At 37.8% G+C, this 144,179-nt stretch overlaps 2 protein-coding genes across 5 annotated transcripts; both read left to right on the forward strand.

Annotated features, from left to right (window-relative positions):
• The first annotated feature begins 3,322 nt into the window (after positions 1-3,322).
• On the forward strand, positions 3,323-85,578 carry adamts14.L (ADAM metallopeptidase with thrombospondin type 1 motif 14 L homeolog). 2 transcript variants are annotated; one of them, XM_018225401.2, is made up of 22 exons: positions 3,323-3,858; positions 4,729-5,117; positions 26,342-26,498; positions 31,539-31,735; positions 46,936-47,019; positions 47,834-47,990; positions 55,301-55,406; positions 58,229-58,372; positions 61,425-61,557; positions 62,301-62,414; positions 63,604-63,752; positions 68,877-69,052; positions 70,363-70,496; positions 73,391-73,514; positions 76,231-76,314; positions 76,988-77,151; positions 77,616-77,781; positions 77,976-78,108; positions 78,303-78,510; positions 79,321-79,450; positions 80,058-80,171; positions 82,231-85,578. In XM_018225401.2, the coding sequence occupies exons 1-22, from the start codon at positions 3,774-3,776 to the stop codon at positions 82,794-82,796; spliced, it is 3,714 nt and encodes a 1,237-aa protein (XP_018080890.1). In that variant the 5' UTR covers positions 3,323-3,773; the 3' UTR covers positions 82,797-85,578. The 2 variants fall into 2 exon arrangements, with proteins under 2 accessions (XP_018080890.1, XP_018080891.1); XM_018225402.2 differs by having other exon boundaries at positions 47,834-47,981.
• A 20,180-nt stretch (positions 85,579-105,758) lies between these two features.
• scd.L (stearoyl-CoA desaturase (delta-9-desaturase) L homeolog) lies at positions 105,759-137,675 on the forward strand. 3 transcript variants are annotated; one of them, XR_005962453.1, is made up of 7 exons: positions 113,365-114,140; positions 121,483-121,743; positions 123,675-123,805; positions 124,556-124,761; positions 130,512-130,744; positions 133,985-137,561; positions 137,594-137,675. XR_005962453.1 is itself a non-coding variant. In XM_041568829.1 (6 exons), the coding sequence occupies exons 2-6, from the start codon at positions 121,494-121,496 to the stop codon at positions 134,182-134,184; spliced, it is 1,020 nt and encodes a 339-aa protein (XP_041424763.1). In that variant the 5' UTR covers positions 105,759-105,857; positions 121,483-121,493; the 3' UTR covers positions 134,185-137,675. The 3 variants fall into 3 exon arrangements, 2 of the variants coding, with proteins under 2 accessions (XP_041424763.1, XP_041424762.1); XM_041568829.1 differs by lacking the exon at positions 113,365-114,140 and adding an exon at positions 105,759-105,857 and having other exon boundaries at positions 133,985-137,675; XM_041568828.1 differs by having other exon boundaries at positions 133,985-137,675.
• Positions 137,676-144,179: the final 6,504 nt, after the last annotated feature.

Consider the following 144,179-nt stretch of genomic DNA (forward strand, 5'->3'; position numbering starts at 1 on the left):
AAATAATCCTCAAGCCTACCAATAAATTCAATGAAACAAAATGTAGGATAGGATCCTCCTCCGTTCCACTAGGAGCAGACTGAGGGCCAGCTCTAAACTGCTTTGTATATAAGCAGGGCAATGACCTATCAGGGGAGTGAAAATGAGTTCACTGTGAGTCTCAATGAGTTCACAACGTAAGATTCACATATTTAAAGTTTAGCACATGGCTTAGTTAGTGATAGTTAGTTCTTGTTAGTTTCTATATTATTTTGCATATTACTTCATTGTAAGTTATACATTCTGTATAATATGTCATTGTATTAATCTTCTTATTCTGCATACTATTTGTTATCATATTGATTTTTACGGTTTATTGTGAAAACCGAAGAAAATATTTCAAACATAAAGTTTAGCGCAATTTCTAGAAAACATGATATTTTTATTTAAAAATACTTGTGAACTCCCACAGGTTTTACATCAAGCATAGCAGCACAGATGCCCCAGTGGCAGTGCACTTCTGCAGCAATAACTACAGCTTCAACGATCTTCGAGCCACAATATTAATGGGTAACTTCAGGACATAAGGAGTGGGAATTCAAACTAATGAGAAATTTCAACACCCAAGAATGTGGCCTCAACATGGACAGGAGTTTTATGTCCATATATGACTTCAACTAAGAGATCAGCCACCTAGAAAAACACAGCTAAGGACAATTTACAGCTCAAAAGAGACTTTCCTTAGGTTGAGTTCACCTCATAACAAGGTGCTAATTGCACTAGTATTTGCATCCTTGGCCGAGTATCATGGGAGACTTATCAATATCCGGGCGAAAATATTATCTTCTTTACATTTCACAATTCCGATTTGTAGTTACAGTCTGATATGGACTTGTGACGTAGATAAGATCAGATAAGATCGAGACCCATTTGTTATCCCTCCTAGTGGACACTTATCTTATCTTTTCACCTGTTCCTTGTCTTTTCCTTGTCTATTCCTTGTCTATTCCCCACTTTTGTAACCCTTGTAAACCTACTCTGTCTTGTTATGTATAAATATCTTCCCGTACAGTTTTATACAATGTAAAAGAGTTGTAGTAATACCCAGAATAAAACAGGCTAGGTTGGATGTTGTTTAAACACCAAATAAAAGAAAATAATTGTGTATATAGAGGATGGATAAATACAGAATGCCAGATCAAATTAATAGTTTTCATATATAGTTTAACTGGTCCTCTAAAAAGCTTACATTCCTGATATGACATGAACACCTGTGTTAATGGATGAATTGTTTTTACTGGGTACAGAATGCAAATAGAAGAGGCTTGCTGCCAACAATAACCTGTACCGATATATTTTGTACTACAAAAGTATTCAATGAATACAGTAAAAACACTATTAATAGCTAATAAAATCATCAACCATTGCTTTTAGGAAGACAAAACTAATCCTCCAAATTCAGATTTTGCTATCCCACATAAAGTGATTATAGCAAAATACAGTAGCTGCACATAATGCAATATAACTGCAGAGGTTAATCAGCCTGGCTTTAAAAAAAAATTAGAATTTAATTGCTACGGAGAGGTAAATGAAAGACTAGGACTAGATATAGTGCAATATTGTATTTGGATTGTCAGATAGATTGTTGCAATATGCCACTGGTACAAATCTCTCATTAAAGAGGAACGTAATAAAAATCAAAAGCAGAGTTTAAAATCGCATTTTTTTAAATTTTTAGTGCTGCTTGCAATGTAAAATCATTCGCTGGTGAATATTACATGCTCACTACCGCAAAGGTTAGCGTTAACATCTGCCTTGGAGTTTTGTTAAATAATTTGTCACAAAAAAAAAACACATTGTAATTGCGCATTGTTATTACATATGCTGCACATGTTTGCAAAAACAGTTTTGTCGCAAAAGCCAATTAAGCCAGAAATGTTGTATCTGTTTCTGGCTGTCCAGTGCAGGAGATCAAACAGAAAGTCGGGACATTTCACTTACAAGCCGGGACTGCATTTTAGTAAAAACTATATCTGTGAGACAGTTCATTACATGCATGTTCTATGCAGTAAGTACAGGTATGGGACCTGTTATCTAGAATGCTTGGGACCTGGGGGTTTCCAGATAATGGATCTTTCTGTAATTTGGTCTCAAAAACGAGACGCTGGCGCCATTTCGTGAATTTTTCGCCGTTTCGCGAATTTCGCGCGAAATTCGCTAATTTTTCGGCGAAGCGAAACGACGCAAATTCGCCCATCATTAATAGTGATGACATATTCAGCTGCATTTTACAAGGGTTTTAACATCAGGCCCAGTAGTGTGTACAAACTAAAGTCACTATTGAATTCACAAGTAAACTAGTGTCAATAGAACCAGGAGCCCATTAACCTGTCTGTATGTTTTTGGAGGGTGGGAGGAAACCCATGGGAGAACCTACAGACTCCTAGCAGACAGTGCCCTGCCTGAAATCAAACCTAAACAGCAGTGCTAACCATTGTGTTGCCTGCACCCAAGCAATCACAAGACTGATCTGCCTGACAATTCCATTCTCTACTTTCCTACGTGATACTTATAATGTTAATATTACCTGTATAAGCTTTTATAATTCCTTTCCAGGACTACTTTGTAAAACTATCTGTTTACTGCACTGCAAGCCAGACAATAAAAATCATTTTGTTTATTGCTAATTTGCCCTTTTTTGTATGAATGCCAAATTGTTGAATTGGAATAATGGCCACACTATAACAAATTATAAAGTGGGTAATTTTCGGTGAATTTATTAAACATGTATAGGAGCCATTATCTGGAAACCTATTATCCAGACAGCTCCAAATTATGGAAGACCACTTTGGTCAAATAATCAAAATGATTTCCTTTTTCTCTGTAATAATACAACATTACCTTGTACTTGGTTCCAGCAAAAATATAATTGACCCTTATTGAAGGCAAAACAATTCTGTTGGGTTTATTTAATGTTGAAATTATTTTTGCGTAGACTTAAGGTATGGAGATCCAAACTACAGAAAGACCCTCTGGAAAACCTGAGCATTCTGGACAACAGACCTGTAATTTTTCTAAATGCTATTACAAATATTTTTTCATGGCTTTTTTAATATTCTATTATTTTATGTTGTCGCTGATGATTTTTTAAATTGAATTCTATATCATTAGGAAATTGATTAAGATCTCATTCTCTGTCTATTTTTGTCCCTTCATTTATACTTTTAAGGCATTTATTTATTTTTCCCCCAGAGTCGGGAGAAATGCAGCATCAGATGTCAGATTTGGGAGCCTCCATCAGGCCAGAGGAGGGTTAGAGGGAACCAAGGGTGTGTCTGTATGCAATGTCACTCATATGATGTCAGTCCTAGCATGTTCTGCCTGGGATCTGTGTAATGATCTCTGAGTGCCCTGGCCTCCCTCCATTTTCCACTCTTTTTCTCCTCCTCTCCCCTTTATTTTTTCCTTTCTATATGGATGGGGCTTGTCCCGGATAGGCACAGTTCATAAGGGTCCAAGGAGGCTGTATCACAGACTAAGTAAAGTTACACCCCCACCCTTCCAGACTGTGCCTCTCCTAATCTGACAGTGCAGGGCTCCAACAGAAGGAGAGCAGATTGTTAAACGCCAAAATCCTGCAAGATCTCTCTCTCCCTCTCTCTGTTTGAACAGCAAACACATCAAAAAAAAGCTCCAGAGAAACACGCAAGCCAGCACTCACCTACTGGATATTTTATTCTCCTGCTCTTTGCCTGGGAAATTCATACAAACCTTTCTTTTCCAAGTTACACCAAATGGATTTTAGCTGCTTATATGGGCTTTTTGCTTGCCTTTTAACTTCCTATTGCTGGGTGCCTGTGCAATCCTTTACTACCCAAGGTAAGAATTCATAGAAAAGTAAGATTTTCTCTTTTTTATTCAAAGTCACAGGGTTTCAAAGTATTGCAGTTCTGCAAGACAGCAATACAAATATTACAACTGTCAATACATTCTCTGTTATTCCGAGTGATTTTTGTTTCTACTGACATTATGTGCAGTGTAACTTTCCTAGCCGGCCATCCTTTCCCCTAATTTATCCCTATTCCTCAGTTTCCTGGGTTCCAGGGTTATTTCTCTGTGTTTGGTGTCCTTTACTGTCAATGCAAACGGATCTTACATTTATGAGTGCAGTTCTATGTGTGTGTATTTCTGCAGAAGTAAAAGTAGGTTCTGACATTGTCAGCATTGCTGGAGTGAAAGACATGGTCAGGTTGAAATCACTTTGGCTGTTTGTTTGAATATTTCTTCTTTTTGTCAGAATATCACTGCATTTGTTTTGACAGGTGTCATTAACTCGTCTTCCCCCCGGATGGGGCTATAAGCAAATGTATTGCTTGATCACCCTCCTGCTAGAAGAGGGATTATATAAATTAACGGATAGCAAAGTTATATATGGGGAGCAGAAAAGCTCAGCATAGCTGCCAGTGCACGTTCCCCTATTCTGCATTACTAGGCACTCTCAGCCATTGCTGTCACGGCAGCTTAGCTATGTGAATTATGAACGCTGTGAAGGTACAGTGTGTTACATTGGGTCTGTTGAAGGGACTGTGAAATATAATTTTTAATAAAAAAAAAAAAATATTTTTTAAGCATGTAAAATAATCACTAACTTATATAACAATGCTGTGCAAGGTCGAAAGAATATGGCATGCTGCTTCTAATGATTCAAAACTGTTAAAGAGATAATGTTTATTTATTTATTCCCTGTAGAATCCATATCGGGGAAGCTAAGTGAATATGGTGTGATTGTCCCATTCAGTACAGATCACCTGGGGCATTATATTTCGCACGTGGTTTCAGCAGCAGGAAGTAGCAGAGGCGGTGTGACCTCAGAGCACCCTGGCCAGTCTCAGAGGGTTGCCCGCAGCGTGCCCGAATCACACGATAGGCACTTGTACTTCAATGTCACAGTATTTGGCAAGCAGCTGCATCTGCGTCTGAAGCCTAATAAACATCTGGTTTCTGATGGAGCTACTGTGGAGTGGCAGGAGGACTTCCAGGAGATATCTCAAGGGTCACTTCATGCTGGGTGTGTGTATACTGGAGACATCACCGATATGCCGGGAGCAACTGTGGCCATCAGCAACTGTGATGGACTGGTATGTAATATTGACCAAGAACACATTTTATTTTGTAGCTTTTCATGATGTATTAAAAGAACATTGTCGAGTCAACGTCTGATGAACCGTCTGTAAGTGAACCAAAAGAGGCGCAAATCTAACAACTTAGTACTAAGTGCTATTTATGTTTGTGTCTTTTTTATATTAATATATATACTGTATATATATATATATATATATATACAGTATATATATATATATATATATATATATATATATATATATATATATATATATATATATATATATATATATATATATATATAAGAAAAACAGTTGCTTCTTACACGTTTGAACTATATTTACTGTATATAAACAGGACTTGATTAAGTGCAGGAACATTGGCATGTTTGGTGCTGTCCAATGAAGATCCATGTACTACGTGAAATAGTAGTTGTTGGTTACTATAGACCCAACATGATGTATTTATATGTACATACAGATATGGAAAGTTTTGGCACATGCAATACTGTACTAAGCTTATGATCCGTTGCATCCAGAATGAGGCCATAGGCTTGGAAGAACCGCTCAGGTTCTATTGCTGTCAGCTTAGCGGAGACTCTAGCCTGCCAGCAAATGGGTATAGCATATCATTCTTACAGTTTTAGGATTATCTTGCATGTTCAGCAACCAACAAGTTTTCCATGAAGCTGTATCAAAATAACCTACCATTATCAATGCATTTTTTTCTGTAATTAAATTAAATTGTGCCCAATTAAATTAAAAAGTGCCCAGTCCTTAAATGAAAAGAGGCATATTAAAACAAGTCGGCATGATACTTAGCATAGCACATTTCCAGTGTCTCTATTAAAACACAGAGAATGACTTCAACTTCTGCTCTTCAGTTTTTCAAATGCCAAAAATATACTTAGTCATCTCATGCGAGGTTATTTCTAGCAATGGCTGAGTTATAAATGTCTAATTGCTGTGTACTCTATGTGTTAAGTTGCTGGTCCTTTAAGTCCAACTGTTTCTGCAAATAGACATTCAGTGTTCTTGAAATAACTCTTTAATCTTGTCCGTTGGCTCACAGACATGCACATCACTTGGCAGCCATCCCTCATGTTATAACCTATAAGCATCATTTCTCATTCATCAACAGAATGATCTTTTGACAGCAGCAGTAGCAATATGAAATAGAAATGTCTGCATTCCATTGTGAATCTTGTTTTGTTTACTGGATGAGCCATTCCAACGTTGGCAACAAAATACTGTCATTCTATAGAGGCAAATTTTGCTGTATTGATGAATTACTTTTTTCCATAAGGATAGTATTCTTTTTATTATATTAAAAGTTCTCAGGGAGCAGTTTTTTGTGCTTGAATGTATCAAGCCTTTCATGCAAATTAGCCATGTGTCTTTTTTTCTTGGCCTGTTGAATGCTTTCCAGCACCATCAGAATTCAGATTTAATTCTTAGCTTAGAAGTAACCACACCTAAACGTGCACATATTTTCAACATTAGATCATGGGTATAAATCAATGAAGTAATGAAGTGATTTAACCTTAATGAAATAATTAGGAAGATTAGAAGATCTGCAAGTGATCAGCTGTGGTGCAGGCATTGGGTTTACATATTCAATTGCCTTTTCATCTTTCATACTGGAAGAGAAGGGATGTTTTTCGCATCACTCTGCACATGGTGCAGACATTGACTTCAAGCCAAACAGATACAGTTTACTAATAAGGAAGTGGAGTGTATTACGAGTGTTTGCTAAGGGGGTGTCTATACACAATCTTACTCATTGGTGCCTGCGTAGCATAATTATTGGTGGCATAACAGCTGTGATTGACAGTTTATTTTATGAATATTCAGACTAATTTACTGAACAGTGTGACTACAGTAAGCACTTTTGTTATGGGTGATGCATCAAAGGGCATATTGCACTGGAGATTCCTGTCTAGTGATGAACTGTCAGACACCTTTGCCCCATGTTAGTTTAGTTCAAATCCCCTGACATCGGAAACTCAAGTAGAGGGCCAGACTGGAACACAGATGGCAGACTATATAGGAAAAGACAGTTAATTCAAAAACAGCACTGTCCTAAACCATCAGGAAAAACTTACATGGGCTAATTACTTGATGCCATAATGTTCTAGTTATAATGTTCAAGAATTTATAAGAATCAAATGCCCTCAATGTACAGATTATAATTATAATTATAACCTATAAAGTATAACCTTGTAAATAATCCTGTTGCACTCATTGGGACACAAAAGGGGTAATGTAATTAAAATTCACAAGCGTTATTTAAAAGGCTACACTGCTTGCAATGTAAAATCATTTGCTGGAATATTACATTGAGCATTAACAACTGCTCGGGAGTTTCATTAAATATTTTGTTGCAAAAAAAACACTTTGCACTTACGAAATGTAATTACACACACTGCAAATGTTTGCAAAAGCCATTGGTCGCAAACTTTGCGATGAAGTCGTTGAGGCCATTAATCAGTTAAAAAGGACTCAAACTGTGCCGCAATAGTTCGCAAGTGTCTTTGCACAGGTTTTTTTGCACCTGCGCAAGATTTACTACTGCAGGTGTAAGTAAAAGTTAATTTAAAAGTGTATGCAAATTGTATCATTTCTAGTGAGTCGTTGCTTCATTTAGTGCAAGTCAGTTGCAAGCATAGACACAGTAACTGGGTCATGCCTTCTTCAACATCATTGGAAGTCTTTGTATATGTGTTACTACACCAATATAGACACAATTTTTTGGACTAATTTGCTGGATAATTAACATCTGTGCAAGAGTCTCATCTTTTTATTAAACCAAGCTGGATTACACTCCCGTCCACAATTTTACCTTATTTATCAGATAATCAGCTAGAAAAAGTCGGGTCGGGAAAAGCTTTGACAAAATCAAGCATGAATCTGAATTGCTTGATTTTTTCGGATTCTCGGATCGCTCAAATCTTTTGAGTTATCGCCTGAAAACCCCAACTTTTTTAGATTGCCGGATGAAACCCAGCACAGATCATGGTATCTTCAAATTGTAAAAGGGACATCACTGTGGAAATGACGCCCATAGACTTGTATGGCATCATGCGTCAAAACTAAAAAGATGCACGTCAAAAAAAAAATTCACCATATGTCAAAAACTTTTTGACGCCCATAGACTTGTATGGTGTTGTGCGTCAAAAATAAAAAGACGCACGTAAAAAAAAAATCCGCCGTACTTTTAAAAACTTTTTGGCGCCCATAGACTTGGCCCAATGGGCATTGGCGGCGGCAAATTTTTTGTGAAACAAAACGGGTCAAATTTGCCCATCCCTAAACATCTGCCATTGACCTCGGCAGGTTTGAGATGGTGGATCTTGAGATTTTTAGCAGCTTTGGGGTATGATAAATCTCAAAAAATTTGAGGGTTTAAAAAAATGTAAAAGTAGAGGTTTAATAAATAACCCCCTAGTGTTCAGAGCTAAAATAAAATTGTTTACTGTATTTGGCCATAACCATAAGAACTCAAGAATAGTCAATGGCAAACAAAGTAGACTCTCATTGGAAGAGCCTCTTGCAGCAATTAGGCTTTTTTCACTGGAGGTATCCTGTCATGGGAAAACATGTTTTTTTTCAAAACGCATCAGTTAATAGAGCTACTCCAGCAGAATTCTGCACTGAAATCCATTTCTCAAAAGAGCAAACAGATTTTTTTATGTTCAATTTTGAAATCTGACATGGGGCTAGACATTTTGTCAATTTCCCAGCTGCCCCTGGTCATGTGACTTGTGCCTGCATTTTAGGAGAGAAATGCTTTCTGGCATGCTGCTGTTTTTCCTTCTCAATGTAACTGAATGTGTCTCAGTGAGACATGGGTTTTTACTATTGAGTGTTGTTCTTAGCTCTACCAGGCAGCTGTTATCTTGTGTTAGGGAGCTGTTATCTGGTTACCTTCCCATTGTTCTTTTGTTTGGCTGCTGGGGGGAAAAAGGGAGGGGGTGATATCACTCCAACTTGCAGTACAGCAGTAAAGAGTGATTGGAGTTTATCAGAGCACAAGTCACATGACTTGGGGCAGCTGGGAAATTGACAATATGCCTAGCCCCATGTCAGATTTCAAAATTGAATATAAAAAAAATCTGTTTGCTCTTTTGAGAAATGGATTTCAGTGCAGAATTCTGCTGGAGCAGCACTATTAACTGATTAATTTTGAAAAAATTTTTTTTTCCCATGACAGTATCCCTTTAAGAATATGGAATCCTTTACAAAGGTTTGACTAAATACCCAAAAAAATTGGAACCACAATTTGTACAATTACAATTTAAAACGTTTGCATGATCTATTTACAAAAATTGCAGATTTCAGTTGTCAAGAGCCTTTAAGTCTCATGACGCTAAGTAGCAAATTAATCAGTATTTAAAATTGCAATTTGGTGATCACTGGAAAAAGGTATGATAGGTTCTTGCTCAGTTGAGAAATCAGCCTTCCCGGTTTTTGGTTCACCTTGACCTCTAAGAATTTGGCTAAATCCAAAAAATAAAAAAAAGTGTCAAGATTCAGAAAAGTTCTGAATCATTTCCTGCCTCCTTAGGATGATTTGTAGAATGCTGGGAGTAGTAGTCCAGCAGTATTTGAGCAGTAAAGAAGGTATATGTTTCCTCTAAAGGTTAATGGCAAGGGATCAGTTTATTTACAAACAGAATGCTTTGGGATGGGTAAATGAGGTGCTACAGTTACAAATGACTGTAGTAATTTGTTCATGACCCATCCTAACTATGTGAAATGAATGTGCAGGTCCGTAAGGGTTAATGTGCTTCAAGTTAAATATGTGGTCCACCACTTCAATGAGCAGCTTTGAGAAACAGGTGTTTCCCAATGATTCATTCCTGGAAATGTTTTCCATAAAAGCACTGACTGGGTTCCACAGTGTGTTTCACTCAAGAACTGAGTCCTTTAAAACCACAGCTGTTTATATAAATTTATATAAAATCCATGCCCAGCTAAATCATATATTCTCCTTATAGCCAAATAATCTTCATTGGGCAATTGGGCTTGTGAGCACTTCCCTTATATACAGTGATACAGGCAAGCAAGTACATTTAGGATTGCAAATTTTAGTTTGAAATAAGATATAATAACTGTACATATAATTACAATACTAATATAGCATGCAAACTGAATGAGATTCAAATATGCCCTGGTTTTTAAGTTACACTGAGGTTCAAACACAGTGTCGGACTGGGACACCAGGGGCCCATCAAAAAACCTTAGACCAGGGGCCCACCAAAAGTCTTTAAACAGTACCGTAACTAGAGGGGGGCGGGCCCTGGTGCGTGACGCAGGGGGCCCTGGCCCGCTCGCACCCCCTGCTCCCCCGGTAGTTCCGCCACTGTTTTTAGACCAGGGGCCCACCATCAGTACTATGTTTTTTTCTCTCCTCACTCAACCTCTAGTCTCCAAGTCTCTTTTCTTTACATACTATAAACTATTATTCCACCTATTTAGCCACTTTCTTCTCATAGAAATAGTGAATGGCCATGAAATAGGCCAAAAGTTTAGCAGCATGAGGGCCCACTGACACCTGGGCCCATCAGGAGTTTTCCTGGTATCCCTGTGGGCCAGTCCAACACTGTTCAAACAGCTCCTTACTAGTCCAATGAATAGTGACTGGCTACCTCTGGTGTAGGGGAATTACGACTAGAGCATGGGGCTGGGAGCTGTTGGGGGGAGCTGTTGGGGCCCCCTCAGGCAGAAGACCCCCCCCAGTCCATGCTGGCATTTGCCAGATTCCATAGATTGACAGTTCATGCCTGATAGCATGTGATATCCAGGTAACTTTTAAAATATTGGGCCTCCTTTACTAATAGCACATTTTTAATCCACAATGCGTTACTTGTCACTTATGAGGGGGCCCTGTTATGTGCTGGGGGATACAAGAAGATCTGCCTGGTCGCCCCACAGTCATTGATAGTATTGTTTGTTCCCCCTCACTTAGTAAGTGTTGTAATTTGAGCTTTCTAAACAGTCAGTGACAACTTTTAAAGAAATATTAATAATAAAGTGTTAAAATACTACCGCAGTGCTTTCCCACCTCCTACTTATTAGGATGTTTGCATGTCCCCTCCAAAAAACAAACCCAAAACATTACTTTAAAAGAGTTTAATATGCGTTATGTACAGCACAAAACTGTTTGCCCACCAACAGAAGCAAGCAGTGCAAGGGTTGTATCCTACTAGTTATGTATTTATGCATTCATTCATCGTAGTGTTATGTTTTATATAACGTTAATTGCTTTGAAGGATGTCAGAATGTGTCTGCCTTGGGAAATAGTTGTAGGAGACAGGGAAGTCAGTCTATATGTGTAAGAAAGATGAACTGTTATCAACCTGTCTGCTTTACTAAATTGCATGCAAACTACAAAAGCTTAAAGGGATCCTGTCATTGGAAAACAGTTTTTTTTCAAAATGCATCAATTAATAGTACTACTCCAGCAGAATTCTGCACTGAAATCCATTTCTCAAAAGAGCAAACAGATTTTTTTATATTCAATTTTGAAATCTTACATGGGGCTAGACATTTTGTCAATTTCCCAGCTGCCACCAGTCATGTGACTTGTGCCTGCACTTTAGGAGAGAAATGCTTTCTGGCAGGCTGCTGTTTTTCCTTCTCAATGTAACTGAATGTGTCTCAGTGAGACATGGGTTTTTACTATTGAGTGTTGTTCTTAAATCTACCAGGCAGCTGTTATCGTGTGTTAGGGAGCTGCTATCTGGTTACCTCCCATTGTTCTTTTGTTTGGCTGCTGGGTGGGAAAAGGGAGGGGGGTGATATCACTCCAACTTGCAGTACAGCAATAAAGAGTGATTGAAGTTTATCAGAGCACAAGTCACATGACTGGGGGCAGCTGGGAAATTGACAATATGTCTATGTCAGATTTCAAAATTGAATATAAAAAATCTGTTTGCCCTTTTGAGAAATGGATTTCAGTGCAGAATTCTGCTGGAGCAGCACTATTAACTGATTCATTTTGAAAAAAATGTTTTTTTCCCATGAGAGTATTCCTTTAAATGTGAGCACCATGTGGATTTATTTATACACTAGATTTCTAAGGGGCAGATTTACTAACGGTCGAAGTGAATTCGAGGGAATTTTCGAAGTAAAAAAATTCGAAATTCAAAGTAATTTTTTGGATACTTCGACCATCGAATAGGATATTACGACTTCGAATTTACTTCGACTTCGATTCGAAGTAAAAATCGTTCGAATATTCGACCATTCGATAATCGAAGTGCTGTCTCTTTAAAAAAACTTTGACTTCAATACTTCTCCAAATTAAACCTGCCGAAGTGCTATGTTAGCCTATGGGGACCTTCTACAACATTTTTCTAAGTCTTTACACATCGAATAAAAATCCATCGATCGATCGCTAAAATCGTTTGATCGAACGATTTTTATTCGACCACAGGATTGCCAAATTTGTTGAAAAAACTTTTTTTAATTCGATGGTCGAATTTCGACGTTTTTTGTACTTCGAATTTCGACCCTTGATAAATCTGCCCCTTAAAGTGTAATACTATAAATGAATATTATTAACTCTTATACCATGAATTATGAATCAGTTTCATGCATACCTGTATCCAATAGGTTATGAATCAATTCAGAATCATTGGCATAAACTATAGGGGGAATATATATATAAATATATATTCATAATATATAGGAAAATGCAGATTTGCTCTGCACCTCTAGCTGCAGACTGCCTGGGTCAAAACTACCTGCCCAGTTTTCTGGTGTGCGATTGGCCCATGACAGCAGCAGTCCACCCTGTGACATCATCTATCTTCCCCAGACATCACTGGTAGGTCCCCCCCCCTCACCTGGACCACAATGTCCCAATAGGTGGCAACCCTACCTCACTGTGACAAGTGCCTTGAAAAGCAAACCCCCATGTGAATTACCCTAAAAGTATTTATAAGCAATATTTTACAAGTGCAAAATGGCAGAATTTTTTTGTAACACAGCTGTTGCATTGCATGCATGTGCCTAGTTTCCATTTATATAATTTTTCAAACATCACTTCAACAAAAATCTAATTTGTCCTCTAAATATATAGCAGAATCCTGGCAACGTGGGCAAGTGAAACATTCGTGTTGGTAATCCACAGCTGGTATCGATAATCCTAAAAATCCTAATAAACATAAGGGGGAGACAGGCGATGTACACATGGATTTAGGAGGATTACATGATGTCTTTGGGTGTGTACATGGGAAGCATGTAAAGGCTTTACTCTATCCAATGTATTTTTTTGCATGATAAAAGAAAATATTATTCTAAGCAACATTAAAGAGCACCTGTTTGGGAAAAATAGTTCCTCCACTGCAGCTTGTTGGCTGACAGAGCTGGTAAGTGACTAAGTGACTATTCTCAGTGTGGGGGCACATGATGGGGCAAATGCATGTGCAAAATGATTTTCTGGTATAATTGTTCATTGTGTGCAAACAATATCATACACGTGTATATACTAGGCGACTCTTCTGCAAGAAACCAGGGGTTCTACCCAAGGATAGTTAGTCAATGTTGATGAAATGTCACTAAAATAAAACATTTCCTTTTGCAAATTAACACGTTTCCAAAAAAATTTTTCTAAAGCACTCCTATACACATATCCCATGAGTTTCCCAGTTCTTATAATTCAATAGGAGTGTTGGAACAACTGTAGCTTATAAAATGGTCCTAATATACCAGTGCACAGTGGGACATAATGGCACATAGTGGATTCTGGATAACATGTCCCATACCTGTAGAAGTAAGCTTTATATGAAATGTAATATTATGTGGTATATGGACATGTAAGTGACAAGAGTGCCTATTGCAATGAATATATCTAAGATATGTGCTCTCTTGGAAACAAGTATACTCTAAATACATCCCTTCTGAGTGAAGCATTTGACAAATGAATACTGCAAGTCTCTCATAAGCTTGCTGTTATAGTGTAATCCCCTGACTCCTAGCCCTGTGTAGCCCCTTATTTCAGAGATTCAGCGCACACCTACTGTACACAAAAGGGTGTCTGCTGCTGCTTGCCACATAAATAGCCCAGACATGAACAACTTCAGCATAAACATAAATGTATTTCCACTCCTGTATACCATGCACTATAAAAGCTACTGAGCTCCTGAGTTAAAGAAGGCTTTCTTGCTGGGTACATTTTCTGAAAAAAGATTTGAGCAAAATGTTCTCAATGCCATAAAGAAAACTAATAAAAAACCACACCTTACTGGACATTGACATCTGGGACCACTATAATATTAGCAAAGCTTCTGGTGGCATTCCAGCATATTTAATTAATGGCTCAGCTGTCTGGACACACTAAGGACAATATCACAAGGTATTTTTCTCAACCAGTGTATCTACACCCGAGAAGAAAACACCGATCCGCTCCATTCCAGGAGGAATTTCAGTGCAAAAATGCATACTTTCATGTTTCTGCACTGATATCAGTCCCATCTGCGCACTAACAGACGAAGGTTGTGCCCAGTGCAGGCCCGGACTGGCAATCTGTGGGTTCTGGCAAATGCCAGAGGGGCTGCTGTATGGTTCAATAGAAAGTTACCAAATAGTGGGCTGGTAGGGGGATGTTTGGGCTGGTAGAGGGCTGTTTGGGCCTCTGTGTACTCGGCATGGCAAGGAATGGCAGGGCCTATTTTGACTCCCAGTCCAGGCCTGGCCCAGTGATGTTGGGGCAGAAGGAAGCAGATATCTGCATTTTTACCCCCAGTGTGAATACGCCAGCAGAGAATACAATTCGTGTGACATGGTCCTGAATGCAGGGGGTGCTACACTAAGGTGCTAGAGGGGTGAAGTTGGACACTATGGTCCAATATGATATGTCTATCTCCACTAAGGGCTAAACTTTACGAGAGATTTTGTAAGATGATGTTGGATCGACAAAACGCATCCTACAAGCCAGATGTAGTTGCATGAGTAATGGAACTGATACAAACATCTGATGTGTAAACTACATGCAAAATGATCTATCTGACACCACACAACTGTCAGATGGGAACACAGCATACTGTATCTTCATCCGATGAGATAAAATCTGTCTGACCAACTTTTTTCCCCCATTGAAATACATTGAATGTCGGATGTAGATGCATGAACAAACAACACTTTACATTCTAGCTATAGGGAGATCCAATTTTGTAGCATCCTACAAATTTTGTGGTCTTGCATGCTGTTGCGTGGCATTGCGTTGATCCGACACGTCAAGACACGACTGTCGGATGACTCTTCACGCTGCAACTTCATATCTCTTACCTTGTTTCCATTGGCTGCGTTTTGTCGCAGAGCGTCGAATCGCACGGAAAACATCTGTGTAGTCCTACCCTTAGGGCACACGCTAAGATTCGGGGATTTAGTCGCCTATCGACAAATCGCCTCTTCTTCGGGCGACTAATCTCTACGAAAAGCCTTCCTGTTGGCTAGAATCTAAATCGCTGGCGAGATGGCACTCGGAGCATTTCGTTTTCCGAAGTTGCCCGAAGTTTCCTCGTGAGGCAACTTCAGAAAACGAAGAGCTCCAAGTGCCATCCTTCCGGCGATTTAGACTCTAGCCGGTGGGGAGGCAGTTCGGGGGGATTAGTCGCCCAACGAAGAAGCGATTTGTCGCTGGGCGACTAATTACCTTCATGTGCCCCTGCCCTTATGCTTAGGGACTTTAGATTTTGTGTTGAAGTTACTACTTTTGCTTCAAGGATGAATATGTAGTTAAACATATTTTTAAAATCATACCGTGAAACCTCAATTTTTTCATACACAGGAATAGTAAAACTAAAAAAAAAATCAAAGTGGTATAAAGCAATTTATATAATGTACTGTTTTCTGCATTGGTGTGTTTACTTAAGAAACACTACTATGGTTTATATAAACACATTGCTATGTAGCCATGGGGCAGCCATTCAAGGGTCAGGTTACATAGCACATAACAGATACACTGTTTAGAATACCTTTGTATTTTATTACAGAGCTTTTCTGTTATCTGCTAAGTAACCTGTGCCTTTTCTCCTTTTTCAGCTTAAATGGCTGCCCCCATGCCTACACAGCAGCATATTTGTATAAATGATAGTAGTCTTTCTAAAGCAAACACATAACGTTTCAAATAAAATTTACTTTTGTCCTGCATTGGTAATTACTTTAAAACACTTTTATTTTTGGGTGTTACTGTTCCTTTAAGTTTTCCCAACATTTTACACTGTTTTCCTGTGGTCCCACAATATATAATGCATGATACATTTTCCTGATTTACATCATTTTTTCTGGTCCACTTACAAAACCTAAAAATGAGACAGAAAGTATTTACTTATGAACATAGCCAGGGATAGCCCAAGGTTTTAGAAACATTCGAAGGGCATACAATCCTCCTCTGAATTTCATCAGACTTTACTCCTTACCAGTGTATGCAGCCAGGACTTAATTACAGAAGCAGACAGACTCTTTATTAAGAATCTATACCGCTATATCTGACATCTCACTATTATCTAACATATGGTCATTTACATCATTGCCATCACCAAATGCATTACATTTTGAATACAGTGTAAAATTGCCCAGCAAAGATTACATAGTAACCCCAATATGTTAGATATCACGGTATCTACTGACATACTTTAGTGCAGGCAGGGGTGATCCTTCTTGGATATGTACATAATTACATAATAATTCGGTTTTGGGAAGGGTCAAAATGACCCACCAGGGTACCAGGGAAAATCTCATGGGCTTGAGTCCTGGAATACCCTCAGCTGGTCGTCCTCATTTACTACCACCTGAATATCCCTCATAGGTTACCCACCACCAGTTTGCCTTTGCCCTGCTTACTTTATACCTGCAGGCAGGAACCAGCTGCCATACCAAGAATTCTTTTGCAGCCCTCTCCCGAAGGAGCCATCATTTATGATGTCACTGGCTGGGCCCTCGGGCCCTTGAAGTTAGGTTCTCAGGTAGGCCCCAGGTGCCCCTATCTGACACTGGGTTTGGCCTACCTACATTAGACAGCTTAGGCGAGCAAAATAGTCAATTTTAGGGATGTTATATGTCCCTTATAACTGAGCTTGGAGAATTTAGAGACAGATATTCTAAGATGTGGTCAGGAGAGAAATAGTAGAAGCAAAATTAATTTCATTAAATTAGAGACACATTTCTACTTCATTTGTTTGCTAATTATTTCCATGCCCTCCTATTATAGGTCATGGCTTATTCGGAATTTTGCTTTAATGTCACGTATTTTTAATTTCATTGCATGGAATTTCGTTCAAAAGAAATGGACAACAGCCATATTCTTGCGTTTAGAAAAATACTAATACACAGTAAAATACTTCCAGAAACTGTGCAGAAAAGAATTTTGTGGTAATACTAAGGGTAATGGAACTGACAGCGATTTTGTCCAAAAATCGCCAGATGCTATGCCTGGCCATGCTGCTGCAATACAGGGTGAATTCGAGTTGATTTATTGCCATAACATTTTTACCCCAAATGAGGAAACACAGGGTGTGCTATAAAACAAATAACAAAACAAATATCCTCAAGAACTGCTTTTGTCATTTTCCTTTACGCCAATTTATGATATATTGCAGCATTAACCCATTCCATGTTACTACTACTACTACTTCTTGTTGCCAGTGAACAACCGTACAGCGTAAATGAAAGAGAAACCTGGAATCATACAATGCTGTATTAATAGACTCAGGTCTCGACTGGGATTCAAAATAAGCCCTGGCATTTTTAAGTATGCAAAGGCCCAAACAGCCCCCCACCAGCCCACTAAAAAGTGACTTTCTGTGGCATCTGCCATTTGCCAGGATCCACAGATTGCCCTTATTACAATGTAACCCAACTTAGAAAGAAGGAAATAAAGCTATTTAGGTGATGTAAAAGGAGTCATACAGGTATTCACAAAAGCCTCATTCAAGTTTCAAGGATAAGGTACTTTTGTATGGTTTGATGTTAAATTGTAGTTCTGGGCACCACTTGTGAATTTGGTGTTTAAGGATATACTGTATTCTTGTTTAAAATAATATTTTACTCTACTTTAACTCCAGTTTTGGGCTAACTCCACCTTTGTTTTCTGAACTAAGTAGGGGGAAATCAATGATGATAATGTGCTTTTATCCATACTTGTTACAGCTAGGGTTGCCACTTGGCCAGTGTTTTACCAGCCAAGCCAGAAGTAAACTGTGGCTATACCTCAAGTTGAAGAAGTTGGGTAGAAATTTGGCCAACCATTTCTGATTATGGTTGGGTGCGGGTCAGACTGAGGAAGTACACTCCTGCACTGCTACTGAAGATTCCCTGTCTTGGAACCAGATGCGCATACAGAAATAGCATACAGGGTGAGAAGACACGGGTACGGTGGGGTGTGGGTTCTACAATGGCAATATTTTGTTGGTTGGGGTCGGGAGATGGTTAAGGTTTTGCGGGATAGGACCAGAGGGGGTTGAAGTTTACCTGACCCGCACATCAGTAGTAGCCAGTAAAAAAGATGGTAACTGCACACAGGTGTGGTGCTGTGCCTGTCAGTGGAGCTACATGAAGGCGTGGATGGGAGCAGTTCCACTTTTCTCAGCCCGTGTTCAAAACACAGATTGTCCTCCCCGCTTCACTATTGTATCTCTGTCATGGAAAATCAACAATCTGAGCAATCTTCATTCTCTTATATGGTTATACATTTATGTGTGTGTGATTCTTCCAACTACCTCCGACTGCACCCCCACTTGGGGGCACATTTACTTAGCTCAAGTGAAGGATTAGAATTTCGAGGTATTTTTTTGCTACTTCGACCATCGAATTGGCTACTTCGACCTTCGACTACGACTTTGAATCGAATGATTCGAACTAAAAATCATTCGACTATTCGACCATTCGATAGTCGAAGTACGGTCTCTTTAAAAAAAACCATCGACCACCTACTTCGCCACCTAAAACCTTCCGAGGTACAATGTTAGCCTATGGGGAAGGTCCCCATAAGCTTTCTAAGTATTTTTTTATTGAAGGAAAATCGTTCGATCGATGAATTAAAATTGATCGAACGATTTTTCCTATGATCGTTTGAACGAATTGCGGTAAATCCTTTGACTTCGATATTCGAAGTCGAAGGATTTTACTTAGACGGTCGAATATTGAGAGTTAATTAAACCTCGATATTCGACCAATAGTTAATGTGCCCCTTAATGTTTTTTAAAATGTAATGGTGAGCACAACTTTTCCTTGTTTGTTATAGTTATACAGGAGCAGTGACCAGCTCCATGTTGTAGCTCCCACCCTTCCCAGCTATAGTCAGGTGATCCCACTGGTGTCTAATAAAAGGGCAACCAAGTTGGAGAGTTTTACTTGCTGAAAGCAGCAAGTAAGTTGCAGGTACAACTTAGTCCCTTTATAAAATGTATAATAAAGCAATAGAATTCTTAATGAATCAGATGAAAGTTGAGTGTAGGACTGGCCAGACCAGGGATGACTTTGACGTAGTTGGCCAGTCTAAATATATTGCAATATATGGACAAACAATCCCTGTTTTGTTTAAAGGGTAAGGCATTTTTTAGTAGCTTTAGGCACAAAATGTCTCAATGTCCTTAATATATTGATAATGGGTTGAGTGCAGAGGACTCTTGTATTTGTCTATATATATATATATATTTGCAAAGAAGAACCAGCAACCACAGGGTATTATCAAATCTAAAAACGTGTATTAGTACGTGTAAAGCTTGCATAGCCAACGTAACATTTCGGTCCCAACTGCGACCTTTCTCAAGGCTATATATATATATATATATAAAAATATATATATATATATATATATATATATATATATATATATATATATATATAGGAAATTACAAAATTACAACACAAACAAATAAAACATGAAGATGAACTGCAATTTGTCTCAGGATATCACTGTCTACATCATAATAATAGTTTAGTTAAAGGTGAACAACCCGTTTACATCTGCCAGTGTATTCCCAGCTTTACCTTTCATTGGTAATAATTGTGTGTTTGCTTAAGAAACACTACTACAGTTTGTATAGATAAGCTACTGTGTAGCAATGGGGGCAGCCATTTATACTGAAGATAACAGATATGTACTCAGCAGATAACAGTTAAGTAGTGATGGGCAAATAAATTTGCCAGACGCAAATTTGCCGGCGGCGAATAAAATCGCAAGACTCCAATGTAAATTTGCTGTGTCAAAAAAATTTGGACGCATATCGGAAAAGTCGCCGCACGTCAACACTATTCGGACGCCCATTGACTTTAACGCCAGCGTCAAAATTTATGTGAATTGACGCGGGTGTCAAAATCCGAGTTTTGCATATTTTTTCAGGAATTTTGCGGGAAATTCGCTAATTTTTCGGCGAAGCAGGAGAAATTCACCCATCACTACAGATAAGCTGTATAAGAAACAATGGGTTTAGTTGTATCTTATACAGGGTTTAGAAATTCGTCCACCACTACAAATAAACTGTATAGGATACAATAGGTTTAGTTTTTACACAAGAAGCTAAACAGATTTCAATACAGCCATGGGATCCAGTATCCAGAAAGCTCCAAAATACGGAAAGGCCATCTCCCATAAAATTTTTAAAAATGATTTCCTTTTTCTCTTTAATTAGAAACAGTACCTTGTATTTGACCCAAACTAAGACACTAAGCCGGGGCCGGTATTACAAATTTACCGGCAATGTAGCTGCCGGTAATTTGTAATACCATTTACAAAATCCCCTGCCCGCCGATGAAAACATTTTCGATGTTTTTTTTAAAAGTAAAAAAAACATTTTCACTCTTTGCGTTATTGGTTCTTTTAACAAGCAAATCCTAAAGTGCGTCAGTCTTTTCCCGTAACGCAGGCCATCTGAACAAATCCCATATGGATGCAGCCTGAACTTCATAAAGTGTTCAGTTCCTAGTAATATGCCAGATATGAGCTTTGCACAGGTGCCTCTCTGCATTATAATTCCTGAGGCATCATGACATCTCCAAATATTCTCAGAAGACGTTTGCCAATGAAAACAGAAAGGACTTACTTTCTGGTTTTCCAATGAAATATGCCTTTATGTTATGTTCTAAATAAAGTTACTGGGTTGTGTGTGCTACTCAGTGAGACACTCACCCTCCAGGGGACATCTCAAAGTCAGTGCAAATGTCTGTGCTTCACGTTTCCTCTGAGTCTGAAAGGCCTCATACTGTATGTAGCAATTGTATGCAGCTTGTTGCATGTTTCCATACATCTTATTTGAAAGGGGCTGTGTAGAAAGCCAGCATTATGCCATTCAGAGATAAAAATGTAAATGTTTCTATTACTGGAATCCTAATTAAATCTTCAAGTACATTCATTTGAATGCGCTGGTTTTTAGCCGAGTGGTGGAAAGAAAAATTAACTACTGCTATAAATGACAGTTTTTGCATGCAAATACACGTGGCCATACACGGGCCGATAAAGCTGCCGTCAGACCGAGTCGGCAGCTTATTGGCCCGAGTATGGGGCCCTCTGACGGGCTTCCCCGATCGATATCTGGCCGAAAGTCTGCCAGATTTTGTACGGAACTAAAAATCCTGTCGGATCGCGGGCGCATCTGTTCATTGATGCGGCCCCGCGATCCGACCGCCCCTTACCCATTGCTAGGATCCGATCGTTTGGCGATGTCTCCATGTATGGCCTCCTTAAGATCGCTCACAAAGATAATATGTACACATATATATATATATATATATATATATATATATATATATATATATATATATATATATATATATATAATTGATTAACATAGGCTCTTAATGAAATCTTTGCTTTATTTGCCAATTTATAGCAGACTATAGCAGACAAAACGAATTGCTGATTTGAGGCAATCCCCTATGTTACTATAATTAATTATATAGAGTCAGGGCTCTTACACACGGCCGTTTTCTCCTGCGCTCCCCTGAGTTGCGTTTTTTTCCATTCAGCCGCAACGCAGTCGAACACAGGTGAAATGCAACCTGCATACGTCCCAACCTGCGTTTGTTGCTTACATGCGTCTGTGTGAGTCCAACCCACTTCACAATAATTGAGTGTGTCTAGTCCTGCAATCTCCTGCGGCTGAACGGAAGAAAGCGCAACGCAGGGGAGCGCAGGAAAAACGGCCGTGTGTTAGAGCCCTTTGGGATACAAATAAGATTTAGATATACAGGTATAGGATTTATTATTCAGAAACCTGTTAGGAGAAAAGCTCCTAATTACAGGAAGGCCATCTCCCATAGACTAAATTTTAAAGGATAAGTAAACCTTTAAAATAAGCAAATGTAAAACTGATAAGGGGGCTATTCTAAGCACTTTTGTAATTTACATTCATTATTTATTTTGTTTTTAATTCAAGTCATTTTCCCACCATTCTGACCAGCAAGTAGTCAAGGAAGTTGTCAGGAGAAAGAAAGAGGCTGATGTTCTTCAAATACAATTTAAAACCTTTCTCACATCTTTCCTAAGCAGAAAAACATCAGCCTCTTTCTTTCTCCCTCCCTATGAGACACAGTAGACAATGAGGATGACTGGGGAAGTCAGTGCAGGTTCTCTGCTGAAAAGTAGGAAGTGGAAGTGTGACTTGCTTGTGCAGCAGTTCTGAGAGAGCTGAGGAGAAACAAATGTAAGTCAATTATTTGTAATTTGTAGGGAATAAATTGTTCTAAGAGTGGGCGAACCCACAGAAAGATCCAGTGCACTGTGCAAGCTAAAGTCACCTAATGTCATGCTTGAAACTCTTTGCTCCATATGAGAATCGCACACAGCTTTCCTAGTTGCATAGTTAATTGTGGTAAAGACAACTGTTCAACAACTCTCCCACCTTCACTGACCTACTTCTGACCCATCCCTCTTAACCCTCTTGCCAAATGTACAACTCTCGCTGTAAACAAGTACTGTGTATGTAACGAAAAGGACACTGTTAAGGAGAAAAACGGCAGAATAAATCTTAGATTGTTTTTTAACTATATAAATATTGGTAAACAAATGAAACAGGAAGGTGGGGAACATTTGCTATCAGAGTCAAGTAAATGGGTTGACTAAAATGGAAAAGTTCGAAATTTTAAACCAAATATTTTTTTTTCATCAATGAGGAAAGGAAATTTAAAACAGACTTTATTTGGGGGCAGATTTATCAAGGGTCGGATTTCGAGCTTATGGGAGTCTATAAAAACTCCCATAAACTTTAAAATTCCAAAAAAAAACGATCATTCGAAATTGTTTTTTTTCAACAAAAAAAAACGCGATTTGAGTTTTCTCAACAAAAAAAAACAGTACATGATAAATCTTGAAATTCGAATTTAGATTATTTAACTCAAATCGAATTTGGACTATTCCTAGTCAAATTACACTGAAATAAACTCAAAATTTGAAAATCTGCCTATAAGTGTCATTTAACAAAGGTTCAGGACGAGATGTATTCACCTTAGGGCCACACGGGGGCCTTAATCAAATCTGCTGTCTGATATCAACCCTACCGCTGGCAGTAGTCTCCTCTCTCTTCCGCATTGAATCAGCTTGGTTAGAACAGGGTTTCAGTGAAGAAACGCAAGTCTTTGCAATTTGAGCCTAAATCCACTGGACTGTTCATGACGAGCTGGTGGTCAGAATGCGAAATGCGAAAGAGAAGGCTACTGCCAGGGGTAGATCCATAGCATTGTGATTGCCAGACCACTAATCTACTATGTTTCTTTGATGTCTGGTATTGTACCCAGAGACTTGAGAATGGGTGCAACACTCTTATTCAAAACAGATTGTGTTCAAAGTCAAGGACCTTCTCATTCCTATGCTTTTTCCCTGATGAGGAACTATTATAGGGTTGATGTGAGTTGGATTTGGCTGAATGCAAATACTAATTTGCAAACTCCAATTTTAACAAAATGTTATCAAAATTGCATCATCTAAACCAGTGCTGTCCAACTTCGGTGGTATAATGGGCCAGAATTTTTCTGGTGTGGTGGAGGGCCGATAATGGAAGCCAGTGTTGGCCAGTGTTGGTGTATCTCTGCTTTACAGAAATTCATAATTCTGATTATTCCCTGAGCCAGTAGAGTTTACAATCCTAGATCCCAAGCACATTCACACAACACAAACTTGGGTCTGTATTATCAGAATTACCAATTTAATTGCCTGTGCACTTTTTAGTACCAAAATAAAACGACACACAAGCACAGGTACAGCACAGTACTCTGCTTTTGCTTATAGATTCTTTACCTGGTCTGCAGTACACATTGGAAAAAAATGCACAATGTGAAAGCTTTTTCCACATTCCAATTGAAGATAGATTGTGTATTTTGTTGGTTACGCTAGTGCATAGTAAATGTGATAAAACATATTGTCGATAAAATAGTTGTTTTGCAACCAAAAAAACCAAAAAAATCACTTTCAAGTATTAAATGTGAAATGCTCAGTTAAAAATTTGTAGTGGGTAGTTAGGGGTTATTTCTCAAAATCTGAATTTATCAGATTTTTTTTAAATAAAAAAAATCTGACGAAACTAGAATCCACGATTTGACCTTATTTATTATTAAAAAGCATAATTTAATCGGATGGGGGGAAAACTCAATGAAATCGAACAAAGACCCGAGTTGTACGTTTTTTTTAGTTTTTTTCCAGAATCGCTCGACTTTTTTCAGATTTTTTGCACGGAAATCCCAAAACAGTCGTATTTTTGGGCAAATTCCAGCACAGACCACAGAAACTTGCAAATAGGATAGGGACCTCTCCCATTGACTTATATACAACCTCGGCAGGCCTGAGATGGTGGATTTTTGGATAGTGACTTTTTACAGCGTTGGGGGTATACTAAATCTCTAAAAATTCAAGGTTTTTGTTTACTAAAAATTTAGAAAAGGATTTTCTAGTAATTTTTTTTTACGTTTTTAGAGTTGTTAGCATTCGGACGTTAATAAATAACCCCTAAATGTCTTAATATCGTCATATTGTCTCTTTTTTTTCTGTCCCTACCCGAATCATTTCAAGCTATTACTTTTAATTTTACAAAACTGTAGTTGGTAACCCCAGTGCACAGAGTTCCAGTTGGGTCAAATAGGTTTATCTGGGTTAAGGCAGCTCTGCATTATGTATTTCCTTTTAAAGGGATACTGTCATGGAAAACATGTTTTTTCCAAAACTCATCAGTTAATAGTGCTGCTCCAGCAGAATTCTGCATTGAAATTCATTTCTCAAAAGAGCAAACAGATTTCTTTATATTCAATTTTAAAATCAGACATGGGGCTAGATATATTGTCAGTTTCCCAGCTGCCCCAGTCATGTGACTTGTGCCTGCACTTTAGGATGGAACTACTTTCTGGCAGGCTACTTAATGTAACTGAATCAGTCTCAGTGGGACTTGGCTTTTACTATTGAGTATTGTTCTTAGATCTACCAGGGAGCTGTTATCTTGTGTTAGGGAGCTGTTATCTGATTATCTTCCCATTGTTCTGTTGTTAGGCTGGGGGGGGGGTGATATCACTCCAACTTGCAGTACAGCAGTAAAGAGTGACTGAAGTTTATCAGAGCACAAGTCACATGACTGGGGACAGCTGGGAAACTGACAATATGTCTAGCCCCATGTCAGATTTCGAAATTGAATATAACAAAATCTGTTTGCTCTTTTGAAAAATGGATTTCAGTGCAGAATTCTGCTGGAGCAGCACTATTAACTGATGTGTTTTGAAAAAAACACGTTTTCCCATGACAGTATCTCTTTAAATGTGTATCGTTCTCAAATTCTTCTACTCTATGTCAGGTTTCTTCATTGCTGTATTTCTGTAGTTTTTACTCTTGCTTAATTTGCACTTTGCTCAAGAATTCCTTTTATCATTTCTGTTCTCCAGAAGATTATAGACCTTGTTACTAATGACCAATTATCCATTGCAAGGCCCTTCTAGAGTTCCATTTGTTCAGATAGGTCCATTTATGCTGGGATGCACAATGTTCTAAACCCACTCCCCTAACAATTAAACACATGTCTTGAACACATCTCAAATATCCTTCTGTAAAGTTTTCTCTAATTAGACTCGCCTCTCAGTGTGACAGGGAGACCTCCCCAGTTTGTTTTCATATCCTACAACCACAATCATATTTATAGATTCAATACAATACAATCAATTTATAGAAGTAATTGATTTATCTTTTGTTTTATTAAGTATTGTTTGTTAATAAGCAACAGACAACAGGCAAAACTTAATTGTGGGCATTGTTTTTGTACCAGGCTGGCATGATAAGGACTGATGAGACTGAATATTTCATTGAACCATTAGAAAAAGGAAGACAAATAGAAGAGGAAAATGGCCGTGCACATGTGGTCTATAGAAGATCTGCTGTTCAACAAAATAAAACCGCAAATCACGAGACATCACACAATGAAGGTATCTTAAATGTACATTAAATATGGCACTAACTGCTTACTAATTTATTTAGGGTATTCAGTTAAAAATTAGACATTACTGAGTTGTTTTAAAGTGAAACATATTTGTGCCTTTATCTACCTACTATTACTTGTAAGTCATTGTTTAATCTTTTAATTTTGCAGTTTTTGTATCAATTTAAACTAAGATAACGCTGGGATCTCTCTTATATTTCTCTCAGTTTGAATCTGTACACTCCAAAATGATATTGTTGTTGTTTGCATAGTATTTCCTCCAATAGCAATACACATAGCTGCAATGATACTGAAAATCTGGGAAAAAACATGATGTTCTGCATCCCAAAATAAACTTTGCACCATGTGCTGCATTCTTAAATGAGCCTTTTATGTACTTTAAATTTCAGTTTGTTTGGAAGAGGACTAGAAAGAAGTGAAGACTAATTTCAATTGAAATGATTGCACTTACAGTATTATGCAATAATTGCACGTCCTTGTTCAATATACTAAGTACTAAGTATGATAAATGTGAACTTCCTTTTGAGTATGGTATTGACTATGTTAATGAAAGTCTGTTTGTTTTAGGTCTAGTTTGTCATTTTATTGTTTCTGAATGATCAGATGTTTTATTCTGCATTCACTACTTTTTCACTGTTATGTAGCCATGAAATTCATTTGATGCATTTTAGTCAATGGTGTCTACATGCATAAAGTCTGGAGTTTTATATAAGCTACAAAGCCTAAGCACCCGCAATCTCTTACTGTATTAACTACCCCCATGGATAAGTACTAATGGGTCTGGTCACCTCTTATCATGCCCGAGGCCAATGTATGCATCCTCTAGTTTTGGCCACAGGAGGTAGCACTATAGTAGTGCCATCTTCTCAATCCTTTACTTGGCCTTTTTTAGATTTTTAGCAAAAGTTGTCCCCTTTTTTTAAATTAATTTATATTAGCTAAAGATGTTCTACTCCGTTGCGGAGAGCTAGTACTTTTCCTGCTTCAGAACATTGTACGTAACATACCAGATGATAAGGAATGGTACTAAAACGCTGTATCTTCGTACATAAGCAAGAAAATACATCTCTATTCAAGTCTATAAGACTTCTATTCAGTCTATAAGACCATGAACAATTTTGATACCTTGTGATGACTATAATTTCAAGTAAGGAGGACTAGAGATAGAGACCTATCAGATATAGTCACAGTATGAGCAAAAAATAGAAAATATAGGTTTCAGGGAGGGTCCAGGCATGCTGGTGGGTCTAAATAGCCTTGTAGAGTCAAAGCAAAGGCTGTGTTTGAGATGGTAAAAGGGGTGCAGGAACAATCTTGTTATTCCTAGAAAAGATTATTCCTTCACCTTTCAAACCAAAGCTCTTTATGTATTAAACAAATGTGTGGTTTTCTTCTGCTTTGCTGCTACACTGGTTGTGCACCTGTAAGCCTTCTGAGTAAACAGCAGTCTCCTTTGTTGTTTTGCTCAGAAGACATAGCATCAATAAAACGAGAGGAACCGTAACTCACCCACAGAGTATTTTACAAAAGGTGGAATAGCTGGCAAGCTATGACATGAACACCAACCAACATACAGATATAATCATGTCTTACTATGCATCTCTAAGGCGTTCCAGTTAAATAGAGTGATTGAAGAGATTTTACTAATTTGTACATGGCAGGACTTTGAGGCTTCAAAGGGTTTAACATGACTTTTAAAACTAGCTCATATCAATGCAACCTAATGTTTAAGAATCTGAAATACAAATCAAGTGATGCCATTATCTCATTAGATTTGAGGACGCTGACCTGGTTCTAGAATCTACCAGTTAATTGTTAGGTCCAAAGAAAAAAAGAATGCATGAATATGGAAAATACATAAAGGCTCATTTACAGGTATACAGGTATGGGGTCCATAATCCGAAATCCGTTATCCATAAAGCTCCGAATTACGGGAAAGTCATCTCACATAGAATCCATAGACTATTATGTAATTAATCCTTATTGGAGGCTAAAACAATCCTATTGGGTTTATTCAATTTTTAAATGATTTTTTAGCAGACTTCAAGTATAAAGATACAAATTATGGAAAGACCCCTTAACTCGGAAAACCCAGGTCCTGAGTATTCTGGATAGTGATGATGAGCGAATTTGTCCCATTTGGCGGGAAAATTTGTGAAACAGAGGAAAGTCAGGCGTTTTTTTTACGCACACAATTTTTTTTACTCAAAATGCATTAAAGTTAATGAGCGTTTTTTTCTTATAGCGACTTTTTTGTCCTAATGCATTAAAGTTAATGGGCGTTTTTTCTTATGGCAACTTTTTTTTTGTCCTACTGCATTAAAGTCAATGGGCGTTTATTCTTATGGAGACTTTTCTGTCCAAATGCATCAAGGTGGTGGCAGACGGGGAGATTAGGGGAAATTAGTCTCATACGAATCCAGAAGTTTCCTCGTTTCCTTGTAAGGCAACGTCGGAAATCCAAAGCTATTCGTATGGCATCCTGCCAGAGTTCCGTATTCTTGCCAACAGGAAGGCATTTCGGAAAGATTAGTCGCCCGAAGTAGAGAAGATTTGTTGCTGGGTCACTTACCTCCCCATCTGCCACCATCCTTAATGTCAATGGGCGTTTTTTCTCTACAATTTTTTTTGCGGCAAATTTTCACCAGAGTTGCACGGGGAAATTTGCACATGGCGAAATTCGGAATTTTGCCGTGAATCCATAGCTGGCGAATAAATTTGCTTATCACTAATTCTGGATAACAGTTCCCATACCTGTACTCTAGGCACAAGTGTTGGAGTGCTAGGGGTGCAAAATTGCCCCATTTAGGTAACATATTTTGAGCACTTTCACCTGTATACGTTTAAACCTGGTGAGCCCCAGAACCAATGTGCTGCTACCGCTTCTGTCTGCAGTTCTGCTAAAGGCACCTGCCATATACAGAGTGAGGTGCAACTATTTGTGCATTATACAAGCACATAGAGTTGTTTTTCAGTGCGTAAATACAAGGGGCATTGTAAAAAATTAATTGTGCTTTGCTTACGGGTTTCGCACATTGCACCTTGTCCTAATTTCTTTAAGTGCTACTATCTGAGATTATTATAATGATTTATGGTATATTTATTCTTAAAAAAGACCGGATTTTTTTATGGATTTTCTGTTTGAAATGTACTGTTTGAAATATACAGAAACTAAGCTCTATTATAGTCATTCAGTATTAACTTAAAGATAATCAGTAACAAACAAGAATGACAAGGAAACAAAACCCTCACAATTTATATCTTTGGTGGGGTCAGTGACCCTGACAACCAGGCAGAATATCTGGCTGCAAAATGAGGCTGCACAATATAAGCTGCACAATATACAGCACACACATGTAACAAGTAAAAGGACATGTACCACCCATCTACAGGTAGAAATTACACACTGCTATAAAACTTAAAACAGTTACCTTCCATAGCAGTGTTGCACCACCCAAATGTTACAAAGTTACATAGTTAATTTGCTTTGAAAAGGGATTCCATGATGTTCAACCCTCCAAACCAACCCCAGTGTGTGTGTGTATATATATATATATATATATATATATATATATATATATATATATATATATATATATATATATATATATATATACACACACACACACATCTACATAGACCTATCTATAGTAATATAACACATATATATAGTGGATAATGTACAACCTACTGTAATTTATAAAGATTTATAAGTCACCAAGTTATGTTGCCAAGTGCTTTTTTACAGGTCCCGTAACTCCAAGGGGACTTTTAATATCTTTATATATTTATAAACTTCTTGAAGAGATCACCATAAGTTATAAAAGTGAATGTTTATAATAATGCTGTAGGGTGTGCTGTTTATTTAGTGAATAAAGTACCCCCTCTTGTAAAATATAAGGATATTATAAGTTACTGAAGAGTGCCATGACCATATAAAAACACAAGGATGAAGGCCCAGTGTTTTTATACAGGTCATGGAACTCCGAGGTGTTACTTCCTGTACTTGCTTTCAATGGCCTCTGTGCCTAATGGAGCTCCAGGGTTCCTCTGTGTCAATAGACATACTTGCACTGAATTCAGAACAGGAGGCATGAGGAATGCAGCAGCGTGCAACTATGTGGAAGTGCAAAGAGTGCCTTTTGATGCAAAAGGAATGGGATTTTTTGCACCACTGACTGTGGCCAATTTAGCACTTCTGGTCGTAAATGACACCTATTGTGTTATTTTTTTATCCATAAAATTAATGTTGCTAACATGATTACAGAGCAATGATACCTGCATTCTGCATATAGTCAATGCCTATTCTCAAGCTGTTGTGCACTCTGACACCCCATATTAACTCAGCTGTGTTGGAGAATCCTAGGAACTTTACACTTGCATCTGCTGCATTACTATAAGGCTTCTATTCCTGTACTTGTCCATTGGTTTTGGAGGAAGCCATTTGTCTCTGTAGCTCACCAAAAGCAATCACTGGCTTTATGTGTTGTCACTTTGTTCCCAGTAGACATTAATGTATGTGAGGTGACAGCAGGTCATTCATACTAGATGTACAGATTGGTTAATGATTCATTTTAGGGATTCCACCGAACTCTACCACTTTTTGCAAGATTGGGATTGGACTGAATCCTATGCGCTGAGTGGAAGTGAATCTGAATCCTAAGTCATGTGACTTTTGTTATTTTATTTAAATCATAATATGCAAATTATGGTTCAGATTTGGTTTGGTGGCCTAAATTCTTAAACATTGGAATTCTGCATATCCCTACTTTATTTGCAGTCATGCAGGTAGCTGCAAGTCATATTTTGCCCCCTAATGCATCAATGTGGGGGTTCAACTGTATATTTTAGAGTGAGTGTGTATGTATTTCATATTTTATGTGTTCCATTCATTTAAGTGAAACATTACTTACACAGTTGCATGGAATCGTTACTGATGGTAGATTTTTACTGTAAAAATATCCACTGTGCCACTTATTTAGCTATTTGTTTGCCAAACAAGTAAAGATTTTTTATGTTCTGTTAGTTGCAAGGCCTAAAGTTGGTGATCTCCCATATTCCCTGGAATTGATACAAGACGGACTACGAGAAAAAGACAGAAACAAGCGACATGCCAAGAAAGATGACTACAACATTGAGGTGCTGCTGGCAGTGGATGACACCGTTGTGCGTTTCCATGGAAAAGAGCATGTGCAAAACTACGTTCTCACCCTCTTGAACATAGTGAGGTTTTTGCAAACTTCCTATTTTCAGTTGTTTTATTGTTCATTGTTTGGTTTAAAATACTCAGTGCATGTGAAGAAGGTGGGGAAAAGTCAAGCACATTGCTTTAAGAATACAACCTTGATATTGCTAGGTAAAGGTTATCATCAGGCTCAGTTTCAGAATCTTGGTCTTTGGGAAAAAGTGACCTGTAGAGTTTTTTTTGTTTGATAGACCTCTAAAACATTACATTTTGCCAGTGCTAAGATGAAACAATGTTTTGGTGCCACATTTTGAACAAGAGACACAAATACACAGTTTGAGGTGCCATTGTGCAAGCCAGCTCTGAGAACACACAGAGAGGTGCCTGATTTGCCACATAAATGTGTTTAATCTGATTTTATCAGAGATGGGTCTCTAACTTTGTCCTAGCTTAATCATATTGGATAAGCTCCAGAAGTTAATAAAGAGTTTGCCCTGTCTAAAGTTAGGGTTTGTTATGACTGGAAGAGGGATCTGAACATATCTGATGTTTCCATGTGCAATGTATCATTATTAGAAAATACATATGTGCTTGTGGCCATTGTTTGGATGCCTTAAGTATCTTATATACTCATTGTTTAGTGTTGTTTTGATAAAAGGAAAAGGCATCTAGCTATGTAGGATTCATGTAGCCCATACGAGTATTTATTTATGTTTGACTTTTTGTATTGCGGGGGAAGAGTTGAAATTATTGACTGCAGAGCATATTAAAATAAAATACAGGATTCAGATACTGAAAAGATGGTAAGGTTCTATATCTATATATAATAGATGTAGAAGCTGGTCCTTCATATAGGAATCTTTAGATATTCTTTTCATACAATCAATGCACACATTGTATACATGGCCGTTTCTGATGGATGTTAACTGCTCACCTGCATCCCTGCTCCTATAAGGGCTTACATACAAATTTAAATGTGTTTGCTTCAGAGGTTACATTAGAATCCATGTAAATAAACTGCTGTATAATCATGAGGGCAGTCATTTAATTTGCCATATGGCAATTGGGACACTTTTAAATAGAATAACAGAGGGGGGTCATTTATGAGCACTGCACAAATTTGTACGTGGGCAAACCAATCAGCAATTAGCATAATTTAGGTTGAACAATGAAAGCCCAATCAAATTTGCCGAGTGTTTATAAATTTGTTTAGTATTTAATCAAGGGGTTAAACAGGGGGTGAAATGTCATTTCCTTGAAGTATAACATGAAAATTTTTGTCAGAATATTGTTATCAAGAAATAGTATATTTGTAGCTGCTGCTAGGACACATCTTTATACGTTAGTAAAAATAACTTTCACTTTATGGTTTTAATGGTGGCACATCTCCTGGGAGACAGAATTAAGTAGGGTCTTTCCTGAAATTATTGACATCTAATGGCTCATTTATTACAGCCCCAGACACAAGTGGTGTTTGCACTACATTATGGAGTGCAAAGACTTGTACCTAGGATTCTAAGTTTAGGGCAGGCAGGGTAAAAATGTGCAAAAGCAATATTTGTGCTAGTTTTTTGCACTTTGTAAATGAGTCATTTGGCATCAATAGACTCCAGTGTAATGGGCAAAGATGAATTGGAGGGTCATAACTGATCCTTCTTTATACCATCTCCATGATACTTGGCAAGCATGAAATGCACCTTTGATATATTTCTGAGATTTAAACAGCAGTAAATTATTTGTATCTGTTTTTATAGAGGAAAGGTTCTTCATTAATTGATGTTTATTAGTAGAGCTAATTTCTACCTTCAGTTTATTCTAGAAAATCCTGTTTAGCCAGATTACCCCATGAACCAGACAAATATAAAATTGTGTATATCAGTACTGTATTATAAATATGGGATCTGTTATCCAGAAACCTGTTATCCAATAATTACTGGATAGCAGTCTCCCAGAGACTCCATTATGATCAAATAATTCACATTTTTATAAACAATTTCCTCTTTCTCTGTAATAATAAAACAGTACCTTGTACTTGATCCCAGCTAAGATTTAATTAAACCTTATTGGAGGCAGAACAAGCCTATTGGGTTTAAAGTATGTTTTAGCAGACTTTTTTTTTAGCAGGTACTTTTCAGTGATGAGCTTTGGTTTTACTGAAAATGTCAAATGCAATGCTGATGTCTTTGGGTTTTTATGTGGGAGTTATCTGGGCACCAGATGCTGCCTGTAGACAAATTCTTCCCGTTCCATTGCCCTTCCTGATCTCTTGTTGTTTGCTTGTAAGTTTATTAATCTTTTTTTAAACTGAGCACTGATTTTCTCAATACAGAGTGTGTGATATTTATTTGTAAAGTGTATGTAATTGGTATTTAGAGCATCTGTATGTAAATATTCATCCCCACCATCAGATTACACTTACATATGAGTGACTCAGTGCAGCAGGTCTATAAAGCAATCGCAAGAATGCGTTAATAATAGCTTTTCGAAAGCTTTGAAGCAAATCTGAACACTTTTATGAAGCATCCACAGTAAAACAGAGACGGTCCCAAAAATCACGACAAGGAATGTTATGGCTTTTGGAGAAGCAATTTGTTATCTTATGGATGCACTTGAAAATGGCAGTGTGTGTAGAGCAAATTGCAGGCATGCATAATAGAAATATATTTATTTCTTAACTGTCAGACATGGAAAAAACCTTTCTTATATATGGTTAGAAAATTATATCAATGGAAAAATAATAATATAACTGGATATCAGTTAAAGTGTTTTAACAAAGTGCCCATTATATTAGTTCATTGGGTAAATTATAGGGGGTCATAGTTTTCTTGCTGTGTACAAATATGCACATTGCTTTACAATGGTACAATGGAGATTCTATCTCTAATGAGAGACATATAAATACACAAATCACTTGTTACCATGCAACAGGTTTTTGTATTCAAATGCTATGGTGGATTTACCTGATAAGGTTGCCATATTGCCCAGCATTTTATGTGTTGGCCTTAATAAAAGGAGTAAAAATCAAAAGAATAAGAAATATAAACCAACAGGAGCTCACCAATCATAAACTGTGGCGTCTTTTCTATTTCAAACCATATTTTAGAACCCACTGTACTGCAATTAGGTCCTTTTTATTGATAGTGTAGTATAGTATAGTATAATATAGTATAGTTGGTATCTGGTAGAAATGAAACTTCAATAATAAAGAGGAAAGTCCCGCTACAAATAATATTCATATTCAGTAGAGAGTAGAATGCTATGTATCAGCCCATTAGTATGGTCTATAGGTTATCATTGTTAAATGATTATTAGAACAATATGCACATGTCACTTTGGATATATTGAGTTATTATATATCATTACTGGTAAATATTTATTAGTACAATATGCACATGTCACTTTGGATATATTGAGTATGGATTATAGATGAATCAGGGTAGCACAAATATGAATGTCACTTTGGAATAAAATATTTATTTTTGAGTAATAGATTTTTAACTTCCTGGCTTTTCAATAAGAAATAATTTAGAGTGGTAAATAGAGGCTTCTTGATTATAAAAAATAATAATCGAGTAAAGTACAGAATCATTAGGCTTTATAAATGGCATGGGGCAAAATGGAAGTATGTAATGGAGGAATATGTGAGGTTTGTGACTTGAAGCGAGATTAACAATATATTTTCAGGATGAGCCAAGGAGCAAGTGTAATTTAAAGGAACAGTAACACCAAAACGGGAAAGTGTTTTAATGTAATTAAAATATAATATACTGTTTTCCTGCACTGGTAAAACTAGCGTGTTTGCTTCAGAAACTATACTTTAGTTGATAAAATTAAGTTGCTGGGTAGCTGTGAAGGCAGCCATTCAAAGCTGAAAAAGGATAAAAAGCACAGGTTACAAAGCAGATAACAGATACACTCTGTAGTATACAATGGGCTTCTACATAGCTTATCTGATATCTACCATGTGTCCTGTGCTTGCATCCATGAATAAACAGCAGCTTGTATGCATAAACTATAGTAGAGATTCTGAAGCAAACAAACCAGTTTTACCAGTGCAGGGCAACGCTACATTATTTATTCTTTTCTTAAAAACACTTTCATTTTTTTATGTTAGAAAGCCAATATGCTTCACTGCATACTGGTTATAAAGGAGCAAATATATAAATGAATGGTGTGGGAAATGTTGTTTGGGGCAAGGGATCAAAAAAATATTGTCACTGGCAGTGAGGTTCCAGGAGGTGATACCATAGAATCAAAGTAAGACAACACCTGCTCAATGTATGTCTATTAACCAGGACAAAGGATGGTGCATGAATTGTAAGGCCTATGTGAGTCAGGATAGTCAGGATCAGATGGTCAAAATGTTTCCTAGTAGGGAGATATTACAATGAATAATAGGGAATACCTGTAGGAAGAGTCAGAGAGAGAAATGCTTTGCCTTCTCCTTGGGAAATAAGGATGTGGCAAATACAACAAAAGTGAGAGCGGCATGATTTGATAAAGACATGCATGGCTGAGTTACTAAATGTATTATGAAATACTACCCTTGTTCTCTGTATTTACATTCCTTTTAATAATAGGAGGATGTTCGTTTTACACTGACCAGCTGTTCATATCAAAAACAACATTAACTGAATGAGGAGCATGGGAACTCTGACGCAAGAAAAATCACAAAACTCTGTGTATCTGTAAGGGACGATCTCATGCAAATTCTACAATTACAGTGAATTACAGAGACTTTTGTTTGCTAGCATTCTGCACATCAAACTTGTACCTCAACCATCCACTGCCAGAAACTGGCATATTTATAATAGTAATAAAGTCTCCCCAGCTGCTAACAGAGTGCAGCAAAGATAATTATGCCATTGTTGTGATGTTCTTGCAAGAAATATGCTACTGATGTCTAAGAAAACCTCAGACGAGTAATCTGCACTTTGTGGTCTGAGAGACTCTTGGGGATGAGACTAGGGTAAGTTAGAGTTCACATAGAAATGAGGTAGAAATGCATGCCAACAATGATAAATCAGACCTTGAATGAGCCCACACAACTAACTCTAATCCTTATCCTATTAGTCAGGGAATAGCTGAGCGACGTGGTCATCCCTACAGCAAACTCTGGTGCACATTGACGTGACTTGGATTATTTTATTAATATAGTGCCTGCATGTTTAAATTGCTTCAGATTCTACAAAAACAGGGTAGGAAGAGTTCAAAGAATGTTTAGAAAATTCACATTGCCCCAGCCTTATGTCATGTTTTCATAGCACATGATAGCCTAAAGGGTTCCTGGCTATATTTATCCTTGTGCTGGTTTCATTTAGTTAATCAGATTAAGAAAGTAGGAATGAGAAATTAGAGTCTAGCACATTTAAATTCTGCCGATTTGCTCATGCCCCAGTGCTCTTCTCTTTTCCAAGGATTCTGAATACTAGTAAAGCATTTTATTCTTATATCTCCCATTTCATACCTATGGGACATGCCCCTCAGTATTTGCATCACTATTGTTAACAACTACCACAAATTATAAAAACCAGTTATCTTCCCAGGGCAGAAGTAAAACATATCGCTCTATAGGGATGGACCCAAGACCTAAGAGTCAGGAAACAATTATTATTTAGCATGATCTTGACATCCTTGCTCAACAGAACAGTGTGGATGAAAATTTCAATATGTGTCGGACTGCCACATTAAGAGGTAGACTTATCAAGGGTTGAATTTCGAAGTGCTAAAACTTCGAAATTCGACCATCAAATTGAAAAATTCGATAGTCAAAGTTTTTTTTTGGTTTAAATTTAGCTGTTTGCGATCAAATTACAATCGTTGGATCGATCGTAGAAACGATTTTCAAAAAAAACCCTTTGACTTCTAAAAACTAAGCCAAATGTTGGCTATAGGTTCTAGGAGGTCCCCATAGGCTAACATAGCAATTCGTCAGGTTTAAGCTGGCGAAGTGTCGATGTTGAATTTTTTTTAAAGAGACAGTACTTAGATTTTCGAATGGTTGAATATTCAAAGTATTTTCAATTCGAGTCGAAGTCGAATTTGGCCTATTCGATGGTCGAAGTACCCAAAAGTGACTTTGAAATTCGAAGTTTTTTTAATTCGAAAATTCACTTCTGCCCCATAGGGGTTATTTATCAAAATCTGAATTTATCTCATTATTCTCTGAAAAATACTCCAACCAAATCTGCATGAGTTATTTCGCTTTATTTATCAATACATTTTCCACAAAAATTAAAGTTCGGCAAAAAAACTAGAAAAAAAACTGATTTGAATTTTTGCCCGAAAACCACGAAATCTTCTGATTTTTGCACAAAACCAGTGCAGATCAGGATATCTTCTGGACTTTTCCCATTGACTTATATACAACCTCGGCAGGTCTGAGATGCTGGATTTTCGGATTCTCACTTTTTCCATCCTCGGGGTATAATAAATCACGAAAAATTTGAGGGTGTTTTTCTCCAATAGAAATTCAGATTTTATAGAATTTTTTATAGAATTTTTAGAGTTTTTGGTGTTCAGACTTTAATAAATTACCCCCTAAGTGTCAAACCCCATCTGGTAAATATGTTTGTTGTACTGCGTTGTAATTTAACATGTACAGACGGCACATACTGTATGTCAGCAAAGTAGCCCTTGCATGATTTTAGAAATGCTTCCAGAACTTTGCATGAAACTTTAAAGGTGATTTCCTCTGAAAGATAAAGATAAATGTCCACTCTATACTGTTCAGTTGTTTGTCCTATAGACAAATGTTTCCTTATATACTGTGGGGTTGCAAATCCCACATAACTTTGTATTTGGCATCCTCCTTTTATAAAAGAGTTATACAGATGTGTATCAAAAGTATATAAGCTTTGTTGCATAAATTCAGGTCTTCCAAAAGGAACTGACAGGCTTATATTTGCACAAATAGAGCAGATTAGGTTATAGCAGGAAAGACCACATGTCTGTGATCCTACATGTGTGACCTGGAGTGACAGGTACTGTCTGCTGAAAGATAGAGTGTCCCGTAGTGCACATGTGTTCTAGAATAAAGTACTGTGTATGATAGATCTGCACTGGGAAAAGTATGATTTATTGTCAGATTCTGGCTATTACTTGAAGCACTGCCTTGTCAAGGGAAGTATGAGTACAGTGCCTTTTCCATGTCTCTCAGCTGCTTATAGGCTTTGAGCTTTCCTGTTGGTCCTGGATGGTGCTATTTTTTGCAAGTGCAATCAGTTCCTGCCACCATAATCGGATTAAAGTGTGAAAAATTCCCCTTTCAGATTTTCACAGTCAGTCAGGTTCAATCTGTAACAGTTACGATTTGACATTAGTAGGAGTGTTGATGCTACTGTGAAATGAAGAACTATTTTAACGAGGAATAAAGCACAATCCAATTATTTAAAGGGACAAATATTTACAGGGTGACCAATATTTAAACATTTTTTTAAAATTATTTCTTTTACAGCGCTTCTAAGGACTGAAGATTTAGGTGCAGATTTTTTTTTTTTCAGGAGATGCATTCTATCAATGCTCCAAAGTGCTGTGCGCCAATTAATTACGTACAATATATGTTAACTCATTAATAAATTAGAGTGATCTAAAACCTTGAATCATACACCTATGAAATTAATTTAAATTAAAGTGCTAGTGCTAATCCTTATTGCAACCTCAGGTTGCCAGTGATTCAATAAATTAAATAGAATTGTTTTTTTAAAAAATTGCCAGTGCTGATAGGTATTAGGAAATTAGTTCATAATTTTAAAAAACCAAAACCAGCATTTAAGAAAAATAAGTTGGAAAAATGAAGAAAGTGAAGAGGTGGAGATGTCCCAAGAAGCTGGCAGAACCTCGGAATCAGTTCTAAAATACAAATAATGGAGGTTCTGCCAACCTGATAGAAGCTTCTTAGGACATCTCCACCTCTTCACTTTCTTCATTTTTCAAGGTTTTAGATCACTCTAATTTATTAATGAGTTAACATTTAGGGGCACATTTACTAAGCTCGAGTGAAGAATTCGAATGATAAAAAATGTGAATTTCAAAGTTTTTTTGGGGGTACTTCGACCATCGAATGGGTCAAATTTGATCGACTTCGATCTAATCGAATGATTCGAACGATTCGAAGTAAAAATCATTTGACTATTCGACCATTCGATAGTCGAAGTACTGTCTCGTTAAAAAACTTCGACTTCATACTTCGCCACTTTAAACCTACCGAGGTTCAATGTTAGCCTATGGGGACCTTCCCCAGAACATTTTTTGATCGAATAAAAATCCTTCAATCGATCGCTTAAAATCGTTCGAATCGTTTGATTCTAAGGATTTTATCGTTTGATCGAACGATTTTTACTTCGATTGTTCGATCGAAGCATTTGTGCTAAATCCTTCGAATTCGATATTCAAATTAGAAGGATTTAAATTCGAGGGATGAATTAGAGGGTTTATTAACCCTCGATAAATGTGCCCCATATTGTACATAATTAATTGGCACACAGCACTTTGAGCATTGATAGAATGCCTATTAAATTAGCACAGGCACTTTAATCAATTTAATTGTTTTTTTAATTAAACAATGTTATCAATTAATTACAAGCATTAATGAATTACACCAATGAATATATAGTCTCATTTTAGCATTTTCCTTGTATCGGCACACAGCAACTTGACAGTGGGTCAAGATTAAGAATTAGTCGGTGGTTGGAGAGAGGGGGTTTACTTTTTTCCTCTATAAAGCATCTTTTAACACATACGTAAAACATATTTGGAACATTACGCACATTCCTGCACCTATCAACATGAAAAGATCTTAAAGATTCGGAAAGAATTTATCCAAAGAAAAAAAGCCAACTTGATTGGCTCCAAGACTGATTTCAGCAAACCTTTCATGTTAGCTGAGCAAATAAGAATCACAAACCGCACGGATATACTGACGGACGCTCTCAAGGCAGAAGTAAGGAAGTGTTGCTTGGTAACACAAACATGCACATACAGGACATAGTGTCCATATTCATAATGATACAGCTAGATTTAGCCATTACTAACCATCATTCCACCAACTGACACACACTGAAACATACCAACATACACCATGCACAGATGTAATGTTCTTTCTATATTTAAGGAGAAACAAAAAAAGACTCCATTCCAAGGGCTAAAAAAATGAATAGCACATATTACTATAAATTGTGTGGGATTATGTAATAAAAGTCTTTCAGAGGAAGGAAGAGCTGCAACTCAGATGAAAATCATAAATCTTTAGTCCATGTGCATCTAATAACATTAGCAACACACACGTAAAAAAAAACAACTGTAAATGTGAATACAGTTACTCTAATTTGTCCAAAGGATGTCTCCTCTTAAAGTAAAAAAACAAATTGAGCCAATGTTCTGAATCTTTTCCTTGACACTTTTTACTAAACGGAGGCTTTAAAGAATAATCCTTTTGATTTGTAGAAGCAGAATTTAGGATTTAGGATTACTGTCAAAGGATGTCTGGTAGACTACTGAATGAAGGATTATTTGTATTAAATGAGCAAAAGAATATCATATCCCTTTCTTTTAATGTTACCACTTGATTATAAATCATTTAATAAAGCTACAATAATGCCCTTACACTTTTCCTTTTCCTTTTATCTTCATGAACAGAGGTAACAGAGTTCTTAAGGCGTTTTAGGTCAGTACTGTGTCAGGTTCCCCAACAGCTGGCTCTGTCTCGACTTGAATAGGTGCCAGGGAATTTCAGCAGCGTGGCTCCTTTATGAGAGTGGGCATGTTTATGTGCTAGGGCAAAACTGTGATATACTGACTGAGGCTTTTACTACTGAAAGCAATAACCATTGCCATTGTGTTCTGAGCAGGAAAAAGAACTTTTTATTATTGCTAATATCTGATACTCCCTTTGGGAAATTCCAACCTGCAGGTGTTTTTCTCATTAAGATACAAAGGTTGTTTTATTTCAGTCTTTCTGCTGGCTAGAGGTCCTTGAAGGGAAAATATACAAGTATTTCAGTATAATAAAAAAAGATAATAAGAGTTGTATGAATGTCGAATTGTATTGTTCCTCTTTAAACAATTTGCACTATATTACAAAAAGTATTGGATACCTGCTGGTCCAAGATCTTATTCCGAAGCTCTGGGTTATTAATATGAAGTTAGTTCTCCCTTTTCTTCTATAACATACTGTCTTCTACTAGATGTTGGAAGAATGTTAATTACATTTACTTCCATTTAGCAACAAGAGAACTTTAGTAGATTGGGATCTACCAGTAGACCTTTAGCTGGTGATCAGTAGATCTCAAGATACTGTCAACAAACAGCTTGACTAAATCCCCCTCATGTTTCATGCTTTTTATTCAGATATTAATTATGTTAAGGTTACATAAGAAATAGTTGTTTGTTAAATATAGCAATATATGCAGGTCAGGGAAGTTCTTACATTCCCATCTCAGAAAACAATTAACTAGGTTGGCTTCATAATTAAAAACTATACCCCGCAAACAATGTAGGTCTCTAAAAATATATTGAATAAAACAGCTCATATTTAAAACCCTGCTTCATGTAAATTTAATTTTAAATACTTTTTTAGTAGTATGTGCCATTGGGTAATCATAAATAGAAAAGTGCCATTTTAAAAAATAAGGGTATGATTCACAGTGCACACAAACAAACCATACATGTTAGGTCACATGGGCCAATAAACAGATGTATTTTGCTTCCACACTTCTTCCTGTTACAGTTAGAGTTGTAGTATTTCTGGTCAGTTGATCTCTGAGGCAGCACACAGACCATCACGAAATGGTGATTCAAGGCAAGAGATGTAAAAGGGCAAGATTTACTTGAATACATATTCCAGTTTCATAATATTCTTTAATATGCCACTTAATATGATTGTATTCACGACATGTATTTATTTTGGGTTATAGTTTTCCTTTAATTAATTGTTCACAACCCACAAAACTGATGGGTTTGTAGAATTGTTACACAACCAAAAGCTTTATATTCCTGAGTCACATGCATGTACAGTAATATAATAAATGTACTCCAGATTCTTTCTTCCATTCTATTATTGTATTCCACCAATCTTCAGCACAACAATCAGCCAAAAAGCAGGTTACTTTAAGATATGAATTGTCAACGTGCCTTTGTAAGTGGGATATCAAACATTGCCCTCTCATTTATACATTATTTATAAATCATGTTGTCTTTTTAAAAAATATCCTTCTGAACGCAAACACAGCCTAGTTTACACATGGACTTTGTGTACCATCTGCCAAACATCCAGGCATGTGGGAACCCAGCATGATATTCTCTAAAAACACAATTATATTAGGCATTTTAGTTTTTAAGTTGTTCATAAATTTTAGAGGAAAGTCCGCAAATCTTCCCAGGGTGCTCATCTGTACCATCTTGCATTAGATGGATTCAGCCAAAAGCACAAAATACAGGTGCACAAAATAAGTACATATTTGGTTCATGTGCAAGCCAGATGGACAAACAAGTTTGACATAGCAGATACAAAGGGTTCTCTTTTTCTGCATAAAATATAATTGAAACACAGAGGGAACTATGGAGACACTACTAAACAGTTAACATAACATTTCTTGAACCATACCATACTGCGAATCTATCTGCCATTGAAAGGCTCTTCCCTCTAGAATTCTTAGTTAATATTGCAGGGAGATAAAGATATTTCTTGATTATGTTATGCCATTTGACTCCATTCTCGTGGATTGGTTGATGAAACTCTTAAGGATCAGCGGATCGGCAGATTCTTACCCTGTTTTTTATGCAGCCCAATCTCGCAGTAGCCTTATGCGTAAGGCCAATGGCACACTCTACATTTTCTCAACTTTCTTTCAGGCTGCCTCTTGTGCAACTGTCATTGTGATTTCTTGGTTGCTACCTGGCTGCTAGAGTGAGCCCAACAACTAGGTGGCAGTGCAAATTCCAAGCATGAAAGCTGCAGAACAAAAACATAAACAACACATAAAAAACACAAACTAATATTCACAAGAACTTGCTAATAATTCTGTAGACTGTTATGTATTGTTTATATAAGATTAACATTGTATACATTACAATATTCAAAACAGCTGATTTGACTGAGCTCATTTAAAATGCAAATGTATTTGATTTGATTCTCCAGATTCAGTTTTTTGGTTGCTAGCATCCAATTGACCCCAGCAACCAGGCAGTGGGTTGATTGAGAGACTGGACTATGAATAGGAGAGTAACTGAATATATAAGAGGTTGGAGACAGTTAGATACATATAGACAGAGGTTTGTATAGAGGCACTAGACAAACAAAAACCAATATACACATTTTCTCTCCTCTTTCCTGGCTGGGAAAATCTATCATGCTTAGCAGGAATAAAATCTAATTCAGCTCACAAAAATCCTCTTTATTGCAAATGTGAGGATAATATGGAACAGCTCATGATCGTACCAGTGCCCGGGTCTCTAAATACCACCTAAGTGGCAGCAACAAACAACTGCCAACTAAACGGATTAATGTTTCTGAATTGAAACTGGAATCTGTCCAAGATTATGTCCTCTTATATTGTTTGGACGAATGTTTGATTACACATCACCACCATCAAATAAACAAATTCTCTCTTACATTGAATAGGTTTGCTTCTTGTTTGCACTTACCTGCCCTAACATGATAGATAATCTGAGCACATTAGACCAGTGAGGGAGAGAAAGTGGAAGTTAAAAGAAATCTTAAAAATGTAATAATCCTCTATTAAAAGTTAACAATTTTGGGAGAAAATACTGAATCACCATGGGAGGGCATCATATAATGGCCGATTCTGGTGATACTGACTGTTTACATAGTGGCCAGAGATGATGAGCTTTGTGCGCTGGATTTTTCTTTTTCCCTTTTGTTTGACTTCTTTGATGCATATTTCCTAGGAAAGTAATCTGAAGACATTGAAACTCAATGAACTGAAAAGACTTTTCCCCCTCTATTATAAATAGTTTTGTAGTTCCCATCTGTCAGTCGGCATTGAGTTTAAACCCTTGAAACCCTTTTATTTCTGCAGTTTTTAAGTTTCATTCCTTTTTATTTAATCTTAAGCGAGCACTGTACAAAGCAAACAGTGGTCAGCCTATTAAAGAGGAGGGAGTAACTGCAGGTTTGTATCTCTTGTGTTTCTATGGAAACTCTTCAAATAGTTAGACTACTGATATATGTTTCTTTATTTGGTGTTAACATCTTTCAAGCGACTTCTGCCAAGAGCACAATCAGAACTATGTTTTATCCATGAAAAGGCAGCGTCTCTAGGATATATGATACCAAAATCAGGGAGGAAGGATTCCACATTGCTAGCTGCCTTTATTAACTTCTGTGCCTTCTTTAAAGACGAAAGCTTGAACTCTTTTGCTGCAAAGTAACTTTGGCACTAATCCAGTTACCATATTCCTTGACTGTATGTTTTCTTTAGAAAGAGGCATTTGACTAATATTTTTATACAGCTCATACAATGTACAGATGCAGCCACTTTGGTTTGTCTGTTTGACACAGAATAACTAAACACAGATATCCCATTTATCTCATTTAACACAGAAAACTGTGTCACAACATCCCATCTAATTAAAGCATTCACCATTGTGAACAATGGTGCTTTGGTATGCTAATGAAAAGGTTAAATGCATTAAATGAGTTAAGATGACTTTAGATAACCCAGTTTCTTCAATTAACCCTGAGTCATGACGCATTTAACTCACAAATCCAAGTGGCTTCATCTGTATTAAGAAATTTTCATATTGAACAGGACAGAAGCAAAGACAGACTGAAGTGAGACTTTGAGGGAATAGGTTCATGCACAATCTTAAAATTGTATCTAGGAGTAAGGGAAATCCATAAGGATGCATGCATATTGTATTTGTTTTATAGAGTAAAGAGTAAAGAGGCTTTAGGCATATAAATGTAGAGGTCTGAAGGATCAAGTAATTATAAGGATCACATCTCCCACTTAAACATTGCTAAAGGTCACTGCTATGTGTAATAGAAGCCTCTCAAACTGTGATTCACAGATGGGTCATTGTAAAGTTAATGGCAGGATTTGATTTTGCCATATTTGGTATCATAGGCAGTGCAAAAAAGAAAGTTATTTGTTTATTTATGTGCCAAAGTCCCTTATGGTCTCTAGCATGTGCTGTGTTTATGAAGGTTCTGGCATTGGCTGTTACAATATATTTTCAAGAAAGCTTTAAAGGATGTCCTGTTGAGTGCCATGTCCTATGCTTCCATCTTGTTTACTCTGTTCAATGAGAGAAACCTGAATTATATACATCCTGATTGGTGGCTTAATCTGGAACACATTTGTATAATTTATGTAGTACTCATTTTTGAACAGAAGCAGATACAGCTATGGGACCTGTTATCCAAAATGCTCTGGACCTGTGGTTTTCAGTATAAGAATCTTTCCGTAATTTTGATCTTCATACCTTACGTCTACTTTAAAATCATGTAAACATTAAATCAATGGGACTGTTTTGCCCAATAAGGATTAATTATATCTTAGTTTGGATCAAGTACAAGGTACTGTTTTATTTTTACAGAGTATTTTTAAAAACTTGGATTATTAAAATAAAATTGAGTCTATGGAAGATGGCCTTGAAACTTTATGACTAACGAGTTTACAGTGTGTTGAACTGAATTTAAAATTTAATCATAAAAGTATTTTTATTTTATATTGTGATTTTTTTTTCATGAGATTTGTTTTTCTTGTGTTACCCTAAAATTATCTGCCACGTGAACTGCCAGTTTTCTAAATTTAGGAAACAATATATTACATTACATGCAATGCAGTAAAAAAATTGTGATGCTCTTTATCATATGACTTAAAGTCATGTGATTTTAAGGATTCAAATTTGGTTTGGTCAGGCACTTGAATTTGGCCAAATCTGAATCCTGCCGAAATAGTCTTGGATTCGGCAAATCCCAAACTGAATCTAAGATTGGGTGCATGCCTACTTTTGGATACTGGATTACCTAGCACTTTAAATATTCCAATTCTCTCACTGATTACAGTTGTTTCCAGACTCCTACTCTTTAAAGGCATCATTAGATGTTCAAGAGAAAAACTTAAAATCAATCTGTCAAAATTACCTAAAGCACAAAGGGCAAAAAGTTATATTATGGGTTTGGGATACTTTTCCTTATGATCATTGATGCACCACTTGTTTTATTTCTGTTTCTTGCTTTTAATTAAAAACAAAATCCAATTTTCTGTTTCAGGTGGATGAAATTTACCATGACGAGTCACTTGGAGTCCACATCAACATAGTGCTGGTCCGAATGATTATGGTGGGATACAGGCAGGTAAAAAAGGGGCAAAGAATGAATGTGAAAATGTATGAAAGCAGTTTAAGGCAAGGTAGAAAGGGCTCCTGTGCTTGGAATCCATTTACAGAGATACAACGTTTTATGTACAGTATATGTGAACTTGATGGACTTCTGCCTTTTTTCAACCCAGTCAACTGTAATTCTTAGGGCCCAATGTGATCTGTCCAAATTCCAGGCACCTCTTATTGGCCAACATGTTACCGATTCAGTTATCTGATTTCGGATTTCATCCATGTAAAAAATTGTGTCATGATAGGATAGAACATTTTAGGGTATGTTTTGTGTTGTTTAGTAGTCAGCATTTACATAGCTCTAGGCAGAGAATGACAAAGACTTTTTGTTTTTGGATGTTCCATTTAAACCACTTTCCTACTAATAATTTGCTTTAGAACTCTAAGAAAATAATTTATAAATGTGGAACTTTTCCTTTTTTAAGTAAAGAAATGGAAAATCCAACACATGCCCAAGTTGGTATAGGTTAAATTCCTTATGCAGGGAGAATAGTCTAGACTAATAAAAGTGTCATAAAATAATGTATACATCTAGTCTCAAGGCCAACCTACTTCATAAAGACTGGTTAAAATAATTTTTAGGTTATACATTTAAATTTTAATACTTAAGGAATTATATTTTAACCTTTGCCTGTCAGATAAATTAAGAGCATGATGAGGAACATCTAAAGCCATCAGCGATCACATTCTGAAGGAAGGTTAACTTTTACTGAGTTAACTGTTATAGTGGGTGCTTATGCTGAATGATGTACAGATATATTGTTGTATCTCTGTTGCAGTCGATCAGTTTGATAGAAAGGGGGAACCCATCAAGAAGCCTTGACCAAGTGTGTCGCTGGGCCAATTCTCAGCAGCGTTCAGACCCAGATCATGCAGAGCACCACGACCATGCCGTGTTTCTCACCAGGCAAGATTTTGGTCCCGCAGGTATGCAAGGTACTGTATATTGTATGATGACAACCAGGTATGTGCAGCATGCTGGTTGAATGTGGCTTTGAGTATAGAACCATTCGGCATGTGCAAGCAATGCCATACTCAACCTGTTCCTGAATGCCTGGAGACAGTGTTGAGCATGTTATGGTACACTATACTAATCTTAACTGGGGTTATTTGGAGGCAATTTGTGATTAACTTGTATTTTTTATGTTAATAAAATAAGTATGATGTTCATCACAGCTTAATACTCTCAATGGACAGGCTAAGGTGAAAAAGGAGAGAGGGGCTAATGTTGTTAATGTGTTAGTGTTAATTTTATAATAAACGGTTATCATCATATATGTGAAAGTAGTTGTTAAATGATTTTGACTTCTTCAGGTAAAAGTATGGTATCTTTTATCCAGAATGCTCAGGACCTGGGGTTTTCCAGATAACATGTCTCTCCATAATTTGGTTCTCCTTAAGTCTATTAAAAAATCTTATTCACAAATCACAGTAATTAGACTGTGCCTCTAATAACTATTAATTATATCTTAATAAAGATCAAGTACAAGGTACTGTCTTATTATTACAGGGAAAAAAGAAAATTTGAATTAATTGATTAATGTAATTCTAAGCTTTCTGGATAATAGGTTTCCGGATAACAGATCCTATACCTGTATAACTATGAAAATACCCTAAATAGATTCACTAATCAGGAAACAGAACACAATGGGGCTCATTTATAAACACTGGACAAATTTGCATCGTTGCAGTTACCCATGACAACCAATCAGATGTTTATTTTCATTGTTTTCCTTGAAGCTGCCTGGAAAAAAATCTAATCACTGATGGGTGCTATGTGTTATTACTGCCCAGGTGCAAATTTGCCCAGTGTTTATAAGTGAGCCCCATTACCGCCTGCCCTATGGCATGATTTTCATTCTGGTGCGAGTAGCATAATGCATCTTACCCCAGGGATCAAGTAATTGCACTTTTAGAACTATTATATTGTGCATAATGTAATACAGGTATGGGAGCTGTTATCCACAATGCTCGGGACCTGGCTTTTCCAGATAACAGATCTTTTCATAATCTGAATCTTCATTCCTTAAGTCTACTAGAAAATCATGTAAACATTAAATAAACCCAATAGGCTGGTTTTGCTTCCAATAAGGATTAATTACATCTTAATTTGGATCAAGTACAAGGTACTGTTTTATTATTACAATGAAAAAGGAAATCATTAAAAAAATTGGAGTATTTGGATAAAATGGAGTCTATGGGAGATGGCCTTTCCATAATTTGGAGCTTTCTGGATAACGGGTTTCCAGATAACAGATCCCGTACCTGTATAATGACTTAAATAAATTAAAATATTCTCATCATGGACATGCAACATCTAGTAGTGAACGGAATCACTGTTAGAGGAGAGTCTGGATAATGTTGTTGTGGGAAGTTTGGCAGTGTACCAATCAAGCTCTGAGAATTCAATCACACCCGGTATCTGTAGAATTCTGTGTACAGTGCAACATTCGTTCCAACTACCTGTCCTATTATAAAAAATGTATGTGTCTTATATACACTGTTCTCCTGGCACAGAGCTAAATCCTGATGAGGTTATAAGGAAACTATAGGAGCTGATGATGTTATAGGGAAACTATCATGCATAAAATAATATTTCAACATCTGCAAAACATATGCAACATATATGTTGCATATGTTTTGCAGATGTTGAAATGTTATTTTATGCATGATAGTTTCCCTATAACATCATCAGCTCGGTATCAGGACTGTATCATTGCAAAAAAAAAAAAAAATCATATTTGATTTTGCGAGTTCTTGTTCTAAAAAAGACAAACTAGACTAGTACATAGTAAGCAGGCTACTGTAGAAGAAAGCAAAAGTGTCCACTTATGTATAAATGTTGCTGAACAATGTTCTGTGCACACCATAAACTTTGTCATAGTACCACAATAATCACATTACAATAATCAGTGTGCAAGATGACGGAATCTCACAAAGATTCTATTGATATTTTAGTTTTACGTACATATTTTGACCATCCAGATATTTGTGTGGATCTCCATTGTCTGGGGTTCATTTGTTTGGCAGTATTTGGTAAAATGATTAATAATGATTTCTTTTATTGCGTTGTGGGTAAATCTGTGTCATAAAGAAGCAATGCAGGGGCTGGATTTCTCTTTCAATATCAGTGATTATTCAAATAACCTTTTGATTTAAGACCAGAATGTGTTTAGATAGGGGCAGGATATAAAAAAATCGAATCGGGTTGCCTGAGGCTTCCCGGCATCTCTAGCAAGTAGTGGTAACACTAGATGTAACCTAGAGAAAAATCATTTTAAGTCCCTCCATCAAAGATTATACATTATAAAAAAGACATTTATCATAAACATGTAATGGATCAGTATTGTACCCACGCGTCCCCTTTGTTTCCTAGGCTCCCTAGCAGTTATAGGGTCAGCTTTTAATTCTGGCAGCAAGTGTAAGGTAGTTTGGTTATTCACTTCTCTAGTAACCTTGATTAGACATCTATACCACTGAAGTCCAGGTATGGGATCCATTATCCATAAACCAATTATCCAGAGAGCTCAGAATTACGGGAACATTGTCTCCATTTAAGCAAATCACTCTAATTTTATAAAATGATTTCCTTTTTTCTCTGTAATAATGTATTTGATAAAAACTATGACATCATTAATCTTTATTGGAAGCAAAACAGTCCTATTGGGTTTATTTAATGTTTTAAATGATTTTCTAGCAGACTTAAGGTCCATTATCAGATCCATTATTTGAGAAGCCCCAGTTCCTGAGCATTCTGGATAACAGGTCCCATACCTGTAGTAACTTATCGTTAAACTCCTCTACTCTGCAACAAGTAATAATTGTGTCTCACACATAAAGTAAACGGCCAAACACTGATTTAGTAAAACCTTATTTTGCAGAGGTTGCCATGACTGCTTCAGTTTCTACCTACCTGATCTAAACTAATAGGAGGCAACAGTGCAGGCTTTTTTGGAATCATGAGTGTGAGCATATTCATGGCCAGAAACTTTTGCCTTATTTTTGACATCTGAGCAGACATCCGTAGGGGAGAATTAAAATAACCAAATTGCATTTTATATGAAAAAGACAGAAAATAATTGGGCAAAGGTAAGGTTTGCAGTGTACAAAATGTAAAATACACACTTATTTGTCTTAATTTACCCATAATGCAACACACCTGTGATAACATGACTCTGCAAGGCTGGACAGAAACCAATTCAACCCTAGGGAGATTATTGTTCAGAACTGGCTTACCTACAAGTTTAGATCCTTAAGGTTAACATGCAAAGTTTTATGAAATGTGAGAATTTTTCCTTCTATAAAGAACACAATGTGTATTGGGTTCATACAGAATGCACTTTTGCACTCTTTTTTGGCAACCTGAATATTGCTGTTTAGTAAAGCTGTGCTTCATAAGCCAAGGTAATTCGTCCTGCCAAACCTCACCTGCCCATGCTACACAAATACACCTTCAAATTTATTTTTTTTTAAATTTTTTCCTAATCCCTCTCTCCTTTCACAAATAAATATTTCCTCTATGCCAAGAAAAACAGAGGGTTAAAAAGAATCACTTGCTATAGAGGATTTGGCTAACACATGAGCATGTGTGGGCTCTGGATAAGGATCACCACAGTGTAGTGATGGGTTAATTAATTTGTTTTACAACGAGGTGGGGCTCTCTAGCCAGAAAATGAACTTGGTGTGACAGAACACAGACTGAAAATGTGAATCCCAAACTTACTATGAAACAGTCACTATAAACCAACTTACTGTAAAGCTTCTGAGCAGCTTGTGGCCCAATTAGTTCAGTTGTCTTTGGGAATGTTGGAAGACTTTAAGAGTATATGAGAAAACATTTCCAGGATCAGACTTTCAGAGCTTATATACTACATCTCCCTCTCTCATAAAGAAGCTACATAAGCAAATCTATATATATATTTTTTTTTACCAGAAAATAGCACCTACATGGGTTAAACCCCTTCCATTTCAAGCAGAATTCCCATCTAAAGTAGTAGTAAAAACAAGGTGACCATGTTATCCTTTCTGACTAAGAATGCTCATAAAAAAAACAAAAAAAGTCCTGCAAGGGTGTATTTATATACAGTTAGTAGTTCCTGCTGAATGTGCTTTTTCCTTGGATAAAAGGGGTGTCTGGTCTGCAATGTCTCTAAATCTGCTTTATAAACTGTGCAGAAATGAAAAGAACAATGGCAAATGCCAATTCTCTCCAATTTTACTTAAAGCAAAGCTTTTAGAGCCTATTAAAGGAGAACTAATCCCTAAAAATGAATTTGGCTAAAAATACCATATTTTACATACTGCACTTGTAACACCAGCTTAAATTTCCAGCTTCTCAATAGCAGCAATGACCAGGACTTCAAACTTGTCACAGGGTGGTCACCATCTTGGAAAGTGTCTGTGACACTCACATGTTCAGTGGCCTCTGAGCTGCTGTTGAGAAGCTAAGCTTATGGGTTGTTGCAAATTATCAAGCAGAAAATGAGGTAGGTCTGTAATATAAGATGATGCTACAAGGCTGATGATTAGATTCTGATGCTAATTACACTGGTTTCTGTGCTGCCATGTAGTAATAATCTGTATTAATTACTAATCAGTCTTATATTGTGACATTTATATTCTATGTGTACTGTATATTGTTAGCTGGTCCCTAAAGTCAGTAAGTGGCAGCAGCACAGAGCATGTGCAGTGAATCAGCAGAAAAGAAGATGGAAAGCTACTGGGGCATCTTTGGAGACACATATTTTCCCTGTTAAAGGGCTGCAGTTGCCTTGGGCTGGTACAGAAGCCCAAAACATAATGTACAACATTTCTAGCCTACTTCTTAAGTTAAATCTTTAGTTCTCCTTTAAGAAGTTATTAAATGTAAAATTGGCAGGCAAGTATTTACTTGGTTGATTGAGGAGATGAAGAATAATAATAGTACTGAGAGTGGGCCCCTGGTCTATGGTTTTATGGTGGGCCCCTGGTGTCCCAGCCCGACACTGTGTTGAATTGACAGGGTCCTAGTGATCCCTGTCTGCAGGGTTGGACTGGGGGGCCCGGGGCCCACTGGGGCTACTGCCCCAGTGTCCTCCATCGCTGTGCCAGCCCGCAGCACCACATTTGAGCGCATGCGTGCCGCACTGCGTTTGTGCACATGCGTGCTGAGTCGACTATGCGCACATTTTTTTTTTACCGCGACCGCCTGACAAAGGGAGGTCGCCACATTAAGCAGCGGGGCCCACAAGAGCCAGGGGCCCACTGGGTTTTCTAACCAGTGTCCCACTGGCCCAGTCCAACGTGTCTGGCAGTGTGTTTTCCCCTAAAATGAACAGGCAGTTGCTCTTGGCATTCTGACTTCAGCAATTCCCCTGGAGAACTGAGGCAGCCTCCTAAGCCATATGGATTATTCACAACCTTTTTAGATTTATTTGTGGTTCACATATTATGCCAGTAGTTAAAATACATTAATGAGTAAATGCTCAACTGGACTGAATAGAGCTCATTTCTGGTAAACTGCTTCAGTAATATGTAAAATGAAAATGTCCAAAACACACAATGGGGGGACACATGGCCTAGCAGAAGTGATAGTACAGTTAGACAGACATAGTAAATTAACAGTATATTAACTTTGTAAAAGAATATCCCTGTACTGTCTGCCAATTTGTATTGTATTCTCAAACACTGGCATGTAATGAATCCACTGTCAACTTCTTAGAGGCTGCTACACTTAGCAAAATATTTAGTCAGAGGCATTCTGTAATGTGACATATAGTTTATTCTTGGCTCATCAGACCAAAATGATCTAACTGGTGTGGAAGCTCATGTACTGGGCAATCACCCAACTGTGCTACCAGTTTAGCTGTTAGCTGGATTGTGTTTCCTCATTGTACATTCCCAGGCCTCTGTTTATCAATGAGTTCTAAGGTTATACAAACCTTAACCATCTCATTGCCACAAAGGAGTGTAATGTTTTAATGTGGCCATCAGGGAATTCATGTTTGCCTCTTGTTTTGTACTCACGCACTGTAGCACAAAGTAACTGGGATTTCCATGATTGAGAGCCTGGGCCAAGTATTTGTCTGGTATCTTGCATTTAAACAGCCAGTTTTGCATTTAAATTAGCCAGTTATGCTTACTTTGTTGCACCAAACTTGTAGCACTGTAAATGAGGAAAACTGTACAAACTTGAGATTAGTTTTTCTCATCACACTAAATCTTGACCAAGAAATTCACTTTAATCATAACTTTAAGTACAGCCAGTGTCGGACTTGGTTGCCAGGGGCCCACTAGAAAACCTTAGGCTAAGGGCCCACTTTCCAAATTTTTATACCTCCTCTCCTCACTCAACCTCTTTATTCTCCTAGTCTCTTTTCTATACATACTATACTTTATTCTTCCATTATTAAGCCTCTTTGTTCCCATAAAGAAATAGGGAATGACCATGAAATAGGCCAAATGATTAAAAGCAAGAGGCCCACTGACACAACTGGGAGTTTTCCTGGTATCCTGGTGGGCCAATCCGACACTGAGTACAGCTATAGGATCTATTATTCAGAATGCCGTCCACCATGGGTTTTCTACATAAGGGATCTTTCTGTAATTTGAATCCCCATCCCTTAAATACGCTCAAAATTAAATAAACATGAAATAAACCCCATAGGATTGATTTGACACCAATATGGATTCATAAAGCTTAGTTATCATCAAGTACAATATACTATTATATTATTGCAGAGAAAATGGAATCTATGGGAGATTGCCTTCCTGTAATTTGGAGCATTCTAGATAAAAGGTTCTCAGACAAAAGATCCCACACCTGTATTTATAGATCACTTAGAGGTTGCAATATACTATAATTCTTATAGACAGGTAGCTTCTCCCCTCTTGTTTAACTACATACCCACAATATTGACACAAAAGCTGCAGGTACTCAAATGTGGCACAATAAGTTTTCATAGGCATATGTTGGTAAGTTGACCAGTGCTAGTCACGTGATTTCAGCACTTTGGGTCAATCACTTTTATAGCAGTAGCAGTTTCCATTGGAACCACATGCCTGCAGCAAGTGAATTTATATAATTTACTATATTTTTAAACTAAAATAATGATATTGTACTTTATGTTAAAAGAGGAACAGATCTGGACATTTCCCATTACTTGTCAATATTTAAAATATGGAAACATTGTTTGTTATATTTCCTAGATGTATAGTGTATAATTCTTTCTATATCTCAATTATACATCTCTCTTCGTGTTTGTTAGGTTATGCCCCTGTGACTGGCATGTGTCACCCTCTGCGCAGTTGTACCCTAAATCATGAAGATGGGTTCTCCTCTGCATTTGTAGTGGCTCATGAAACAGGCCATGTGTAAGTACAGTCCCTCTCTCTTTATTGTATTCTTACACTGATACTTAACCTACGTTTATATTACCCTGTGAGTTCTGTTTTGCATTAAGTACTCTGCAAATAACAACAGCTTTCTTTTCCTACAACCATTACAGCAAACTACACTCTTGAACAAAACCAAAAGGAACTGCTGTTTCAACTGTATTTGAAAAGTGTCATTTTATTTAATGATTGTCACTTGTGCAACTTGGAATTGGTCATGAACAGCGGCTGCAGTTTGTGTCTATCAATTCTGCATAAGGGCACACAGGCAGACGGCTAAAATGTATATCGCCGGCAGGATGCACTTCGTCTTCTTTCCTCGTCAGGCGTCTTTGGGCGACTTCAGACAACGAATCGTTCCGAGTGCCATCCCGCCGGCAATATAATTTTAGCCGGTGGGAAGGAAGGGGAGGCAGTTTGGGGAGATTAGTCGCCCTGTAGAAGAGCACATTTGTCGCCGGGCGACTAATCTCCCCGAATCTGCCTGTGTGCCCTGACCCTTGTGTAAAATACATGGCAATTTATCAAGGTCTGTGATATTTTACACCATGTGAATGCCAGATTTTCCGCCGTTATCTTACAATGCTTCAAACCTTTGTTACTAAGCTCCGGCAGAAGTTGCTCAAAGAAAAAGCATGTCTAAAAATTCCGCCATTTTTATGCTTAGAGGCAATGCCTGACGATGTGTCATTTTTTACACCACATAATAAATCTCCCCACCAGTCTTTTCAGGTAGCGCAGCAGACTATACAGTGTTCAGACTTGTGTGTGGCATAGCACGGAAACACAATGTTTTGCCTTGTTTTCCCCTTCCAGCTGCTATTGAAGCACAAATTTCAATTGCTAAACTTCAACAACAGCTGCAGGGCTGCAGAATGGACATCCCTAGAGTAGAGTAAGATGAGCTGGCAAAAGTAATACCACCATACAGAAGTAGATTAGTGCTAAAGTCATCAGTACAATTGCTTGAAATTCAGGATTAGCTCCAAATCCCTGTTTCCATCGTTCAGATTACAGTCATTTATGAAAGTACATTGTACAACATCTAATTTCCCACCCCAGCATACAGTAAACATTTCAACAACGTTAAATAATAATTCTGTATATCATGATGGCAGAGGATTCTTAACGTCATGTTACAGTGTGCTGCATAGATATGTGATTTTGGGTATTTAGTAGGAATACAAACAAAACACTTCTAGAGAAAGAAAACAAAATGTGCTACAAGCCAGCTGTCTAAAACAGGCCCAGCTGTTACTCAAGTAAGTCTCCAATTACTGGCACCACATCATTCTTTATTACGATTAACTCTGTAACAATCCATATTGTGTTATACGGATCAACATTGCAGTTAATATGAACTTACTGCAATACAGACATTACAAGTGATGCAAATAGGTACACATACTGTATACTTATATTATATGTCAGGGCTATTAAAGCAGGGATGACTATCCACTGCTACTTCACTTGACATACAAGTTAGGTGGATCTTGGCAAAATGCAATATCTCACGTTTTGACAAGCCAAAGCAATGTGTCCAGATTCAGGCACATCGAACAGCAGAGTAGCAGATTCTCTGCCTCTGTTTTTCCATAGACTGAGATCCACAATGTCTGGTCCCTACCCTAACCTGAAAGATTTAGCCTATGGGCTCAACACCCAAACTGACACATTGCAATAATTATGTCATTAAATAACCAATCACCCCAAGCCTCCTTTAGATAGCCTTTACAACCAGGTAGTCATTTTTCACGAAATATACATTTTTAATGAAAATAAACCAAAATGATAAAACACATTATATACTAGTATATTTATATTTTATGAAATAATATTACTACAGTAAAACCTCGATTTTAAGTAACCTCATTTTAAGTTTTCCCGCATTTTGCATTTTTTTTTTGTGGTTTCACCAATTTATTATGCATTTCAATGGGTGCATTTCCCTGATATTAAGTAATGGTTTCCCGGATTTTATATTGAAATTTTGTCCTGATGTTCCCAAAAACTGCTTTTTTCCTCTATGAGGAAAAAATTATTTGTGAAATAAAGAGGTTTAAAATACTAAAAATACTAACCAGATGTATATTTTGCCATGGTCCTGCCTGTATATTGTCAATTCCAATTAGTCTGCCCCATATACAATCAGTTATTGCTTCAGGTTGTGTATGTAACTGTCAGAAAGGCCTTGCACCTGCCCCCAATAGTGTAACAGTAACACTGCAATGTTTAACCCTTATTATTAACACAGTAAATATTGTAAAATGGACTCCTGTGCTTATATCCTTTCAGTTATTTCCCTGATTTTACATTTTCCCAGATTTAACATAGTTTTTTACTGGTCCCCTGAAAAACATAAAATGGGGTTTCTTCTGTATTATTATTAGAAATACTTCCCTAATATATGTGTAAATGTGTTACATTGCACTAACCCATAGCAAACAAAGCCATATTGTCTTTCATTATTCTAACTACACCAGACTGCTCAATTACCATTTGATTGCTAAGGATTGCTGCATTTGTAGTGAATGTGGGCCTGTTTTGTGCATAATAAAAGGACTGTATTCAGTAATTGTACTGGAGTTCCTTCTAACATCTGTAGGACATGTTTTCCACTGTTACCTGTGCAGCATGAGTGGTGGTACTTTGTAAGGTACAATATCGTAGATTTAATCGTACGATCGTCATAGGCAATAATAATAAAATTATGGTGTCCCCCCCCTAAACCTTTGAGTGTACAATTCCAATACATTTTAAAAGGCAATAGTCCCAGATAATGTATTATACTTTTTTCCCAGGTTAGGTATGGAACATGATGGACAAGGAAACCGTTGTGCTGATGAAACAAGCATGGGAAGCATTATGGCCCCACTGGTACAGGCTGCATTCCACCGATATCATTGGTCCAGATGCAGCAAACAAGAGCTTAACAGATATATACAGTAAGTGTTTTACTATAATCTATAAGTGTGCTTTTGTTGTCTTTATTTTTTTATAATGCTAAACACCTAAGGCTAGACTATATAGGTCAGACAAGAATACAAAGGATAACACTTGCTCTTTAAAAACTGACCAACCAAAGCTTCCATTTCATCCCTCTTTTTAGTTCAGGCTTGATGAGAATTTGATCTAACTGTATTATTGGTCTATTGCTATAATCTTCAACAGCCCTTAACACATTAAGGGTACGATCAATCATATTTTTTTTTCGTTTCCCCAAATCAAATGTTTTAGCGCTAAAAATTGTGTGTTTAACTAAAAATAACTATAATTATAAGCATAAATAACACAAAAAAACTCCATGGAAAAGCTGGCAAGGTCTTTTAAAAGTTCTGTGGGAGCTGTCCTTTGTAAATTGTGAAATCTTTCTTTGCTTTAAACTTTCAAAGTTTTTCGGGGGAGGGTCATTTGTAATCGCTCAAAAATTCTTACTAAAGTAACTGACCATGACCAGAGATCAAAAGTAAAGACTAAGGTGCAAAAGACATTAGTTTAGCTAATGCTGAAATTCTTTTAGTATTAAATATTTTATTTCCATGGAAGAGTTATATTAAAAAGCTAGCCTGCCTGGATCGTGTGTATTAAGGATATAGACATGGACTGATTTCAACTAACAAGGGAAGAGACCAGGCTCTTCTACGTTCTTGCTGTCTAGTGGCCTATCACACATGTAGGTATAGGTCATGGTTGATTATGCAGAAAAATAAAGCAAGAATGCCACAGATGGAGTAAAGTTTGACCAATACAGTACACATCAGACAAATGGAGAACAATCATGTAACACCATGTATCTCTCTTTCAGCTCTAACAGCTTTGTTTGCCCATAACAATTCCTGTAGTAATCTTTGTAATCTGAACATCTTTAAATCCTGTGGTTAATGGATGATTCATTAGCCACAGTTTAGGTCTAGACAGAAAATTTTTTTAATATATGCCTGCATCCCCCACAGTATTGAGACATCAATGATTAAGATACCTGAGAAAAAGTCAAATCGCAGTCACCCTTTTATTTGCTTTCAAGCGTATAAACTGTGCTTTTACAAAAAAAAAATTCGATACTGTTCTTTTTGAGAACACTATAAATGTGATACATGCATTGAAAAGACAACAATGACATGAATTTGCAGGACATGTATAAACAGAAATAGTCACAAATAAATGCATCATTTTATGGCCCAAAAAAATCCTTATCATTCAGAATATTTACCTAATCGTTGTAAATTTCCGATTATACCAGTTTTTCCCATAAAACATATATTTTCAAGCTTAAAGGGATACTGTCATGGGAAAAAAATTTTTTTTTCAAAATGAATCAGTTAATAGTGCTGCTCCTGCAGAATTCTGCACTGAAATCAATTTCTCAAAAGAGCAAACAGATTTTTTTATATTCAATTTTGAAATCTGACATGGGGCTAGACATATTGTCAATTTCCCAGCTGCCCCAAGTCATGTGACTTGTGCTTTGATAAACTTCAATCACTCTTTACTGCTGTACTGCAAGTTGGAGTGATATCACCCCCCTCCCTTTTCCCCCCCAGCAGCCAAACAAAAGAACAATGGGAAGGTAGCCAGATAACAGCTCCCTAACACAAGATAACAGCTGCCTGGTAGATCTAAGAACAACACTCAATAGTAAAAACCCATGTCCCACTGAGACACATTCAGTTACATTGAGAAGGAAAAACAGCAGCCTGCCAGAAAGCATTTCTCTCCTAAAGTGCAGGCACAAGTCACATGACCAGGGGCAGCTGGGAAATTGACAAAATGTCTAGTCCCATGTCAGATTTCAAAATTTAATATAAAAAAATCTGTTTGCTCTTTTGAGAAATGGATTTCAGTGCAAAATTCTGCTGGAGTAGCACTATTAACTGATGCGTTTTGAAAAAAATATGTTTTCCGATGACAGGATCCCTATAAGGCCCCCAAACATTCAGTCCTCTGTGGGTAAGGAGCACTGGAGGTCCGGTCACTGCCAGTTCAGCTGTGGTAGCATTTATGAGTCCAGCTGTCCGGCATACTCCTTAGGAAGTCAGGTTAATACTTTTGGGTAGCTCCAAAAATTCAGAGATTTGGAAAATGTTCAATGTGCAATCAACAGGGTTTTGAGTACTATGTTGGTCAATATTCATTCAACACTCTGTGTCATTTAATAATACCTGAATTATGTACATGTAATGTACATGCAGGCCTAATAAACAAATAACAATAGAAGCCATGACTGGAGGGTATGGGGATTCTTTCTTTTCTCTGCCAAACCTTCTGGACACTGGTCTGTGTAATATTAAAATTAACCTTGAAAGATATACTGGGAAATTCCTTTTTAACTATAAGTGTTGGGTTCTCTTAAGTGTTGTGGCCTCCCAAGCAATGTTTGAGTAATGATGAATTCCCTTGAGGCATTATTTACATGAATTATATTTTATAAAATGTCTATAAAATCCCCCGGACTTGTTAGGGAAATGTGCTTGTCCAGCCTATGTAGCCACTTCAGAGGTTGTAGACATGTTGAGGTTGAAGGGAGAATACACTGTAGGCAAGTAGGCATTGATTCTTAATAAAAACTGTATGATTTAAGAATAAGTTATTTTGCAGGTTAATAAATGGCCATTCTAAATAACTCCCCTGAAATGAAGACTTGTGTGCAGGCAGAAATTAACCTGTAACTATATATGCAAATAGCGCACGTGTTTCTTATTGTCTTTGCAGTAATTCGACAGGCAAGGGAATTTTCTTCAGCATTTTTAATGACTGTAACAGATCAGGACATTTTTAAAACCCCCATAGGAAAACAAAGATTTAATTACTTGGTAGGTACTAAAAACACCTTTCCATTGCTATAAAACATCAGGGAAGAAATGGGAAATCTCCAAAACATGTATTATTTTATTCACTTCATCGTATATGACTAACACATATAGCTTTCTTTTAGTTATATTTTGTGTTAGATGAATGGCAAGTCTATTATTAACTTAAGGATACCCCTTTATTTTGCAGCTCATATGACTGCCTTCTGGATGACCCCTTCGATCACAAATGGCCCAAATTACCAGAACTTCCAGGAATCAATTATTCAATGGATGAGCAATGTAGATTCGATTTCGGTGTGGGCTACAAGATGTGCACTGCTGTGAGTAATGAAAGCCAAGCCTTTGTTAAGCCATCTACTGTAGATGTTAAAGGAGCAATAAACTTTAAAAAATGAATATGGCTACAAATACCATATTTTAAATACTGAACTTACTGCACCAGCCAGTTTCAGTGCCAGGTTCACCATCTTTATACTAGTAATGATCCGGGCCTTCATAGTTGTCAAAGGAGCTCACCATCTTGGATTTGGTTAGGAGTGTCAGTGACATGCTCATGCTCAGTGGGCTCTAGGCAGGTATTGAGAAACTAAGCTTAGGGGGCACAACAAATCATCAAGCAGAAAATAAGGTGATGCTACCAGGCTGAATATTGCAAATTACACTGTTTTTTAGCTGTTATGTAATGAGAATATGAATTAATCACTAATCAGCCTTAAATTTAACATTTATATTCAATCACAGTATCACAGTCGGTCCCTAAGCTCAGGTAAGTGACCACAGCACAGAGCATAGGTTGTTAATCAGCAGAAAGGAAGATGGGTAGCTACTGGGGGCCTCTTTAGAGGCACAAATCTTTACTTTAGGTACAAAACATAATGTGCAGCATTTCGTCTTTACGTTTTTGTTTTGGGTTTCCTTTAAGTTATTCTGTCATCTGCCAAAAATACATTTGGTCTAATATTTGGGCTTTGTCCAAACTCTGTTAAGTCAAACAACAATTTACCTATTGTACGATAAGAGCTGTTTATGTATCTTTTTAAGATGAATGTTATTTTTCTTACAGTTCAGGACTTTTGACCCTTGCAAGCAGTTGTGGTGCAGCCACCCAGATAATCCTTATTTCTGCAAAACGAAGAAGGGCCCTCCACTTGATGGGACAGAATGCTCCCCAGGAAAGGTGCAACATTTTGTATTACTTAAATGAGCTCAGTTTTTATCAAGTTCTGGAACAAGGAAGAAACTTTTGGTCAATAGTAGTATTCCATTAATTGAGCACCAGAGAGCTGTTAAGCTAAGCTTATATGCAATAACATTACATATGGCATGGTTCTTTTTGGGTCATGTATCACCTTTATTATTGGTGCAAATGTTTGCATGCTTTCATGATCAGTCATTAAAATTGGCCTGGTGGCTTAAAGTAAGCCAGTTTTATTCTCTGAAAGGAGAACTAAACCCTAAAGTTAAAAAAACCCTACCCCCCTACCCTACATACACACCCTCCCTCCCCCCCCCCAGCCTAGCTGCTTCCCCGGGCAAATGCCCCTAACTATTTACTTACCCCTCCATGCAGATTCTGTCCAGTGAAGTTCACGGGCAACATCTTTAGCCGCTTCAGTAATCTTCTAAATGAGACCGGCGCTTTGCCAATTTTCGGGAGTTTTGGCGCATGCGCAGTTGTCACAAAACAGAAAATTGCTCCAACTGCGTATGCACCGCTATGCCGGTCTCATTCAGAAGATTACAGAAGAGAAGAAGATGGTTGCCGTGAACTCCGCTGGACAGAATCTGCACTGAGGGGTAAATAAAGACTTTGGGGCATTTACTCGGGGTAGCAGCTAGGCTGGGGGGAGGAGGGAGGGTTTTTTTAACTTTAGGGTTGAATTCTCCTTTAAAGGAGAATTCAACCCTAAAGTTAAAAAAACGCTACCCCCCTATCCTACATAGAACCCCCTCCCTCCTCCCCCCAGCTTAGCTGCTACCCCGGGTACAGCAACATTTTTTGGTATTACTGTTCCTTACATAAAGACTATGCCCCTTTAGATTAGACCCTTGGTGAATTATTACAACCAAACTTTGTCCAATCCATGTAGTGCAGAGATTGTTAATTTGAAAATTCTCTGCCACTGTCCAAAAAGAAATGGGGAAGCTGCACCTTCTTCTTGCCTCCCATATGATCTCATTGGTTGGTTGGTAGACATATTGCCAGAAAATGAGTGTGGCCAAAGTATTTAGTATTCAATCATTTGGTTTGTATGAGGATAATATGAGTAAATGGCCCATGTATAGCCATGTTTATGCTGTTACCAATGTAACAATTTAGATAATGAATTTGAATCTACAATTTAATAAATTTTTTTCATTTAAAGTGGTGCTTTAAAGGGTATTGCATTTGGAAGACACCAGAGCAGTCTTACAGTCAGGATGGAGGCTGGAGCTCATGGTCAAGGTTTGGATCTTGCTCTCGAACCTGTGGAGGTGGAGTGCGTTCCCGTAGCAGACAATGCAATAACCCAGAGTAAGTGTCTCTTTAACTGATATAGATTCATGAAATTGGTACTGTCCAATATATTACATATGCTGGTAACTCACATAGTTTCTACATTTTCCGGTTTCTCTGTTATTCATCTTCTGAAGTCCCTTACCTAGTGTACTTGGAGTACAGAGTTATTGCTAATACAGGTATGGGATCCATTATCCGGAAACATGTAACCCAGAAAGCTCTGAACTAAGGAAAGATTGTCTGCATTTTATCCAATTAATCTAAATTTTTAAAAATGATTTCCTTTTTTTTCTCTAATAGTAAAACAGTACCTTGTACTTGATTCAAATTAAATATAATTAATCCTTATTGGAAGAAAAACAAGCCTATTGGGTTTATTAAATATTGACAGGTTTCTCTATTAGACCTAAGGTATGAAGATCCATATCACGGAAAGATCCGTTATCCAGAAAGCCCAAGGTCCCAAGCATTCTGGATAACAGGTCCAATACCTGTAGTACATATGAAATCTTCTCCTTGGTAGCCCTAATTCTTATTAAGTAATTCTAACTCTGTTTGGACCATTATCAAGGCCCAATTCTCAAATGTGAAACAGAATCAAATATGATGATGATGATTAGGTCAGTTTGTTTAATTAAATCGCCATCCTCGTGTAACACATTTTTGGACTATGCAGGCCAATGGGGTTAATCACCAGCTAGTAGACTAGAGCATGGGTTACACTGGACTCTAACACTTAAGGCAGGGCCTTCACAAAAATGAGTATTGAAGTTGGTGTAATGTAGTGCAACTACAACTCCCACAGGCTACTGTACTTTAAGCAATAAAGAAATGGGCGCCAGGAGGTTCTTGCAGTCAAACAGAACAAACTTGTATTTGTCAGAGACAAATGATCCATAGGTTACTTACATCAGTACAGAGGCATTTGCAGAATATATAGTCACACAGCTCAGACAGTATATCAGAGGTAGATGCAGGTGCATTCCCTGAGGCTGTAGTCAAGGCAATACAACTTCCCTCTAGGCACACGTGGAGTGGTCAGGGAGGAAAACCTAAAGCCTGTCACCCTATCCACTGTGGTCCCTTCACTGTAGGCAAATCTTATAGACTGGGAAGCTGCTCCCTACTACACCTTCTTTCTATCTTCCCTCACTGTCTTACTCTCCTAGACAATTATATTCCTGCCACTCACTAGCCTCATTCACGGGGTTCCTGCTCCCCAACTTCCACACTAGAGGTTCAGGGCCCTCTAGGCAAAATGGCTTTACTGGGCCTTGGTATAACAAGGCTCCCTGGAAACATCCAGCTGGATCAGCTACCAGAAGCCAAAGAGGAAGCTCCACCCCTTCTTACTCACTACACCAAAGTGTGACAGGATGTGGTCACAACACCTCTTGGCCAATTAACTGGTATATGTAGATTACAGCTAGCTACATGGGCATCTTCCCAGCAACTAGGGAGATCGGGAAGTGTAGGGATTTAAAGCCATAGGGGCATATTAACCCTATGGATCCCTACAGTAGTCTCAGAAATAGAAGTCAGTGGTTATAAGTTATGCTCTCATATTTCAAATGGAAACTACCTATTTTCCTGTGTCTCAAAAATGATGCACCACATTGTCCCACACATACAGAATTTGCTATGGTGTAATATATGCATCCAGAATAAATAGTCCCCAGAAAAACAGTATATTTGACTAGACATTTTCAGTTAAGTGTGACTGTGTTATAGTGTGACACAAATTAGTATTTTTGTATCTTTATCAATGTGTATACAGTATACACACCCCACTTTGATTACATGTGCAGTCATGGCAGTTATTGTGGTACAAAGTTAGGCAAATATACACACAACGTTTAGACATTTTCTTTTATTAAAAATGTATTGCAGGCAATCTTCACCACCCCCAACTAGTTACACCCAGTCATACCCCCAGTCCACCCACTTTTGTCTAAGCACCACTTTTTTCTAAGTTTGGGCTTTCCAAAACAGGGACATGTGGGATTTAAAGCAGGTAAAGTTACACATTTTTTTAAATGTAATCTGATCTGAAAGGGTGTATTGCAAAATGTATCATTCATTTATAGCAATATGTCAAATATTAGGCAAATGGCACTCAAGTTCTACCAACATATGGACCATATGACAAATATATTTTTGTACCCTTCTTTCTTTCCTACGTATTTTTCACTCCTTACCCAGACTAGAAGGTGAAGTTTTCCTTTTACCGTAACACATATCTTTGCCCTTGATGCTGATGGTTAATTTTAATACAAATTCTAAGATGAGGTATAGTTTGCAATATTTGAGGTTGTCTCTAACAAACACTCCAGCAGGTGAACCAAGCAGATATGTAGCCAACATTCCACATCAAGTAATACAAGCAAATAGCAGAACTTGTTCCAGATCCATAGTTCAAGATGATTAACGGTTTGCTAAGTATTGTTAGGCCTTGGTATATTTACTCTTTCTGCTTGAAAGGTGCTGTATTTTTTTTAGACGTACAGTACCATGTGTCCCCAATTCTTCATACCATGGGGTTTTGTGTCGGTTATATTCCAGGCTTTTATTTGTTATGGACTGTTGCTGGGCCAACAAGTTCTGGACAGTTAATTTGCCAACTGTCAGTGCCTTTACCCAAGACGTGTAAGGCAAACATAAGCAAAATGTGCACCACAACATTAATGGACCAGTGCATGGCTTGCTGTATTGGTGGGGTGTGCTGGAGCTGAACTGACCAGATCTATGACTTGTGTCCCTCACACTTTTGAGTAATACTACAGATTCTGACCTCAAAAAAATGTAAACAAATATTCAACCTTCCACTCAGCAGAACCACAGCTGTTCCCCCGCCCCCTACATATTTTAGTATTACATAAATACAGACTTGGCACAGGGCATTCAGCAAAATAATAATTCTTCAGAGGTTTGGATTTATTGAAGACAAATGTTATTATTGCCCACAGCTATCCTTTGCAGCTCTCTGAGTTGCTCAAGTTAGCATTAGACTCATAAATATTCTGCTTTATCAGCATCATACATCTTTTAATATAATATAATATGATATGCAAAGTTTGCCCAGTGCTATAAACCCATTGCAACCAATCAAATGTCAGTTGAACAGTAAAAAGTACCTGATAGATTTCTATGCAATACTAGACCTTCAATACACGACCCCCTTGTTAGACTTTAAGACAAAGAATATTCACTCCTTGCTGATTAATGGTCACAAGTGGTTTAACTCTAAGAGGCTGACTACAATAAGCTTTCTAATTTAATGCTGGAGAACAAAGAAGGCAGGCAGGAGCATGCATGAAGCACATCAGCATATAAGCAAACACACTACAATAATACAGGAATTCTCCTGAATATGACATAAATATTTTCATAAATATTTTCCAGGACCTCTAAGCTAAGGTTCGTCTTGAAAAATAGACTGTGGACCACCCAGGCCCTGGAGTACCTATATAGCAAACATGGCCCTGCTTGTAACAACATCTCACCAGATATTTGCTTCCAATATTCTATCAAAAAGCTGAAGGTCTTTTGGACCAGGACCAGGTTTGCTTTTGTTGTTACACAGCTCCCCATGTATTTGATTCAGTACCATGGAGAAGTCATGATTTCTACAGTTATTCTGGATAAACACAGATGTAATTTCAGGTTTCCCAGTAACATTTTGCATAGTTTTATAGATGATAAACAGATTTTTGTGCTCTAACAGTTATTTATACATGCTTGCTGTCAAAAATTGTGATGTATATGATTCCTAAAGATAGATGCCTAAAGCAGGGTAATGGACATTAGGGGGAATGTAATATGCTGCGTTAGTGAAAACTTTCGCAAAGACGCTTGCCAACATTAGTGATCATGTTTGTGCCATTTTTGACTGATTAAAAACCTCAATGACTTCCTTGCAAAGCTTTTTTTCACAAAACTGCAGAAATGGTGTTAAAGGTTCGCAATGCGCAATTAAGATTCGCAGTGCAATAAAAGCCTAAAAAAATATTACATTGCAAAAGGCGAATTTTTATTCGCGAATTTGTTACATTTCCCCCATTGTGTTTATATAATGTGCAATTAATTATCCACCTGGTTAAGGGAAGAAGAATGCAAAAACAAGGAGAGAAGGAAAAACAAAATAAGAGGGGACAAGAGATGTAAGAAGTAGAATCAAAAGAGGGTTTTAAATTTAGAGATGACAATTAAACATTTTTAATGACAGCATGGTGTTTCTTTTGCATGGTACATGTTTTGCTGTTTAATGTAAGTAAAAGAATCGTGATGACCATACAGTGGCAGATTTGGGCTGTTGATTTGGTCACACTTGAGAGCATTCCGTTCACCAATGTTTGGCTCAAAATGAAACCCCTTCCCAATCAATACCTTCTAGGGTTTGTTCAAACATCAGTTGGGCTGCATGTAAATTACCCACTAGCTGAGGATTGCATTAGGCCTCGAAGAGAGTCATCAGCCAACAGATCTACATAGGCCGCCTACATGATGCATTTATTGTTCAGGGGGGCCGAATGATTGGTTAAGCCCAGTTTTTCTAAATAATGTGGCTGACTAAGATCTGGTACTTTGAGGAGTATGGCTTGCTTGAAAATAATCTTTTATTACAACAACCGCCTCCCTATTTAAATCCCAGCTTGACCTTTATTTACCACAACCTGAAGTTACATGATTATAAATGACTTCCAGAGTACTGCTTTATTGACATATAGCAGCAAACTGCATTGCATATTGGAATCTCACACAAGGAAGACTATATAGCCCAATTGAACTAATATCTTTATACTCTTGAACATTTATAAATAGCCAACATTTACATGCACTTAACCCATATTTCCCCATTTCCTCACATTATTATTCATCTTTCATTAAACTTACTGAGCTTACAATGGATAAGGTAAGCCTTTTATTTATTCAACTTATTTTATCCTTGGTTCAATACAGCAACATGTATAAAATGAAAGAGTTGCTTAATGCAGGTATAGCAGATTTAAGACAAAAACAAGTCTCCACTCTAAACTAAGAAAGTCCTATTAAACTTAATGCATATTTGTGTGTGTGTGATACATATCTAGAGATTTAGTTTGGTTATGACTGTTTCTGAATTTTTGATGGATTATATAGGCCATCATATGGAGGACGGGATTGCCCTGGTTCAGCCTACGAATATCAAATGTGCAATAACGAAGAATGTCGGGGCCCATTTGAAGACTTTCGCGCCCAGCAGTGCTCTCAACGTAATTCATATTACACTCATCAGAATACCAAGCACATGTGGCTGCCTTACGAGCATCATGACGGTAACTTTTTTGAGATTCCAACTAAGAAAATGTATTTGTAAAAGTTATTTAATTTAAATATGAATGAGAGTGAATTGAAAAAGAGTTAAATGCTGAGAGATTCACAAGTATAGACAGTTACAGGCATATGATGCATGGGATGTATAATACTATCACTGCCACTTCAGGACAGTTTTAGGCCAATTCATCCTCCAAATTGTGGCAGACAGTAGACCAGCACCCATACAATAAAAACTACCACTGTTTGGCACATACAATAAAAACTACCACTGTTTGGCACAAAGGGAAATGGAATTCAAGAGTACCCCTTAATATTTGTTTTTATGACCTTTAATTCTTACTTCCTCCAAGTGACTGCTACTCTTCTGTTACCTTGTTCTTTAACTATACACAGGGCCACCTATTTCCAATTTATATACTAATTGTTATCCCTTGCTCCTCTCTTACTTTCCGTTGCTCCACTTTCCAGTTACATTCCCCACCTTTAGTCATGACTTCTAATCTATCTATGTTGTTACTTCCCACATCCATATAGACAAAAGGGGGCACACAATAAATCACAAAGAAATCCGTGTAAAATGAGGGGAAACTTAAAATCAGCGGATGTAAAATTGAGGTTTCCCTGTAAAAGATATAATAAAAGTTAACAGAAAAAATATGAGTAATGCAACTTTTAAGCAGGCCTTAAAATGTGCAAGTAAAACTTGAAGTGGAAAAACTGGATATTACATGTGATTTAGTGTTCTTATTTGTCAGAATGTATTTTCATTTACAACTTTTTTTTACATTTTCCCAAGGGATACTGTCTTTTTCCTCTTTTTTACTGCTTCGTTTGTTCTCTGTTCTTTCTCCATTTTCACCCATTTTACCATTCCTACACTGCATCCAGCTTTTTTTTATCTTTTCCCCTTCTGTTAATTGTCACTTTCACTTTTCTTTTTCATTAAACATATTTTTGTGCACATTTTATAATATTTTGTGAGTTCTAGTGGGCAGGGTATGAGCTTGTGGGGTGCTTGAGTGGAAGTAATACTTGGCCCTGCTCTCTGTGTTTTAGCAATGAAATCAAATTAAAAACACTGGGCCATTTTCAATTGATTTGTTTAAGTTTAACATATAGATAATGACACCAGCATTTGCTTGATTATATATAAATATTACTCAGTTTGCAAGTCAGCAAAATTTGTGACAAGTGTGTTTGACACATCAGCACTGGATATACAGCTAAACATATACAGTTTATCATCCTTTGTTTGACACTTTCTTAATTTCTAATTATTCTATGTGTATAATCTTGTTTTTCATGTCAGATGCCCAAAAGTGTGAACTTATATGCCAGTCTAAGGAAACAGGAGATGTGGTATTTATGAATCAAGTGGTTCATGATGGCACAAGATGCAGCTACAAGGACCCTTACAGTGTCTGTGCCAGAGGAGATTGCGTGGTAAGAGTTTGCATGAAACAAATGAAAAACCAACAACAAAAAGTGTATTTTATCTGCAAAGTTCTTTTTACTTATTTTGGAATACTGTCATAGAGAAATTTGTTTAAAACTGATACAAGCTCTAAGCCTTGGAAATAAGCATTACTGTATGTGTTAGCTGTAGGCAAACTGCAAAACAACTCTGCTCTAAAATGGTCCTATTTATAATGTCTAATGCAGTCATGGAATAATTGGGCTTAACCGTGGCAAAAAGGGTGTGTGGTCTAAAACATTTACAAGTTCTAATAATTAATATTGGCATAGGCACTGTCCATACAGTCAACGTCTACAGTAAATATGAGGGCTTTGTCTCTGTGTAGAAAAAAAATTAAACAACCAGGAGTTAATATATATATAAGTCAATGTCTGCTCAGTTTACCTGTTACAGTGATCAATTTATGTGAAAAACTATTGGGTCAGTGCAACACAGAATATAACTGTTTTTGACTGGGAAGTTTGACAACAATCAGCTAACATTTTGGGGTTTAGGTTCCCCATAATATTGTGATAGAAACTGCCACCACCATGCAATAATCAAAAAATAGTGCATGCATGGTGTGAGATACAGAGGCACTCTAATGCTTAGGAAGAAACATCTTAGGTTCTACTTAACCACCAAGTAGTTATATCAGAGAGTGTCTCCAAACAGTATGATGGATAATTTGATTGCTTATTTGAAGAAAACATATTTAGAGCAAGGCAAACAGCAACAATCCTTTGTTAAATCAAATGTCGGGTGTGGGAGAGAGAGCACTAGAGATCACTTTTGCTTCAAATTTTACAACCCCTTTGAGGCCTCTGCATATTTATTGACAAACATATGGTATTCATTTTCAGCAAAGTAAAGGTTTTTTTTAAGACCACAGGGCCTTCTTTCTCCTTGGCTACAGAACAGTTGAATTATTTGTGTTTTGCAGTCTAATCTATATGTTTACATACCTGGCAGACAGTGTCTCAGTTCATTAGCAGCTTTATGCAGTGTTTGTATAAAGAAACACACCTTCTCCCTGTGCATTTAAAATTCATAATTGCATTTACTGATGACATCTAGAGCTTGCTTGTGTAGCCCTATTCTGCTTCTGAAGGAAATCCTGTAGTCATTGCCTTCTTTATGGTGCTACAGAGATCCTTTGTCTCTGCTATATGGGAGAGCAGGTAAACTATAAACTAGCGTGTCTCCACCCAGGGTCAGGACAGACTGGGCTGGCATACCCTGCCCTGGGAACTTTTCTGATGTAATCAAATGGAGATAGGGTTAATAGGTTTATTTGCAGGACACTGTAACTTTAAATAATATGCATATATAAAGTAAGCCAGCCAGGAGCAACTTCACTTAATAAAGCAGATAGTTTGGTCTCTGACACACTTATGCGGCAGTTTGTTCTGACTAGGATTTCCTACCTGCCACCTGTCTGGTTTTGACCCGAACAGCCCGGTTTTTCGGGAGGGCTGTCTCCACCTCTGTGAGCTGACAGGAAGGAAGGCCTAAGAGGAAGTGCTGGCGGAGATGCCCCAGAGTGAAAGGTGCTGTAGGTTCTCAGATATTATTGTGTGTGTGTAATTTCAGTAGGGAACCCCAGTGGCAGAAAATCGTAGTCTGTTTGGGTGCGGAAGGCAGTAACATAACTAGCTGGGTAGTACGCAATTTTTTTGCCGGCTGCAACGGTGTACAAGCTGCCGGGGGGCCCTGAGGGGGTGCGGGCCCTGGTCCAATCACACCCCCTGCTCCAATCACACCCCCTGCTCCCCCGGTAGTTCCGCCACTGCCGGAAGCAAATTAAGTCCTTAACAGGACTCTGAAGAACAAAGCGTGCTCTTTTCAGTTGCCACCTTTCCCCACCAGGGGAATTTCCCTAATTTGGAAAACCGGGCAGGATTTTCTAACATTGGCGCAGCGATCAGCCAATCGCCGATCATCACGTCATAGCTCCACCTGCTGGCGCGCCCTCTGAGCATCACAATGTCACAACCCACAACGTTATGACCTTGCCATGTTATGTTATTGTCCTGCACCTCCACCTGGTTACCGACGGGAAAAAGGTGGCAACGCTTACACCCTTTGGCTTTCCATGCACTGAAAAGAGCACACTTTGTTCTTCAGAGTCCTGTTAAGGACTTCCATTTCTTCCGCACCCAAACAGACCACGCTTTTCTGCCACTGGGGTTCCCTACTGACATTACACACACACAATAATATCTAGGACCTTACAGCACCTTTCACTCTGGGGCTTCTCCTCCAGCACTTCCTCTTAGGCCTTCCTTCCTGTCAGTTCCCAGAGATGGAACTCTGCCTGCTCTCTGCACAAAATCAACACAGAGGATGTGGCAGGATTTTCACAGCCTCCCTTTACTCACACATACTGTGACTGTCAGGACTTAAAATTTATTGCAGCCCACTTGAATGTAACTGTATGATATGCTGGAGAACAGTTACCCTTCCATGTTGTAGTGAAAAGCACTGTTTTTACATTAAAAGTAGGATTATCTAGGCCTGGGCTGGATATCTAGGTTCTGGTAAATGCCAGGGCAGCTGCTGTAAGATGCTGTAAGATGCCATAGACAGCCACTATTTATTGGGCCTCTGTATATGTAAAAGGTCAGGGCCTATTTTGAATTACAGTCTGGATCTGGCAGTATCTCTAAACAAATGGCTATGCAGAAGTAAACAGTTTAATCCACTCTAGAAGATGCATAAGTACGTAAGACTTTTTGTGAACATGGTAAGAAGTAGTGCATTATATGTGTCTGCTTGCCCAGTCAATATAAATGATGAAAACCTTGCTAATAAAAGATTCCTGTACAATGTCTTGGATAACTAGCTTCTGACCTTGTAATCTTTTCCCCCCAAACTGTAGCACATTGGATGTGACAAGGAAATAGGCTCCCTTAAAGAAGACGATAAGTGTGGAGTTTGCAGTGGAGATAACTCCCATTGTCGGACAGTTAAAGGAACACTAGTAAAATCTCCAAAACAGACTGGTAAGAGAATCACATTATTATTGTCTTTTAATTTTATATTATGGCATTTTTTTCATTGAATATTAACATTAGGGAACCTATATTTTCTTGCACACAGCAATTGGCTGAATCTTCTGTCATCCTAGGGATTATTTTCCATTAATGTGGCTTTGTGGCTATGGGCTCAAAGCCAGGATTGCATAGAAAGAGACAGCGAGAGTTGTTCGGCAAGCACTTGATGCCTATGATTCTGTTAGGAGATCTTTATTGATATTGTGGGCTTCCCATTGTCAGCCTGCTCACTTCCCACAATAAGGCCACATTGACACCACCTACTCGCGCCATCAGGAGCGAGTACAACAATCCTAGTGCCATTAGGAGGTGTGTTACAGTTGGGTGACTTCCCTGTCTTTCATCGTCACTGTAAAAGAATGCCTCCAATCAATAATTTTAATTTGCAATACCATATAGGCTGTGTAGCTGCTGGTCAGATGCCAACTACAGGTCCTTTTCACCCATATAGGAACTAATCAGCCTAGGCCCTCTCCTCATTTGCAATTTCTGGGAAGGAAACTGAGTTTTACTCCTACAATATCCACTTTAATGGAATACTCTACAGGTTGAAGCTCACCCACTGTTTTTTTACAGTACAGTAAATATGGCCGTTGATCCCGAGTATCCAGTTTCTATAGTCAATTATGTGCAAGAGCATAGTCCACATTTCCTAATTAAGCCCTATTTTCTAATCCATATTACTACTACTACACTATTATTGCCTAATGTTTGCTCTGAAGTGCTAGCTGTTAGTCTGTGATGCAACAGAGGCAGGGTCGGACTGGCCCACCGGGATACCAGGAAAACTCCCGGTGGGCCCAAGTGTCAGTGGGCCCTCATGCTGCTAAACTTTGGTCTATTTCATATTCATTCCCTATTTCTATAAGAACAAAGAGGCTTAATAGATGGCATAATTGATTATAGAATAAAGAAAACAGACTAGGAGATTAGAGGTTGATTGAGGAGATGAAGAATATTAGTACTGAGAGTGGACCCCTGGTCTAAGGTTTTATGGTGGGCCCCTGGTCTAAGGTTTTTGGGTGGGCCCCTGGTGTCCCAGTCCGACACTGTTCATAAGCCATTCTCGGTATGTAACTTGGGCAGCTTCAGATGTTTAACACATGTTGTGCATTCTAGGTTAAATGTTAAGTCTCAAGTAATAGCAGAGTAGGCTCAGGACACTGCTACTGCCACACTGATTTCTTATGTCTTCAACAATTTCTTAATAGAAAGTGTAAGTTGATATACACACCAATTGCCTCTGATTAGTTGCATAATATTCTCTTAAGCTTTTCAGTGTCATGACAGCTGTTAGTGCTAGAGTAGTGTGTGTAGCAGGGAAATTAACCCTTGTCATTCTAACATTCACAGAAGGCTTTCAGCAACTCCTGGCTAATGCTTAAATAACCACTAGAAGCATGCTGTAGGGTCAGACAACAAGGTATGATAAAGAGCAGAATAACTGAGACTGTTATTAATGATAAATATCTCTACTTATTCTTAGGGCAAACAAAATCTTTCACAATTCTTTGACACAAACCAGTCTGCCCCTGTCTGGACCAGTACTATTAAGAAGGGAAAATGTTCTATATATTTTTACGTGATATCAGTCCTAGATAGTATAAAAAAGATTTTATGTTAATTTTCCATATAGCAGCTGCGAGAAAACGGAATTTCTGAAACACTTTGTTTTTACAGGTGCAGTGTAACATAATATATTGAAATCTATACTGAGCTCTTGGGGATGGCTCTTTAAAGTGATATTGACATGTACATATTTTTATTGTTACACCGATCACAGTGCCATGCACCAAAGCCCCTAATGAGTTAGTCCTCCCTTTATTATGCACAATTTATGGGAGTCACACTACTCCATTAGGCTGTATTATACAAAAGATAACAGCAATCTAGCTCCAGTTGTCCAGTTTTTTTTATTGCCTATAGCATGTGCAAGACCTCATTAGACCTCTGTGCATGATGTCATTGTTTTATAGTATTTCTGGCCACCAAACGTGAAATTGCAGATAATTGCTCACAGCATGGAAAATTTCAGACACTGATCTAACCTATCAGAGCATTGTGGCATTCCTAAATCCAGTATGATAGATAGAATATAGCCCCAGCAACTGGACATGAAAAGTGGCAGCAGCTGGACACCAAAAGTTATTACTGGACTGAGGGGATTAAAAATGTGCCTCACACATTGCACCTCACTGCAAACTCTGGGATCTGCTGCGTTACTGCTTATGTCTTGTTATTTTGTGTTATTGTGTCAAATAACTTTAACTGAAGAAATTTGTTGGAACACAACATATAGTCATTTCCTTTAACAGGAACGGATTCACTTTGCATTTTTGAACAGAACTGGAAGCTTTGGTGGAGTTTTGCACAACTAAAGGACTACTGTATTCTCTGTACAAATATATGTGATGTGGATTGTGATATCTATACATAGATAAAAAATGCTGCCTTATCTATGTGCAGGTGCCCTATACCGGTATATTAAAGTGAAGCCCTTGAACAGTCACAGAGATACCTTGTTGCGTCAGCAATGCTGTCAGCCCTACCACTGAGTATGGGAGCGGCTGGTTTCCCCCTGAATTACTAGACAGTGTCTGCTTATTCTCACTCTGCACTGAAGAAACAAGACGTGGTCTTAATGACATTTTTGTTCTCATTACAGCTGGGATTCTAAAAATGTTTGAGATTCCAGCAGGTGCCAGACAAATCCAAATAGAGGAAACAGAGCCTTCCACTAACTATATTGGTAAGAGCAAAGAAAAAAAAATATATAAATGGATTAGAAATAATTATGGAGGATATATAATGTATATACCTATACAAGGTATAATGCATTTATGGGGCATGAATTTGAATACAATTATTTGAATTAAAACACTGATAGTATGACCATATATTATTACTGTAATTTAACAGAACAATATAAGCAATGGCTACAACACAAGGCCATGTTCTTTCAAAATAGCGTAATGTCTTAAAGGTACACTAAACCATTTTCCTACTCTATATATTAAGAAAAAAGCATATAATATACAGTGCATGTTGCAGGCATCACACCTTATTTTATAAAGATGGAATCTTACTCTAGCCTTGTTTCATAGATCCATTGTTCTGTATATCTTCCATTTGCATCCCTCACAAGTCCCATTATGTTGATCCCTCTCATAAGAGATGTTGGTTGTGGGGCCTGACAAATGGGAGCACAATGTTGTAGATGAAGGGATGATGTGAACAGGAGCAACACTGCATTTAGTGTATGTGTTCTGTACAGACAAAATGTATACAGCAGAAAGAACATGCATTACATTCTCCTGTAGCTGTACTAGCAAATAATAATGTTAATGCACAAATAAAAGGCCAGATTGGTGAAATGAATCTTTTATGGTTTATCTCAACATATTTCTGTTCTATTCTTGTAGCTATTAAAAACCAGGCTAGCGGGAATCCAATTCTCAATATGAAGGGTATGGAAAGCAAATCAAAGACCTTTATAGAACTCGGCCTAGATTGGGAGTACACCATTGAAGATGGCAAAGAAACTGTGAAAACAATTGGTCCTTTGCATGAACCTATTGTTGTTTTGGTAAGATCTCGAGATGCCTTCAGCAGGCAGACTTTTCTGTTTGATATAATTGGTGTTGCAAAATGTACTCACTTTTCTGCCCCTTGCATAAACTTAATATTTCTGAATTTACAAAAAAAGTTAATTTTTTTCATGTATGCACTTGTACATTGTTCATCTGTTCATGCTGTTTTGCAACCTGTTGTATACAGTGAAAGCTGCCCAGTGCATGGTCAACTTAACACATATGTTAATGCTTTAACCCATTCTAATTTCCCAGTGTTAACTGGCACATGAATTAACTTTTTATTATATTTCATTTGCTAACTGTGTTAGAGTACTTGGTATATTAGTACCAGAGACCTGAGACTCACTTCTACCCTTGATTTTATGAAGACTAGCACCCATTTATATATAAAGGTACAAAAAATTCTTTATTGCTGCTCTGGTATGACATGTTATCATTTCACATTATTGTGCTGCAGGTTGTACCACAGGAGGAAGAAGAAAAAACTACCCTGACCTATAAATACATTATTCATGAAGACCTTCTACCAATGATTGGTAACAATAATGTACTGCTTGAGGAGATGGATTCTTATGAGTGGGCTTTGAAAAGTTGGTCTCAGTGCTCCAAGGCATGTGGAGGAGGTAAGAGTTTCTTATAATTACTTCTTAAATGTATTGTCTTTTTAAATGGATGTGTTCCAGTGGTATACCGTAAGTGATAGTAACAACAGAAAAATGCTGAAGCTAGCCATTGAGCTTGTGCTTTACATTTTTTTAGAAGCTGCTTCTTTTTCTTTTAGCTAAAGGCTAGTAATCTCCTAATTATATATTTTTAGGCATTCAGTACACAAAATATGGCTGTCGGCGTAAAGGAGACAACAGAATGGTTCACCGTAACCTCTGTGACAACACCAAAAAGCCAAAACCAATACGTAGACGATGTAATCAACAAGAATGCTCTCAGCCCGGGTAGGAGGCCACAAATAGTACTGTAATTTATGGAACATTAATATGTAGTTCAACATCAACATCATAAGTTTATAATAAATGTTAGGATTTTATGTATCACATCATATACACCACTGCCACTTTATGCTTTAAAACTAGAAAACAAAGCAATTTTATTGTTAAATCTGGATTTCCCCTTCTTTGTTTTTTTGTAGGTGGGTGACTGAGGAGTGGGGAGCTTGCAGCAAATCTTGTGGCAAACTAGGCGTGCAGGCCAGACTGGTGCAGTGCATTCAGCACTTGCACAATGGCACAAACAGGACCATCCACACTAAGTACTGCACTGCTGAGCGCCCAGAAACAAGAAGGCCCTGTAATCGGACACCATGTCCAGCACAATGGAGGACGGGAGCCTGGTCACAGGTTGGTGAAAAATGACCTTCCTTTAAATGAATTCAACAAATCAGTTCAGACACATTAACTTAATGTACAGTTAGACCAGAGGCAATCCTGGCCCCTCCGCCTCCTGAGGCAGCAGCAGTTGCTACCACCCCCCTCCCCGTGTGCTTACCTTTTTGCGCCTGAGGGGGTTCACGAAAACCAGAAATTTGGCTCTTAAAGTACCAGGAACGGCATTTTTGCCGCTCCTGGTTTCTAGTGGGGCGTTGCCGCCTGAGACGAAAGCCTCAACTCGCCTCATTGGCGAAGCACCCCTGAGTAAGACTGATAGTGATGAACCAAGAAATAACTTGCTTACAATGACGTTCCCCTTGGTATCTCTAGTCCACGCTGCCCTGTCAAAGTCTAGCTTACATAGGCCTGCCTCTGACCCAGGTTCAAATCATGTGACAACAGATACCCAATTTACAGTTATTTATATCTCCAACCCTAAGCATATTTCTATTTTGTTTTTTATAGTTAAGCCACATTTCTCTTATTCTTCATGGTTGCCAATTCACCTTTTCTACAGTTCACAGTTCTTTTTCACAGTTAAAATATATTTACCTCCAATATCATTAGTTTCCATTAACATTTTTTTCTACCAAGCTACCAACCCTGTTTTCAAATTGCTTTTATTATTGTAAATAAGACAGGATGCACCTAGTGGAAAAATATAACAAACCTGATAGAGAATCAACTATGTGTTAGGAGTTTGTCTGTGAATGTTTTTGTCCATTCAAAACAATGGAAAAAATAATCTCTCTTTCTCTGTTATCTGGTTGGCCTTCACAGTGTTCCTCAAGTTGTGGTGAGGGGATTCAACAGCGTCAGGTTGTTTGCAAAGCTAGTGATAATGCCCTTGGTCAGTGTGATGGAGAGAAGCCAGAAACCATCCAGGTTTGCAAGATAGCAGCCTGCACTGGTAAGATACACAATGATATACTTCCAGGTTTACACAAACACACAGTCACTCTCCAAACTAAAAATAATCTTTAGATTTTATCTTGTGAAATGTAATTGAAATTATGATTTTTGAGAATATTCAGCAAAGAAACTCTGGTAATGCTAAACATGACTTGAAGGAGCAGGGTTTTAGGAATTCTAGAAAACTAACTTTATTGTTGTGGCACCAAATAATAGATACATTTGTCCTCTCTCTCCTCCTACTGTATATCTTCCTATTTTTTTTCCTTTTTACCATGGCTATTGACCATGCCTATTTGCTTCCCTATATTTTCTGTGGTTGATGGACTGCAGCTCCCATCACTTGCCTTTTGCCTTTCTTTTCTCAACTCTAATTTTTGCAATTCTTTGGTGCTACAATTTCTACCACCTGCCGATGTCCCACAATTGTATTTTCTTCTTTAGCTTGTAAGGTACCAAATAGAAAGACATTAACAACATCTATCTAACCTGCTACTTGAGATAACGAATTGCACCATATACCTAAAAAAACCTTACTTTTAATTTCATACATACTTATGGTGTCAACTGCACTTTAAAAAATTAAATTTCTTGTTCATTTTCAGGAAAATCTCCAGGACTAACACCCAATGCAGAAAGTATGGAGTCCATAACATCAAAAATGCCCTTGGTATTAGGACAAAGTGTACCAAGAAATCCTGTCAGCAAGATCTCAACAAGTAAGTAGCCTGAAACACCCTGAACAAGAAAGATTTCTTTTGACTGAAGGTGCAATTGTGCAGTGGCATGGAAAATAAAGAGTTTGTATGAATGTTGCGATACTGTGCTGTCATGGGCATGCAATGGCATGAAGCATATTCTTGTTGAGATGGCCTGACAAACCTAAAGATGTATCAGTCACTCTTGTGCCTCATCTCCAGTGATTAAAGTACGGTATGCCAAATTCAATGCTCTAATATAGGCTATAAAGGGTCCAATTAGAGCATGTACACTTAGCACTTACTCCACTGCCAATTTGCTGCACTCTGCACCTTGTGACAGATAAAACAGTGTCAACAGGTTCAAGGGATAACTTCACTTAATGTCTGACCTGAGTGGATGTTAAGTCTTGTATCCCCTGGTGCTCCATGTCCTGAATGTCATCCAAGGTAAAAGCATGCCAGAGGACACCAACATTCCACCAGTGACATTCCTCCAGTATACAGCACTGCCAGATGCATTCCCTTCTGGCAACATAAAGAGATGTGCCTAAGGTGCATTGTGGGCAAAAAACATAGTGCAATGCCACTTTTTTTGCTCACAGTGCACATTGCCAACCGCCAGTTCTGTCATGTATGTCCTAAACACAAAGTAGTTTAGATCACTATGTAGTCTTTAAAGAATGTCTGCAACGGTGCCCATACACAGACAGACAATGGCTGCAGTCTTGGACTATTTGGCAGCCTACTGGCTTATGCATGGGGCTAAAACTATACCCTCCCAGATCAATATCTGACCGGAGCTAATGGAAATCCCATGTGTTGAGGTCCATGACTCAAATTATTGAATCAGCCAATTTTTTTTCCAGCAACTAGGTAACCAAAGCGGAGTGAATATAAGTTGTTTTTTTTCCAGAAAATAAACATCCTTCTTACTATGATTGCCATCAGGCTGGTATTTCATGGGCATAGCAGGTAAAATACTGCATACAGCCAGGGCCAATATTAATTAAGGTTAAACATTTACTGGGAGTGTTATTCAGAGTAATTCAAGATGAACCACCTTGGCTCACCAAATTATGCCCTCCATTCAACTCAGCTCCCCTGGCCCACTCTGGCATGCCTTAATCCACCAAACTCAATCATCACAACCTTCCTCCTACAATCACACTGCATAGGTTTAAAGAGAAGATGAAATCCCCTCTAACATTCTTCTCTGGGGTGAAGTGAAGTTCACCTTCCCACCACCACTGTTATAATATGTAGATAACATGGTAAAGAATTCTAATTCTGTGTATTTCTAGCTTTCTTCCTACATTGTTTTTTTCTCCTTCACTCAGACTCCCATAGTTACATAAGACTGGAGCACTCTGCCTGTGACTCAATAAAACACCTTTAGGATGGCAGGTGCTAAACTGAAAATTTGCTTTTGTGACCATAAAAAACGTTGTTTGGAAAACCATAGTGTCTCATATTGTGGACCCAAAGAAAATAGCTGACTGGAGTTTTCACAATGCATTCATCTCTATTGACGAGTATAGCAGAGTTTCTTGGAGCAAGAGCTCCCTCTACAGACCTATTTACAGTACCTTAGTAATCAAAGCAATGAGAAAGCAAGCTTCTGTTTTAGGTTCAAGCCCTTCCCCTTCCTGGTAGTGGGAGAGAGTAGCCCGCTGCCCCAGTAGCAGGAAAAACAAAAACATCATAGAGCAGTAACTGGAAATACCAATGGTTAGGTTGCTAATCAAGGCCATGGAACCCCACTGCAAATGGCTTCAAAGTAGAGTGCAAGCCTTATCCATTCTTAGTGATGGAAAACTGAGCAGCTTATGAACAGGACATGCACACAATCAGATCTCTGTACATGAATCTATTTTATTACCTTGGCAGAGGTTGCTAATGGATTATGGAGCTAATACATTTGGTAAAGTGTGTAGGTATGCTACACCAGTAAAAATGGACAATCAGCTTTGATTACAAATAAAGTACTGTATGTTTCAAGGGTTTCAAGGAGTAAGCATGTGATAATGATTTACAAAATTAAATCTTTTTTATTTTATTTTTAAATTTCTTCCCTTAGAGGATTCATGCCAAGGAGACAAATCAATATTTTGCCAGATGGAGGTCCTAGCACGCTACTGCTCCATACCAGGCTACAATAAGCTATGTTGTGAATCATGTGGCAAAAAGATTACCCCTACCAGTTTGATACCAAGTTCAGAGCATGCAGCGCTGGAACTCAGGGCCCCGGAAGGAGCAATCCTGCCAACACCCATTCATCCTATAACCTTGGTACCAACAGTCATTGCCAAGTTGAATAAAGTTTCAGCTGGTGACAACCCTGTGGATGCCTCACTTGAATCCAAACATACAATAAAGGAAGTCTCAGCAAATGACACTGTAATTTCTATGAGGGATTCATCTGCATTTGTATCAATAAGGAATACTTCTGCTACAGATTTAGGAAAGACTCGGTTGTCTGAAACTCTTTTGGATAACCCAAACTCGCAGCCTAATAAATCTTTGGCCAGCAAACAAAGTAGAGACAGTTCTGTAGCAACATCAGATTTAATAAGGCGAATTAGGGAACGTACTGAAAATCTGAAGACCAGATCTAGTGTTCAAAGCGCGTCTGTGGCTACATGAGTCCATACACTGACATTGGGTTTCTTTAAGGAGCTGTGCAGCATCATTCAAAATGAAGAGTTACAAGAAGAAAAAGGCTTTCGCAATTTAGCCGTAGCACTTTTTCAGTCATGAAATAATACAATGACATGTTTCTAGATAAAGCAATTTTGAAACTTCTGGGCATTAAGACAGTAGAGCCCATTAATTGTTACCTCACAGTGCAATGTCATTGCACTTTAAGTTGTGATAAGGGTGCTACCAACTGGATTTGTACCAAAAAGGAAAATACTTTTGTACATCTCACCTCAGTTCTCAAACCAGCTGGTGCCTTATTTAATCTGACAAAGACTTTGAAAAACTTGAAACATGGTGCTTTCTCATGTCCCCATCAGTCATAAAGCAGCATCAGTACTACACTTTAATGGTGCTGTATTCCCTATCCAATAGTTTCTGTGTATTCATTTGCAGTAACCCTTTCTCAGTTAACGAACAGGAGAATTTCTGTTTCAAAGATTTAAGCATTGGGTTCAATTCAGCGAATGACCTTTCCTGCAACCTCTATATGAAGTCCTTTCACCTCTGGCCTTAACAACTTTAATGTCTACTGCTGCTAGTAGAATAATGTTCATTTGACAAACAGGAGGGGGTCATTCTGTATCCTTCTATATGATCTGTGTTATTCATAAGAAATAGTTCTGAAGATGTAAGGCATGCAAAATAGAGTTATTTGCCCCAAACAAAAAATGAAGATATTTGAGTAACTCCCATAATGATTTGTATTGTACAGGAAATAGTCTACATACAGTACACGAGGATCACAGTGCAAAAGGTAAGATGCAATCAATACTTCTCAAAGAGGCCACTATACTAAATTTTCCTGCTGAATTGTGCTCAGCAGAGAGGAATACTTGTAAATGCTGGTATAGTTTCATGATATCTCTGTGGCGCCTATGAATAGTCCTTGCTGCTGCTATTCAAATACATTTAATCAACAATTTTTTACTTCCAAGTTTTCTTTTGGCCCTGACACTACAGCTCCTGGGCTGCTAGGCCACACTCCAATATTTTGACCACAAATCACGGAACAATGGAGTTTTAGGAAAAGCTGAAAGTGCATGCAGGGTCAGTTACACATTTTTAAAAAGAAAAGGTGAAACATATCAAGCATAGTTATAATTGTGCATTTACAGGGGAAAGTAAAAAAAATGTGATCTTTTAAGTACTGTACTTACATATCTGGATATAGAGTGCCTTGCGTTCTCTTACATTCATGCAAATTCTGCTGCCCAAAATGATTTGTAAGTTGGAGTTGGTATCGGTGATCCACAAAACATACTCTACACTTTCAGTGCTTGTGAATACATATCGAAATGTGCATTTGAAACTAGATTTTTGGCAGAAGAATGTAAACAATGTACTGTATAATGGTGCAAAGTCTTCTCTCTTTGTCTATCTATAAGGTTAGTGGTACACATGCATTTCAAAGCCAGATGACTGAGTGATTTATTTTAGAGAGTGGTGCCAATCATCGACTGTATTTTATGTTGTAGATATACTAACACAATGTTTTGGGGGTTGTTTTGCACTTTTTATAATAGATTTTTATTCCCACATTATCCCAAATACCTTAATTATTAACAAAAGCAAGCAGTCATGCAGCAGTTTTTTTCAGAATACCTTATATGACATGCTATTCAAAAGACATATCACTTTTAAGGATTCTACATAGGTTAAATTAGTCTGTTGGATGTGCAATATGACCATTTGCCTTCCCATCTGTAGAGTGTAGGTAAAATAAACCTGCAACACAGAAGTTGTGTGTAACTGTCAGAAGGATGCTAAAGAAGCCAGCTGGTACAGCAGCCCTATGATACTAAAATGTAAAACAAAGTATGCCCTCTGTACTTTATTCAGCCCTCATCAGACTCCTAAACCTAACCGCAAAGCCCTGAATTGACTTAAAGTGTGCCATCTAATGTGTATTAAATTGGGAGGCCAACCGGGCCTAGGGTGACAAGATATTGGGTGACTAAAGATTGAAACAGTCCCTAGTGCTATGGTAGGAGGGGGTCGTTGTAAACAGGATTGGAAAGGGGTAGTTACAGAGCTTATCTTGTATGTGTGTGGTGGGGAAGAGTAGTTTGCTAGGGACACAAGCATTGGAAATTCAGCCCAGCTGCATTACTTGCGTGTCAGTAATACCTTATAGGAAGATTGTGTTTGTTGCTTGAATTAGTTGTCTTTCAACAGTTATATTCAATAAAGTATATTTATAATATGGTTGTTTCCATTTATGAATGTTTAGGAAGCCAATTGTTTTGAATGCTGTGCACATTGAAAGGGGTGTCCACCCAAACACATTTTTTGCATAATAGTAGAAAATGTAAATCTAAGCAACTTTCTGTTATGCATTATGAAACAGTTTATTTGTAACTGAAAACAGTTTATATGTCCTTTGCCAATCTCTTCTAAGTTATCCAGATAACCAGAACCAATGTAGCTGAAATCAAGACTCCAGTCCCCACAATCCCCACAATCCTTTACGCACTTCTGTTATTCTGTTTCTCAGTTCTGTTAATTACAGAACATGTAAGGCATTGTGGGAGTCAGACTGTTGGCTGGACTACTGTTTTAATTGTATAAGTAGAGAAAGCAGAGAAGAGAATTGTGAGAGCAAAGCAAACTTTTCTAACAATGACAGGTAACCAGATAGCAGCTCCCTAACACAAGATAACAGCTGCCTGGTAGATCTAAGAATAACACTCAATAGTAAAAACCCATGTCCCACTGAGACACATTCAGTTACATTGAGAAGGAAAAACAGCAGCCTGCCAGAAAGCATTTCTCTCCTAAAGTGCAGGCACAAGTCACATGACTGGGGGCAGCTGGGAAATTGACAAAATGTCTAGCCCCATGTCAGATTTCAAAATTGAATATAAAAAAATCTGTTTGCTCTTTTGAGGAATGGATTTCAGTGCAGAATTCTGCCGGAGTAGCACTATTAACTGATGCGTTTGGAAAAAAACATGTTTTCCCATGACAGTATCCCTTTAAAGTGAATGTAAATCCAGTCGTTGACTGATGACTCACTCTGATTTTGTTGGACCACAAGACCAAGCTTATTTCGACATAGACATGTTTGGAGGTTTAGACCAAAACCATTAGTGATGGTTCAAGATACACGGCTCAATAAAACCTTTTCCTTCTTTTTAAGGCCAGCAGTCCAAGAAATGCTTTAAAGTGTGCTTTACTAAAACACCTTCTTGCTCTGTGTATGTCTGGCACTTTGTTCCTACAATTTTGGAGCAGCTGATTTAAGTCTGGTGGGTTAGGAGGCTCACTGGAGAGATTAGGTTTGGGCCACCTACTTTAGAGAGCTATTGGTACAACTGCAGGGTCTGTGCCTTTTGCCTAATACTGTTGGCAATTACTATTTGTGTAAACTATAATGTTGTCTCAATAACTAAGTGATTTTGCTTGCTAGTTTAGCATGCACAATCACAGGCAATTTTCAATACTCCAGAAGAACAACTTCAAGGATTCCCCCTTCAGTAAAACAATATTGGGGGCTGATGTTCTGCACATAAGAGAAGGCAGGAGTTGGCTATTCCTGGTATTACATGGGCTCATACTAAATATTTCCTATATAAGGAATGCCAGAGGCATAAATGGACTTTCTAGGTTTCGTTGCTGTTTTAAATAAATACCATTTTGTGAATGCTATGATAATATATTCCACCAGATGATTAATATTTTCCAATTGTATAGGGTTTGTTGGAGAAAAATAATAGTTATATTTAAGAAAGCTATATCATGCCTTGTACTTGCTCTGTCCCAGATATGGCTAAAACATTTGTTGAGCCATTCATTTAAATAATAGCTGTTATAATATTTTACAATTTCATTAGGCCTTACATAAAGGCCTAATGAAAATTGTTTCCTGTTCTAAAACTGCTTGCAGTTCAGCTTTTCTGGTATTTTCCTTTTAACTGATTTGTTTTATTGTTAAAGGCTACACTACCCACTATTTGCAGTTCAACAGCTGGCGTGCAATAGCCCTGCCCTAACTATCGTATATGACAATAGCACGTATACTCTGCTGCTAGTATCAAAAACCTAGATGCAGCTAGATGAACTCGGTTTCAGCCTCAGTTAGATTGTGCAGGAGTCCCCATTTCTGCTCCCCTTTTACCATACTCTTCATCTTCTGCTGTTTTATGTGTTTTCCCCCACTACCGGTGTCTACTTGCTTTATCCTAGGGATGCGCAATAGCCACAATTTTTGGATTTCGACCAAATGCCAAATACTTCCCAAGTTTGTCTGAATACCAAACTAAATGTGTATCCTTGCTTTTGTATTCAGATAAAGATAAAAAAAAGATAAAAACTGCATCAGCTATGAACAAAATAAAACTAATGTAGTCAGTTGTTAAGAACTTTAATCACATGACTTTGTGTTCCACCAAATTGTATTCAACCCTAACAATTTGGCCAGATCCTGCACTGAATCCTGGATTTGGTGCAGCCCTAATGTTGCCCTTTGTACTGTCCTCCTTATTTCTGATCGCTCATCATTTAGAATTTTGTCTTTGCCCCTGTCATTTCTTTGCCACCCCCTAATCCTCCTGCATCTGTAGTTGGGTTTTTGTGATGGCTACTTTGGAGAGCTGGGATATGCAAAATAGTCCATTTTTTGGGAAGGAATACATCCACTTTAATTCTTTTTTGTTTGCGTGCCCCTTTTTTTGCGAGATAACATTCTCCCCAGTATTGCTTTTATCATTCCCCTGTCTGTGCAACAGAGCTCATTAGGGCCCAAAGCGTGTTTTCTCTCCCTAAGGTTTTCTTTTTAATGAATATTTCCCAGACAACCTCATGGGTTTGTAACCCCCCAAAAAAACACAATGAAGCACTTAGCAAATGTATATTATATTGTTGAGTTTCATATTCAAATGCATATCACACTTTTGTGTTGCTGTTCGTCTCATATCGGGCACTGTCAAGTTTTTAATTGTGAATGTTCCGATAGTCTGGTTTTAGGTTGCTGTACCTTGTAAATATCCTAATTCTGTAATTAGTTAAAATAAGATCAAGCTGATCACACCGTAATAGAGACCTACACACATGTGCTGCAGTTAAAAACTCAGGAGCTTAAAGTAACAGTAATTTCCAAAAATGGAATGAAAGTAATTAAAATATAACGTACTGTTGTTCTGCACAGGTAACACTGGCATGTTTGCTTCAGAAAGACTACTATAGTTTATATAAACAAGCTGGAAAAAGGTACAGGTTACATAGCAGGTAACAAATAAAACACCATTGTATTGGGCAGGGCTTATCTGTTATCTGCTATGTAACCTGCACCTTTTTCCAGCTTGAATGGCTGCCCCTATGGCTATATAGTAGCTTGTTTGTATAAACTATAGTAGTCTTTCTGAAGCAAACACATAGCTTTTACCAGTGCACGCTAACAGTATATTATGGGGCAGATTTATTAAAGGTTGAATTTCGAATTCATGTAAATTTTTTTTACTCTAATCAATTCGAATACACTCGAAATTCGAATGGGAGGTTATTTAAGAAAAAATGTGAACGTCTAAAACTCGAATAAATAGTACCGACTAAAAAACTCAAATCAAATTCAAATTTAACTTAACTCGAATTAGTTTTTTTTCTCCGAAAAACCTTGAATGGTAGGAAGGCTATTAACATTTTCAAATGGGTCACTGGATTGATTTCTACATGAACTCGTCAGGTTTTAGGTGGGGAATAGTAAAATTCGAATTGTTCCAATGGTCAATGTTTGATAGATCTCGATTTTCGAATTCTAATCAAGTTTGGATTATTCCCAATTCGAATTTGAGAGTTTTGACCAAAAATACAATTCGAAAGTTCAAATTCGAATTTACTATTTGACCCTTAATAAATCTGCCCGATTGGTGTAACCTCCTTATGGTGATGCCAGTAGCAATAATATACAAAAGGATGCCGCACAAGAACTAATTCCTTTTTTATTGGGTTATAAGACTGGATCACAAGGCAGTGTCATTGCTGTTACTTCCTCTCACAGCTACAAATGGAGATCATTGGTTGACCAGATTTGTCTAACTGACTGAGGTCTGATGTGACTTGAAGTTAGCTGCCCCAAACTGTTGCTCAGGGTAAGTGCAAATGGAGTGGGCATCTTGGCTATATCAGAGCTATCACATGTATTCTAGATACAGGTCTAATGAACTCAGCAATTGTGGTAATTGAGTCACTTTTGCACTTCTCCTCCTTTCTTGTTTTTTTATTTTTTTTTCATGTAGTATAACTAATAATCAACATTTGCATGTAGCATATGGATCCCAGAGTCTAGCATTACACTTTGAAAGGGGATGTTAACAGTGTAGCTAATGCATGGGTTGTTGGAATGTTGCTGAACTCCAGCTACAAGCAAATTGCAACATTCTGAGAGCTGTAAAAAAAACGTAACTATTTCATCATGGGATTGGACATGGAAGTATAATTATGTTCTAGTACTGAATACCTACACATCACTATATCTGCAGGTTGATTACAGTGTCATGTCGGTGAACCAAATGATATAACAATCTCCCTATGAATAAGCTGGCAGTTCAGTGAAAAAAAACTTTGGTTTGGACTGGAAACAGGGGTACAAAAGACCAAGTTTTTTATGGGGGGTTTATTTCCCTGTTAAAGGACTCATATAAATATGGTGCTTTATATGTACTTTCTGGCTTGTGGTGGGTAGGTTTCAATTTGAAACACAGGAAAACCTTCTACAGCAGTGGTGCACCACACAAATGATTTTGGACTCCCAGCATTCTCCAGTTTATACAGACTTAAAGCATGATGGGAACTATAGTCCAGGTCCACAGAAACTGATCCTTAATCTAACACTGCAATATAAACATTTTCCAAGCCCTTAAGGGCCAATTTATGGAAGAGGAACCTCCAATAAGAATCCTCCCTGCTCTGGTTCCTCTTTGCTCTCTCTTTTCTTGGTTTCATATGATTATTGTTTAAAGCAATGGACTATGTTTTCTAGTGCTGAACACCCAGTCAGCCCTTGATAACATTGTAATATTGGCAAGCAAACGTTGTACGGCAATCCCGATATGTCAGATAACTTTGAGATGACACTTGTGTGTGTGGAAAACACTGGTAGTGATGATTCTCACTAGGAAATCCTCTTGCATCTATAATAAGTTTGGGATGTTAATTTTGGGAAGCTGGGGGTGCAAAAGAAATTGTTTCAGGTATATCCTCTTTAAATACTGGTGCCTAAAAAAAATCCTCTATAGAAACTTGCCTGTATTGGCAGGGCCAGAGTTGGAAAGCAAGGGAAATCCTTATAAAATCGATATATCCATCATGCAGCCCATAGCTGTTTCGGTGGTACTAGGTGTAATATTAGTTGCCTAGTATAACGCTCACTTACTACACAGAGAAACTGTATGCCATTTGTCATTTAACCAAGGACATTTTCTGGCAAAAAGACCCTTTTGAACCTTGGGTGCCCAGGGCAAATGCCGTCGCTTCCCTCCCTAAAGCCATCGTGATGGAAAAGGCTCTGCAGGACTTGTGGGTCTGTCGTTACCAACTGTATATCTCATTCCTGTACCGTAGCCATGTCCGTTCTCATATATTGTATCATTTTGTATATACAAATTTCAGAGTTTTTAAATTGTTATATTTATTGATTTTGTTTTTTTTTATTTTAACCATGTAAAAAGTTTCTTTTTGTAAAAGTAAAGAGGAACAAAAAGTTTTATCGTTTGAGTTAGAGAATTGTTGTCTGTTAATACTATTGTTGCTATAATTATTGTAATTTGGTATTATTGCTTTTGAAACTGAATAAACCTCATCGTTGGCACATCTATCAATCATCCCAATGAGTCTGTCCGTTCATTTGACCTTCTGGAACAGGGATTTGCTAAACTTCATATTATACAGTGTATAACAACATTTATATCATGGGGCAGATTAATTATTCCTTCTACCCTGCACTGTTTCCTGGCTTTACTCCCATCCATCAAAGCTCTGTCTCCATACCCTCAATTCGCCTTTACCCCGCTTCTTTTATATGAGCCTGGGTTGCCCTTATGTAAAACCACCACTATTTTCAGATTATGAATACAGCACATGAATATACACCTGTTCTATATAGGTACAACATATTCAAACCTACCTTGCAAAAACTGGCCAATTGATTGAAGCAAACTGAACTAATGGATAACTAAAATTGTTAGAAAGGGGTGGTTCACCTTTAAGTTAACTTTTGGTATGTTATAGAATGGCCACTTCTAAAAAACTTTTCAACTGGTTTTCAACTTCATTGTTTTTTCTTTATAGTTTTTTAATTATTTGCCGTGTTCTAACACTTTCCAGCTTTCAAATGACCCCATCCATAAACAAATGTTCTTTAAGGCTACAAATCTATTGCTATTGCTACTTTTTCTTACTCTTCTTTCTAGTCAGGCATTCTCTTATCCATATCCTATTCTCTTATTCAAATGGGTGCATGGTTGTTAGGGTAGATTGAACCCTACCAACCAGATTGCTGAAATTGCAAAGTGGAGAGCTGCTGAATAAAAAGCTAAATAACTCAAAAACCACAAATAAAAACCAATAGAGGAGTACAGAGGGCAATTTGAACACTCACTGGATCAACACTGTACTAAAATTTCTATTAATATCAGTAGCCTTGTATTTTCTAAAGATGCATCCAATCTTCTCTTAAAACTATCTAATGTATCTGCCAACACAGTCACTTCAGACTGACCAAACAGCTCTCAAACAGTTCACAGCTCTCATTGTAAAAAAAATCCTTTTGCATCCTTGAGATGACATATAGGGGCCGATTCATCAAGGGTCGAATATCGAGGGTTAATTAACCCTCGATATTCGACTAGGAATTTAAATCCTTCGACTTCGAATATCGAAGTCGAAGGATTTAGCGCAAATTCTGCGATCGTACGATCGAAGGATTATTCCTTCGATCGAACGATTAAATCCTTCGAATCGAACGATTCGAAGGATTTAAATCCAACGATCGAAGGAATATCCTTCGATCAAAAAAACGTAGGCAAGCCTATGGGGACCTTCCCCATAGGCTAACATTGACTTCGGTAGCTTTTAGCTGCCGAACTAGGGGGTCGAAGTTTTTTTTAAAGAGACAGTACTTCGACTATCGAATGGTCGAATAGTCGAACGATTTTTAGTTCGAATCCTTCGATTCGAGGTCGTAGTCGTAGTCGAAGGTCGAAGTAGCCCATTCGATGGTCGAAGTAGCCCAAAAAACACTTCGAAATTCAAAGTTTTTTTACTTCGAATCCTTCACTCGAGGCTTGATGAATCGGCCCCTAAATTTCTTCTATTCTAAAGTGATGTCCTCTGGGAAGAGGCATTTAGGATAGCAGCATCAAGGGTGCAGAAAGTTTAAGCTAAAAATATTACCGACCCGAAAACGCGAATCGAATTCGAATAGAATATGACTAAACTCAAATCGAGTTTTTTCTCCGAAAAAAACTTGACTGTCAGGAAGGCTAATAATATCTTCAAATTTGTCACTGGACCTTTCCCATTGACTTATACATGAACTCGGCAAGTTTAAGGTGGTGAATAGTCTAATTAGTATTATTCCCAGGGTAAAGGTTTGATAAATCTCGAAATTCTAATTAAAATTCTAATCGAGTTTGGATAATTCACAATACGAATTTGAGAGATTTGAACCAAAAAAATAAAAAAATGCTTAATCGAATTTGAATTTACTATTCGACCCTTAATAAATCTGCCCCATTATGTATGATGTAAGTTGCTCTTACCCACTTTTGTATTTCCTGTCCTGTATGTGTGAGTAAGCACTGCACAGGCAGAGAATACTGGTATGGGATCCGTTATCCGGAAATCCCCTATTCAGAAATCGCCGAAATACAGAAAGGCTATCTCCCATAGACTCCATTTTATCCAAATAATCAGATTTTTTCCTTTCTCTGTGTAATAATAAAACAGTACCTTGTACTTGATCCCAACTAAGTTAGAAATGAATCCTTATTGGAAGCAAAAACAGCCTATTGAGTTTATTTAATGTTTACATGACTTTCTAGAAGATCCAAATTACGGAAAGATCCGTAAAACCCCAGGTCCCGAGCATTCTAGTTAACAGGTCCCATACCTGTACTATTATTGACCCCCAACACTTGCCCATCTACCGAAACAAATAGCATTTGTATTTTCAAGTTTCTTGAAGGGTAATTCCTACAGTATTCTTCTTGTTCCCTTATTTGCCAACATATCTTTCTACAGGACACTAGCGTATCCCTTCAGATAAAAGGAAAATAGAAAGGCATATATAACAATATCAGTCAAGCTGTGTAATATTCTTGATGTAGTCGTTTTACTGGCAAACGCCACAAGCAGATATCCTTGAAGCAATAGAGCAGAAAAAATGGGCTATAACAGAATAACAATGTTAGATAAATCAATAGAGCCCTTGGACTGGCTGGAGGGCTGTAAAAATCACGAGGATGACTACATCATGCTTGTGAGCCTAAGGTTTTACAGAATTGGTCCAATCACAAATTTCAAACAAACCCACTATATGCCTGCACTATATGGCACTCAAATGTAATGGAAAAGCAGGAATAAAGTTGAAATACTTAAAGCCAGGGAAGCCTAAATATCTGCACTTTGCAAATAATTAAAGGGGCAAAGAAAGTTTGTTGCAAAACTTAATGCTTAATACATATGCCTCATACACATTACATTGATTGTGTAGGTAAAGCTTGATATGGCCAGCAGATGGCAACCAAGCACCATCTATTGCAAAACACATGGCAACTAATACTTACATTCCTTCCTAACAAAGTTCTCAAAATCACAGGTAATCTAGCATCTCACCACAAAAGAGACTATAATATTTACATGGAATTATTGCAATGATCTACAGCATTTAGAAACTAGAGAGGTACATTTCCTGAAGAAAATGTGAGTGGTGCTTGCCGTGGCAAAACTCAGGCCCAAATCTGATTGGCTGTTGTTGCCCCGCCCCTTTTTTCCTAATTGTGAACCACAGTCACTCAGTGACTAACATACCAAAGTTTGGGAATGCTGTCATTTAATGTGTAAAAATGGCAGCATTTCTATTTTTTTCTATTGAAAATCAATGAATGAAATTTGATTGGTTGTTGGTGGCTCCGCCCACTTTTTCTAAACTTGAAGTGGAAACCCCCAGCGACCACATTTGTGATATTCAAGGTCCCTGACATCAATACTGAGAGAATGGCAGCCTTCTTAATTTTTCCCATTAAAACCAATCAAAGAAATCTGATTGGTTGGTTTTGGCTCCACCCACTTTTCTTAATTTTAATCCCAGTCCCCCAGTGACCAACTGTAATTAACCCGAAAATTGCCACCCCGAAAAGTCCCATAGATTAACATTGAGGCCAACTTTTGACGGATTCTAGCGCAGAGAGGGAATCTTGTAAAAACGTTAAATTTACCACATTTGAAGAGGTTTGCGACCTGTGTCAGATGATACCCCACACGAGGGTATAAGTTTTACCCCCGGGGCAGGAGAGGTCCCCAAATTTGCCCCATTGACTTATAATGGGGAATTTATCGAATAATTAGTTTGTCGCAGACCCATGAATGAGGTGTCAAACCGTTCAGCTTATTCGGGAATGGGGTGTTGTGACTTTTCTGTCCTATTTTGGGGACCCAAAAAAGTGAGCGGAGCCGCAAACAACCAATCAGATTTTCCCTATTGACTTCAATGAGAAAATGTAAACAGCTGTAATTCTCACAGTAATAAAGCCAGAGCTCCCAAACTTGGCACCGTGGGTCACTGGGTGACTGCAGCCAAAATTTACAAAAAGTGGGAGTCTACAACAGCCAATCAAATTTCAGCCATTCAATTAAATAGGAAAATTTTAAACTGCTGCCGCTCTTAGACGGTTAATGGCAGCCTCCTCAAAGTTGGCACAGTTGGTCACTGGGGGACTGGGATTAAAATTAAGAAAAGTGGGTGGAGCCAAAACCAACCAATCAGATTTCTTTGATTGGTTTTAATGGGAAAAATTAAGAAGGCTGCAATTAACCACCCACCCCTTAGAAAAGTCATACCACCCCATTCCCGATTAAGCCGCACGATTTGACACCTCATTCATGGGTCTAGGACAAACGGTGCGGGACTAGTTACGCGCCAAACTTTCATACGGAAGAAGAATAAAAATAAGTTTGCAAGATAACAGTAGTGATGCTTTGCTTCGCAAGCACCACTAAATAACAGTAGTGATGCTTTGCTTCGCAAGCACCACTAATAAAGGAGCAGATCACATTGAAATAAAAATTCAGCATATAGACTGTGTAATTCCAAGACTGAAGGAAACAAAATTTAAATAATAAATGTAGTGTAAGAAAGTTTTATTTTGCTCAACTAACATGATAAAAATAATTTCGAATTATTTCTTAGGTTGACAGGTCCCCGTTAAAACTCTTCTCCGGATGGGTGTTCCTTGGGGATCCGGGCCGGATTCAACACTTCCCAAACTTATAGTGGTCGGACAACCCTTCTCCATGTAAATCTCCTTTGCCTCAGTGAACAACACACCATGATATTCATTCTGATGTAAGGCAAAACCGCTAACCCTTTTTAAAAATTACACAAATAATGGGGACACTGATTTGACATTTATTTTGATGGTTTGAATATTTGGAATATCATTTTCACATGTGGAGTTACAATTATGGAATTACTCCATCGGGGCCCCTCACTTTGGATCTGGACCCATTATCATATCACTCAGACCACAATCACTGGCTGCCTACTGGGGATCTTTAACATTTTAATGTACCATAACTTTCCTTTCAGAGTTTTCTTTTAAGTGGAAGTATAATTATTTCTCTACTTTGTTGGGACCCCTCACTCTGAACTTGGATCCGTAACTGTATCACTTAGGGTTACAATCACAAACCATTACTTTAGGCCCTTATGACTGTACTATATCGTAACTTTCCTACTTTTTAGAGTTTTGAGTATGGGCTTAGATAATTATTATTTTGAAATGTGGATCTGCTACTGTACCATATAGAATTACAATTACTACCCATCTACTTGGGTCTTTATGACTGTATTGTATTGTATTGTATTGTAACCCTTGTTCCTTTTCAAAGATCTAAGCAAGGCCATAATTACAGTTCCATACACCTAGGATTCCCAATCCTAGAATAGGTCACTTACTCTAGCAGTGTCGGACTGGGACACCAGGGGCCCACCAAAAACCCTTAGACCAGGGGCCCATCCAAAAACCTTTAGACCAGGAGCCCACTCTAAGTATTATTTTTTTTTGTTTCCTCAATCAACCTCTATTCTCCTATTCTCTTTTCTTTACATACTATAATCTATTATTCTATCTATTTAGCCTCTTTATTCTCATAGAAATACGGAATGGCCATGAAATAGGCCAAATGTTTAGAAATAGGAGGGCCCACTGACACCTGGGCCCACTGGGAGTTTTCCTGGTATCCCGGTGGGCCAGTCCAACACTGTTATAGTTCCCCAAATAAAGAATACCAAATTTATTAATGCCACCGGTTACAATAACTACACTAGAAGTGTAATCCAAAACCCCTATGACAGGTGGTTGTTAGAAGTCTTCCCCCCATTAATCCCTCTCCACCCCTCTGCAAAGAGATATACTGGTTTAATTTGCCTGCACTCCTTGGCCATTGGCCGGCGATTCCCCCCCCCCCCAAACGGGATGAAACGTCCCTTTATTTGTTATATCAAAGTTTGTAAAGTTTAACTGTTTGTTTGTTGATTTCGTACTGCCCATATTCTCTGTTTTCCTGTGTAGGGTTGCCCTAATAAGAGCTTCTGCTTTGGACCATGGAGGCACCCAAAAAACTTGGACCTTGGGTGAGACGGGAGAGTTTGGTGAGTAGTTTTGCCATAGTAGTTCATCTACAAGCACATAATTGTCCCAATGATTATTCCTCTCAAAATTGTTTCCCATAACACCCAGGGCTTGAATTCTCCCACAAAAGAACCCTAGCTCTCAAACACTATCGGAAATTGCATATTGATGAAGCAAATTCCAGACTACAACCCCTATCAGCATTCAATAGAAAATACAATTTGAAAATAGCGGAGTTTGGGATAGGGAAAAATCCACTTATGTATATTATGGCCCTCGGTTTAAGGTAAATGAGGGTTCCCCCATGATGCTGACCCTAAATGTTTGCTGTTAGATAGAAACTATCTTGGTTAGATAAGGTTGCAGAAATAAACTGACAGCACCAAAAGCAGGAAAAGAGAGGCGGACAAACTAGTTTTAGTAAAAATGGCACGTTTATTATTTCTGTAATGCACATATAAATGGAAATATAACAGTCATATTGTACTTGTATTCTCCGCTACATAGATGCTTTGCTTGACTCTTGTATGTTGTTGATGAAAGTGCAGAACAATCGTACTTTACTGTATTGCAAAAGTGAACGCTTTAATAAAAAGATATATTTGAAAAAAAACAAAACATTTTTTATTTTGCACAGTCTATTTACCAAGTTTCTATTTTTATACTGAAAAAATCCTTTAACTCTGCAGGGCTTTAGTATGCATTTACAATAGGGGTAATTTACATAGACCTGGGGTAAAAATGCAAAAGCAAAAGGGTGAGCAACAGTAGGCATAGGGCATCCCTGTCCTTACCACCTGTACCATTGGACAGGGGTTAAACACAGGGCCCTGTTGCAGCCTGTGACCGCAACATACATAATGTGAGTATGCTGGAAGATATTTAGGGGCAGATTTATCAATCGTGTAGGTGAATTTTCGAATTAAAAAAATTAGAATTTCGAGCTATTTTTGTTTACTTCGACTAGGGAATAGTCCAAATTCGATTTGAATTTGCAAAAAAAATCGAAAATTTGAATATCGAAATTTATCATGTACTGTCTCTTTTAGAATTCTACTTTTTGACCATTCTCCATCTAAAACCTGCCGAATTGCTGTTTTAGCCTATGGAGGACCTCCTAGAACCTATTAGGAGTCAATTGGTGGACTTTGAAAAATCAAAGTTTTTTGGGGAAAAACTTAGAATCAAATTCGATCGAATACGATATTCCTTCGATTTGTACAATTCCAATTCGGCTGAATACAGTCCTATTCGATCTAAAATGGACCTATTTGACCAAAAAAAACTTCGACTTAATTTTGGTTGGTCTTTTTGAATTCGAATTTCGAAGTTTTTTCAATTCGAAATTCGACCCTTGATAAATCTGCCCCTTAAAGTTGAAGTTCATAATTTTTAGAGTTGTATTCGTAAAGCAATATTGCTAAATAAACTTTTTCTCAGTTTTTCCATCGCAGATCATGTTGTCCTCCATCTTCATTTTGATTACAAAAAATAGGCATCCCAAAATTACACTTGCCTTCCCTGATATAAATCAGCCCTGTTTAGGTGTTCTGAGCAATTCTCAGAATTGCTCCAGCCTATTATGGAGGCTGCCTAGATGGATTCTTAAAGGGCAAGTCAACTCCAAAATAAAAAGTTGCCTAATAAAAGAAAACATTCTGATGAATTCAAAATGGGTAAATATGTATTTTTACTCCAAATCAACCAATTGCAATTCTTTCCTAAAGTTAATCACCCCAAAGCTTCGAATTTACTGGACCTTATATCCCACATATCATTAGACTGCAAGATAAAGCAAAATATAAAATCTAGGGTTTTATACCAGTTAGAAGGCTGCTGGTAGAACATTTCTTCTAGCATATAAAATGTATCCAAATGTTTAAATACAAACTCCAATAAAGTGGCTATCACATATAATTATTGGACCAGTTCCTGAACTTCAGAACCTAGACTGTGGCCGTCTACCACGCACACAAAAAATGAAAAAGCTTTTTAAAAGAAGCTGTCTGGGTCATCTTTGTTGCTTCATTATTTGCTTTTCATCAGACAACTGAGAGCAAATCTACCAGTTATGCCAACAAAACTCTTGTTCAATAATATCCTAGCTTGAAACAATTTTTTTTTGCTATATAGATTAAAGTATAAATCTGCCCTTGTGACAGCAATGTTCCAAAAACTATTTTCACCCACATCCTAGTACATTCCAACATATTAAAGGATAGTAAATGTATTATTTTTGTAAAAATAGTAAATAATATACCCTCTATTGTAAATTTAAAGATATTGTAAGTTGCAGAGTAATGCTCATGACATGCACAAGGCTGAGGACAAGTGATTTTGTACAAGCCATGGAACTCCAAGGTGACTTCTAATATCCTTATAGTTTACAACAGGGGCTTCTTATAATACACTAGGTTTACTTAGTCAAGTGACAGAAATGTTTGTGAAAGTTCTCATTCATCCATGTCATGGTATATCTATAGAAATTAGTCAAATCAACTGGACTTGCTGTCAGAAATGACATCATTAAGCATTGATTATAACTGATGACATTGCTAAACACTGTTTAAATAGTGAATAAAGTACCCCCTCTTGTAAAATATAAGGATATTATAAGTTACAGAGGAGTTTCATGACCATATAAAAACTTCTAATATCCTCATATTTTGCAACTGGGGATACTTTATTTATTATAATACACAAGTTTCAGTGAGTCATGTGACAGAAATGACATCAGAACTCACCGTTTATAACTGATGACATCAGAACTCACTGTTTATAAGGATATAATTTACACAATATTCATGGCTTTTGTCTATTATAAGTATATAATTTACAGGATATTCATGGCTCTTATATTATTTAGGGCATAAAGCACCCCCTATTGTAAAATATAAGGATATTATAAGTTACCGAGGAGTTCTATGGCCATGTAAAAACACATTGCCTCTAACACAATAATCTAAATCTAAACAGCTCATTTATGCTCCTGGTTGGGGAAGGGAGCAAATTGCAAAAAAAAAAAAAAAACTGATTCAAGCCGCTACAGTTTTTGCACTTTGCACAATGCACCCATAGGTACAGGTCTGGAGAACAAGAAGCCAAGCTTTAATTAATACTGCATCTAGTGCCCCCCTTCTTGTCTTCTAACCATCATTAAGATGTGCAAGTACGGGACCACACATGAGCCTACTTACCACCTGCCCTACGGCCTTTGGAAAGGACAAATTTGCCATGCACCCAGGGGTGTATTTATATTAAGACACCTGAGGGCCTGTGCCTAGGGCAGCAGGTTTTTGGGGGCGCCCTCGGGTGCCTATAAATGTATTTTTTAAATTAAAAAAAATCGGCCAGCCTCTTCCACAGATTTCCATAGGAAATACAGTGAAATCGATGGGGGGGAGGGGTATGGGGCCGGGCTGGTTGCGGAAGTGATGTCACATGCACCCATAGTGTGTGACATCACACGACACGCTGTCACATAGGGAGAGTGTTTAGGTCCGGTGCCTAGGGCAGCATCAGACCTAAATACAGTCCTGCATGCATGATGCACCCACCAGTGCTGATGTGTAGAGAACAGCAAGACCTTGAATGCAAATACATAAAGGCCTATTTATGAAAATTTGTGCAATGTTAGAGGTTTTTTCTACTTCAGATAAACTCTTTTTATAGCTTTCTATTGCTTATTTATTATAACATCCAAATATGAAAACTATGATTGAATAAAATTGTGAAAATCAACTTGAATTCTTTGAATTTTTACTCATATTTATAATTTTCAATTTGTCAATGCATTTGAAAAACTCTAAAAAAACACTTTAAATTTGCTGTAGACAGCTCCGCTTGACTTCTACATGAACTTTTACATGCCGAAGTTTAATTCAACTCTCTTATTGTTTGAGCACTAAGGGGAATGCTTTTGCACACATTTAAAGTCAAGCACTTGGGTCCTGGGTCTTTGTAAATGACTCATATTGCACAGTTATTTCCCTATGTTAGATAACAGTGGGATCACTGTGCTGCCAATCATTTTCTCTATCTTTAGGGTTGTACAGTATATATTATTACACTGTGATCTGTCAAAACATAAGGTTGAAAAATGCACCAAGTGAATAAAATTTCTGAGATAGTCTAATCTAGTTTTAGAGTGTGTGCATGACCTTTAACAAACTCTGAAGACATGTGAATTTCCTCATAACCTCATGCACTTTGTCTACAGTCAAAAACACATTGCTACATAGAGACATTCCCTGGTGCAACAGTGAATGATCTCATTGGGCACAATGCCTCTTGCAAAACAACACTTGGCCAGTATAATAAAATGCCTCTTGCATAACTGGGGTAAACCAACATTTAGGAAGAAGTTGCAATATCACAATATAGTCAACAACTGGAGTTCTTTATTTTTCATTTAAGTAAAAATATTAAGTGTAAATTAATATTTATAGTGAATAAAGTACCCCATATTGTAAAATATAAGGATACTAGAAGTCACAGAGGAGTTCCATGACCATATAAATGCACAAGGCTGAAGGTTAGGGGAGGTGGCCTTTTTTGAGGGGCCCCATACTTGGTAGCTGGCAGGGCCCACCACACAGGAGTCTCAGGCTACCCAAATTCTAATAATTGGCACCTCCTGTTCCTATGTAGTAAGGAGCCCCAAGATTTCAACTAGCTGCCTTGGTGTTGAGATATAATAGTTATATAGCCATACCACTGTTATCTGAGTGATATTACTTAGGAGTTTCTGCTTGCCAGTATCCCTCAGTGATCAAACATTATAACATTGAATATATTGCTGAAGAAATTTGTCTAATGCCTCCAGGAACAATTTTTTACAGTGGCGTTAATTTCGAGGAAGCAGACCCTGTGGTCAAACGGTGCAAGGTCTGCTTTTTGTATAATTGTTAGACATCTACCCCTGAGAACCACATAAAATAAAGGAATGAACAATCTTTGCTTTCAGTTACAATTACATATATATCTTGAAATAAACTTTGAGCATACAACTGCTGCTTATGCTTAGCACCTGATTCATATCACTTACAGATGAGTAAGTAACACATCTGCCTATCACACAGCCCAGACTGGGCACGATAACACCTCACTGTACAACTTGACACAGTACTTATTACAGTAGAAACACATGTGCCAATGCACATCAAGAGGGACATGGAGGGAAATTGACCCAAATACCAGCTTTTCCCTATATATTTATTTATTTTCAAGGACCCCTAAAAGGCCCAATTACTATTAAGGGCAATGCATGGGGATAAGAAATATTGGACCCTTCATTAGTAAATTGAAAGAGGTCATTTGGATGTGAGTGACTTTAAAGCTCAGAAACTGATTTGGATGACAGACTGGACAAATGGTTTGAAGCATATATAAATTAAGTATAAGAAAGCTGATAAATTAACAGCCTCGGAAATGCATGGGTATTGCTAGCTGCACTTCCTACTCTTATGGATTCTCTGTAAATATTCACAGTACCTGCTGGTTTAAAGAGAAATTTATCCCCAAACCCCATTGAGCCCACAATCTTTATATTTCTCGCAATATAAATAAACCCCTAATAAGGTAATAAAGTATCTATTTGAGATTTGTACCTGTCTCTGCACTCAGGGCTGTATGTATATGTGTATATAGGCACCCAAGGGCATGTGACTAGGGCGGCAGCTATAAAGGGCGGCAGCTATAAAGGGCGGCAGCTATAAAGGGCGGCGCTCCGGTGCCTATATAACAAATTACTTTTTTTGAAAATAAAAAAATTGTTCAAGGTCGGGCACCAGTTGGACACCACTGTTCTATAGGAATGCATGTAAATCTGTGGCTATCTATCAATTTATCTATATGTCATTATTACTGGGTTTTGTCAGTAGCAACAATACATAAAACTCCATATATTTTGGAAACCAGAATTTGAGAAGTAAAATGTAATGACCACAACACTGGCAATTCTGGGCATCTGGCCACCCTATTGGGGGCTTTCCAATGCCTCCCTTCCCCCGCATTTACCTTTCAGAACTTTGGCACAGGTCAACGACAGAGAAGCCGAAATTCTATTTAAAATAATGGAATTTCGGCTTTTAAAGTTACCAGGAGCGGCTTTTTGCCTTGCCTCATTGAAGGACCACCAAATTGTCACAATGAGTCTTTTAACCACTTGGCAAGGTTCTCCTGCGCTGGTATAGAGGGTTTATTATATGGTGCATTAATTGCAGAATATGGGACCAGATTACTACTACAGATAATAAAATCACTGAACCTTCTGGATTCCTCCGTTTAATCTGTAATAATGTTGCAAAATGTTACAAAACTAGAATGAATTTTTCGATACAAAGCAAAAAGGTCTGAATATTAATGAACACAAGTGGTGTTGTAGCATTGATATCTATGGAAGATATCTCTGCAAAGGCAAACAACATTGCTCTTCCATCTACAAAGGCTGTATACTGCCATTGTAATCTTTATAGTATAAGGTATGTGAAATACATGGCAAAATGAAACACAAACTGCTATTTTTACAGAATGAAAACCCTTCATATGACTTCAAAAAGTAAATCAAAGACCATTCTCTTGTTCATAATAAATAATTTTCATTGTGTTGATTTTTTTTCTCCCTTTTAATGCAACCATCAGCCAAGTTATTAAAGCCATATAATGGAAAGATGTCATTCCTTGGGCTCCAGGATGATGATGCTCCATCATGGGACAGTAACATTATTACCGGCTTCTCATTTCAAAGTTCCACCTGGCTGCAGTAAGTGCATATAAATCTGTAATCTAACCAATAATAACAACATACTATTCCATCTAGCACAGGTGCAGTATATAACATCAGAGAACAGTGGGCATATCTGTGGATAAAATCTGCAAAAAGGCTGTGTCATCTGTCCTGTTTAAACCATCTACTCCACCTTCACCTGGGATTACTTCTTCCGGAATACAAGACTGATGGGTAACATCATGCCTACAATTATGAGGGACAGTAGCTCATCTGGGTACAGGTAAGTATAGGTAAGTATATATGTGGAGTATATGTGTATATGCAGGGCCGGATTTCCCTGCTTGGCACCCCAAGGCCTCAGGGTCCTAGCGCCGCTGTCCGCATGCACATCATGTCTATGGAACCCAACCCCTGTATATAGTTTTGTTGTTTTATGAGGGCAAGGGATTTTTCCCTGTCTGAGGCAAATTGGCAGCCACTTCAGATGGGGTTTTACATTGTCCTGGAAGTTTAGTTTCAGTTAAATAAATAAACAAAAGTGAGATTTCATAGCAGAGCCTCTTGTGTTGTCTTTGTTTGTGTCACGTTTATCATATTCTGTGTTACAGATTTCCCCTGAGGCGTTACTCCCGGTGTGAATGGTGTGTGAATGGCCTGTAACAGGGTTGAACCCTTGACCTGACGTTACTGCTCACATGTATAAACATGTGCTGATTCAATCAATGATGTGAGTGAAGTGTTTCCCGTGAGAATTTGTTTCACTAGATTTATTTAGGTCCAAATAGATTGAGATTTGTGATTGAGGTTTAAATATTCATTAAGTAACAACAACCACTGATGAGATCTAACAAGATCTAAACAGGCTGCCTGCAACTTTGGGTATATGGTTCTGATTTATTAGGCTGTATCTGTGCTATTAAACCAGTGTTTTTGGATGCATAGTTGGCCACAGGGAGATTAGGAGGAATTTGCATATTTTCACCCATAATTCCAAATTCCTTATGTGAGTTTAAAGGACAAATCAGGCCCCATGTAGAAAAGGGAGCCAGTCAAGGCAGGCAGCCAAGTTTCTCATATTCACACTAAAATCCAAAGAGAAGAGGACACTCTGCTAGTACAATGTCAGCTTGTTTTTATTGAGATTACAATTCAATTGCTGCTTGCCAATATTGCACCATAATAAAATTTTAGAAGAGCAAATAGACAGTCAAGTGTAAGCAAACAGGATTCTGCAGAGACTCCTCTGCATTAATTGATCAGTGGCCATTGAGACCTTCAAATAAGTTTGCTTGATTCCACAAGGTGGCACTCGAGACAAAACTGAAACCAAGTCTCTTTAGAGAGAGGCATTATTGCTTACTTCACACAGAAAGACTACCACCATTGACTTTTAAAAAACCTAAGGGTCAGGGCACACACTCAGTTTCAGGGAGATTAATCGCTAGCGACAAATCTCCTCTTCTTCGGGTGACTAATCTCCCTAAGCTACCTCCCGCCAGCTAGAATATAAATTGCCGGAGGGATGGCACTCGGAGCACTTTGTTTTTCGAAGTCGCCCGAAGTTTCCTCGTGAGGCAACTTTGTAAAATAAAGCGATTCGAGTGCCATCCCTCCGACGATTTACATTCTAGCCAGCGGAAACAGTTCTGGGAGATTAGTCGCATCGAAGAAGAGGAGATTTAAAGCAGGGTGACTAATCTCCCCGAATCTGAGAGTGTGCCCTGACCCTTAATCTAAGTTGACATTTTCCTTAAACACAGTACATGTATTTGTGTTTATGTGATATAAAGAACAAAATTTGAAAACACTTTGAAAGACATCACTTAAAAAAGAATAGTGCAGAATAAAAGAGACTTGGAAATGAATTTACCTTTTGGCAGTTATCAGAGAGATGTGTATTTGTAGAATTCATATGGAATGCAATGCTCTTAGCAAATTCTATTCAACCTCTAAGCATTCTATTCCACGATAGTAGAATGATGGGTTTAAATAATATATTCAAAATTTAAAGAATTACACATGTTTAACAAATGATCTACTTCTAAGAACAAAAAGCTTAACGGAAGCAGTAGATAGGAGCTGCCCAAAATACCCATTTATTAGCTGGCATAGAATGCTTGCACATTGGGTGCAGGAAGGATTGTTCTCATTACTGCTCTATATTTAATGAAAGTACTTCATTTCATACAAATACAAAGAGAATGAACACACAGGAGTGTTACATGCCTCCTTCACAATCTCGTTATGTAACCTCAACAAGGTCATAGTTACATGCTGCAATTTTATGAGGATGGACTTTTAGATCATGGGCAGATCACATGTAGGCAGCCGCTTTTGCTGTACAGTATAAAAGCTGGCACTTGCTGGCAGTTGCTTTCTAGTTGGTTTATAGTTGCCATCTGCTTCCCTTTACCTGGGAAATTACTGGTAAGTTAAAACATTAATACATTAAATTGTATTGCTTCAACTTCTATTTTATGTTTGTTTTTCAGAAAAATCAATTTGTTACCTGTAATATTTATATATGTATTTCTAGGTTTGCATAAATGCAAAAATGTTGTATGTGCATTTCTAGCTCATTTGTTAAAGTAGGTAAAAGTGATTTTAACAGGCATTTAAATACAAAAATAACATTTGGCTTAATAATGAAATAAGTTGTAATTCTAAGCAACTCTCCAATATACATTACATATTGTCAGTGAGTTTTGTAGGGTTATTTACTTAAATCCACATTTATCTCATATATTATTTAAAAAACCACAATCAAATTCCCATGTCCAATTTTAGCTTATTTATTAATAAAAAAATTATATGATATCGGATCGCAGAAAAACACGATAAAATCAAGCCATAACACGAATAGCTCAATTTTTTCAGGGTTTTCCCTGAATCGCTCGAATTTTTCAGGATTTTTTTCATGAAAACCCCAAAAATGTCTGATTTTGGGACTAAACCCAGTGCAGACCACGAAAACTTCAAATTGAGATAGGTGCTTCTCCCATTGATTTATACAGGACCTCAACAGGTCTGAGATGGCGGGTTTTCAGGTTCAGGCTTTTTGCAGCATCGGGGTATGATAAATCTTGAAAAAATTTCCCTCTAAAAATTTAAGTTTTCTAGTGAAAAAAACTTTTTCAATAAATAAGGCCCTAAATGTAATGGCTTCTGGAAACAGGATCTGTAAACCCCTATCTAATCTGTGCCCCGATGGGTTCCAATTTTTGAAACAAGGTAGCAGAACCACCTGATTAACAGACCTTCAAAGAAGTATGGAATACTTCTGCATTATTATTTTAAAAGGCATAACCTGACAGTTGGGGGTTATTTACTAAACCTCGATTTTTTCTGGTCAAGGTTTTTTTGGGTTTGAACTATAGTTTTTAGAGGAAAAAAAACTAGAATTTTTAGATATTTATTATAGCCCAATGCTGCTAAAAGTCCAAATCCGAAAATCTGCCACCTCAACCTGTCGGGGGGAGGGGAGAAAGGGAGAAGGGACTGTTCAAGCCGGACCCACCAAAGATTTTCTTTGCTGGGGAAGGGGGATGTATATGCATCTGTAGTCCTACTGATGCATAGACAGATTACGCAACAGCTTCAGCATAATATTTCTACTCTCTAATTGTAATTTGCATATGTAAATTATTAGGCAAAATGTATTCTTTTTTACAGGGTTTACAGTACCAGTTTATTATATAAGTGCCATGCAAAAGAGAGATTTATTTGTCAGTCTCATGGTTAATTTGCTCGAAAAAAAAACATATGTTCAGCTGCTCAGAAAGCCCTTTTAGGAATTGTTGGTCCAGGGAGAGAGAAACAACAAACAAACAAAAATAAAACACTTGTAGCATCTGCCAATTTTGCTTCAAGAGCAAAAATCCTTCCTGGCTCCAAAATGCCAATTACAAAATTTCCCTGCTTGATAATTGCACCCCTGATTAAATTAATTAACATCATGGCAATCATCTTCCCTTGGCTGCTGTCCTACATTTTAAAAATACAAAATGTCTGCCTTCAAACAGGCACCAAACCAAGAAGATACTGTGGTTCTGCAGTACAAGATTCGTGTCACACAAAGGATCATTGCTTCTTTTAAAGCTTAACCAAAACCTCTATGGTTGTTTATCAAAGGGTGAAAATAGACTTATCCATAAACTAGTCAATAGGGAGCTGTAAATCTTCCTCTGGTGAATTGGGGGGACATTTTGACTTTTACAAAAGAGTGCATAGGAGCCTGATATGTCAGGTAAACTGTTTCTGTTGTCAAATGCTTCAATTTGTGCTTCCCTATTTTATTCACTTCTCTGTCTACAAGGTGAGGAGCAATGTTTGCAGGATTGGTGCATAGCATCTGCATCAGGCTGAGCACCGAATGATTATTTACTTAAAGGGATTGTGTCATGATTTTTATGATGTAGTTTTATTTCTAAATTACACTGTTTACACTGCAAATAATTGACTCTACAATATAAAATTTCATTCCTGAACCAGCAAGTGTTTTTGTTTTAGTTGTAATATTGGTGTGTAGGCAGCCATCTCAGGTTATTTTGTCTGATCATGTGCTTTCAGAAAGAGCCAGCACTTTAGGGTGGAACTGCTTTCTGGCAGGCTGTTGTTTCTTCTACTCACTGTAACTGAATGTGTTACAGTGGGACCTAGATTGTACTATTGAGTGCTGTTCTTATATCTACCAGGGAGCTGTTAACTTGTGTTAGGGAGCTGCTATCTGGTTACCCTCCCATTGTTCTGTTGTAAGGCTGCTGGGGTGGAAAAGGATGGGGGTGATATCACTTCGACTTGCAGTACAGCAGTGACTGAAGTTTATCAGAGTACAAGTCACATGACTGGGGGCAGCTGGGAAACTGACAATTTGTCTAGCCCCATGTCAGATTTCAAAATCTAAATATAGAACAGCACTATTAACTGACAGTATCCCTTTAAGCAGCAGGTTGTAGATTTCATTGAGGGCAATGTCCAACCGAAAGGGTCTGAACCTGAAAAATATCAGGGAAAGTAGCAGGAACAACAAGCCCTGAAGTCTACTCAAAGAGATGCAGTATTATAATGGCAGTGGCACTCTGGGCATAGTCCAGGAAATTATGGAGGGGCATTTCCAAGAATTTTGCCATCTGTCCACTGGGCTGGAAGACATACAGGCTGCAAAACCATATGAATGGCTGTCTGTCAGTGTAGTTTTTATTCTTTCTTCAATACTGTAATGGCTGATGGGTTCTGTACTCACTTCATGATCAATGTTAAATACACATGTCCTTTACTTGTGTTTCCTTTCCTTTACTAAGCTACATGTTATGTTTGCAAACAGGCCAATATTTTGAAAACAGCTACAACACATATCTGTGTCTGCAGCTGGAGACATGGGACAAAGATCTGCACCATAAACCCAAAGCATTCAAGATCCTAATGGAATTATTGTGATCAGGGATATGCAGTTTAGTTTCTCCTAATATCTCTGTGTAGAAACCTTTTGAAGCGATAATTCATTATTAGGTCAGTGTGGGGGTTCACCATCAGATTAACTTTTAGTATAACATAGGATGGCCTATTCTTACCAAGTTTTCATTTGGTCTTCATGTTTTATTTTGGATTGTTTTTTAACTATTCGCCTTCCTCTTCTGACTCCTTCCTGTCAAATGGGGGTCATTGATCCCAGCAGCCAAGAAACTATTGCTCTGTGAGGCTACAATTTTATTGTTTATTACTATTTTTTCTGTTTAGGCCCTTCTTTATTCATATTCTTGTCTCTTTAAACCACTGCCTGTTTGCTAGGCTAAATTGGACCCTAGCAATATGATAGCTGCTGAAATTCCAAACTGAAGACCTGCTGAATTAATCGCTGAAAAAAAAGACCAATTGCAGCTTGTATCAAACTAGCATTCTCTACATCATACTAAAAGTTAATCCAAAGGTGAACAACCTTTTTAAGAGACGGCATCTGCAAGGTGTGACTTTTATCCTCTGATCACCCACTTAAAGGGTTGTTCACCTTTAAATTAACTTTACGTAAGATGTAGAGAGTGTTATTCAACAATTTGCAGTTGGATTACATTTTTTATTATTTGTGTTTTTTGAGTTATTTCACTTTTTATTTAGCAGCTTTCCAGCTTGCAACAATCTGGTTGCTAGGGTCCAAATTACCCTAGCAACATAAATTGATTTGAATAAGGAATATGAATAGGAGAGGCTCTGAATAGAAAGGTGAATCATACAATAGCAATAACAATAAATTTGTAGCCTTATGGAGGATTTGTTTGTAGATGGGGGTCAGTGACGCCCATTAGAAAGCTTGAAAGAGTCAGAAGAAGACAAATAATTAAAAAACTATAAAAAAATAAATAATGAAGACCAAATGAAAAGTTGCTTAGAATTAGCCATTCTATACCATACTAAAAGTTAACTTAAGGTTGAAACATCCCTTTGAAGTGTGACATGATAAAATGCCATCGTCTCCAAACTCTAATGATGATGGTCACAGGGTTGTGCGTTGCAATTTGTCAATATACTTTGTGGGACCCCATTATTTATATACCCATCTGCAACTCTGCAGCTTTTATTGAAACCACTGACAATGGAGGGAGTAATGTAGAACTGCAGTAACAGCTGAACATTGGACAATCCATATCCCTTAGGGCTTTGTTAAACAAATGTTTTCCCCTGTGCTAGCCAACCAGCACTTTTTTTTAGCATCTGACAGGTTCTGACATAGTGATTAAACCAAACATTAAAGACATTACCCAGGTGCGTGTTGCCATGATGGGGCATATGCTTTCACTGTTTGAATGAGTTGTCCAGGACACTCACTCAATATGGACATGACCTAAAATCAACGTTGCATGTGCAGTTGCATATTAAGTCCTGCTTCCAGTTCACTTGTGCACCATGTATGGACCACTACAGTCCTTGAGGGCAGGGGCACATCTTTGAAGTAGTACAATTGTTTTCCCCATGTAAACTGCAGGCTCTATCAACGCACAGCTGTGGTGTTAGGGAAAATACATTTTTAGTGATAGCTGCCTTTTATATTAAACTCATTTTCATTCTAGAATAATGCAGTGAAGTAACAGTTTCCATGGTAGTTTTATTAGGTCGTAGACCCAGGTCCTTATTTTCTATATAGTTATCCAAGTGCTAGTCAAGGGTGGCAGAAACAATGATGCTGCCCACGGGTGCCTATATCCCTATTTTTTATTAAAGCAGTTGCTTCAATACCTGGCAGCAAAGCTGAGGGGAGACTCAAGTCACGAAGGAGAGGGATGATGCATAGGCCAGCACTGGGTATTAATCTGGGTAGAACTCATCAGTCAAATTAGGCCAGTGGTATGGTTGACATATGGCTGGCAGGTATTTTATTGGCCTAGCTGATTATGCTAATGCTTTTAATACAGAAGACAGATAAAAATAAAAGCAGGCAGTATTATTTTGTAGAAACGTGAAATGAAACGTCCTGAGGCGAGCAATATGGGGTGCATAAATAGAATATGGCTCCATTAAAGGGTTTGTTGCCTTTTGAGTTCACTTTTAGTATGATGTAGAGCAGGGATCCCCAACCTTTTGAACCCGTGAGCAACATTCAGAAGTAAAAGGAGTTGGGGAGCAACACAAGCATGAAAAATGTTCCTGGGGTGCCAAATAGGGGCTTTGATTGGCCATTTAGTAGCCCCTATGTGGATTGTCAACCTACATTGAGGCTCTGTTTGGCAGAACAACTGTTTTTTATGCAACTAAAACTTCCCTCCAAGCCTGGAATTCAAAAATAAGCACCTGCTTTGAGGCAACTGGGAGCAACATCCAAGGGGTTGGAGAGCAACATGTTCCTCGCGAGCTACTGGTTGGGGATCACTGATGTAGAGAGTGATACTCGGAGACAAATTGCAATTGGTTTTAATTTTTAGCATTTGTGGTTTTTCAATTATTTAGCTTTTTATTCAGCAGCTCTCCAGTTTGCAATTTCAGCAATCTGGTTGCTAGGGTTCAAATTACCCCAATAACCATGCATTGATTCAGGGTCGGACTAGGGGCCCAGGGCCCACTGGGACTGCTGCCCCCCTCCGGCCCCCGGCCCTCTACTGTGAGGCGCCTCTCGGCCCACATGCATGAAGGCGTGCTCGGCGCGCATGCTCGGCCTACGCTGTGTGGTGCAGAGAAAAAAAATTTCTGCCATTTCCAATATCGGAAGAGGGGTCTGGCCCGGCAGGGGCCCATGAGGGTGGGGGCCCACCGGGTTTTTTCCCGGTACCCCACCAGGCCAGTCCAACCCTGCATTGATTTGAATAAGAGACTGCAGTATGAATAGGAGAGGATTTAAATAGAAAGATGAGTAATAAAAGTAGCAATATCAATACATGTGTAGCCTTACAGAGCACTTGTTTTTAGATGGGATCAGTGAAGCTGGAAAGAATAAGAAGAAAAAGGCAAATAATTTAAAAAAATGAATAAAAAAATAAAAAAAAGTTATCTCCAACCAAAGGTGCGGGCAAATAGAGCTTGCATTCTGGTTGGGGGATAAAAGTAGGTTTATTTATTCGTTTTAAAAATGCCCCGCCAGCAGGCCCGGATTTGTGGAAAGGCCACCAAGGCCCAGCCTAAGGCGGCAGGATTTTAGGGGGGCCGCATGCTGCCCAACCACACCCACATTGGTTCAAAAACACGGGATGCACAGGAGATACAATAATTTTTTTAATTTCCCATGCACCAATCATCATTGCTCTGGTCTAGATGATGAAAATTTGCAAGAATAAAGTGCTGGGGACAGGGGCGGCCGACAGCAGTGGGCCTAGGGGCACCCACTATGTAAATCTGGCCCTGCCCGCCAGCACTACGCGACCCGCACCGGGAGGGAGCGTAGCGCTGGTGGGGGGCATTTTTTAAAAAAAAGAAAACTACTATTATCCCCAACTGGAATGCGGGTTCTATTAGCCCACACCTTTCGTTGGGGATAACATTTTTACCCAACAGGTGCCCTTTAAATATAAACCACCCCTTCAAAATACAAGCACCCCAACTGAAAACTTTTTTTCAGAGGATAAAAGTGCGGGACACCTTGGTTGTTGTATAGTAAGTGCTTTGTCAAACATTGCTCAGACCAGGGTTGCCAATACCCAGCATGCAATGGGTCTGACTTGCGTACCAAGTCCGTACTGATTTGGTACGGAGCCCAAAATCTGGGATTACCAGATTTTGGGCTCCGTACCTGAGTATCTCATCACTCTCTGGTGACTTTCCTCAATTTCAGACAATTTGGGTGCAAAAATCTGCTGGCTACTAAAGTGTTTAGAGGTTGAGCTGTTTTACCAATATTTATTGAAATTGTATATGCATTAGAGCCTTATGGGGGCCGTACCTTCTGCACTCCCTTCCCCCTTTGTAGTTACTCCCCTGGTGACAGGGTGAATCTGTCCCATAGTGAAACAGTGAAAATAAAATTTTCACATATATTAATTTCTTTTTTAGACTTTCTTTCACTGCACATATTGTGCTATTTTTATGCTACTTTTGAAGCATCGCTAGTTTTAGGCTGGTTTTGTAGCCGACTTTGGCTGGTTTTGTAAATTAGACCATGCAACCCTGGCTCAGACCCACATGGAATAGGCAGACGCGCCCACCAGGCCCGGACTGGCAATCTGTGATTTCTGGCAAATGCCGGAGGGGCTGCTATAAAGTGACATAGTTAATGACTACTAAGTGAACTGGTGTAGGCAGTTTGGGCCTGCCCTGTGTACTAGGAATGGCAGGGCCTATTTTGAATCTGGGCCCAGTCCTGGCCCCCACACTCGCACCTCATAAAGAAAGGCTCGTGAGAGGCGCAGCACTAAAAGACGGGGCTGTGGGTGCGCCTTTTTTTAAGGAGGTAAATGTCGAACTTATATCAATCCGCAAAGGCAAACGGACAGCAATAGAAAAGGGCAGCTTCACCAGTTTTTTTACAGCTCATGGGGCGCTGCTGTCCGTCACTCACCCGATAGACAGGCGAAATTACTTTACCGGCTCACCTCTAGCCTCCTATTCATTTAATGATGCGTGTATAAATCTAAGGGGTGTAGGTAGTATTAGAAATGATCGTCATTAAACGAGACGAGTCGTAAAACAAACGCACAAACATGATGCCATATTTTATTGACAAGCTGCAGGCACGGATACTGTGTTAAATGTGTCTGAGAGACATTTATCCGTCCCCATAGTCCTACTTCTAAGGTAACTATAGAGTACTAGTCTGTGACGCATCAACGCAACTTGCCCGGCCCGTTTTCTATTTATGTCGTAACAAATAATCGCACTTTGCCTTCGTTTCATAAGCGACTGACAGTGCGCATGCGCTACGGCTGCGGCATCGCAACTGAAGAAGAAAAGTCAGCAGATTGCCGTCGCCCAATGACAGAGGACGGAATGTTGCGCTACCAAATTCCCGTCGACCAATAGAATTAAGGGGCTCTTATGGAATAAATGAATAGGTATCTTCGCCGTTTCAGTCTCTGCGTCGTCGGAAGGGAAGGTTAGCACGGGGGATCAAATACACGCTGCAGCCTGGAATTCCTAAACAGATTGTTTTTGATTTGGGGGAGACCAAGTCATTGTTGACTTCTATGTGATATAACCCTGCAAAGTGCTCCCATCTTCCCAGCAGAGCTCAGTAGAGCCAGGATCCCTGCAGGCGACATCTATCCATTCTGCACTGACTGATTACTTTATATACAGGTAGGGCTTCTATTATCTGGAATGTGGGGTTCTGGATAAGGGGTTTTCAGTAATCTGGACCACCAGACCATAAGTCTGCTAAATATTTTTATAAAAATATTTTGCTTCCAATTAGGATTAAATATATCTTAGTTGGGATCAAGTACAAGCTTCTGTTTTATTATTTACACAGAATAAGGGAATCTCTAAATAATATAAATTATTTGCTTAATCAGGTCACGCCTATCCCATATTTCAGAGCTTTTCTGAATTATGGGTTCCTGCATAAGAGATTCCATCCTTTGATAGAATAGAAGTGAATTCAGCGTCAACTGGAAAAGCAAAAAAAAAAAATATATATATATATGTATATATAGATATCATTATGGCAGTTTATTGGTGATAGTAATTTGTTTTTCCAAAGATCAAGGCAGACACTAGGCAAATCCTTATCCTATTTAGACTATTGCATGTTTAATGAACGATAAGCAGGGATGGGTATAATATCTTATCTCCATGTATAAAACCTCTCCGTCCCTTGTCTCGGCTCTGTATAACTCTTTGTCTGCCATGCATCTCCATCTGCCCGTTCTGCAGCCCTGTATTAGTTGCAGAACTGCATAGTATGAATTTTGGAAGTTGCAGTTACTGGGGGGGGGGGGGGTAGAGGTTATTTAATTTTCAGTGAAATTATATTTATGGAGATATAATGCTGGAAACAACAATCTTATGTACCACAACGCTTATGCTCTTGTTTTTTTTTTCTGGCTTATGATAAATAAAACTGAAAGTGTTCTAAGTGGATGTAGTTCACAGAAAGAATGTAATATTCATCTTTTTTTTATTCTTTTCTATCCATGCACTGTGCCCTAGAGGTTTATGGGGAGGGGCATATAAATGCTTATAGCACACATTTAATAAAAGTGACTTTATAGTATGGGGCAATATGACACATTCCCTGAAAGTTCAGCAGTACATTGCCTTTCTCTTCCACTCTGTCTGTTCTTGCGTGCATTTTTTATAAGCATTTTAGAGACCATTTTAGTGCAGATACGCAGGCCTTTGTTCATAGAACGTCTACATAAGATTGCTGTGTTGCAGTTATTGCAGTAATTCTTGGAAGTGCCGTGATGCAGCTCGCTGCATTCACTATTTAACCCAACTCGGTAGAACCAATAATATTTTTCAAGGATTCTTTTGTTGAAGGAATTGATTATTGTTGTTGATTTGAATGTAATGCAAGCTTTGGCCTGATCTGTCTTACGATACCATACAAAGGCTCTTTGTGATTATTTACTCTGCTGCAATTTGTTGGAAGGATAGGATGGGATATCACCTTTGTTGTCTCTTGGACACCGTTCATCTTTCGTATCTAAATGGTTGTATCAGTATATATGTATATGTTTAAAGAGCAATTAAACCCATGCACCTTTATAGCCCAGTCATGAAGTGTGCATTATACAGAGCTGCTTTTACAGTTCCAGTCATACGTCAGCAGTATGCAGTGTAAATAGAGGCCATTCCCTCATCTCCTTTTTTTGTAGAGTGCTGCCAATCTTTTAACCACCAGCAAAACAGATGAACCTGGACCTCCAAAGTGCCCAGTGGGCATATGTGAACAGAGAAAATTGTGTTTTCATATTGTGGGGGTGAACACTAGGACACACAAATAAAGAAAACTTTACAGTAGTTGTATACAGCCTAAAGCATGTCCCAGCTCTTTGTATTGTGGTTTACTTTGAAGGTACAGAGGTAGGGCCAGATATTGTCAGATTTAGATGCAGGAGGACTGATGAGAGCAGAGAGCTTTTCTTATCACTGTAACCCCATTTTCAAGTGACATCTATTTTTATTTTCAAAAACCACCTATGTTGAGTGCTCTGTTATTGCCATCTGTATTTACCCTTACCAGCTTTCTTCTCATTCTCTATGTCTTCTTTGTTCTCTATTTGTCTGACCTTCTCCCCCTGACTTTTTATCTTTTCTCCACCTGCTTTCCAACCTTTTTTCCACTCTTGTTTCTGTAGGCTTCATATTCTTTATATCTTAATATTTTTGTCCTTTACCTTTCTCTTCTTTCTTTTGTCTTCACTTTTCACATCCCCTTCTCTCCAATTCTCTTGTTGATCTCCCCGTTCCCCCTTTTCTTCTTTCTTCATTTTCTGTTCACCCCACTTTTTTTACTCCTATTTCCGCATTCCTCATGTTTCACTCTTTATTTCTTTACCCCTTTAATGCGCTCGTTCTAATCTCCCCCTTTGTGAAGCTTTTCTATCTTGCAGGTAAAGCTGTTGTACCTTGTTAGCCAGTAAAAATGTTACAGGGCAACCCTTTTGAAATAAAAAATAACTAAGTGGTATAAAGGTGATACCTTTATTGGCTAACTAAGATAATCATAGCAAGCTTTCAGAACATTTTAGTTCCTTTTTCAACCTGTCCCCATTTCTCCTTAACCATTTTTTTCCTCTGTGCTTTCCCTATTTCTCTTGTATTCTGCTTTTCTCTTCACATTCATCTTGGTCATACCTTTCCCATTATCTTAATCGTCCTGTGATGATATTCAAAACATAAATCTCAAGCTGTGAAAGTGGCGAACTTGTGGGTGGGGTTATGGAGGTGATTTGGCATAATTGGGGAGTGGTTAGGTCAGGGATGTGACCAGTGAGTCAATACTTAGGGTCCCATGGGGGAGGGCCCTTCAAACTTAGTATTATGGGGCCTTATGATTACTGATGGGGGCCTTGATGCTGTGGCTTAAACAGTAGACACATTTCCCCTTGTGCCATCCGAGAAAAATCAGAGAATCAGAGAAAATCCTTGGCCTGACTAGACCGCTGCCTCTGTGTCTACTTTTAGTTCTGGTCCTGTTAATAGGGCATAACAAAAACCATACAGTATATCCCTGCAGACCTGTCAACCCTCCTAAGTAAGTGCCCCAACAGATACAAAACGCGTGATGCTTCCACTTGTAATGTCCATCATAAACGCACTTGTAATTTTAACTACCTTTTGCTTTATTCTTTGGAGGAACACTCATAACTTTTTGCAGTTGTTCTTTATACATGCACCTATAGACTGGGGGGGGGGGAAACTGTGAGTATATCCTCCCCTTCATGATTTTTGTTTTTTTTCTATTGGACTTACTACACTGTGGTAGTGTTAAAAATTCAGCACTGGGGTTGTCCCAAGTTTTCCAGAAAGTGGCCAATGCAATCACTCATATGTGGTTTCCAGGAGGTTGATGCCTTTGAACCCTGCTAATATTTCATACCTATTGAACCTATTTATTAGTGAACTGGTTTGCTTGACTTCTTAAGAAACCTCATTATTTCCCTTCTTTTTATCAGGTTTAACATAGGCTTGTTAGTCTTCTATATAAGTTATTATTATCACCACTATTTCTAATGATAGTTATTCTTCATTACCTGCTGGCAGGTGTCATGCAAACCTGCAAGATTGAGCCTAGAGGTATTGGCAGGAACACCTCCGCGGCTTGTTTACATAGCACTATAGAATTAAATAGGGAAGGATGGAAGTAAAAATTGCATTTAAGAAAAAAAGCTTTGCTGCCATAGAAGAGTCAAGCTAATTTATTTCTTTTGGAAAAGGTATTAAAAGAGTGTCAAGCAAAAACATTTCATCCGAAATTAAGTATTTTATTGATTTGAGGATTATTTCTTGTACATTTTATTTGGTGCTGTTCCTAGATGATTACGGTATATTATTTTGAATAAGAAAATGGTTAAATGTCAGGTCTCTTGGCATGTTGGCCCATGACAGAGGTGGAAGCAGAGCCAGGTAAATGCTATAAGCTGTTGAATAGCTTCAAATGTCTCCTTGTATTACTGTATGTACTACTGAGAGGCAGGCAGTGAGTAGAGAGGGTGGAAGCTGGCTCAAGAAGAATTCATTTGGAAGGGGGAGCTTGGAGTGAAGTATTCACTGGCTCATGTAGGAGTTGATTTACTGCTTGGAGTAGGGAATTTTCTTAGGATGGACTGCTTGGGGGAGAGGTAAAAAAATGCAATGCTCTTTTGGGGATTGTGGCTCTTTTTGGGGTGATAAGATCCCTATCACAGTAATGGCTTCATTATGCCATTATATTTTTGAAGTGTGGGAGTACCCAGAGGAAATCCTTGCAGATATGAAGAGAACACCCCGTTGGAGAAAGTGGCCAGACAGAAGGGAACAGTAGTGTCACACCATCTCATTTAACATTCTTTGACTAGATATCAGTAGGTATATATAAGAAGACTGGTTAATTTAGTGTCTTACTACATCCATCACTTTATGGCCACTAGAAAGTTCCTAGCTTAACCTTTCCCTTGCTGCCATAAAACAGCTTAAATATGGTCAACAACTGGTCCATTGGCTAGTTAAAACATAGATACAGTTTGTAAGTGATTGTGGAAAACACAATTATACAATTTAAAACAGTTTGTACAGTAAGTTTTAGAAATATTCCAGGTTGATGGTATGTGTTTGTCCCAACCTTAACTAGTAATACTCTGAATAAGAAGTCATTCAAGTTTCTCTGTGAATGTGATCAAGTTACTTGATTGCGACAACACAGAAACATACACCCAACATTTCAGGGTAACTTTATTTCCTCAAGGGTAAATATATGCAGAATCCTTTACATGAAACAAATTTTTGTTCCTTAAGTTTTGACCTAGGGAAGTTACTTAACTTCAACATGCTTAAGGTCACTTAAACATCCTAGATTGTAAAACTGGGTAGACTCTAAGATCCAATCATTTGCCAAACTTGAACTCTCCCATGTCAAGTCCCATTGGCATAAATAATAATGTGCAGTAGTTCTGTGCAAACATTGATGATAATATATGTAAGAAAATTAGGAATGCGATTCAGTCAAAACTGCCTTATGGGGTAACATAATAAAATATCTTATGTTTGCTACATGCCTAGTAACCCACCAATCAGCAGGATGCCAATTACTGGTCAGCTGTTTGAAAACAAGCATCTGATTGGTTTCTCTAGGTTATTTGTTCTTATTGATTTGATTTTGGTTTGTGCAATGGTTTGATTTTTTTATCAAATTTGAATATTGAAATTAGTGTTTGACCTTTGGTTTGTAATGTGTCTGCATTTTTAGAGGAGGCTTTGGTATTCAACAAAATTCAAAAATTATGGATTCAGCATGTCCCTAAAAATATTTTGCTCTTGCATCTCGAGATCACTTGCCTTTAAATCAAATCATCAGAAGGACATAATTTATTTTGTAAATACTCTACTTAGCTGGTTAGACAGCAGTAAATGGTGCCTGCTTATGGGTCTTCTACTGACATTGTGTTTGTTAAGATACTTTTACTACAGGATAATTAATGAAGAGCGAAAGATACTGAGGAGTAATATTGCTGAATTAAAAAGTAGTTCAGTACGTATTATAATGACGGTTAATAATATAAATCGTTGCATAGCACATAAACAACAGTTTCTGTATTTCCCCACTAAATAGTACAAGGCTTTGTAAGAAGTTATATTTACATAGTTACATAGTTAAATTGGGCTAAAAAAAGTCAAAGTCCATCAAGTTCAACCCCTCTTAATGAAAACCCAGCATCCGTACACACACCCCTCCTTACTTTTACATTCATTCTATATACCCATACCTATACTAACTATAGAGTTTAGTATCACAATAGCCTTTGATATTATGTCTGTCCAAAAAATCATCCAAGCCATTCTTAAAGGCATTAACTGAATCAGCCATCACAACATCACCCGGCAGTGCATTCCACAACCTCACTGTCCTCACTGTGAAGAACCACCTACGTTGCTTCAAATGAAAGTTCTTTTCTTCTAGTCTAAAGGGGTGGCCTCTGGTGCGGTGATCCACTTTATGGGTAAAAAGGTCCCCTGCTGTTTGTCTATATTGTCCTCTAATGTACTTGTAAAGTGTAATCATGTCCCCTCACAAGCGCCTTTTTTCTATAGAAAACAACCCCAATCTTGACAGTCTGCCCTCATAATTTAAGTCTTCCATCCCTCTAACCAATTTAGTCGCACTTAGTCTCTGCACTCTCTCCAGCTCATTTATATCCCTCTTAAAGGAGAAGGAAAGCTACGGAGGCATTTTATTGCCAATAGATTAGCTGCAATAGTGCAAGCTAGAATGCCATATTTATTCTGTACAATGTTTTACCATACCTGAGTAAAAAGCTCTAGAAACTCTGTTTGTTTAGGATAAGAGCTGCAGTATTAATGTGGTGTGACATTTCTCCCTGCTCTGGGCTCAGATTACAGTAGAGAAGGGAGGAGGGGGGAAGAGGAGAAAACTGAGCATGCTCTTGCCCAGGGCAATGAGGTTTAAGGTGAAAACAGGAAGTCTGATACAGAAGCCCATGAGTACACAATAGAAGGAAAGAAATGTGGTGTTTCTTTTGACAGGGGACTCAGAGCAACATTACTTTGAGGGTTTACTGGTATATTTAGCTGGACCTTTCTGATAAGGCTTACTTAATTTTAACCTTTCCTTCTCCTTTAAGGACTGGAGTCCAAAACTGCACTGCATACTCCAGATGAGGCCTCACCAGGGACCTATTAAGAGGCATAATTATGTTTTCATCCCTTGAGTTGATGCCCTTTTTTATGCAAGACAGAACTTCATTTGCTTTAGTAGCCACAGAATGACACTGCCAAGAATTAGACAACTTGTTATCTACAAAAACCCCTAGATCCTTCTCATTTAAGGAAACTCCCAACACACTGCCATTTAGTGTATAACTTGCATTTATATTATTTTTGCCAAAGTGCATAACCTTGCATTTATCAACATTGAACCTCATTTTCCAGTTTGCTGCTCAGTTTTCCAACTTGGACAAATCACTCTGCAAAGTGGCAGCATCCTGCATGGAACCTATAGTTCTGCACAATTTAGTATCATCTGCAGAAATAGAAACAGTACTTTCAATGCCCACCTCCAGGTCATTAATAAACAAGTTGAAAAGCAAGGGACCTAGTACAGAGCCCTGCGGTACTCCACTAACAACACTGTGCCAATTAGAAAATGTTCCATTTACCACCACTCTTTGTAGTCTATTTTTTAGCCAGTTCTCTATCCAGGTACAAATACTATGTTCCAGGCCAACATTCCTTAATTTAACCAGTAACCTTTTGTGTGGCACTGTAACAAATGCTTTAGCAAAGTCTTAAGTAAATCACATCCACTGCCATCCCAGAATCGAGGTCTCTACTTACCTTCTCATAAAAAGAAATTAAGTTAGTCTGGCAAGATCTATTATGCATAAAACCATGCTGGCACAAACTCATAGTATTATGATTTTGCATTGCATATTGCATCCTTTCTCATAATTTGTAACTTTTTATTTTTTATTTTCAGGCCTTACAAAAATGACCTTCAGGGGCAGTCAGACTGTATCAACGATACTTGAAGAAAGTCCTTCCTCAAAACAGGAATATATTGGGGCTGACAGAGGCATGACAGATGACATACTTGATACTACATACATTAAAAAAGTGGATTCCAAGCCACCCATTACATTGGTTTGGAGGAATATAATACTGATGTCTTTGCTGCACTTTGGAGCATTTTACGGACTGTTTTATGTATCTTCTGCAAAGCCCATCACTTTGGCATGGGGTAAGACATTTCTTTAAGTTCAGTGTTGAATAGGAGAATTAAAACGGTCTAGGCACAAGCACACAGGTACAAATTAGCAGTATGTATAAGCATTCAAGCAACAAGCTTTGGCCAAATATGTGCACTTGTAATAATGAAAGCTGACATCTGATTGGTTGATCTGGTTGCATATTAGCTCCTAATCATCAGGGGAACAGTTGCTATGTTATGTTTGTACTTGTGAAGTAAAATCAAATGCTCAGCGAAGCAAACTAAAATACATTGCATTATTTGGGAATACAAACCTCATTTGGAAAAACATGTTGACCAACAGAAAAAAAGGCAGGAGTTACTAAAGCATTACAGCATGTTACCAATAGCCCAAAAGGTCATAAAGTCACAGATAATAAAGAAGCAACTTTTTTTCCAGCAAGCACAGTGTATTATCCAGGGATTTCAATTGTTCAGAACATTATCTTGCTAATTCAATTATTTGGCCTTTCCTGAACTAATGAGAAAGCAGTTCTGAGCGACAGGAAAAGCATTTATCAACTATGTTGCTGCTCACTGACCTCTTTACTAAATGTTAAAAAAAAAATACTGGCTGCTAATTTGTTAAAGGGGACCTGTCACCCAAAAAAATTATTCCGAATCCTATTTAACCATGCTAATCAAGCAAAATGAACTTAAATTACTCTATATAAATTATTAGAATCTTGTTTCTTTTGCTCTGGGAATTCATAATTATAGCAAGCAGGCAGGAGCCATTTTGTGGACAATGTTATTAAGGCAAGCGTTGAATCATCTCAGAATCTTGTTTGTGCACCAGAATGGGGGACCTCATGTTCTTACCCATGCATGGGTTATACAATTAAATGGTAAAGAGAGATGCTGACCAGTTTTGTCTGGGTTTTATAGGTCTGAAAACTCGACAGGAAAATAATTACAAATGCCCTGCATTGGGTGTGTATAAAAGTGTTATCACTAAAGATTGAACTGTTGGGTATACTGTTAGCTTTTAATGGATATCTGAGTGCAGTTGTTGAGGCCTCTGCAAATGTTCTGCACATTTTGTGACAGAGCTAAATCTGTGATGTGCCTTTGGGAGAAATGAGACATTAAACTACTGTAATGCAACATAAGGCTGGCTGGTATTCAGTAAACTAGACCAGTTCAGTGTAAAAAGAAAAACTGGATAAATAGGCTGTGCAAGATAAAAAAAAAGTTTCTAATCTAGTTAGTTAGCCAAAAATGGATGTCTAACATAATAGCCAGAACACTGCTTCCTGCTATTCAGCTCTCTAAATCTTGCGTTAGTCTGCGACTTTAAGGAGGCCACATGGGACATTCACTACTGTTGCTGCTGATTTCACAAACACAGTTCTGTTTTAGTTTGGGAATTTTTGAACAATTTAGGATCAGATTTATTAGGTTTGAATGGTAAATTCAAATTTTCGATTTTTTTTTTTTTTGTGTCAAAACTCACAAATATTAAATGCCCCTCCTTTATGTGTTAGGCATAGAGGCAAGGCAGACAATTACTTTCCCTTTCCATTCTGCACTTCCTAAATGTCACTGCTCTCCACACATTCCCCCATTCTCTTAACCATTTAATTGTGTAGTCAGGGCAAGGAAATGGACATCAGATCCCCTTTTCTGGTGTACAAACAAGATTCTGAGATGATGCAAGGCTTGCCTTAATAACAGTGTCCACAAAATTGCTCCTGCCTGCTTGATATAATTATGAATTCCCAGACTTAAGGAAACAAGATTCAAATAATTTATATAGTGTAATTAAAGTTCATTTTGCTTGACTAATGTGATAAAATAGGATTTTGAATATTGTTTTTGGGTGATGGTAGCCTTTACCTTTTTATGCACAGCTTCCATATGCTACATTTGAAACTTATTTGCTGCCTTACTGGGGTTGATTTTGTTTTTTCTTCCTACAGCAATTCTGTGCTTCTTGTTGAGTGCTCTTGGAGTGACAGCTGGTGCACATCGTCTCTGGAGTCATCGTTCCTATAAGGCCAAGCTACCCCTTAGAATATTTTTGGCAGTTGTAAACTCTATGGCTTTCCAGGTAGGAATTGTATTTTTTTTTCCCCTAAATGAATTCCATTTCCTGGCACAAATCTATTTATATGTGAACTTGTATAACCAATGGGTAGCAAATTAGAAGCAGTGTGCTCTTCAAATTTTAATAGATTTGTGTAGGTGTTTATATAAAATGGGTCATCCACCCAAAAACTGTTCTTTGCATATTGAAAGACATTATTGGACTTAGGTGATATATAGGCATGGATAAGAAATGGTTGCTGGGAACTGCTCTTGTCTGGGGCTACTAGGTTATTTTGTTTATTATCTAAAAACCTTTCATCAAAATAATTATAATTAGAATAAGTATGTAACATTAACACCATTGACAATATTGGAAAGGTGTTAAAATTACATTTGCTTTCATTATTTAAAAACATTTCTAGGGTCCGCAATTAGAGGTTTATAACCAAAACTGAATCCTAATATGTAAATTAGGGGTGGGAAGGGGGGGAAAATTTACTTCCTTGTTTTGTGACATTCCCCTCCCCGGCCCTAATTTGCATATGCAAATTAGGGTTCGGCCAGGCAGAAGAATTTGGCCAAATCTGAATCCTGCTGAAAAAGTCAGAATCCTGGATTTGGTGCATCCCTAGCCAGTATAGGCCCTGTGAGAGCAGATCCTTCATATGGAAAGGCTGCTCCTTTGATACTATAATTAAGCCTAGTCCTAGTCTTGGGTGGCAAAAATTATTTTTTCAAACTGTTAGTAATACCTACTTTTCCCAAATTGTAGAATGACATCTTTGAGTGGGCACGAGATCACCGTGTTCATCACAAATACTCTGAAACTGATGCCGACCCACATAACGCTGTGAGGGGTTTCTTCTTTTCGCACATTGGTTGGCTTCTCCTGCGCAAACACCCCGATGTAATAGAAAAAGGGAAGAAGCTTGATCTGAGTGACCTCAAAGAAGATAAGGTGGTTATGTTCCAAAGGAGGTGAGTCTCAATGGTTTTCTTACCAGTTCTAGAGTTCATTTTGTCTGTAGCACAAAGATAGATACTATATAACACATTCCATTCCACATTTGCACATGACCCTCCCGGACATGGATCAACCCCCAGGACTGACAGAGCCATTAATTCAATTAGCAGGAAGATATCTATGACATTTGCTTTTTTGATGTCTTTATTTTTATCTTTTTTCTTTGATTAACTTTCCATTGGGAAAAAAAATCATAATCATCTTCTTTACTTATGTTTTCAGTTTTCCATGCAAAGATGTGCTTTGAGGCAGTCATTCAGGCTTGGCAGACGTTTTCACCCGCAACATAATTTCAATGGGATGTTAGTTTAGTAGCATTTAAAGGAATTGTTCAGTGTAAAAATAAAAACTGGATAAACAAAAAATGCTTACAATAATGCTACAGTATAAAGGCTGGAGTGACTGGATGTGTAACATAATAGCCAGAACTCTATTTCCTGCTTTGCAGCTCTCTTGGTTTCCACTGATTGTTTACCAGGCAGTAACCAATCCGTGACTTGAGGGGAGGGGTCATATAGGTCATAATTGTTTGCTTTTGAAACTGAGCTGAATGCTAAGGATCAATTGCAAACTCACTGAACAGTTATGTCCCATGTGCCCCCCCCCTTAAAGTCACTGACTAACTCCTTAGAGAGCTGAAAAGCAGGAAGTTGTGTTCTGTTTTGTTATGTTAGACATCCAGTCACTCCAGCCTTTATACATTACATTTATGGCTAACTAACTAGATTAGACTCATTTTTTATTTTGCACAGCCTATCTATATACCCAGTTTTTATTTTTACCATGAACTGTTCCTTTAAAACAGTCCACCCTTGCTTGAGTGCATGCACCACACGACAATAGGATTTTTTTCTCAAAGGAACAAGCCCTGGGATACAAGTGACATCACTAAGCATCAAATACAGTCTGTAAACTACATTTACAGACTGTTTATGTATTTATCAAATCCATGCCATAATGTTATCATCTTATGTACTCCAACTATCTTTTTTTTTTATACAAAACATGTTTTTACTGCCTAGAATTTACAGCTGCCAATTATTATGCCTCACATCCTGTGTCTCTTTTCTCTTTCCTGCATTAGGATTGATTACATGCATTCTAAGCAAAATTTGCATGCTGTCATGTCAATACAGTGCACCCTGGCAATAAATAGTTTAGAATCAATCTCTGTTACCAGGTTTCAGCCTGCTAGGAGATTGGTTTTTTTTTAGATGGTAGCCTACTTCCTGTAGATTTAAACAGAATACAAGCAGCTGTGAAATATCCTACTTGTTAGTGTACCTTATTTCTTTCAGTGGTGACTAAGTAAAGGGCACTGATGTGTCACCCAGATCATTTGCCCAAAGCAAAACTATTTGTTTTCCTTTAGTAACATCTTGAGCTTCTAGGGTGTTAGCTAAGAATCATTGCCGATGGCAGAGAGGAACCAAGGAAAACATCTGATTCCTTGAAACTTAGCATTAAATTTTATGTCTTGCAGTACCCATTTAGGAAGCCGATGGCAAGGGTACTTGTTATTGAATGGCCAGTGCCCTGCCTGATGCACCCAGTACATTATGTAAAGCTAATGGCACTTGGGGCGTTTCAACTGCAAATGTCCTAAATCAGTTTATAACTTCTATTCATGTTAAAGAAACAGTAACACCAAAAAATGAAAGTGTTTTAAAGTAATGAAAATATCATATAGTGTTTCCATGTACCGGTAAACCTGATCTGTTTGCTTTGGAAACACTATTTTTAGGGATGCACTGAATCCAGGATTCGGTTCGGGATTCGGCATTTTTCAGCAGGATTCGGATTTGGCCAAATCTGCCCGGCCGAACCAAATCCGAATCCTAATTAGGAACAGGGAAGGAAATCACCTGACATTTGTCACAAAACAAGGAAGTAATAAATGTTTTCCACTTCCCACTCCTAATTTGCATATGCAAAATCGGATTCGGTTCGGTATTCACCCGAATCTTTCACAAAGGATTAGTGGATTCAGTGCATCTCTATTTATTATAGTTCATATAAACAAGCTGCTGTGTAGCAATGGTGGAAATTGAAAAAAGGCTGTATGTCACAGGTTAAATAATGGATAACAGATAACACCATTATGTTCTACAGAGCTTATCTGCTATCTGCTGTGTAACATGAGCCTTTTCTCCTTTGAATGGCTGCCCTCATTGCTACACAGCATCTTATTTATATAAACAATTGTAGTGTTTCTGAAGCAAACACAGCAGTTTTACCAGTGCCGGGTAATACTACATTATATTTAATTTTTTTGATGTGACTGTTTCTTTAAGGTTGAAAGCTACTAAACATAATTATTAAATGACTTGTAATCACTTATTCATCTCAAATTTGCTTGTCAATTGATTGCTTTGAAGTTTTATAAGAACTGCTTTTAGCAATGATTTAATAATAATAAATGACCATGTGATGTTTAAGAGGTTAGAGAAACAATATTGTCCATCAAATGGCAAAAGGGTATAATGTACCTCAATATATCAAAAGGTGTTTTGATATTATATAACCATATGGCTCAGTAGACTCAGTTGCACTGTTTTAGAGTAGAGAAATGTACGGGGCTTCTATAGATTCCTATCTATTGTGTTTGTCAAGCAAAATAAACGTTACTTGCCCTATATAATCACAGCAAGCAGGCAGCAGCTATTTTGAGAACACTGTTATTAATATAGAATAGAAAATAGAAACAACAGGCAAGCTTAGGCAGTTATTTACTAAACTCCAAATTCAAAAATCATGAAAAATTTGTGATTTTTTTGTTTTTATAAAATCGAACTTTTAAAAAAATCTTTTTTCTTCGAAATTTATTAAACACCAAGGATGGAAAAGTCTGAATCAGAAAATCCTGCATTTCAGACCTGTTGAGGTTGCATATAAGTCACTGGCAGAAGTACCAATGATCTTCATGCCACACCCCGAAGTTTTCGGGCATAAAACATAAGAAATTGGAGTTTGAGGAGGGAGGGTATATGTGGCTAGCATGTGTAGAATAGAAAGTAAAAGTAATTACCTGACCCACCCACTATGCCTCAGGCATAAAGGTGAGTCAAGCAATATATGATTGACAGCTGAGATTTTTAAATACCTTTATAACAGGTGTAGATGTTTTAATAAAAAGAATTTAGGTTGTATGTTTCATTTGAAAAGGATTTTTATTATATAGCTATAGCTGCCTCGAAACCCCAGAGGCAGGGGTTACTATATCTTTAAGTGCCATTAATATGGATCAGGATACAACTTTGTTGCTATTGCTTCCCACTGTAGATAGTTATTGGAATTGTCTTATGTAACAACCTTGCATGATGGTTATTCCAAACAGTTTCATGACACTGGAAAATCAGGGGCCATTTTAGGCTAGAAAATATTTCTAACTGCTTTGAGAAGCGCTGGACCTTTTTAATGTGCATTGCCATTTCTAAAATGGAATTGTCACTCACTGTTGAATGCTTTGTGTTATACACTATGTGTTCCCTTTAGTAATTATTATGCTTCGTTCTATAACAGTCTGGTTATTTTTGTTGCTGTGTGGGGGTTTTTGTTTGAAACAAAGATGCTGTTTTTCTCAAGAGAATAATAGAATTGATGGATGTTGCCCGATCCTTCATTTAAAAGATGCTGAAGAATAAAGCTTTCATTTATAATCTCTAGCAATCATCTTTAGAGCCAGCAGATCCCATGTGAGATATATTTGGCTTGCTTTCCTTAAAGGAACATTAACACTAAAATGTCTGCCTAGCAATGAAACACTCTATAAGTCTTGTGCAAACAAAAATAAAGTTTTTTGTAAATTAAATTTATAAAAAATATATATTAGGGATGCACCAAATCCAGGATTCGGTTCGGTATCGATATTCGAGTATTTGGCCAAATCTTTCACAAAGAAAGATGTGAAAGATTCGGGGGTTCGGCTGAATCCAAAATAGTGGATTTGGTGCATCCCTAATATAGAAATATATATATCTGTATATGTATGTGTGTGTGTATATATATATATATATATATATATATATATATATATATATATATATATATATATATATATATATATATATATATATATATATATATATATATAATATCAAAACAGGGGGGTTGTGGGAGCACTCTAAAGGCTTTAAAGTATATATATATAAGTATAATAAATGCTATTGCATATGTACCCAAAACAGGGGTTATTTTGTTACAAAGTTATGATCATAAAATTGATAAGCACATGCACATAAAATATAAAACAAGTTAGGGACCGCCATTCGGGGTTTACCTTGACGTGGTATGGTGGCTTATCAATTTTATGATCATAACTTTGTAACAAAATAACCCCTGTTTTGGGTACATATGCAATAGCATTTATTATACTTATATATACTTTAAAGCCTTTAGAGTGCTCCCACAACCCCCCTGTTTTGATTTATATATATATATATATATATATATATATATATATATATATATATATATATATATATATATATATATATATATATATATATATATATATATATATATATATATATATATATATATATATATAGTCCCATTTGAAATACAGACAGGGACCATATCTATAGGGAGTAAAGGGGCAGTTTTTAAAGATATTTTAGTCCAAAGTAAAACCAGCACCATATATTATTCAATATTGCCTACAAGATAAGGAGTTTAGGGTTTTTAGTTATACTATATATATCCTTTAAGTATGCTGGTAAAATCATGTGGTTCTTTCCATTAGCATATGTTTTCATAAGGGAGAACTAAACTTCTCGACCACTCTCTGCTCAGTTGCAGCTGGACTGCAAATCCCAGCAGACTTTAATATATTAACATGGTTAATTAACGTCAAAGTTGTATTTTTAAAGCAGTATACTTCTCCAGGGCCAACAACCCCAGTAAAGTGCAATTGAATATTCCATTGAGAATCCCATCTGCTTTGTTTAAATAAGGATCTGTTATTTGTCTTTGCAGTATTAAAGGAAAACTAAAGTCAGATATTATTCAGGGCTTCCTTTTACTGGCCCCCTTCCTGCTTAAAGAAACCCTCTAGGATGACCCTGCTCTACCAATCTTGAAAATGTAGGGTGAGGTTGGCGGCCAACATGACGTGGTCAAGCATGTGCACTTGAAGACAACTTTATATACATAAAACTTGCTTAAGGGTCAGGGCACACAGGCAGATTCGGGGAGATTAGCAGCCCGGTGACAAATCTCCTCTTCTTCGGGGCCGGTGGGAAAGCAGGGGAGGCAGTTCGGGGAGATTAGTCACCCCGAAGAAGAGAAGATTTGTCGCCGGGCGGCTAATCTCCCAAAATCTGCCTGTGGGCCCTGACCCTCAAGTGTGCATGCTCCTGGTTGGAGGTCACCACCAGAAGCAGATCTGCAGCAGTCTGTCTTGGCATTGGCCAACCCTTCTGCAGTGCCATCCTGGGGGTGGGACCTCCTTGCTGTGGTTGGGAAGAGTAGGGATGGGCCGGGACTGGGTGCCCTGATTAAAATTTAACACAGGTTTTTCGGTCACAGACCAATTAAAAGGCAGAATGATGTTTATTATCAGTGTAATTTCTTGATGAGAAAATGATAATCTCAATATGTAAGAAATCGGCAAGATTACTGATAAGCAGCTTTCTCTCACCACCAGGTTGTAGCAATTTTTAAACTGTTGTTAAACATTTTTTTAAAATCTTTCTTTTTTCAGAAACTATAAACTTTCCATACTGGTGATGTGCTTCATTCTCCCCACTGTGATTCCATGGTACTTCTGGGGCGAGTCGTTCTCTGTTGCCTTCTATGTCCCTTGCCTCTTACGTTATGCACTAGTGCTCAATGCAACATGGCTGGTGAATAGTGCAGCTCATATGTTTGGAAACCGACCATATGACCAGACCATCAATCCCAGGGAGAACCCATTTGTCGCTATTGGAGCCATAGGTATGCCCATTTCTTATCTCAATGCAAATCAATTCTGTTATTGTTAGGTTTTTCATTAATGTAGGTGACCAGAGCGGAAAGGATTATGAGCAGATCTTGTTCCGGGATGGTCTAGATGTTTGGCCTAGAGCTCATATTTTGTACAAACTTTACATTTCACTTCAATAAAAACATCATTACTATGGTCTTGGATATAAAGCCATTTAATTTAATAAACAGTGTTCAGTAAAAGATATTTGGAATGATATATATTCTTGTATAGTTTCATGCTCCTCACCTTAGAGGCTATGGTATTGTGACATATTTTCAATAATCTATTCAGAGCTAAATAAAGGGCAGTGTTCATTGGCAATCAAATAACTTATGTGCCTTTGCTTGATTCCATCTGGCAATTTTTATAACCTCATGGCATGAGCTAAAAGTCTGGATTTATGCAGCAATTTCACAGAAAAGAGACCTAATGTTCATTTGACATAAAATTTCTGAGCACCGTATGCCTGTATTTTGCTTCTAATAGACTAAATACAACAGACACAATACTGCATTTGAATATTGTAGGCATTTATAAAAACAGGGTCATAGTCGCAGGTTTGCATAGAAGCAAACATGTAAAAACTCACAATTGCAGGATCATCCTTTTCTATTGTAATATCTGCCTATTTGTGTGTGCTAGCACGTTTCCTTGGAAATGAGTATTGGACTAGCAATTATATTACAATTGTGATCTCAAGCACATATTTGTTTTAGCCTCTAGCTCTTAATCTGTTGTCTTGCTCACTAAACATGACTGTGTTCTGCTGTACTAAAGATTGCAGTTTATTGCAGTAGCTGCCGTTAGGGATTATCAAAATACTCCCTACAATACAATACATCCCTTTTAATTTCAAGTTGTGTCCTTTGATAGTGCCGTTACAGATTGATTTGCCATGGAGTGAACTCCTGAGCTTCTACACTGGAAGGCACATTTAAGAACACAAGTGCAAAGGGCACACTGTCTATTTAAATGCAGCGACTAAAAGTGATTCAATCACTACATACTGTAAATTGCACCTTGCAGCAATACACCAGTTTAGTCTGCTTTAATGAAAAATCTGTACTCTCTACTTGGCCCTCTGCTGTTCTCCGTGCACAGTCTCTCTTTAAGAGACCTTATTTCTTCATTTTGCCTTAAATATCACATACATGCAGATGAGGTCCAAATATATCTAGACTCCCCATTATTAACCTCGGACACTCTGACCAAGATCTTTAACTGCCTTCTAGAGATTTCCTTGTGGAATGAACACACACCAGCTCAAACTGAACCTAGCTAAAACTGAGCTCATGCTCCTCTCACCCAACATCTGTCCCTTCACCTTTACCATTACTATTGATGGCCATTAAAGGACCAGTAACATCAATTTTTTAAAAAAAGAAAGAAAAAAAAAGTCGTTGGTATAGAACGAAAAAAAAACACAAAGACAAATTAAACTAACTGAAACTTCTTTTGCGCTCCTCTTCAGAAAAGGCAACACGTCGATGATCCATCATGCAGCGCTCGATTTCTCCTCCATGGCTATCTCCTATAAGGAAGGCAGGCAGGAGAAATCGAGCGCCGCACAATGGATGGCCTTTCTGAAGAGCAGCGCAATGTTACTGATGTTACTGGTACTTTAATGCGGGAGTTATTTTGGACCAGTCCCTTTTAACTATATTAATGCTTAACCTGTCCCTTTTTCCTATGTAATATTGCCAATATACACACATTTATTTTACAAGCAATTGCTAAAACACTAACCTGTGCCCCTATCCTATACCGCTAGGACTACAGCAACCTCCTACTAACTGGGCACCCAGACTCCCACCTCCCTTCCCGCAATCAAACTTTCCTGCTGTTTCACTGTACATTTGTGCCCGTCTCTTGTGCCATTTAGTGTCATTTTACAGCATCCACACCCACTGCCATATTTTGTACTTAAAGGAAAACTATACCCCCCCAAACAATGTAGGTCTCTATAAAAAGATATCACATAAAACAGCTCACATGTAAAACCCTGCTTCATGTAAATAAACCATTTTCATAATAATATACTTTTCTAGTAGTATGTGCCATTGGGTAATCATAAATAGAAAATTGCCATTTTAAAAAATAAGGGCCGCCCCCTGGGATCGTAGGATTCACTGTACTCACAAACATACCAACAAACCATACATTTTAGGTCACATGAGCCAATTAACAGACAGAGTTGTGTCTTTTGCTTCCACACTTCTTCCTGTTACAGTTAGAGTTGTAGTATTTCTGGTCAGGTGATCTCTGAGACAGATACACAATGATGGGTAGCTGGCTCCAATCTCTAAATGGACTAACTAATTAAGGACCTCCATTATAAACTTGCTTTTATATTGTTGGATATTTAAACACATCAAATAAAACGGGCAAAAAGCAAATAAACCAAAAACACCAACAAAAAAGCAAGCAACCACTAGGTAATTCTCACCGAGTGGAAAGGGTGACCTGGGTGTCCAAACCCCAGGCCCTTCACTTGAAGAAGAACAATTCTATTTCAAAAATGGTAGAAATTCAGCAATGCTTGTCACTCACCAAATTTGTCAAGTGGCCCGGGTGCCATGCCCCGAACCCGTAGCTTTAGGCGAAACCAATCCTCGAAAATGAATATACACGCAATCCTGCAGCCATGGCAATTGAGATTAAAAGTAGTAACTTTATTCCATCATGTTAAAAGTAGCGTCCTAACGCGTTTCGTATCAAAGGATACGTAATCATAGGCACTTGATATGATTACGTATCCTTTTAACATGATGGAATAAAGTTACTACTTTTAACCTCAATTGCCATGGCTGCAAGAGTGCGTGTATATTCATTTTCGAGGATCTCTGAGGCAGCACACAGACCATCACGAAATGGTGGCTCAAGGCAAGAGATGTAAAAGGGCAATATTTACTTAAATATATATTCCAGTTTGGTAAGATTCTTTAGTATGCCACTTAATATAATATGATATGAACTATCTGTTGCTTAAGTGTTCATTTTGGGGGTATAGTTTTCCTTTAACCTGTCTACCTTGTGACTCCTTACATCTGGAGATGAAGTAGAATGTCCTGTAACTTAAGAGCCAATGTCCAAAGCTCTGTGCAGCTATTTTGCTGAATTGTGGGGCACTGTATTATATTTATTGACAAATAATATACACATTCTATTTAGGTAACATATCAAACTTTTTTTTTCTTTTTCTTACACAGGCGAAGGCTTCCATAACTACCATCACACATTCCCTTATGACTATTCTACCAGTGAATTTGGGATAAAGTTCAACCTTACCACCGGCTTCATTGACCTTATGTGCCTGTTAGGCCTGGCTAGTCACTGCAAGAGCGTATCCAAAGAGACCATAATGGCTCGGAAGATGCGCACTGGTGATGGGAGCCACAGGAGTGGCTGAAGAGAAGGGCTATTTAGTCAAAGATTAACAAAAGGCTGAGAGGAGATATTAATTATGATTACTTTAATACAACCCAGCACAGTGTTCTTTTCAATTATTTAAAGTAATTATAACTCCATGTTTAATGGCTCATCCCTTGTTCCATTTGCCTTCCTTTACATAATGTTGTTCTGAAACCTTTGTTTTGTTTGCTTTTCAGATACTTTCTGCACTGTATAGCTATTTATATTGCTGTCTTTTTCTCTCTTCGTTTCTCATTTGCAGTTGGTGTGTCGGTCTATCACCAGACCCCCTACCTTCTGTAAATGTTGTCTTAAGCACTGACCAAAACTCCAGCTCTCTCTTCAGAGGTATTTGACTGTACTCAGGCTCTCTAAAACAGAATGAAATCTAATAAGTGGACAACTTTCAGGTGCCATTTTTAACAGTTTGTACATAAAGGGAAAAAGCGAACAAGTTCTTTTTGTTTGTGTAACTATTTGATTTACTCTAACAAGTACAGAGTGTGGTTTTAGGCAGTTTATTTTACAACTGGCAATTTTTTGAGCCATTGGTTGTGCTAACACTGATGAGATGAGTTTGCATTGACTGCAGTTGAGGCATTAACACAGGTCACAGGCAGTGCTCTATGTATGTTGTAGCTTTGTGGTTCCTAAGATGGCAGAAAATGGTTTTAAGATGCGTGAAAAGCAGCCTGAAAGTCTCTTTCTACCCACAGAAAACAAAATACCCAAGCCATACAAATATAGTAGGCATAATCTTATTTTATTGGCTGTCACATAATACCCTCAGTGGTTATCCAATCAGATTTGTTTCCTGCTGCAGAATTTGTCATCCGCAAATACCAGCCAGAAAATTAGGTATCATAGTAGGTTAAAAATGGGAATATTTCTGAGGAAAAATACTGTGAACAACATATATTTAAATCTATCTATATTCATAATATGCCTGGTGTGTTCCCCCCGCCTGGTAACATAGTGTAGGTTTGGTGGAGGAAGTGCTAGTTTAGTTGACACCGTGCCCCACTGTATGGGTTTCATTTCCTTCTTTATATTTTTTTAGTTTGTGAGCAATTTACAGAAAGAGGAAGAGCTTACGGAGCCATGTCTGGGATACCAGATATACATTTGGGCTTGATAGGATGGAATGTAGTGTATATTCTAAATCTGAAAAATCTGCATTTACAGCTTAGGTTGTATTGGCATGCATTACACTAGGAATTGTATAGTGGTCCTTTTTAGTATGCCTGGAATATATTTTCTTGAGGCTTTAGTTGCCCTTTTCAGTATACTTGTTAAATAATTTTTTACATTATTAGAAAATTTGGTAAAATCTCAATTTTATTTTATTACTAAATTTTCCCAAATATGCTTATAGATCCACACAGATTTATTCCTAGGAATTTGTTGCGGCAAGCTCGGTGTTGCCCCACACATACTACCCTGCAGCACAGGGTTATTCAGCAAATTATCTTAGGTTTTTCTGGGAGTAACAGGAACTGAACCCGAATTCTTGCAAGCTTCACTTTGCCAAGGGATTCTGAGAATTCTAGTTAAACCAGGGGTGACAGCTCAAATCAATTATGGGACTATAAAATAAGCTCCATTGTAAATTCTGGGGCATTGTTGCCTTTTGATATACTGTAGTCATATTTTAATGTACTGTAAATCTCTGTAATATGAGGAATAATATAAATTGCACAAGTTTATATCCCAAATGTTCTCTGGACTGGAAAACTGTGCATAGGCATACTACAGCATCGCCTATCATATATATCAGGCAGTGTCTGTGTAAATAATGCTTAGCAAAGTCTGGTCATGGCCAATATTGATACAGTGCAAGAAACAGTTATTGCAGGTATAGTCTTTGTAGAGTATTTACTAACGCTCACTCATACTGACTGATTGGAGCTTTTGTCATTATTATTTCTTTGTATAGAGCTAAATCACCCTCAATGGCTGCTCTGAAAATCATATGTAAGCACTCGTACAAGCGTTTCCCAACATAATTGTCCATATTTGCAAGCAATAGTTGGTGGACAAGAACTTGCATGAGGATTTTAGGGGATTGCCTAGCAGACAACGATGGCAATTTGCCTCTTGTATTCTAAAAATCATGGGCACAAAAGTGCCCAATATTGCCCTATGTGCTATCGATCATTCTGTTTTAGTTTGGGGCAAAATATACCAAAGGGAATTAAAATGAAATTATGATTTAAATGGTTAGTTTCTGACTTGGGCAAAGCCCAGGGTGAGGATGGATATTATATTCAAAACAACCCCTTTCTAAGCCTCTTCAAGTGTTTCCCCCAAAATAAACACCCTTAGAACCCCACACACTAGCTGTCCCCCAAAATATAGTTTTGTTTTTTTTAAGAAATAGTTTTAACATTTTGCTGTTTGGATGTAACGAGTGAGTAATGTAGGTTGTGAACTGCTGTAAAATAATTCTAGAATGTAAAATTTGGTTTGCAGCGTTTTGAGGAGAATTTGCAGTGAAATAAAATTGCCTTAAAGCTTTTTGATGGTTCTGTTCGTAAGTATGGATGCGATTGTATAACAGAGGAGCACTTACACTGCATTCAGAGGACAAAGAAAGATTGCCCTTTTTTTGGTTTCACTCAAGTAATTCCCTACTTTTACATTTTCTCTATGTATGAACATCAGCACTTAGACATTAAGCACTTATTTGGAATTCTGTTAGGTGATTACTGAAGCTTGTAAACTTTCCATCACTTAATTTGAATTGTATTTGTTCGTTATTTCTGTATATAAACAGAAGTAATCGTTAGTAGTTAGCTGGCCATGTAATATATTGAAGGCTTAAATACTCTTGTCATATCAAAATTAGCATAAGGAGTTTAACGGTGATACCATAAACTATGGCACACAGGACCTTTAATTCAAAAGTACTGTAAGTATCTCACTGCCTACAGTCACAAGCCAAGAGTTGATTTTTGGCCTTTTTAGTCACTGCTTTATAGGATATGAAGTGGTCTAATGAATACACCATGACTGCAAGCAGGATACTACTTACCCATCACCTCATATATTTGCTCCAATCCAGTTTGAGCTATGTACACATACAAATGCATTTAATTAAGCACTGTAACAATGAATGTTGTACCTGGTCCTGGATGTTCTGCAGTAAGTAAGCTCCTCTGTACTTGACCTTTACTTTGATATGTTCCCATTGCCAGGGCTCACTGCTTCTTGCATGGCACTGGAGCTTTGTGCATTGCCCTGTTTTGCACAGAACCTGTGACACTTGATTCCTGGGAATATTATTATAATATTATTGTTGAGTTATCCAATAAAGTTATCACTTTTGTACCATTTGCAAGATCTTTCATATAACAAGAGTGTTGAGCTTTTAATATATTTTATAACAAGAGTGTTGAGCTTTTAATATATTATAGGCCAAACATTTGATTATTTAAACCAAATATGTTTTGTTCAAGTGAAATGCCAAATAAAGGATAACCAGACAAACTGTTTTTTTCTGTTGTGTTACTGACAGTTAAGTAAAGAGAACATAGCTTCAGAAATACCTTAAAGGGGACCCATCACCCAAAAAACAAATATTCAAAATTTTATCACATTAGTCAAGAAAAATGAACTTTTTAATTACACAATATAAATTATTTGAATCTTGTATTCTTCAGTGTGGGAATTCATAATTACAGCAAGCAGTCAGGAGCCATTTTGTGGACACTGTTATTAAGGCAAGCCTTGTATCATCTCAGAATCTTGTTTGTACACCAGAATGGGGGACCTGATGTCCATCCCCATGCCCTGACTACACAATTAATTGGTAAAGAGAACTGGGGAATGTGAGGAGAGCAGTGACATCTAGGAAGTGCTGAATGGAAAGTGAAAGTAATTGCCTGTCCACTCCCCTATGCCTAAGGCATAGAGAAGTGGCAGACAATATTTGATTGACAGCTGAGATTTTTAAATGAGCTTACAACAGCTATGAATGCTTTAATAAAAAATAGAAATTTGATTTCATGTTTAATTTGAAAAGGACTTTTATTATACAGATTTTTGTGTCTGGGTGACAGGTCCACTTTAAAGAAGAGGCAGGTATTAACTGTTTACCAGAATATTGAAAACCATTTGGTCTGGGTGATTAATAATGATATTAACCACTTTGGAGTGTAGTTGCCATATGGACTGGTGTTGCCCCCATACACCTTGAGTGTAGCTGCCGTATGCACAGGGACCCCATACTCCTGCCTGGCCATGCCATTGACCCACCCACACCACACCCTTGATCTGTTCAAACCCAACCGTTTCTTGACAATCCAGAACCCCGTTTAGTCCAGGCCTCTAACAGATGTCCTCCTTGCCCCCCGACCCATGGCAGCCCTGAATAATGGGATTAGGTGAAATTTTAATATTCCAGATTTGCAATTTAAGACATTTACATGTTTATATAATAAAAAGTATTTAGCTTGCTCACATCTAGAAATCCATAGTGAGCAATCTGATGTGCCACAATTCTAAAATAACCTAAAGCTTCGTAAAGTTTCTAAGCCTCTTGTATAAGGGATTGTAAAAGGGTGAGCAGCAAAGGAAACTGAAAGCCCCTATTTTTTTGCTTTTTTTTTTTTTTTACTTTTGCTTAGGGCAAATGGCACATGTCTTATATGGGATGCAATAAGTAATCTTAACAAATATCTCTAATCTCTAATTAAAAAAAATGTATTCCTCCCTTTCTTTTTTTCTTTACTACATCTTTTCTCCCCCTACCCCTTCTATCCCCCTCTCTCAGCCTCCCTCACGCTTTATGGTGAATATTTGTTATACATTTTATTATGTTGTGTGAGAATGTGTGAGTGTGAGAATCTACTAATTCTATTCTGTACTATGTTTGAAATTTCAATAAAAATTATAATACAAAATAAAAAAAAGTATTCTTCCCAAAATACCTCACTAATTGGCCTTTAAGCAGCCCACTTTAACCTTTTCTATGTGCTCCAGCTAGGAGGCCCTACCCATAGTTTAATACCCACTGCTTTGTAGTTTTTGTCTACAAAATAATTTGCCACATCCAGCTAACGGGTACTTTCGAAAGGCACTTAAGGGGTCAGAAAAAAATATTGTGGCTCCTTAAGTATTTCTTTGATCGATGCCATGCTCTGTGTTTACCAACAAATCGTGGCATGGAAAGTTAAAAGTTAAAAGATGAACGGGAGAGGGCCCAAATAGAAGGAAATTCCCAAATACTTCCTTGGTATTCAAACCGGAATCTCTAAACTTTTCGATTTCTTGGTAAACGGTATATCTAGTTAAAGGAAAACTATACCCCCCAAACAATGTAGGTCTCTATAAAAAAAAATTGCAAAAAACAGCTCATATGTAAAACTCTGCTTCATGTTAATAAACCATTTTCATAATATTATACTTTTCTAGTAGTATGTGTCATTGGGTAATCATAAATAGAATATTGCCATTTTAAAAAATAAGGGCCGCCCCCTGGGATCATACGATTCACCATGCACACAAACATATCAACAAACCATACTTGTTAGGTCACATGAGCCAATTAACAGACAGAGTTATGTCTTTTGCTTCAACACTTCTTCCTGTTACAGTTAAGAGTTGTAGTATTTCTGGTCAGGTGATCTCTGAGGCAGCACACAGAACATCAAGAAATGGTGGTTCAAGGCAAGAGATGTAAAAGGACAATATTTACTTAGATATATATACCAGTTTGGTAAGATTCTTTAATATGCCACTTAATATGATATTAATCTGTTGCCTAAGTATTAATTTTGGGGGTATAGTTTTCCTTTAATTGCTGGGGTGCGTCAGGTTAGGCTACCTGGGTTAAATCATCTAGCTGTTCTTTTAAATTTCATTTATGAGCCAGGTATTTATAAAGTGAGGATAACTCTGTGGCAGTTAGTTTTCTCAGACTTCAGTCCTACGTAGAGATATTTTCACTGGATATTATCAAGATTTCATCATTCATCACGTGTGTCCAATGAACAATTGGCACTGATATACTTGTTCCATAGATATGAGTCGTTACGTTAAACATTCAGCAATGAAAATGCCAGTCCATTGAGCACAAATGATTGGCAATCTCTGAACAGTGTGGTCAGTCTGGAAACAATCGTATCTTGTAGATTTTGCTCTTTTAGCTAATGGTTTATTGTCACTTTAAACCAAACAGATAATCCTTGATCTTTGTTCTTAAAAATGATCATTTCCAGTTTTGGAAATGGCAGTAACACGCTCTAAATAATTACACTACAAGAATGTGGTATTAAAATGCAGTAGTGGCACTTATTAAAGCAAATCTTTATGTAAACAATGCAATAAAATTCTTTGTAATAGAAGATAACCACAATCTTGACACATATTTCCTTAATCTCATATCTCATTTTTGGTTTTAAAGCAGTGCTGTCCTGCAGAGGGTCGGTTACCGGCAAAAAAAGCAGACACCCTGCAGAATGAGGAGAGGATTTTTAGGTGCGGGTATAGATGCGGGTCGGGTAGCGGGTATCATCTAAATTTCTTATCTTATGTAATATTGTCTATATTTTACTCCTTTCAAAGTTTTACAAAACTTGTTTTTGTCCCCGCCCACTTTTGATGACATCACTTCTGGTTTGCAGCACCATCGCTTTCTGTTTAATGATGGTCGGCGGGTCAGGTTGTGGATAAGGCTGTTGTGGGTAAATATGTGGGTTGCAGTTCAGGTCGCGGGGCTCAGTTGGATCCGGGTCTTAGAAATTGGTTCCGCGCAGGACTCTTAAGACTCGGTATAAAGTTAAAAAAGTGCCAGAATGTAAACAAAATAGAATTCTCTTTTGTTCAGCAAAATATTGGTGTGTTGTATGAATGTTAAAACTCAGCAAACCCTGGGACCACAGCAGAACATACCATATTTCCCTCGGATCAACATTGCACTTAGTAGTTTTGAAAGACATCTGAAATTTTAATGAAATTCTTATAGGAAGAGTAATTTTGGGTATTAAAGATGCCCAGTCTGTGGCCTGCTAACTTTTACTGAAGTAGGGAATGTTTCAAGCATCTGGAAGGCCATTCAGGGGCACTGTGCCAATGAGGCAAGTTGAGAAGTTTGCCTCAGGAGTTAGCACCCCACAAGTTACATCAAAAAGCCTCTCCTGGTAACTTTAAGAGTCAAATTTCCATTTTTCAAACCGGATATTTTGCTCTTCTAGTGTAGAGAGTGCAAATGCAGTCTCCGTACTGGTAACGTGGACCCCCTCCCTCGGAGAAAAGGTGAGAGCTGGGGGGCGGCAGAAGGGCAAGGATGACCTCTGAGGCCATAGTTTGGACATGTCTGACTGAGACAGGGAATAAACTGATCTCTAGTGCATGCTATTACCCATTCCTGCCATGGATCATGTATTTATATCTTCACATGTTGATGTTTAATAATGGCTGTTTCACTTCTATACTATGTTTATTTCATGTGATCGCAACCCATCGAGGTTGTATATCTACAACATACAGAATACACCGTTGCTAATCTGAGAGCATTTGCAACCAAACTCCCATGTTACAAAGAGAATCAGCACTAAAACGATTGCCACCCTCCGGAAATGACAAAGTTATCTTTACCTATACAGTGCTGGCTACTGAGATCCATCAGCTAAAAGGTCACATCTTACTGCAAAGTTTGTGTACGTCAATGTGTGGTGAAACAAATGTGAAAGGAAAAATAAGAAGGTTTTAATTTGCATTATTGTGATCTGTGTCCTGTGTTCTGAAATAAAATTTTAAAAATAATTCCATTTTATTTTGTTTTTATTTGAGAGTGGGCCAAGCCTTCGTCAAGAGATAGCCTCCATATTCCCAGTCTAAAAACCAAAACAGAACTTGCACAAATAACTCCATGTATTTTTGCTAATTTAAAGTGGACCTGTCACCTACAAAAATCTGTATAATAAAAGGCCTTTTCAAAATAACATGAAATCCAATTTCTATTTTTTATTAAAGCATTCATAGCTGTTGTAAGCTCATTTAAAAATCTCAGCTGTCAATCAAATATTGTCTGCCCCTCCTCTATGCCTTAGGCAAAGAGACGGGGCAGACAATTACTTTCACTTTCCATTCAGCACTTCCTAGATGTCACTGCTCTCCTCACATTCCCCCTGTTCTCTTCACAGTTTAAATGTGTAGCCAGGGCATGGGGATGGACATCAGGTCCCCCATTCTGGTGCACAAACAAGATTCTGAGATGATGCAAGGCTTGTCTTAATAACACTGTCCACAAAATGGCTCCTGCCTGCTTGATATAATTATGAGTTCCCAGACTGAAGGAAACAAGTATCAATTAATTTATATAGTGTAATTAAAGTTCATTTTACTTGACTAATGAGATAAAATAGGATTTTGAATATTGTTTTTGGGTGACGGGTCCCCTTTAATGACACACCTCTTTGTTTGAGTCACTTATTTACTATTCCCAGGCAACATGTTCATGATCATTAAATATTCAACATGACAGCTTTGAGGGGTTGTGTTAACTTTTAGTATGATGTAAGGAGTAATATTTTGAGATAACTTGCCATTGGTTTTAATTTTTTATAATTGTAGTTTTTGAGTTATTTAGCTTTTTATTCAGCAGCTCTCCATTTTACAGTTTCAGCAATTTGGTTGATAGGGTTGTAATTAGGCTAGCAACCATGCGTTATGTATAAGAGACTGGAAAATGAATAGGAGAGGCCTGAATAGAAAGATGAGTAATAAAAAGGAGAAATAACTACATTTGTAGCCTTACCGAGCATTTGTTTTTAGGTGGTGTCAGTGGAAAGAGTCAGAAGAAGAAGGCAAATAAGAAGCTATAAAAAATAAATAATGAAGAGCAATTGAAAAGTTGCTTAGAATTGGTCATTCTATAGCCTAATAAAAACTTAAAGGCGAACCACTCCTTTAAGGCAACTTCTTGAACCCCGAAGCTAACATTGCATTAGCTCCTTTGGCAGAAGAAATGTCTGTCGTCGCTCGTGCTGCATGTCATAGACTTGAATGGCAACCATTGTTCAGAGATGATTACATTTACATCAACTCATTTTTGGAGTTTTGATCCCCTTTAAAGAACTAAACCCTAAAAATTAATATGATTAAAAATGCCATATTTTATATACTGAGCTGATTGCACCAGCCTAAAGTTTCAGCTTCTCAATAGCAGCAATGATCCAGGACTTCAAACTTGTCACAGGGGGTCACCATCTTGCAAAGTGTCTGTGACACTCACATGCTCAGTGGGCTCTAAGCAGCTGTTGAGAAGCTAAGCTTAGGGGTCGTCACTAATTATCAAGATGAAAATTAGGTTGACCTGTAATATAAGCTGATGCTATAGGTCTGATTATTAAATTATGGTGCTAGTTGCACTGGTTTCTGAGCTGACGTAGTAATTATCTGTATTAAGTACTAATCAATCTTATAATGTGACATTTTTATTCTATATATACTGTATATTGTGAGTCAGTCCCTATGCTCAGTAAGTGACAGCAGGACAGAGCATGTGCAGAAAATAAGCAGAAAAGAAGATGGGGAGCTACGGGGGCATCTTTGAAGACACAGATCTTCCCTACTAAAGGGCTCTGGTTGCCTTGGGCTGATATAGAAGCCCAAAATATAATGTACAACATTTATACCTACTTCTTTAGTTCGTTTTTAGTTCTCCTTTAAGACACCATTTAGTGATGTTCTGTGCGCTCCCTCAGAGATCACCTGACAGGAAGTAATGGTGGTTCTTTCTGTAACAGGAAGAAGCGTGAGAATAAAAGAAGACACAGCTCTGTCCATTCATTGGTTGATGTAACCTGGCATGTATGTTTGCCCCTGGTCTATGTGCACAGTGACTAATATGTGCCAGAAGAACAGGGTGTTTCCTTTTGGGATTATCCAATAGAAGATACTGTTATAAAAATATATATTTTTCATGAAAAGGCTTTGTTTATACGAAACCTATGGCCTGATGCATTTCAGCAGAATTCCTTATTTCAT

Source organism: Xenopus laevis, chromosome 7L (genome assembly GCF_017654675.1).
Source record: "Xenopus laevis strain J_2021 chromosome 7L, Xenopus_laevis_v10.1, whole genome shotgun sequence".
In the NCBI taxonomy this organism is placed as follows: Eukaryota; Metazoa; Chordata; class Amphibia; order Anura; family Pipidae; genus Xenopus; species Xenopus laevis.

Coding starts and splice junctions, on each gene's coding strand:
- adamts14.L (XM_018225401.2), top strand. CDS start 3,774: ATGGATTTTAGCTGCTTATATGGGCTTTTTGCTTGCCTTTTAACTTCC. Junction 5,118..26,341: donor TCAGCAACTGTGATGGACTG/GTATGTAATATT, acceptor TTTTTGTACCAG/GCTGGCATGATAAGGACTGA. Junction 47,020..47,833: donor TTATGGTGGGATACAGGCAG/GTAAAAAAGGGG, acceptor TCTCTGTTGCAG/TCGATCAGTTTGATAGAAAG.
- scd.L (XM_041568829.1), top strand. CDS start 121,494: ATGACCTTCAGGGGCAGTCAGACTGTATCAACGATACTTGAAGAAAGT. Junction 123,806..124,555: donor TAAACTCTATGGCTTTCCAG/GTAGGAATTGTA, acceptor CCCAAATTGTAG/AATGACATCTTTGAGTGGGC. Junction 130,745..133,984: donor TGTCGCTATTGGAGCCATAG/GTATGCCCATTT, acceptor TTTCTTACACAG/GCGAAGGCTTCCATAACTAC.